The sequence below is a fragment of the Solanum stenotomum genome, chromosome 11, assembly GCF_019186545.1.
Source record: "Solanum stenotomum isolate F172 chromosome 11, ASM1918654v1, whole genome shotgun sequence".
NCBI classification, from domain to species: domain Eukaryota; kingdom Viridiplantae; phylum Streptophyta; class Magnoliopsida; order Solanales; family Solanaceae; genus Solanum; species Solanum stenotomum.
In genome coordinates, this window is record NC_064292.1 from 3,633,651 (window position 1) to 3,757,987 (window position 124,337).

The 124,337-nt window shown below is 33.2% G+C and overlaps 9 protein-coding genes and 2 pseudogenes across 11 annotated transcripts; 4 read left to right on the top strand and 7 right to left on the bottom strand.

The window, feature by feature from the left end:
* Position 1: 1 nt before the first annotated feature.
* Positions 2–448, top strand: LOC125844536 (secreted RxLR effector protein 161-like). Its single transcript, XM_049523844.1, has one exon. It carries the CDS (start codon positions 2–4, stop codon positions 446–448), a length of 447 nt encoding a protein of 148 aa, XP_049379801.1.
* A 14,612-nt stretch (positions 449–15,060) lies between these two features.
* On the bottom strand, positions 15,061–68,319 carry LOC125845554 (putative disease resistance RPP13-like protein 1). The gene is made up of 4 exons (XM_049525091.1): positions 68,238–68,319; positions 64,334–68,154; positions 15,518–15,631; positions 15,061–15,432 (listed from the first exon to the last, which is right to left on the bottom strand). The coding sequence occupies exon 2, from the start codon at positions 68,143–68,145 to the stop codon at positions 64,363–64,365; it is 3,783 nt and encodes a 1,260-aa protein (XP_049381048.1). The 5' UTR covers positions 68,146–68,154; positions 68,238–68,319; the 3' UTR covers positions 15,061–15,432; positions 15,518–15,631; positions 64,334–64,362.
* Positions 16,271–89,523, bottom strand: LOC125844537 (putative disease resistance RPP13-like protein 1). The gene is made up of 3 exons (XM_049523845.1): positions 89,445–89,523; positions 44,697–44,983; positions 16,271–19,474 (listed from the first exon to the last, which is right to left on the bottom strand). The coding sequence occupies exons 2-3, from the start codon at positions 44,856–44,858 to the stop codon at positions 16,271–16,273; spliced, it is 3,366 nt and encodes a 1,121-aa protein (XP_049379802.1). The 5' UTR covers positions 44,859–44,983; positions 89,445–89,523.
* Positions 25,421–39,273, top strand: LOC125845556 (short-chain dehydrogenase/reductase 2b-like). Of its 2 annotated transcripts, none has more exons than XM_049525095.1 (5): positions 25,421–25,439; positions 26,334–26,635; positions 37,181–37,258; positions 38,157–38,339; positions 38,855–39,273. In XM_049525095.1, exons 2-5 carry the CDS (start codon positions 26,375–26,377, stop codon positions 39,230–39,232), a joined length of 900 nt encoding a protein of 299 aa, XP_049381052.1. In that variant the 5' UTR covers positions 25,421–25,439; positions 26,334–26,374; the 3' UTR covers positions 39,233–39,273. The 2 variants fall into 2 exon arrangements, with proteins under 2 accessions (XP_049381052.1, XP_049381051.1); XM_049525094.1 differs by lacking the exon at positions 25,421–25,439 and adding an exon at positions 25,558–25,576.
* On the top strand, positions 70,230–72,524 carry LOC125845557 (short-chain dehydrogenase/reductase 2b-like; annotated as a pseudogene).
* LOC125845558 (uncharacterized) lies at positions 73,003–75,826 on the bottom strand (annotated as a pseudogene).
* LOC125845551 (putative disease resistance protein At3g14460) lies at positions 78,770–84,515 on the bottom strand. The gene is made up of 4 exons (XM_049525089.1): positions 84,453–84,515; positions 80,525–84,368; positions 80,333–80,429; positions 78,770–79,033 (listed from the first exon to the last, which is right to left on the bottom strand). The coding sequence occupies exon 2, from the start codon at positions 84,357–84,359 to the stop codon at positions 80,553–80,555; it is 3,807 nt and encodes a 1,268-aa protein (XP_049381046.1). The 5' UTR covers positions 84,360–84,368; positions 84,453–84,515; the 3' UTR covers positions 78,770–79,033; positions 80,333–80,429; positions 80,525–80,552.
* Positions 86,149–90,156, bottom strand: LOC125845552 (putative disease resistance RPP13-like protein 1). The gene is made up of 2 exons (XM_049525090.1): positions 90,037–90,156; positions 86,149–89,952 (listed from the first exon to the last, which is right to left on the bottom strand). Exon 2 carries the CDS (start codon positions 89,941–89,943, stop codon positions 86,149–86,151), a length of 3,795 nt encoding a protein of 1,264 aa, XP_049381047.1. The 5' UTR covers positions 89,944–89,952; positions 90,037–90,156.
* A 1,837-nt stretch (positions 90,157–91,993) lies between these two features.
* LOC125845555 (putative disease resistance RPP13-like protein 1) lies at positions 91,994–97,256 on the bottom strand. Of its 2 annotated transcripts, none has more exons than XM_049525092.1 (3): positions 93,417–97,256; positions 92,768–92,889; positions 91,994–92,421 (listed from the first exon to the last, which is right to left on the bottom strand). In XM_049525092.1, the coding sequence occupies exon 1, from the start codon at positions 97,201–97,203 to the stop codon at positions 93,445–93,447; it is 3,759 nt and encodes a 1,252-aa protein (XP_049381049.1). In that variant the 5' UTR covers positions 97,204–97,256; the 3' UTR covers positions 91,994–92,421; positions 92,768–92,889; positions 93,417–93,444. The 2 variants fall into 2 exon arrangements, with proteins under 2 accessions (XP_049381049.1, XP_049381050.1); XM_049525093.1 differs by having other exon boundaries at positions 92,754–92,889.
* Positions 97,257–105,968: 8,712 nt separating this feature from the next.
* LOC125844396 (protein CLAVATA 3) lies at positions 105,969–106,858 on the top strand. The gene is made up of 2 exons (XM_049523712.1): positions 105,969–106,160; positions 106,458–106,858. The coding sequence occupies exons 1-2, from the start codon at positions 106,038–106,040 to the stop codon at positions 106,614–106,616; spliced, it is 282 nt and encodes a 93-aa protein (XP_049379669.1). The 5' UTR covers positions 105,969–106,037; the 3' UTR covers positions 106,617–106,858.
* A 519-nt stretch (positions 106,859–107,377) lies between these two features.
* LOC125844395 (pentatricopeptide repeat-containing protein At1g05750, chloroplastic) lies at positions 107,378–109,017 on the bottom strand. Its single transcript, XM_049523711.1, has one exon. It carries the CDS (start codon positions 109,010–109,012, stop codon positions 107,489–107,491), a length of 1,524 nt encoding a protein of 507 aa, XP_049379668.1. The 5' UTR covers positions 109,013–109,017; the 3' UTR covers positions 107,378–107,488.
* Between the last annotated feature and the right edge of the window lie 15,320 nt (positions 109,018–124,337).

The window sequence follows — 124,337 nt, forward strand, 5'->3', positions numbered from 1 at the left end:
TATGAGCACAAGTGTGAAACTTGATAAAGATGAAAATGGTGTGAAGGTCAATCAGACCATGTATAGAGGAATTATTGGGTCACTCATGTACCTCACTGCAAGTAGGCCCGATATAGTGTTCAGTGTAGGGATGTGTGCAAGATTTCAAGCAGCACCAAAAGAGTCTCACCTTAAGGCAGCTAAACGTATCCTGAGATACTTGAAGGGAACTCAGGACCTGGTCCTCTTCTACCCTACTGATGACTCTTTTGATCTTATAGGTTATGTTGATGCTGATTATGTAGGTTTTCTTGTCGATCGAAAAAGCACATCAGGCATGGCACACTTCCTGGGATCAGCCTTGATTTCATGGGGAACAAAGAAGCAGAATTCCGTGGCATTGTCTACTGCAGAGGCAGAATATGTGGCTGCTGCATCATGTTGTGCACAATTGTTATGGATAAAGTAGCAGCTGGAAGATTTTGGGGTACTTACAGACACTATTCCTCTCGTCTGCGATAATACAAACGCCATGAACATGGCCAAAAATCCGGTCCAGCACAAGAGAACAAAGCACATAGATATAAGGCATCACTTTCTAAGAGACAATGTAGAAAAGCAAAATGTGATGATGAGGTTCTGCAAAACTGAAGACCAGCTGGCAGACATCTTTACAAAGTTGCTAAGTAAAGACGTCTTCATTAAAAATAGGATGCGGCTAGGGATGCTAAAAATTACTTGTTGTAATGTCTGTCAAAATAGAATTCACTTATGTACCTTAATGCAGGTATACACTCATGGTGTGTCTAGCTGAAGAGAATGTTTAATCACACAGATAGAGTTACAAACTGAAAGGAGGACCTGGTCCTCACGAGGTTAGTATCAATTATACTACACTGTCTAAAAGTCAAACATCTCTGCCACGTGTCTCTCGCCCATTCATCGTGTCAGTTCAAAACATCTTGTCGTTTTTAATACCAAAGGTCACCTCCATTGAGACCTGTTACCCTTTCTATTTAATTTTTCTTGGAGAATTTATTTTTAACTTCTCTCTTCTCCTTTCAAATTTAATTAACATATCTCTCTAAACCTCTCTCCAAGTTCTTCCTTCTTCTTCTCAAAATGTCTATCAATGAGTCTTCTGAAAACCCTAGCCCTTTTAACTTCCCCAATCCTCCTCCTGAAGAGTCTCCCTCCACTCCTGTCTGTGGTGCCGGCGAAATGGTTGAACCCTTCTGCCCGCCGGCCGACAATTTAGTCTCCCCTGTTCTTCACTCCGAAAATACCTTAGAGTGCTCTCCCACTCTGGTCCTATCTAGTGAAAAATCCCCCTTCTTGGAAGCAGTTAAAGGTACATCTGAGGTTGACATTGTTGAAAACTCTGCTGAAAGAGCAAAGGAGCGACAGAGAAAAGGGAAGGGAAAGTTGGAAATGTCTTTCTCTAAAGGAGACAAAAGGAAGTATATTACAAGGAGCGAAGCACAAAAAGTTATGAGAAGTGCGATCGCTGCAAGCAAAGCCCACACGGACAGAACTAGGAAGAGGAGAAGAGAAGGGGTTAAACCTGAACATGTAACATCCGACAATTTGAAGTGGCTTTGAAGAAGCTTGAAATAGGAAGTAGTCATTTTTGGAAAAATTCAGAATCTGGAAAATTTGGCTAAGTGTGGAAATCAGTGAGTTTTTGGCCAACTTTGAGTAGTCGTAACTCCTAGATCAGGATGAGTTAGGAGTAGTTCCAGTTATGGTTGTGAAGCTTGTGGAACGATTTTTCCAATGCCACCGAATTTTCTCGATTCCGAGTTCGTATGAGCGAGTTATACCCTTTGAAAGTTGGGGCAGTTGGCAGGGAGTTCGTCCGGAAATTTAAGGGAATTTTGGTCTTTTCACAAATCATTTCTTTTGAGGTTATTTTGTTGTGTTAGGCTGTTTGTGGATCATTTTTGTTCCATTTTAAAAGAGAAAAAGTTAGGGTTCTTGAGAGTGAAGAAGAGAAGAAGAGAGAAAGAAGAGAAGAAGAAGAGGAGATCAAGGAGATTCGTCGAGATCATCGTGGATTTTCGTCGGGGGTGATCCCTATCAAGGTATGTGAGTTATTTTTGTGGGTTGATCCTTTCCCCCACACACCAAGATCATTTTATGATTGAGAAAAGATTGGATTTGTTGTTGAAGTTGTTGAAGTTGTTAGTTGTTGTTGATGTTGTTAGTTGTGTTGTTGAAGTAATTATTGGTTGTGGGACATGATTGGGTTGTGTTTTTGAGTTGAATCTCTTGTATGTTGAGGGATTTTATGATCCTTAGTGTTGGTTGGTTCATACCCCCACACACCAACTCGTTTTTAATTCCAAGAAAAGATTTATTTTGGTTGTTGAAGTTGTTGGTTGTGTTGTTGAAGTCCTTGCTGATTTGGGATAGGATTTGGTTGCGTTTTTGAGTGGAATCCACTGTATGTTGAGGGGTTTATGACACCAAGTGTTTGGTAAAAGAACCTTTGAGGTTGAGAGGGTTTAGAGTTGGCAACATGAAGGAGAAAAGTTGGGCAGCTTGCTCGAAGCAAGTCTGCGTTGCAGCTGTGTTCCCTCTGTGAACAGAATCTGTTTTGTTTTCAGAATTAAATTTCAAAATTTTTCTTAAGTCTAGCTGTCCTAAATTATTCCTAATCATCATGGGGTCCTTCCAAACACAAAGCATTACCCTTTAATTCATAATTCCAATTTAAGGAGAGTAAAGTTAGAAGTCAAGTGAAGTTAGTTTCCAATTCAAGTGAAGTTAGTTTCCAAGTCAAGTCGAGTTAGAAGTCAAGTGAAATTAGAAGTCAAGCTTAGAAGTTAAGAAGTTAGTTCAAGCAAGTCCTCCAAGCTTTTCAAGAGTCTTTATTGAACGTTTTAACTTCATTCTAAGGCTCAAGTTGCAAGTCAAGTAAAGAGTAAAGAGTCAAGAGTTTAAAGTTGAGTTCATTTTCTCAAAGTTATTAGGGAACTATGTATTCCCAAAGAAGTTTTAAAGAAATGTTTTTACATTTAAACAAGGTTGGAAACTGAGATTTCCAAAAGATCCTTCGGGCTAGTTTTTGAGTAATTAGCTCATATCAGCAGGAAGAAATATGTTTTAAAAACATAAGAGCCAGTACATTTTTGGGAGTAGTATCGAGCACCGAATTGGGGGAGCGTTCAAAGAACCCACAGCCCCCATAGAACCATGTTAGCCACCATGGGTAGAAAAGGATCATACTTTTTAGATGAATCCTTTTCAGATTAGACTAGTGGATCCATTAGGCAGTTCAGGTCTTATACCTTTGGCCGGGTATAAGATGCTCTGGCAGCGTGAGGTCGATCGTATCATCACTATAACTCTTATGTGATGGTTGTCAGTTAGAGAAACTCCCACAATAGTTATTGTATTTTTATACACATAAATTATTGTATTTTATATACATCAGTTCATTGTATTTCTATATACATCTCAAGCTTATTGTATCCTTGTATACACACAGAGTTTATTGCATGTTTTAAATAGTCTTTTTTTATATCTCACTTGTTTTAAATTGCCTTATATTGAAAGAAGTCAGTCAGGTTGAGTTGAGTTGAGTAAGGTAAACTTTTCATTTTCTTCCAAATTTCCTTCTAGCCTATGTTGCTTAGTTTTCCAGCTCGCATACTCGTACATTCCATGTACTGATGCCAGTTGGCCTGCATCGTCTTATGATGCAGATACAGGTACCCCGGATCAGCATCCTGCACGTCGTTAATCCAACTGAGCACTCCAGAGTCAGTGGCGAGCCTCCTTGCATTCCGGAGGACTCAATTATTTTGTGTTCTTAGTTTTTGTTTTATTAGGATGTTGCGGGGTTTGTCCCAACATCCATCTCAGTATGTTAGAGGCTTCATAGACAGACAGTCAGTCAATTAGTTTTGAGTCTCTCATCTATGTATATATGTAAATATTCTATTTTGAGATTCGAGTTGCCTTTATGGCCATATTTTATAAGTTAAGTTGTTTTGTAATATTGCATTGCATTGAGTTATTCTGTTGGGTTAGGTTTCCGCTGAGTTAAGAAAGCCAGGCCAAGGGTTCGCTTGGGGTCAAAAATGGTCTCCAGGTGCCGGTCCCGCCCAAGGTGTAGGCTCGGCCGTGACAGAACATCCTACCTCTATGCCTGTGTCTATTGAGAACAGTGAAAGTGAATCTAAAGATGCTGTCAAGTATGTGTTAAGAAGGAGGAGAGAAGGTGAGGAAGAAAGGATTAAATCAAAGGAAACTCAAAAAGGGGGAAGGAAATCTACTGCAAAAATTGCGAAAGTTAAAATTCAGCCATCTCTTGCACAGGGAGAAACAGGAAGAAAGCAGAGAAAAGGATTTGACTAGAAAAGAGCGGGTAGAGAATATGGAACAATAAAAAGTCTTGAATGGTAGAGTCTTTGATCCTGACATTAACACACTGTTTGGTATGGCCAATTTGGTTGATGTTGTTACCATTCAAGGCCGGAATCATTTATTTGCACCACCAGTTCCATACCTACACGAACCTGAAGTGCGTGAGTTCTTCTACAAAATAGAACTACTGGAAGGTGGTGGAATCATAACGACAATCCGGAATGTGGAGATTTATCTTGATGAAGAAACTCTGGGAATTATTCTTGGAGTGCCCGTCGTGGGTGTTCGAACTATTAAAGGATGCAAACCATCTGGTGATTTCTCAAAGCTTGCCACCAAACGAGAAGATTTCAAGCGTGCAGGCCTTCCTAAGAAGTTCCTTAAAGGGGAGTATCAATTGATGTTTGAGTTCATTAACAAAGTAATGGTGCCCAGGACTGAGAAGAGAATCGTAGCCTCTGCTGCCGATCTTTTCCTCATGGAAAAACTTGATGAGCTTGAGGAAATTAATCTTCCTGCAATTATGCTTGAACACATGCATAGAGTAATGACATGGAAGAATGCGAAGCACGGAATTCCTTATGGGTATTAGCTTAACTTTGTCTTTAACCATTTTGAAGTCCCAGTGGGAAGAGGGGTACCTGGTACTACCAAACAAATGTTCACTATGTCTACTCTATTAGAATGTGAGTGCATTGAGGGACCAACTAAGGGCAGATCTCAGGTGGCAGATGTTTTGGAACAGCATGTTATTCTTAGAAGGGAGGTGGCTGATCTCACTAAGATTCTGCGCGATAAGGAGGTTGAAATCACCAGGCTGAAGTCTGAACTGCAGAAGGCAGTTTCTAGGGGACCTGGTACCAGTGAGGGTCACGAACTGCTGCTCAAAGAATTAAGGGATGAAAACACAATGTTGCTGAAGACAAATGCCTCTCTAAATGAGGACATTAAGTCCCTAAACAAGCAACTAATAAAGGCCCATGAGAGTGCAAATGAGCGTATGTTGTTGTTGATGCGTACTTTTAATCCCTCTCCTCCTCCGTTATAAATGTGTCTTGTCTCTTTTCTTTTATCCTGTGTCTCGTTTTGTTTTGACTAAACTACAGTGGTCAGTATATATGATATGATGCTTTATTTTTGTTAAGTGCCTTGTTCATGTGTGGCTTAATATTCTCTTTATGCTTACATACACATGTTCTGTGTGGCCCAAGGCCCTGAATTCTTTATTGCCTAGCATTTAACTTGAATATGTTTACTGCTTCACCTTTTCGATGATGTCAAAAGGGGGAAGTTTTGTTGTAAAGTTATGGAATAAGGGATCTGTGACTGTGGTTGTTAGAAAACTGTAAGGGGCACTGAACTAAGGGGGAACTGGTTGTTACTGGTGGGCACTGAACTAAGGGGTAATTGGTTGTTACTGGTGCATTAACAAAGGGGGAATTTGTTATGTATTTGAATGAATGTGTGTTTCCTCACGAGAGGAGTTTTGCAGGTTGTTTGTCATCATCAAAAAGGGGGAAATTGATAAGAGCTTATGTCTTTTGGTGTTTTGATGATCTCCTCACAAGTGCAGGGACCTGGTCCTCTGCAGAGTATGAATACTCGTCCAGCTATCAAAGTGCGGTACAGCTGTAAAAGTTGTCTGCGTCAGAAAGTTGGTGAAGCTGCAGAGTACTTCACCAATCAGAAACAATGAGGTTGCTTGTACGTTTGGTAATAACTTTTTGTGGTATATACTAACCAATACACAAGAATATTCACTTATTCATTCCAAAGTGTGAGAGTCTTTCAAGCTTCAAGAACAGCAAGGGATTTGATCGATTGCTTCAAGAGCTTCTTGCACCAGCTGTTATTTTGTTTGCTTGTAATAGTTCTGATATTGTAAGATCAGTTTTTCTTGTAAAAGAAACGTTTCAAACTTGTTTGAATCATTGTAAGAACTAGGTTAAGGGTAACTTAGGTTCTTACTCTAAAAGGTCTATATTAATCAATTAGGATTAGTATAGTGAGCGGTATTGTATCTGCTCTGGCTCATCTAAGTAATAGGAGGTATTGCTTAGAGTTGGGATTAGTAGGTTAATCCCGGTTTGTAAACTTGCTTTTGCTTTTTGCTTGGAGAAGATTAGTGAAAGAAGTTTTGAAAAGTTCTGGCAGGCCAGGTCGTGGTTTTACTCCCTTGAGCAAGGAGGTTTCCACGTAAAGTTGTTGTGCAATCTTTACTTTCAGCACGTTCTGTTATTTTCTGTTATTTTAACTGTGCTGAGGACCTGGTCCCATCTAGACTAGTGGACGCATACATTCCAACATTTGATGCTGGCCTTCCACCTTAAGCCTCAAAGCTTCATAATTGACTTCTTCTATCAAGTTTTCAGCGCCGTCTACAGCACTCTGAAGCTTATTAAACCACTGGCTCATGTGTCGATTTGATGCTTGCTTATTCTCTGCATCACTTAGCACAATCTGAAGACCAAGCAAAATGTCCTGCAGCTTGTGTAAGAGCCGAACATGATGCTTATGCTTCTGAAACATGTTGAGAAGATCACCGTGAGGAGCAAGCCTATCAAAGAGAACATTCGAAGCTGAAGAGAGAAATGCACCACCAACTGCTAAGCCAATCTCCATTTCTGAAATCTGCAAAGCAAAACAAGTAAAGTGAGAACAATAGTTTAGAGAAGATAAATGTTTGTATGTTCAATTACTAACAACTTTACTTTACCTGTTGAATGCTAAGAGTGATTTGCAAACAAGAATGGTACAACAATAGTTTTCTACAGTGACAGCTATAGGGGGAAAAAAAGAATTTAAGCTGTCTTTTCCATGAGTATGACTTTTCCCCCCAACAAGACTTTGTCTTCATAATATTTTTTTATACTTGAAAACATATCAAGTTGGGAATTTGATAACATCAAGAGGTACAGTGAAATGATTAAAAGCTCTCCCTTGTAGTTGTTTTGTTATATATAATTTTCTTTATATATATAATTTTATCGTATTTAATTAGAGGTTTCGAGCTTGAATCGTTGTGATAAAGTTTCTCTTGATAGTGAGAGCTAAAACATCCCAAGCAAATTCAGATAAGGTGAAAACTTATTTGTATTTGTTATTTACAATAAACTAATAAATACATGACATATGTTCACGAAGACTTTTCAAATTGGGAGGATTGACTGTTTTTTTTGTATAGAGGCAATAACGTGGAGTTATGGTGTAGAATTAAATAATTATTCTAAGCTTATATTAAGTTCTAAGATGTACTAAGAATTGTTTATGTATTATTCCTATTTTAAAAAGGGGGAAATGAGTTGACCTATAGTTTGGTGGGGACCACATACTGGATAATAATATAGGTATATAAGCAAAAGCTACCAATGTCTAATATTTAACTCAATAGAAATATTAAGTAAAGATTCAACAAAATTTAGAAAAGTACACACCTATTAAGAAAATAATAATTGACATAGTGAGTTTACCATTTTACCCCTATTAATTATGAAGTGAGTGAATTAAAAATTTAAGATTTTCAAGAAGTTTTATTTTTTTCATAGTAATTAATTGAGGGTATAATAGGTAAAAATAATTTATCAAAATGGATAAATAATTAAGGACAACTAAAAAAGAAAAAATTGACAAGTAATTAGAGATATAAAAAGTATTTGTTATTTACAATAAACCAATAAATACATGTCATATGTTCAGAAAAAGACTTTACGAATTGGGAGGATTGCCTCAAGCTTCAAGTTATTGGGTAGGTTGGAGTAAATGGATGGTTTCAAAATGGGAGGATTGACTTTTTGGTATAGTAAGTTCTAACGTGTACTAAGAAATTGTTTATGTATTATTCCTATTTTAAAAAGGGAAAAAAGAGTTGACCTATGATTTAGTGGGGACCACATACCACCAAAATTCACATATTTATATTGGAAATAAAACTTTTGCCAACTAAGCAAAGAATCTAGCGTTACCATAATCCGATCAAGAAAAAATAATAATTAAAACTCGTTAATAGTTGAGGCCAGGTAGATCATTGTTTGGATGATTTTAGATGTTAAATTATCTAGAAATGACCTCTTCTATTTTTCTTTTCTACTATACAGAAATGTGAAGACAAAGAAAGACCAAGGGTAAAGAAGTAAATTTACACTAATAAATACATTTTCTTCATATATCTAGAACCATCCATTACATTCCGCCAAGGATAAAAAGGTAAATTTGTGACTACATCTATGAATTGGAAGTGGAATTGACTAGAATTGCATCAATGTAATAATTATTATAGTGGTTGTTTGAATCTCAAGTTCCATAGTGTTGCACTAAAATTGTAACGTTATCCATCAATGGAATTGAAACTTCATACTCTATAAAATTTGAATTTTGAATAATATGCCCTTTAACTTGGTCTCATTTTATATTTATGCTCTCCAACTTTGGGTATGCACAAGTAAACACTTTAACTTTATAAAGTTGAACAAATAGACACATGAGTCTTACGTGGCATATTACACACAAGACACCACGTAGGATGAAAATTCAGCCAATTTTCTTTGCACAGGAAAGCCACCGGGTTGAGAGTGGTTAAGGGAGACGTATTTGAAGGATCGAATCGATAATTTTGGAAGATTGAAGGTTGATAAAAATCTTAGAATCAAGGGTCATAGAAACATAAGGATTTGTTGCAAGTAGTGGCTCAATTTTCATTCACGACAATCATTGGATTAGTCCCCGAAATGAACAAGTCTAAGGATTTATACGTTGGGAAAACAAGGAAGAAAATGGGGCTTCAAGCTAAGTAATACATATTATTGTTTCATTCATGAAATTTAAGGTCATTTTGAGTGTGAGAAAATGGTGCCATTTCATTGCCAAAAATTGAGTTCTTCCACTTACTTTTTGCTGTAGAATGTGCACATGAGTTGCACTGCTAAGAATATTGACAACAGATCTAAAAAGTTTCTCTTGATCTCGCAACTGTGTTCATTAATGTAGCTTTCATTTTTTTCAAGTGGTTCAACCTTCCAGAAAATTTTCTAGCTCTGACCCTGACATTGATATCTGGTTGTGAATCCATGTATTCATTGTTGACATCCAATTTTGACCTACCTTGATAATAATTAGTTTTTGAGCTTCTTAAATCCCGAAACGATTTGAAATAATTGACTTTACAAAATTTTAAATATTTTTCAAGATTAGCTTTGAATAGTTTATCCCTTTTTATAATTTTTTAGATGATGCATACGTTTTACATAATTATGTATACAATTAGTATATTTTATGAATATTAGAAAACCGAAAAAAAAATATGTTTTGTTTAAATACTTGGTTAATCATTTTAGTTATATAATAGTTTGTATCTTCAATTATTAAGTTTATAGTTAAGTTAATTATTTTATTTCGTTGAAGTTAAGAAGCCCATAAATTAATGATATTAATTAATCTGATTTAAATTATTACCGAATCTACTGAAATTAATCCTTTAGTTTGGCTAAATTGGTTAATTCGTTTCCGTTACAATTACCGCCAAGTCCAACCATTTTCCTCAAGCCTCCATAGGATCATATTTTGGGCTTTTCCTCATCAATCCAACCAGCCCACTTCTAAATCCAAAAACCCACCAAATTCTATACACTTCTTTCAGCAACCCATCCCCTCACTTAACCCAATTCTTTTTCATTAACCAAGCTGACCCGGCCCACTTTCTATTCAATAGAAACCCAGACGTCTCCAATGCTCATAGCAACCAAACGTCAAGCAGCAAATTTACAGCGACTTCACGATGCAATAGAACGCTAACGCCTTGTCGTCTTCCCCAACGTCTCCCTCTTTCCAGTCGTACTATCGCAGGGGCAAAAGCATGCGTCTTCGTCCTTTTCGGCTGTGAGATCGCTCCATGTAGCACAAGAGGGACGTTGGAATCGATCCAAGTCGTCCATTCTCCCTTTCCTCTTTCGGAATGGAGCAAAATCTTCAGAAAACGATGTTTCTCCGTAATAGGAAAAGAATTCGAATTTGAATTCAAGATGGGCCTTAAATCTGATTTTTTTTTATCGGTTTCCCTCCAAGAAATTGGAACCCTAATCCTTGTCTATAAATACTCTCTTCTCCATTCACTGTAGGGTTGGAGATTTGGAGGAAAGATTTCTAGTTGAAGAGTCTTGTTTTTTCTTAGAACTTAGGCAAAGAGAAATTGAGCTACAAGGATATGCGAAATACATAAAAAAAAAAAAAAAGGGAACAAAGAGAGGAGTTATTTTCCACCGAGCCTCATTCCTCAGGCTTGACCACCTTTCTTGGTCTAAGTTAGTTCGAATGTCATCGTTGTTCGCTGTTAGGTTGGTTGCTGGTGTTGGAAGAAATTCACTGCCTCCCCTGCTCGTTTGGTCTCACTTCGCTGCTCCTAAAAAGGTAAATTCCTTTTAATGTCATAATTTATCTTAGCCGAGAAGTTGGTTAATCCGTAGATTCGAGCTTAGTTTTGGTTTGCTTGGTTATGATTCTCATTGATGAAACCTCTTCGGTATTATGTCGATAGACCAACTGGTTCCATGTTGTGAGAGTGTAGCTGGTAACTTTTGTTTTGTTTTGCTTGATTGGATTTGAAGTTTGTTCGGTTTTAGCTTCGAATGAATTAGATATATAGTTCCCTTCCTCATCTTTTACTTTGCTCGATTCGGATACTGCCCGTATCATATTATTTTAATATGTCTGATACTCGTTTCCTCTCTGCCTGCCTAAACTATGTGTTTTCATCATTTTCGACCAAATAATGTTCTTATCCCGATTTTGCTAAAGTTGTCTCTATTTGCTAAAAAATCGATTTGAGCTTTCTTTTTTTTTTTTATCATTTGAACCCCCCCCTGCCTTCCTACATGCGCCCATGTCTTCAAACATTTCTTATTTTCCTTAATTTTGTTGTGCTTTACTGCCCAGTTTGAGGATTGAACTATAACGGCAATTTCAAGTCGGTTCGAAGCTTGGATCTTTCTGTTAATCGCTATTACCCTCTGTTTTAAGAAGTGTTAAGTTGAATAAATTCACTCCCTTCATGAGCATAACTCAAGTCAACTGTGTGTTCGTCTAGTTCCCTTTTGGCATTGATTTTCTTTGTTATATTTGCCTATTTGTGAATGATATATGAGTCGCTCGATTGTTTAATTTTGAACTCTCTTAGATGTAGATTTAGTTGGTTATCTGTTCAAACCATTTTATGGTCATATTTCGGTGCATTTGGTGTACACTTTGGACCACTGTAATTTGCAGAATTTGGTCATGAGGGCTAGCTAATGTATGCATTCTTGTCTCATTTTTATTTAACTTTGGGACAGTGAGATAATCATGTGCAAAATTTGCCTCACTTCTTTTTCTTTTCATATGTCCTTTTGGTTGCATTGTATGGATTTAAAGCATGCCCCCCATTGCTAATTTCTATCTTCTGTTCTTTTTTTTTCCATGTGTGAACCGTCTCCTCCGAGTCCTTGGGGATTCCCTTTCCGTGCATTTTGTTAATTGGGCCTTAGAGGCCCAATTATATTTGCTTGCTCGAGTCTCCCCATACCAAGCTGCGAAACCGGCATATAGGCAGAAGCTGATAAATAAAGGCTGGAAATTAAATTTTGCAGGTCTCAAAAGGCCCCAAAAAGGCTGATATACCTGCTGTATACACTTGTATACAGCCGAAAATGTGATTTACAGGTTGCAAAAAATACAGGGATACAAGTTTGATGATAAGACATAAGTCGCTAGCTATTGTTCAAGGAAAAAACGCAGAAATATGGACCCCAAATACGGTCCGTATACAAGTGTATACATAGGGTGTATACACAAGTTTCTTGAAGGAAAATGGGGTCAAAAGCCCAAGGAAATTTCAGCAGGCCCAAATTTGACATGTTTTTCCTTTCCCTCTCTTACTTACTTTATTTGTATTTGACTAACACTTTAATTATCTTATGATTTAATTTAATTAAATTCCCGAGAATGGCCATTTCATTTTATTTTCGAATTAAAGTATATATATTTCCTTACTTAGTTTTTTATTTTAATATTAGTCTTGTTGACATTTTATGAACCATTCCCCTTTAGTTCATTCCCCCTTAATAAATAAAGTGAGAAAAATAATAATAGTAATAAATAAATAAGTTAAAATAAATGAGTCCGTTTACCTAGTTAAATTTTTTTTAAAAAAAAATAGTTAAAACAAATGAGTTCTTTTACTTCGTTAAACTTTCAAAATTAGTCAACGTCGTGAGTTCTTTACTTAGTTAAATTTTTAAAAAATATTAGTTAAAATAAATGATTTCTTTTATTCAAGTTAAAATTTTAAAATTAGTCAAAATTATTTTGGTCAAATCGTCGGTCAACCGCGAGTTAGCGGGCATTCCGACGGCCTAACACCTTTTCGGAATGTACATTTGAACTCGAACCCTTTTTCAATTGATTTTATTTGTTTAAGTCTTTTGAAAAATCTTGTATTTTTTCTTGATCTTTTACTAAAAAAATTAAGTGACGACTCTGTTCTTTTGGAAATTCGATTTCTCTTAAATCATAAGTTTAATCTATTTTTAGAAAACTCAGTCATTTTCCTTTTACATATATTTTCTAATAAAACAATCATACGATCGACATTCATCCTGAATCAACCAAATTATCAAAATAGCATGAATTTTATACAGTACACAATAAAGTCACACAACTACTACTTGTCACATTAAAATAACACAGTAATAACATCAAAACAAAGACATCTGATATTCACCAGACCTTTGTGAGCTTATAAAATTTGTAAATATCCTCAACATCATATCATCATATACATATATATATATATATATATATATATATATATATTACTAAAAGTGGGAAGCTCCAAAGTGTAAAGTTGAAATACCATTTTACCCTTGTACTAAAAACTTTTTTTAAAAATCATATATTATTAGTTATTATATAGTAAATATAAATATTATGGGATGCTGAAAATCTACTTTCTTTTTTAATGAAATAGTAAAATTCTTGAAGAATTTGAAAAGTCAGTTTATATATTAAATATAAATATTATGGGATGATAGAAATCTACTTTTTTCTAATGAAATAGTAAAATGCCTGAGGAATTTGAAAAGTCGGCTTAATAATAATAATAATAATAATAATAATAATAATAATAATATATATTATTAAAAGTGGAAATAAATTTAGGAAAAAGTTAAATTGTTGTTTTCCCCCTATATTAAATTAAAATGTTATAAAACATCTAATTTATTATATATTCTATCATTAATTAAGAATATCATATTAAGTTTTACAATAATATAATTAATATGTATTTGAGTTTACATACGGATGAATTAATTTCCTTGGTACTGCCTCTTATTTCAATACTCTAGAATGACTTGTCATTTTCCCATATCAATTCAATGTTTTAAAGTTCTTTTCAACTTCTAATAGTAAACTTTCAGAATTTTATAAATAGCCAGATGAGTGAATCATGCTAGACTAGATCCATTGATGTTCTCCCCTCCTCCTCTTCTTCTAAATTCATCTTCAGTGTAGCTGGTAAGGGTTTCATTGATATTTCTCATATGTCGGCTCTCTTAACCATCTATTAACTTATTATTATGCTTGATTATGAATTATTCTTGGGCTGCTGATAATTCTATCACGGCATACAGAGTTTCTTCCTTTATAAATTGGACATAAAATGTTAGTCCACTAGACTTTCTTATGAAAATTTTAATTTATCGGTTATTCTTTCTTATTCAGATTAATATATTACTTTGTATAACCTTTTTCATTTTGTATGCATATGATGACATGTATATTTTATTATTTTTTAAAAGTTAATTGGGTTGATATTACACATGTTTCTATACATAAGTTAGGCCTATATAAATTTTATATAATAATAAAAGTCAAACGTGCACGTTCTCAGAACTAGTATTTCATAATAGCCAAGTGATTATAAATATCAGCAGCATCATTATTAACAAACCTGATTAGTATAGTAGTATAATTCTTTGATATTTTTTCTACGAAGAAAAGTAAATTTCACCATAGTCCATCAATGATTCATAATACAGAAATTGAATTGCGAAACTTGCAACTCACAACTATGCTCACCCGGAAAACTTCAGGAATCAGGACTGCTGAAACTTGGAAGCATCGAAAATTAAACTGTAAAAAACATTCATAAAACAAATTAGAAATCGAAAAAGTAACACAAACAGAAATCGTGTAAAATAATAAAATCGACATGCCTTTAGAGGAATATTTTCTGATAGAATTGAAGAAAGTGAATTAAACAAAGAAGAGCCAAGTTTGTAATATTTAATTGGCTCGGACACACTTTATAGCTGTTATAAGATGAAATTTTAAAAATGTGTAAATGAAGCATCACAATTAGGAGCTACGGGAAACATTTCTAAACAGGGAAAAAAGAAATTTATACCTCAAGCAAAGTACTAAACGGTGATCCATGTCGAAATTAATACCATCGAATTTTCTATCTTATCGCGACTTTGTATTCTTAAAAAAAGAAAATATCCATATCATTCGACGTTTTTCCTTTTCAACGTTAGAGCAAACATATGCATAAACTTGGGTCAGAAAATTAATTCAGTGAAATGTGAATTAGGCGACATCAACTTAGCAAACACTTCATTTACTCAATCAGAAGACATGTAAAACTAAAGATAGAAGAAGATCAAGAAAAATGAAAATTTTGGATCAGCAGATGATTTAAACAACTTTCGAACAATGAAAACGATATTTTCAAAAGCAATTTTCCATTTTAAGTATCTGATTACCAGTAGAAAACCGATATACTCCAACATCATTGTGATGCAAAGTGGGGCAAAACCAATTTAGCACCGCAGTAAGAAAGGGAGAAGAAAAAAATATTTGTACCTTTCCCATCAAATGAAGCAGGAATTGAAAACTTGGGTTGAATTCTTCTACTCTGTTGATGTCTTTTGTGTCATCAGAATTGAGGCTTGAAGCTCATGAAAATGGGTTCTAGAGAATTTTGAAACCGTTGATTTCTCTGTTTCGCAGACAGATGACTGATGAGGGTGTCAATGAAGGAAATCTATTTAGCTGATTTATGAGAGTGCAAACTATTACTACAAAATAAGCATCTTGGTAACTGAAACACCAGTAAATCATTATTTTGTTATCTAACCTTGAATTCATCACGAGCAGTATATACTTCCTTGACTTTCGCTAGCTCTGAGGTGTCACTCAAGGTTGAGTAATGGACATAATTTGGAGGAAACTTCATGATCCTAGAAGTTCTCTGCATATCAAAACCAAAAAACTGATGTAATATTCTGGATCTTTGAATATGAAAAAAAAAAACTGATGTAATAATGCAGTCGCATCAAACTTGAAACCAATGTGGTACAACATGGCATAAATAATGGAAGCAGGCATTCAAAGTCGTTTTCACTTTCTTGAAATTTGAAGCTTGATGTAACTCTTATCAAGGTCTTGGCTACCTGATTGAGAAGAGTGAGGTTGCATTTCTTAGACCCTAACATATATTAAGCAATCAATTTTCTTGAGCAAATTATCTCAATTCCTACCTATACTAGATTTCTTTTACAAATATAAAAGATTTCATCCTGATCTAAAGATATTTCGTCGACTTCAAAGAAGCAATAGATGGTACACACTTGTCAAAAAGAATTAACAAACAATCAAAATATATTAAGGAAATAGAATAACTTACATCTATCGGAGCAGCACTCGTTTTAATCATTACAGGTTTTGCCAATGAACATATATGATTTGAGCAATAGACTTACCACACTGCTGAACAAGATTTCAAAAAAGTAAAAGAATTGACAAAAAAGCAAAGGGAAGAAAACAAAAATAGAATGCTTCTGAAGAAAAGAAAAACTTACATTTGTGAGAGCACCATTTGTTTTAACCATTACTGGGATTCACCATCGATCTTTATGGTGGGAATTTGAGCAATATTTGGCCAGTATTCCCCCTTGTCAAATTCTAGTAGCAATGGACATTCTGAAATATATAGTTTAGAGAGGGAAGATGGCATCCCTTTTAATGGAAGAGAATGGAGATTAGGGCAATGGGAGATGTCCAGCTCAGAGAGGGAGGAGGCAAGTGCTGATTCAGGAAGTGATTGGAGATTAGGGCAATTACAGATGGACAGCTGAGAGAGGGAGGAGGGCAGTGCTGATTCAGGAAGTGATTGGAGATTAGGGCAATTACTGATGTACAGCTGAGAGAGGGAGGAGGGCAGTGCTGATTCAGGAAGTGATTGGAGCTTAGGGCAATTATAGATGGTCAGCTGAGAGAGGGAGGAGGGCAGTGCTGATTCAGGAAGTGATTGGAGATTAGGTAAATTCCAGATTTGTAGACTTTGAAGCGAAGTGAGGTGCAAAAACTGGATTGACTGAATTTGATGTAAATTACCCTCAATATGTAGAAGTTGAAGAGAGGTGAGGCTTTTGAGATGTTGGCTGCTTAATGTTTTCAGATTCCATATTCTAAGTGTTTGAATAGAGGAAGGCAACTCCCAGTTCTCAGCACCAAGAATCTCTTCATCACTGCCATCATGAGAGATCTCTAACTCTCTGAGATAGGGAAGTCTCTGTAAACGCCACTCCTTTCGGCCGTTCACCAGTTTCTTGCACTTGCCGATATGAAGTTGTTGTAAATTGAAGGGCAATCCTCCTTCAGGAAAGGACTCTATTTCTGGACAATTATCCAGATTCAGTTTCTTAAGAGATGGAAGGAGTTCCTGCATATGTTCTGGCAGACACTTCAGCTTCTTACAGCCAACAATAATCAGTGACGTCATCTGGGTCCCCCCACATGCCACCGATAGTTTTTCAACATTCTCACAATTCTGAATATGGAGTCTTTCAGTCACAGTAGGAATCAAAATCCTAGTAAGGTTGTGGCAATCCTCTACCCACAAAGAGCGTGCTCTTAAGTGTGATATATCATCTATACAATTACATCCCGCCAGTCTCAATTCCTCCAGAAACATACTCATCTCACCCACTGGCGGATCCAATTTCAATTTCCGGCAATAAGATATGGATATTGTTTTCAAGGTAGTGGGCAGTATGCTAAAAGGAAAGGAGGTAACAGAGTTACAATTACTAATATGTAATTCCTCAATCTGCTTCATTCCCTCAATTTGGGATCTAAGCAGCTCAGCATCATCAAAAACAACTCCAACCTTTGGACAACCCCAAACTTCAAACCTTTTTAAACTTGAAAGTTGGATGGGTGTCTCCAAACTGAGTTCAGGGCACTTTCTAATTGAAAGGCTCTCAAGTGTAGGGAACTCTCCATTTCCTAATACGTGCCATTGCTTCCACTCCTGCATATCTTCAAATTCAAGCTTCTCAAGACAGTTAAAAGGCTTTTTGGAGGACAAATTGCCATAGAATTCTTCTGTCACCTCTGTTATTCCATGCATCCCTCTAATGATAAGATATTTCAAAGAAGGAAGCTGTCCTAGTGCCGGCAAGGAATAACAGTCCTTGCAGTTGCTAAGAGACAATTTCACCAGATTAAGAAACAAAGGATCAGCTAGCCAATTTGGAAATGTTGTCCCTCTATATCCAGTGATTTCGACTTCTTTTATGTTTTTATGTGGGCATAGCTCATCAAGTATGTCTCTTTCTGTTTTTGAATTGTCGGCACTACTACTTTCACTCCACTCCAAAGATAACTCGTCAACATGATTCTTCTCCCTCATCTTTGCCTTCACAGCTTCCCTTCTATCAACCACATTTTGCAACTCTAAAACAGATAAAGATCCATACAAGTTCTGTGCTTCACCCAAATCTTCCATTCTCAAACAACCGAGAAAAAACTTGGTTCCCATTAGCACTTGGAGGCTTTTCAACTTGCTCAGATGTAGGGGCGTCTCCAAGCAACAAGTGTTGCTTATGTCCAGATGACGCAAGTTGATCAGCTTCTCCATCTGCAGCGGTAGCTCCTTAAGATTAATGCAATATGACAAGAGAAGTGTCTCTAAGTGATACAATACACAAATGGAATTAGGCAACTTTTCAATCCCTGTCCAAGAAAGGTCCAAAAATCTGAGGAGCTTTAATTTGATAAACAAGTCATTTGGCAACTCCTTAATCACGTAATGAGACAATGATAATGCCCTTAAGGATGTTAGTCTTGGCAATATGTTATGCAACACCCTCTTGCTTAGACTGTCTAAATGAATCACGCGATCAATACATATCGGAATCAATGTCCTCAGCTGCTCCAATTTGTAGAGGGGTGTCAATTTCTCAAACTCACCACCATATCCCTTAGAATATGATAAGTGTCGACTTTTTTCCAACATATGAGATCCTTGGCTCTCTTCCAACCTGATACAAAGTTTTGAAGATGCAATTTGGGCTAAATCATTGACAAGGTCATGCATTAGGAATAATTCCTCTATGTTCCTTTTAGAAGGATTTGGGACCTTTTCTAATAATGATCTTGATCTCAATTCGAGAAAGTATTGGTTGCCTGAATCTTGAATTATCTCATTGTCCTTTGGTACGAGACCGTTAGCATTCCACAGATGAATAACTTGTTCTTTCCTAAATGGATAATCTTTAGGAAATATTGCACAATAGGAAAAACATCGCTTTAAATGTGCGGGAAGATCATTGTAGCTCAACATCAATGCTGGTAATATGTCATTATCTCGCAGCTCCCATATTTCACATCTCAAAATACGTTTCCACTCTTCAACCTCTGATTTGGAGCGTAACATGCCAGCGAGCGTCTTCAGAGCTAAGGGCAGTCCTTTGCACTTATCTGCAATTTGTTTACCGACCTCTTCAAGTTCCGGATGTCCCATAAGATCCATGTTTTCAAATGCATGTCTTTTAAATAAAGACCAAGAGGCTTCAGTTGACAAATTGTCCATGCTAATTTCCTCCTTTCCCATCATCAAGGCAACACTCTCTTTACGTGTCGTCACAATGATCTTACTTCCTACATCTCCTTGTACAAAAAGATTTCTCAAGTCATCCCACTTGTTGTAGTTGTCATTCCACACATCATCCAGAACAATAAGAAACTTCTTTCCCTTTAAGCTTTCCTTCAATTTGACTTGTAGCTGATTAAGATTGTTGTGGACATCCTTTGAGTCAAATGAGCCAATTTCTTTAAGTAACCCTTCCGTTATTCTCAAAGCATCATATGGCTCAGAAACACAATACCAAGCTTTCAAACCAAAATGGTTCTTCACCCTCTCATCATGGTAAACGGCTTTAGCAAGTGCTGTCTTACCCAGGCCGCCCATTCCAACAATAGGAACTACAGCCAGATTATTTCCCTTTGTATCCTTAGACAATAAACGACCAACCAAATTCTCTATATCATTCTGCCTTCCAAAGATACCAGAATCATCAACCAAAGAAGTTGAAGGTGTTCTAGTTTTTTGTTTAGTTGAACCAAAATGTTCCTTTAAGCCAAGGCGTCCAATTTGCTTTTCCAACACCTCCAATGTTTCAATGGTTTCTTCCAACTTCTCCTTTATGTTAAGGAAAAATTCATCAGTCAAGCACAGGTTGAGGTCACTTACTTGTTTGTTGCTTGTTTCTGCAAGATTTTGATGCTGGCCTTCCACCTTAAGCCTCAAAGCTTCATAATTGACTTCTTCTATCATGTTTTCAGCGCCATCCACAGCACTCTGGAGCTTATTAAGCCATTGGCTCACATGTCGATTTGATGCTTGCTTATTCTCTGCATCACTTAGCACAATCTGAAGACCAAGCAAAATGTCCTCCAGCTTCTTTAAGAGCTTAACATGATCCTTACGCTTCCGAAACATGTTGAGCAGATCACCGTGAGGAGCAAGCCTATCAAAGAGAACATTCAAAGCTGAAGAGAGAAATGCACCACCAACTGCTAAGCCAATCTCCATTTCTGAAATCTGCAAAGCAAAACAAGGAAACACAATATGATTCTTTAAGAAAATATATCTTCAAATTGTCTCAGTTAAGAGCTTTATTTTACCTGTTGAATGCTAAGAGTAATTTGCAAACAAGAAGGATCAGTGATTGCTCTCTCTCTTTTGCTTGTAATTAGTAAAACTGTCCTTTTTACTCTTTTCAAAAAGTATAATTCAACTAATTGAATAATTGAGGCAATAATAGAGGAAGGTATCTTTTGCTTTATGTCTATTCATTACTTTTGTTTTTATGCACTTGTCCATTTTTCAACAGCTCATTGTATATCATGTATTACTATATTATAGAAGACTCTAGGAATTACTATCATTGTTCCAATAAGATCACTACAAATGTCTAATATATTTATAAAATATATAAGTGGGCCCCATCACCTTCCACTTAAATACTACATATTATATATTATTAATTACTATACTATAAATCACTACTAATATCCAATATATTTATCAAACTATATAAATGGGCTCCATCACCTTCCACTTAAATACTACATATTATATAGTAATTACTATACTATAAATGACTTAAATACTCCATATTATCTATTACAATAATTAACAATTATTTGACACTTTAAATTCTATCAATGCCATATAAATTAGGATAAAAAACCTAACATATAATATTTAAATATATTTAAAAATAATATAAGTAATACTATACATTACAATAATTAACAGCTTAATTATTTAAAACTTATATAAAAAATTTAATTGACTCTCTAAATTCTATTGGTACCACATAAAATGGATTATATAATAAACATATATTGTTTGAAATTGACGAAAAAGAAACAATAAATTACAATAATTAATAAAAAAAAAGTCCACTCCAAAAAATCTATCAATTAACAACATATATTGTTTGAAATTGACGAAAAAGAAACTATAAATTACAATAATTAACAAAATAAATCTCTCGACTCCAACAAATCTATCAATTAATGCCACATAAATTGGGACATGGCAAATAACATATATTATTAAAAAATTAGGTTCAAAATGTACTAAAAAATACAATAATTAACAACTTAATATATTAAAGAGACATATAAAAAAGGGTTAATATTTGAAATTCTGCATCTGCCACATAAATTAGAACAAAGAGAGTAATAAATATTATTTTCAAAATTATGTTAAAAAAAAGTACTACAAATCACAATAGCTAACAATTTAAAATATTTTTAAAATCATATAAAAATTTCAATAACTTCTCAAATTCCATAATATGACATAAATTAAAAAAAAAGTGTTATAAATCATAATAAATAGTACAATATTTAAACTACTTTAAAAGCATTATAAATTGTAATAAATAATACAACAATTTAAATTACTTAAAATTTAACGACTTAAATTTTTTTTTAAAATGTATTAAAATTTTGGTTAATTGTCAAAACTTTACATGTGCCACATAAATTGGGACATGGACAGTCACACATATTTTTTTAAAAAAATTACATTAAAAGTATTCTATCAATTAACAACATATATTGTTTGAAATTGACGAAAAAGAAACTATAAATTACAATAATTAACAAAATAAATCTCTCGACTCCAACAAATCTATCAATTAATGCCACATAAATTGGGACATGGCAAATAACATATATTATTAAAAAATTAGGTTCAAAATGTACTATAAAATACAATAATTAACAACTTAATATATTAAAGAGACATATAAAAAAGGGTTAATATTTGAAATTCTGCATCTGCCACATAAATTAGAACAAATAGAGTAATAAATATTATTTTCAAAATTATGTTAAAAAAAAGTACTACAAATCACAATAGCTAACAATTTAAAATATTTTTAAAATCATATAAAAATTTCAATAACTTCTCAAGTTCCATAATATGACATAAATTTAAAAAAAAAGTGTTATAAATCATAGTAAATAGTACAATATTTCAAGTACTTTAAAAGTATTATAAATTGTAATAAATAATACAACAATTTAAATTACTTATTACTTAAAATTTAACGACTTAAAAATATTTTTTAAAATGTATTAAAATTTTGGTTAATTGTCAAAACTTTACATGTGCCACATAAATTGGGACATGGAGAGTCACACATATTTTTTTTTTAAAATTACATTAAAAGTATTCGATCAATTAACAACATATATTGTTTGAAATTGACGGAAAAAAAACTATAAATTACAATAATTAACAAAATAAATCTCTCGACTCCAACAAATCTATCAATTTAATGCCACATAAATTGGGACATGGCAAATAACATATATTATTAAAAAATTAGGTTCAAAATGTTCTATAAAATACAATAATTAACAACTTAATATATTAAAGAGACATATAAAAAATGGTAATATTTGAAATTTTGCGTGTGCCACATAAATTAGAACAAACAGAGTAATAAATATTTTTTTCAAAATTATGTTAAAAAAAAGTACTACGAACCACAGTAGCTAAAAATTTAAAATATTTTTAAAATCATATAAAAATTTCAATAACTTCTCAAATTCCATAATATGACATAAATTAAAATAAAAAAATAATATATATTGGGCCCCGTGCTGGCACGGGGTCCTATATCTAGTACGTTTTAGAATTGTGAAGAATGGGATTCTGTTCCATTTTTCCTTTTCTCTAGGTATTATTTTTTCTATGTTTACTTGAGTCGATGATCTATCGGAAACAACTTTTCTACCCTACAAGTTAGTGGTAAGGTCCGCATACACACCCCACTTGTATGTTGTTGCTTCTATTTTTCTATGTTGAAGGTCCCTATTTAGGTCCATGTACAACTTTGTCCCAATGGATAAACTGAAAACAAGGATTCACCATTTTATTGTTCTTTCAAATCAAAAAGGAAAAATAAAGAGAGAGAAATCAAATAGATATCAAAATGCCTTTTCTCCATGTTAGCAAAACAAACTAACAAGAAATTGAAGAAAGTATATCTATTGAACTCTTGAAGAAATTGAACCAAAAGTCTTTTCAGAAAAAAAAAAAAAGGGTAATATTATAACTCTTGAAGAAATTGAACCACCAATAGTGGAGGCTAATATTGTTCAGTAGATTCTCAGATCAACAATTAAAACAGAAAACAAAAAAATAATCAAAGACAATAAACATTCAATAAAGTAGTGATTCACATACATCAAAATTTAAATATACAAATACCATACATTAATAGAGCATTTTGCTTGTTATTTGGTTCTTTTCAAATACATTTGCACTTGCATAGTTATATTTTTTAGTCTACACTTGTATATCCAATACAACTGATATGAGTTGTGGTGGGATAGTTGAGATTTTTCTACCCTTATTTAAAATTTAGAAGCACTAGTTGTGGAATTTGGAATGGAAAAAAATATGTCAAGAGTGCCCCTAAAATGTGCAAAAATGATTGGATACCTAAAACGAGTAAGAAAATAATATATGCACTATAAAAATATATAACACGTTGCTAATTAAAAATTTTACTATGGAAGAGGTACAACTTGTATTAGTTGTGTGAGGATATTTTTTATTGCAATTATATGCTGATTTATGGGATCTACTCTTGATTTTTATTTCTTTGCCTTTTGTTTCTCTTTGATGGTCTTCTCTTCTTCTTTTTTCTCGTCAGTTTTTCTTTTAAAATAATATATTTGAAAACCAATTCAATTACTCCTTCAATTTTATAATATAAATAAAAATATATTTTATTTTTTATGGTTAAATAATTACCTAAGATATTACTAGTCAAATTTAAATACGAATATAATTTGTATTCGTATTGTAGGATTAAACCATTTTTCATTTATCGTATTTTAAAATTTTCATCTTTCTAATTCATTTCTTTTTAACTTCTACTTTTAAGATCCATTTAAACATAAAAATTATTTACTTTTTTAAAATAATCTATTTTTAACTCACTTTTCACTTTTGAAATTGTATTAAAGTACATTCAAACATGAATATCATTTCAAATATTTTTTGCAAAAATCATTTCGAATATATCTAAGTTTAATAAAATTTTCAATTTAGAAGAAAAATGTTCGAAGTTGAAGAAGAATGATATCTGGATTTTTTATTTTTTTTTGGATATGATGAGCTTAAAGAATAGTGGACTCCATAATTCACTTCATTTATATTATTTAGTATAATTTTATTGGATCATGTCAATTTTAAATTATATTTTCTCTTTCTTCCTAATGTTTGGAGCTTTAAAGTCAAAGAATGGGCCCACTATATCCAAGTGTCAAAGAATAAGTGAAGCTTCACACAACTTTTGTTGGTTGTGCTTCTACTATACTAAAATTTGTCGTTGCTAACTACGAAAATAATATATCCACCTATCTCTCTTTTTTGCTATTGGTACAACTATGTTTTAGCCACACAAAAAAAAAAGCAAAAATATCCTTTTTCCCAATTCAATAATTGAAGCAAGAGGAGAAGGGTATTTAGGGGAAAGGGGGGCCACCCAGGTGGGGGATTCAAAAAATAAAATGGGAATTGAAAACATAATATAAAAGGGGAAGAAATGACGATTTTAGTCCCTATAACATTGCCTCTAAAGTCGACTAATCTATTTATTTTCCTTTTTTTCTAACATTCTTTTTCTCCCCTTTTTTGTTATTTTTTTTAATTTCATGTAATGTATTTATTTATCCAGAGGCGTATCCAAGGAGGGGTCATCGGGTTCACATGAACCCATGCTCCCTCCCGAGATCATATATAGTAGTGTTATATTTTTGAAAAATATTAAAATATAGATGTGTGAACCCATATTTAGAGTATCATATAATGCGATGATGACTGGGTGCACCTCTCTACGTGAGGTTAGAAATTTAAATTTTATATTCATCTTGTTTTATTTTTGTTTGTAAAATTAGATAACACCTCTCTAAATGGTTATTGGTAACACTTTTGACATTTTAATTAGCTTTGGACCTATAATATTAATTTTAACGGTTTTCAGTAATAAGAGCCTAAATGTCCAACCGATCAAATTCATATTTTAGATCAACCTTTTTGTAATAATGCACCCATCATTGCGAAATCCTGGATAGGCCTCTGTATTTATCCATAAAATTTAATTACACCAGTAGTAGATAGTAGAACAGAAATTAGGCCTTCCATTGCCAAACCCATTTACAGATTTGTTTTGCAGGTAACTCAATATTTCCAAATCTTCACAAAAATTAATTGATTCTGATTTTTGGTCTTTGATTGTTTACTATATTGTTTGGATTCAGGTGACAGAGTTAGTTAGTGAGAAGTAGCACATCTCTGTTGGAATTAGTTGAGGTCTTGCTATTGTAGTTTGTTGTTCTTAATATCTGTTGTTTCTTGTACCTCGATTATATATCGTATTGTTTTGTTCTAGTTTTTGTATTATTACTATATGTTGTTTCTTGTATCTCAATTATATATCGTATCATTTTGTTCTAGTTTCTGTTTTGTTACTATCTGTTGTTTCTTGGATCTCAATTATATATCCTATTGTTTTGTTCTAGTTTCTATTTTGTTTACTGTCTGTTGTTTTTGTTATTACTATGTACTTCCGTTACTTCTTTTTCAGAACTGTTTTGGACTGTTTTTCCGGAAATAGCCTATCTACCTCTAAGTAGGGGTAATGTATGCATACCCTCCACAAACTCCACTTTGTGGAACTACATTGGGTATGAGAGGTTTTGATTGTCTCAAGGGGATTAAACATTACTATGCTTACATATAAAAAATAATTTTTGGCTTTGTATACATGTATGGTGCAATTTTTCGGGGAGGGGGTGGATCGGATGAACTCCTTTGCATCCCATTAGTTCTACCCCTGACTCGTAGTATGGTAAGAGAGAGGTTTTTTGGGTTTAATAACAGTAGTGTCTAGGTTAGCAGCTGCGGAAACCTCAACTAATCAACTTTATACCGGTAATCAATCCTGTCAATTAAGGCTTAGGTAGATGAAATGAATTCTGATCCGTGAGCTTGTTATTACAAACTCTTGGACTATTAGTCTATACGTTCCTTCGTTTGAAATAGTGTTCTTTTTTCTTCTCCCCGGAAGGATTCCAAAGGAGAAAAGGTTAGAAACATTGGACTTAAGTGATGGGAGATGCTTGTAAGTATGCAGTTGTTACAGGATCAAACAAGGGAATTGGCTTCGAGACTGTTAAGCAGTTCGCCAATTCAGGTGTAACGGTTGTCTTAACAGCCAGAGACGAAAAGAGAGGAACTGAAGCAACATCCTTGCTGAATGAACAAGGATTTTCAAATGTTGTGTTTCATCAGCTTGATGTTCAAGATGCTCAGAGCATTGAGTCCTTGGCAAAGTTCGTACAAACACAATATGGGAGGCTTGATATTCTGGTAACGAACCATTTCTCGTGAAAGTTGCTTAGAGTTATTGGAGATAAATCTATGTATATTGCTCGTGATATGTATGTATTCTTTTAAATTAAATACAGAATTTGAATTATCGCTATTTAGTTTTATCTAACTCGTACCTTCTACTCTACCTACGCCTCTAATTTATTATATTATTATTTTTCTTCAAAGCATATGCCAAATGAAAAAAAGATACGAAATGTGAATCTTGAAAGCATATGCCAATTGAAACACTTATCATTTAGAAAGTCGAAACACACATTTTTATTTTGTATACTGATTTTTTATTCGATAATTGATATTTATATTGAAGTCTTAACTTATTTAAACTCATATCATTAATTTTTTTTCACTATCTTTTTTATTTTTTAAAGAAAAATTATTCTAAACTCGAATATGATATCTCTAATTAATGTGAGAGAATTTTATTCAACTACCACAGTCCTTGTTGAGTACATAAAAGCAAAGATATGACTTGTCTTATTAATTAATTGACTCCCCAACAACCATGGATTATTTCATTCAATTCAAGATTTTAATCTATAGTTTGTTTAAAAGTAGTATAAAGCAAAATAATATAATTATATTAATATTAAAAGTATTTTATAGAAGAAAAAAATCACAAGAAATAATCTTCTTTTCACATATCCTATAAATCTCTTTCATATTCGATTTTTTTAATCACTCCAAGAGAACCATAAAGTTTTAAAATTTATTCCAATATTCTCTTATACAAGAATAATAATAATAAAAAAAAAACCTATTTTTTAGTTCCCTTGAAAAAAACTGAATATTCACCTTGTTACAATTTACGTGTCTTATTTTACACTGATTCCATCTCATGATTTCATATCATGAGATGTGATATCATATTCTCCAAAAACCATGATATGGAATCAGCATGTGATTTCATATCATGATTTGAGATATTTTAATACAACAATTGATCCATGAGTTTATATTTTGTTAAAACAACCCCACATTTATATCTACTAACCATTTGTTTCATATGTAAATAAAATTTATAATCACATCATTACTTTTTAAAATTTATTATTCTCACCAATATAAAATTTATAATTACTTTAAATTTGGTGAATATAAATGATAAAGTAGAAATTCATTTGGTGAATATAAATGAGAACGAAGGGAGTAATACTTTTTTGATTTTTCATAATAAAAGAAAACGTCTTAATCTTATGACTAAGCATAATATTGATAAAAGACAATTTTCATTGGCAGTGCCGCACTTTCTTAATCTTAGTATTTGCAAAATATTCGTTTACATGACTGAAGGATATCAAGTCCAATTGATTGAGGACTTGGGAAAATTTGATCAATTAGTTATTAATATTTAGTCAAGTGGACTAGTTATAATTTTTTTGATTAAATTTTATTAGAAGTGTTTTTGACTCAAACTTGTGGTAACTTTTTAAAATTTTGTTATTCAATAATATTTAACTATTGATTTTTCTTGTAAATAGTTAGAAGTTAGTGATGTTTGTTAATTTTTATCTTAGTGCATTTAACTTCTAAGTTAATATTTACTCACTAATGTATGTTTTTTTCTACTTTATAGGTTATTTGTAAGAGTAGTTGAGAGATATGAGCATATCAAGTACAATTTATGTTCAATTTTTTTTACTTAAATTAAAGTTAGATGAAACAATTATTTAAGTGAAGAACAAATAACTTTGTAATAATTTATTATGCGATTTTATAATTTTTGTTTATTTGATAAGATTGAATAAACAATTGGGGCTATTTTAATAGTTTTACAACTTAAGGGATTTTTATGTTTATGAGAAAATATACAACACAAAAATTTCATATCGCATGTCCAAACAAACCTTCAATTTTATCTCATGATTCCATATCATGATATCATATCATGATTCCACATGGCCAAACGGGCCAATTAAATTATTGAGGTGTTTCACATCCTTTAAGAAAAGAAGATTAAGACATAAAGTAGGCTTAACTTTCCATTTTTACCCTTATTAATTATTATCAAAATTATGATTAAAATAACTAAACATTAATTAATAAATAAATAAATCCAATACTAACTAACGAAGGGTAAAATTGGAAAAACATTCTAAAGTAGTCTTGAAAATTTAACAATTAAGTTAATTTGAAAAAAGAAAAATGTCTCAACAATTCAATTAATATGAAATGGAGGGAGTATGTCAGTTTACTATTGTATCCTTATTTAGTATTTTCATGAAATCAAGTTTTCAATAAATGAACATAAATTAATTTATTTTGGTTAATTAATTGACCAATGAACATGAATTGATCATTTAGTTTTTCTATATTGGTCAAATTCATTCTTTCAAGGCTAATAACTCTCAAGGGTAAAATATAAAGAATAATGTCATTTCTGCATTGATTTTGTGAAATGACAAATATTAAAGATCATCTATTTTTATAAGAACGACATATAAATAGAAATAGAGATGGTATAACTATGAATAATATGCACTAATCACGTGTAATAATAATTAATACAAAAATGAGGAATGTGCACTAATCACGTGTAATCATAATTAGGCTTAATATATGAGCAACCCTTAAAAACTTTTCTTTATATTTCATCGAGATATTCAAACTACAATTTGTTTCAATTGAATATTTAAACTTACTGAACATATGATAAAATATTTCTATCAGATACTCTCAATTCATTTTTTTTTAATGTGTGTTCTTAAGTGTCTATTACACATACTTAGCTTAACCTGGTCGAATATACCATCTTTCTTGATTGTGTGCATAAATCTTAATTGGACAAATTTGACGGTTTACGGCTTATTGAAACTAATGCATATATAATGAAAGAATAAGATGACATATTTTAAATGAATTAGTTATATTCGTATTAGACACTTGAGAACATACACAAGTTTTTTAAAGTCTAAACCAAAAGTGTTTAACATTAACACTTTTTATCATTCTTAATGATTATAAGTCAATTTCACTTGTTAGTAAATGATTGATATTTAATAATAAGAGTAAAATAGTATAAAATGATAAATTATTTCTTAATTTTTAAATTGAACAAATAATATTATAATAAATATTGGAAAAATCTTTTTGGCCAGATGATATTTTATCTATGTTATTTTGCCTTTTTAAACATTTTTATCCTTTTAACTTAAATATCTTTTAACTAAAAAATGGAAAAAAAATCAATTCATTTTAAAATAAAAAAAATATTATAATTTTTTTAATCTTTTGGTCAAATTCTGGCCAAATTTTCTGGCAATTTAGCACTTCCATAAATATTTTTAATCGCCTAAAAGTTTGACCAAACAAACTACTTGACTGCTACATGTATGCATGGTTCCAATTTAATCATGTTTTTTAAAAGTTCACTTGCTTATTTTCTTAAAGAAACCCACTAGCTACCAATTTTGAGGTAAATTAAACTCCTTTTTAAAAATAAAACAAAATAAATGAACATATTGAAATGTGTGATGACTTTGTCTAAAAATAAACTTACAAATATTTTTCTTGAAAATGAAGGTGGTGTTTAGTGCAATTTATGTGCACTTCAATTATTCCTCCAAAAAAATGTTGCTTTTCACCGGTATACATATCAGATAATTTTAATTGTCCATCAAGATTTGAATAAATAAAAAATAACGACATTATTTAGTATCTTTATTTTTTAAAAATATTTTATTTAATATTCAGTATTAATATAATTGATATCCGACTAAATTTAAATTTATGTAAAAAAATTCTACATTAATCACAAAATGCTCCGAAATACTTAGATTCCAAACCCAAAACCCTACGTGAAGAAAATCAAGCTAAAACATTAATCACATGTTGTCTTCACCATTAGTAGAGGCGTATCTAGGATCTCCGCTAGATGGGTGCACGATTACGAAAAATGTATCTCTAATATAAATTTGATCGATTTGACTTTTAGTTTGTAATATGAATCATTAAAGTTTAAAAATCATAGATCTAAAATATATAATACTACTAGTTTTAAATTTTAATATACACATTTGATTTAATTATATAAAAAATTTACAATGCTAAATTTTTTAGGAATTATCAATGTAACAAACACACTTGAAAATTTTGAAAGAATAAAGGAAAAAATCAAAAGAAAAATTAGTTGAAACGACAAAAGTGTAACTGATAAGAAACAAGATAGATATAAGATTTAAATTTCTATCTCTCACTTAGAGTAATGCACCCAATCATCATTGCATTTTTATATGATACTTTGAACATGGGTTCACACATCTATATTTAAATTTTTTTTAAAAAAAATAACACTACTATATATGATCTAGAGAGGGGAGCATGGGTTCACGTGAACCCACGGCACCCCTCTAGATACGCCTCTGAGTCCATTAGTAAATAGTGGGAATTGGAACAAAAAGTTTGTAAATTCTCTTAAAATAATTACAATAAAGTAAAGGCACAATCATTTCCATTCAACTTTTTTTTTTTTTAGGATTTCTCTATCTCAAAATAATCAAGTGTGATTTTAGCAACAAAAGAATTGTCTCAAAATAAATGAAAAATAGTACAGTAATTATTTTCAACTACCCCCTTGTACTCTCTCGATTCTTATTTTATTTGTAGTCTTTACTAAACATTAGATATCCATCTCCATCTGCAGACATAGTTAGTCAAACTATGTTTTAGAGCAATAATATTTTTCTTAAGAGGCGTGCAAATAAAACATGACAAATAAAATAGCCTGAAAAGAGTATCAAAAGTATAACTATTTCATTTAATAGTGCTCAATTCTCAAGAATCATCTAATAAATAAGAGTAACTTAGTAAATTATTTATTATTTTTCTTAATAGACATGAAATAAACTAAAACAGTACTAGTATTATTTTAAGACTAAAGAAATACTCTTGACATATAAAACAATATTTTTATTTATTTAATTAAATCATTAACACGAACAACATCAACGTGAAGGACATCAAATTAAAACGTTAATCACATGTATTTAATTAGTGGGAATTGGAACAAAAGTTGTGTACTATAATATTAAGAAGATAACATCCAATGGAATATATAATACTACTATCATTTATCATCTTGTCCATACTATAATATAATATTAATTTTGTTCTATTCCATTTTATAGGACAAACTTTGAAAAATTGAAATATAGTGGTCAAATGACTTATGGTAGGTACAAATAATGTTTATCTTCTAAATGAAAAATAGTTATTTGTGAATTTTACCCTTATGAAAGGCGATAATATCACTTCATCTATTTCATTTTATGTGACGAGTTTGCAATTTTGTTTTTAAAAACAAAAGTAAAATTAATATGCATGTGCACCATATAATTTAATAATAATTATTTATATTATTAATGTGTATACTTCGGTATACATATATAAAAGATCAATTGTATAATCTGTTTCGGTATATATATACAAAAGAATCAATTGTATAATTTGTGTTTGTATAAAGCGAAAAAGAGAGAAAGACAAAAGAAAACTGGGCAGGGGAAGATCTGTATTTATATAATTATAAGTGTATAAGGACGAAAATATATGTATTCATATTTGTGTATATATTCTCTCGCTTCATACAAACACAAACGCAAATTATGCATTTGTGTTTGTATAAAGTGAGAGAGGCGAGTTAGAGTGGCGAGCGAGATCTGGGAGAGTGACGAGTTCTCTGAGGAGAGAGGCGAACTAAAAGATATGTATATATATAGTTTTCTCTCACTTTATACAAACACAAATGCATTTTATACATTTGTGTTTGTATAAAAGTGAGAGAGGCGAGGGAGAGACTGCAGTGAGAAAACGATAGTGGCAAGCGAGAATTTCAGGGAGGGAGGCGAATGGCAACAGTTTGCTACGGGTTACAATTAAATCAAATTGTGGTTATAACATTTAATTTGAATTAATAGTTTGCTATTTTATACAATTTTTCCTTATTATAATGCTTGTATTATTATTTGATGGGCTATTTGTACGTTATTGCTGCTATGTTTGTAATGGGCCAAGTTTTTACATGGGCCCAGTCTTATAAAATATGCTGGGCTACCTTCATTCAAGACAAGCCCATTTTCTTAGTTAAGAGACCAATTTGGCTGACTGTTGGGCTGGCTCGTGTTGAGTTCCATTGAGATGTAAGATAAAAGGAAAATTAGCTAATTAGATATATATTCATATCATGTTTACTAACTTTTCCTATGGTTTGAAATAATTACATATTATCTCATTAATTATTAATTTCATATCAGTTCGAGTCAAATACACCTAGATACATGTATACAGTAAAATAGGGAGAAAGGTGAGCGAGATCCCCAAATACATGCGAATCACACTACATACATGTATTTAGGATATCAGATATATGGAGAGAAGAGAGTGACGAGTGAGATAAGAGAGAGACAAATGAGAGAGTCAGATACACGCGAATCCACTTAGATAACATTGTTTTTAAAACACATTACACCTAATTTTAGTCTCATGTATATGAACATATCTGAATGGGCTAAATACATGTATCCGAAGTCCAAAATCCGATAGATTCATTATATTACAAAATAAAGTGAATTTAAGTAATCAACTCCTAAACTAGTGGAATTTTTATAAGTTACCATTGAGAATATCAGTCCATAAACTTTACTTTCCATCTATTTAACTCAAGTTATATAAATTAGGAAAAAGGGCTTTTCGGCGACATTTATCAAAAAAAATGGCCGACACAACCTTTCTCTCCTCCTTCCTTCTTCTCATTCTTTTTCGTTGCTCCCTCTTTTCTTTAAAATTTGATGTATTATAAACGTAAATTGTTTCGATCGAATTATAAATAAAAAAATTTAAAATATTATTTAAAATTTGAAATTGTTTAGAGGTGATTTTGAATTGATCGGAATTGAATAGTCAAGTGTATCAGTGTATACTCCATTTTTAGTTAAGCTATATGCCGCCTTTTTGAGTATATCATAATATATAATCAATGAACAACTATATATAGGTAAGTCATATTCAACTTTTTGAATGTATCGTAATATATAGTCAATGAACAACTATGTATAAGTAAGTCATATTTACATTTTTGAGAGTATCATAATATAGTCAACTATACTTTCTATAAATTTTGACTTTTTTTTATGTAAATAAAAATATGATTATATTTATTGTAAATTAATTATTTTAATATATTTAAAATTATTATAGTCAACTTTTTCTATAATAATATCATATGTTCATACATTTTGATTGCTATAATAAAATGTTCTTACCGAGTGATACCATAATTTAGTTGGCTGGCCTCATGTTGAGGAGTTCCATTGAGGTGTAATATACAATCAAATCTTTCTATAACAATATTTTATATGACACTTACGTGATTTCAGAATAAATAAAATACGGAAAAGGCCAAAAATATCCTTGGACTATTCGAAAAGGTTTAAATATACCCTTCATCCATCTATTGTGCTAAAAATACCCCTCAGTCCACCTATTTGGTCCATTTCTACCCTTAAAACTAACCCCCTTTTTTTAAAAAAAATATTATTATTATTTATTACGTGTCATTTTCTTATTGGATAAATTAAATACCAAGTCATTTAATTTCCTCTACCCGCTCCGACCCATTCCAATACCCACAACCCCAAACCCAATTAAATGACCCGTGGATTGATCGCTCTTTCTTTCTCCCTTTAACCCTAATAGTTTTTACTTCTTCCCTCTTTTTTTCTTTAACAATTTCAACACTAATATCAATCAAATGATAAATTTTCCAGTGCAACACTAACTTGAAGTTGAAGCAATAGTTTAATTTCATTTTCGAGGAGAGATCAAACCATATGATACAAAATCAAGCTTTAGCATATTTGAGTAACAAGTTGATAAGATAAAGGCCATTCTTTTAAACTGTAAGAGCAGTGAAGAATAGCAAGTCACCATTCTACCAAATCAGCAGCAAAACACATCTAAACTCTACCAAAAAAACATCAAAACTGATTAAAAAAAACCCTACCAGGAAAACTACACCAAAACCATAACAAAACATAAGCATAATTACACCTAGATTCTACCAAAAACTAAACCAAAACTGTTAAAAAAAACCAGTGGCACAAAGGCAACAAACGTGCACCATAACGAGATAAAAGAATTGAACCAAAATTTGATAACAAACTGCACCAAACCTGGTCCAAAAATGAAAATAAAATTGGTTCAAATTTACTTAATTAACGGTGGAAATACATTCTAATGAAACTTGTGAATTATATCAAGTCCTAAAACGTAAGAACATTAACCAAACTAAATACAATTTCACTCCAAGCTTGAAACTTTCCTCTCTAAGGTAGATGCATAATTCAAATCTATCGATTTAGCCATATCATCCCCTATCTAATTCTTTAACATGTTCCGTTCTTGACGAAGGGCATCCAACAATTTTGTTTTACTGTGGATAAATATCGTCCCATGAAGTGAAAATAGTTTTTTATCTTGCCATTCCCAATAACGACAACCATTCGTTTCATAGCAACAACATTTATAGAACCTACGACCACCATTTGTTGGTGTAAAAAAATTGGCAACCATTCAGCAATGACATATGCGGGGCTCCCCTTCGTCACGCCAAGAAGTAGAAGAAGATTCAGATATTTGAATGGAGAGAAGACTTTCAAAATCAATACTCCTTAGTATTTGTACTAAAAAATTCGAAACTAATTTGATTTGAAATTATAAGAGGGAAGAACAAAGAGTTACTTTGGGTTTAAAGGGAGAAAGAATGAGCGATCAATCCATGGGTCTTTAATTCGGTTTGGGGTTATGGGTATTCCGGTATTGGAATGGGTCGGAGCGGGTAGAGGAAATCAAATGGTTTGATATTTAATTTATCCAATAATAAAATGACACGTAATAAATAATAATAATAATATTTTTTTTAAAAAAAGGGGGTTAGTTTTAAGGGTAGAAATGGACCAAATAGGTGGACTGAGGGGTATTTTTAGCCCAATAAATATATAAAAACTTTATTTAAATCATTTTAAATAGTTCAAGAGTAATTTTGATCATTTTCCAAATAAAATATTATTAAATCTGCACTCCATATTTGTTTTTCTTGAATGAATAATAAATCATGAAAAAGACAAATGTGAAAGGTCCACTACTTTTTATATTTGTACTTATTTTATTTATTTAAGTACTTGTATAGCACTAGCACTATCACTAGCCCGTATACTCCCATTTGCAGAGTTGTTTTGTCTCCATTTGCTGGTAAGTCAAATATTTTTATCTGTCTAGATCTGAGAAAAATGAACTGATTTTGATTTTTTGGTCTTGACTCTTGATTGATTAGATTCAGGTGATTCTTTTCGTCTATCTTAGCCTCAATAATAGACAGAGTTAGTTGTACCTTTTGTTAGTGGGAGGTAGTACATACCTGTTGGAGTTAGTTGAGGTCTCACCTTTGATTATACTAAAGATAATAGTATTGCTCCGGTAGTTTCCTGTCCTTGATTACTGTTACTATCTGTTGTTTCTTTATACATCTTATTGTTTTGTTGTAGTTTCTGTTATGTTACTATTGTTTCTTGTACTTTCATTACTTTTTTTTCGAAATTGCTTTGGACTATTTTTTCTTGAGTCGGATGATTTGTCAGAAATAACCTCTCTATGTATGAGGTTGGGTTAAAGTCTGTGTACACTCTACCTTCTCTATACCGCACTTTGTGGAACTATACTGGCTATGTTGTTGTTAAAACATGAAGAACAGGGGATTCAACAATACTATGTACTATCTATACATGAAAACAGAATTTAAAATTTGGCTTTGTACACACAGTGCAATTTTTCGGGGACGGGGACGGGGACGGGGACGGGGACGGGGTGGTTTGGATGAATCCCTTTGCGCCCCTCTAGCTTTGCCCCTGACTCGTAGTATGGTGAGACAGTTTTTTTGGGTTTAATAACAGTAGTGTCCAGGTTAGTAATCCGGTCAATTAAGGCTTGGGTAGTAATCCGGTCAATTAAGGCTTGGGTAGTAATCCGGTCCAGGTTCGTCTGTGTTGATTTTTCGATTGATGGTTCACAAGGTTGTTGTTTCAACTCTTGGACTATTAGTCTATACCTAACTCTTTCTTCCTATCGCGTTAGTTCGTTTGAAATAGTGTTCTTTTTTCTTCTCTCTGCAGGAAAAAGTTAGAAACTTTGGACTTAAGTGATGGGAGATGTTTGTAGGTATGCAGTTGTTACAGGAGCAAACAGGGGAATTGGCTTCGAGACTGTCAAGCAGCTTGCGAAATCAGGTGTAACGGTTGTCTTAACAGCCAGAAATGAAAAGAGGGGAATGGAAGCAACATCCTTGCTGAATGAACAAGGATTTTCGAATGTTGTGTTTCATCAGCTTGATGTTCAAGATGCTCAGAGCATTGAGTCCTTAGCAAAGTTCAACAAACACAATATGGGAGGCTTGATATTCTGGTAAGAGCATGAACGGATCAATTTCTCGTGCCATCTTGAAGCAAATATAGGGAAGTTGATGATAAGCTTATGCAGGTAAATAATGCTGGAGCTTCTGGAGTTGTAGTTGATGAAGATGTCCTAAGGGCCTTGAATGTAGATCCTGAAGACTGGGTAAGATAATTTGCTGAATGCTTTGTTACATTATTATCGATTTCACATGGTAATTCTATACAATAACAACAACATACGCACTGTAATTCTGTAAATGAGGTCTGGAGAGGGTAAGATGTATGCAGACTTTTTTCCTACCATTGTGGGCGTAGAAAAGTTGTTTTCGATATACCCTTGGCTAGCTATTGAAAATTTTGGTCTACAATCTTTGAGGGAAGCGATAATTGCCTCGTGTGGTCTCTGGTCTTGCTCTGAACTAGTCTTAGAGCGAGGGACTGTTTTATGTCATAACTCTTAAGGATGAGATACAACAAACCTACCCGAGGGCAGTGACAAGAGCTATGATTTTCACTAAGGGGAGTCAAAGTATAAAGAAATGAATATATGGAAAACTCAAGGGATTCAACATATAGTATATATGCATAATTTTTTTTATCTATCTATCTATACAGTGTAATTTTCGAGCAGAGGTGACACCCCTCAGACAAGAGTACTGGATCCGTCATTGCATGAGGGTAATTCCATCCCTAGTCGCTACACCACCCTAGCCTCTCTTTTTGATACCTAGGAAGATACAATTTCTTATTTCGCAGTGATTTCCTTAAAGAGAGAAAAAGAAAAGATTCGTGATCGGGAAGGTTAGAGTAACCAAAGCCATTGGAATTTTTTATTTAATACATTGAAGATATCTGTACTGGTGCCAAAAGTTCATCACGGATGAAAGGACCACTAAGTCGGGATCACCAACTGATATAGTAATATGTACTAATATAATTTAAAAAGAACCGTCTTTTTTGTATACTTTCTCTGGTTACGTTGCTACTGCAGGCTTTATGCTAATCAGAATTATTATATTGATGTAAAGGGGATTTACCTATATGCTTTTTGTTGCAAACAGTTAGCAGGGAAAGCTGTCAACGTCATTCAAGTTGCGATGAAAACAACTTATGAGAGTGCCAAATTATGCTTGGACACTAATTACTATGGTGTTAAGAATGTTACTGAAGCTCTTCTTCCATTGCTGCAAAATTCTCCTTCAGCAAGAATTGTTAATGTCTCCTCCCTTAGAAGTGAATTAAAGGTAATTAAACAAAACTCCATTCCTCTGTACTGATCTTTGCTAACCACTCTCTTAAGCACCTTCGATCTTCCGTTAAGACGATATAGTCACACTGCTAGCTTATTCAAAATATAGGGATTATAGGTGAAGTCTTTCCATTTGCTTAAGTACTGGGGAGCAGAGTTACCTAGTAATTAAATGCGACGATTTAAGGTAACAGAGTGTTTGGATCCACCATCGTTATATGAAAAAAAAGAAAGAAAATAAGCTAGATTTTCTCTTAATGGTAGCTTGTTATATTTCAAGGGATTGTATTGTAACTTCCAAAGGACAAGAACTTTATAATTCTCGACTCATTTTCAGTCCGAAAGCTAAATCTTACAAATAACTTTTTGATAACCATGACGTCCGGACCAACTTGTTTGCACCTGGACTAATTCCACGGGATACTTGCTATCTCCCACTAACGTACAAGTACCGGGTAACTCTGACATATAAAAAGGATTTCTTATTGATTTTGTATCGTTGTAATGCAGCGAGTACCAAACGAGGAGAGGAGAAAGAAGCTAGGAGATGTTGAAAACCTGACAGAAGATAAAATCGACAAGATTCTGCAGAATTTTTTGCATGATCTGAAACAAGATGCTCTCGAGGTGAACGGTTGGCAGATGATGCTACCAGCATATAGCATATCAAAAGTCTCACTCAATGCTTACACTCGAATTCTCGCAAGAAAGTACCCGAAAATGTGTATCAATTGTGTCCATCCTGGATACGTCAACACGGATATAAACTGGCATACAGGAACAATGCCTGTAGAAGAAGGAGCTGAAGGATCTGTCATGCTAGCTCTTTTGCCTGATGGAGGACCTACTGGTTGCTACTTTGATCGTACAGTAGTTGATGAGTTTTAAATAGAACAATAACTACGCCTCAGTCCCAAACAAGTTGGGGTTAGTCACGATGTTTTAGATATAACAATAACTACGCCTCAGTCCCAAACAAGTTGGGGTCAGTTGCGATGTTTTAGATCAAGTCCTGAAATAAGACTATTTATTTCAGTGTCTCTTGGCATTTGGTTGGTGTTCTAGTGGTTGAATTAGTAATTGAAATAATGAGGGAAGCAAAGGATAAAATAATCTTATATTGTATCGTACTGTAATGTATTAATGAGTACAGCGTTTGGATAGATTGTATTGTTCTCCATTATTATATACTGTCACACATCAACAATTTAAATGATAAATCTACAAGAAAAGTAGGATATGAGATAAAACTACTATTAAAAGGCAGGTGATGAGAAGAAAATTTTAAGGTAATGATGCAATACACCGTATTGTTCATTACACAAAATGAGGCGTTTTGTCGTTATCTAATGATGTATTTAAACGATTCGATACAATGAAGTTTAAGTAAATCAAAGCAAACGTTATATCTAAACTATCAATACAATACAACAGGTACCAACCATTCAAACAAGGCGTTAATGGGCGTATCAAATCTAAATGTGATAAGTAAAAGTGAACGGACGGAGAAATTACCATTATTAATAGCAAATGCCAGTAATTCATAACATTTAATAATGCCAGTAAAAAATGACAACATAGCCATAGAAATGCATTCAAACATCACATTGAGTGTAAATGTCACTCTTATGGCAAACAAATGAATAATGATACTATATATAAAGGAGTTACCAGCTAGAGGATCACATGGGTTTGCCTACCATTAAAAAAGGTAGTTAAAAGTGTCAGACAATATTACCCATAAAAACAGATATTTTTACCAAAGTTTTACTTGTAAAATAGTAAGATTGTAGAAAATAAATTACTTGTAGCATTAGTATTAGCCTTACAGGTAAGTCAATATATTTTGTCTTTGAAATGGGATTTTGATTTTTGGTCTTGATTGTTTACTTTAAGTTGTTGCTTAACAATGTTTAGATTCAAGTGATTCTTTCCATCTGTTCAAGCCTCGGTAGACAGAGTTAGTTGAAATCTATGTTGCTAGGAGATAACACATACATGTTGGAATTAGTTGAGGTCTCACTTGTTACTGTCTATTGTATCTATTGTTTCTTGTACCTAGCTCGATTATTGTATTATTTTGATATAGTTTATGTTATGTTATAACTATTTGTTGTTTTTGTTATTATCTGCTGTTTCTTGTACTTTTGTTACTTCTCTTTTTCGGAACTACATCCCCGAGGTTGTTATTTCAAATTTTATAGAGACAATCTCTTTAGACTATTCCAACAAATCTAAACAACATTTCAAATTTCTCACACAGACACACACATAAGAAAAAAGACACGATTTGAAATTCAAATCCACTTCTTCGAGCTTATTCAATCATCGCGAGTTATCTTTCTAATTTGATTTTCCGTACACAAATCTTACATAATCAGTACTCTAACCACTAGTTGAGTCCCAAACATATTTACAAATTGTGTTTGTCAACTTACAAAAGAGGCTTGCACTGGAAACATGAAATAGTATCAGTGGTACAATAATTTTAATCGCCTTTCATATCAGATTCTGGCTTCTACTAACAAAATAAATAATGCACATAGTTCTGCATAGAACATCCTTTAAAAGCTAGGAAGCAGCAAAATTATTGTTTTGCGTAGCTTTTTTAGAACATGTTGATCACTCTAATAGCTGTAAAAGGAAAAAGAAAAATCAGACCTCACACTAAACAAATCTAGAAGCACAAATAAACTATTGCCATTACTTGTATGCTTATGTGAAGATTGTGAAACGAAAAATAAATACAGGAACTTAAGCAGACATAAAAAAACTGATGTAATAATGCAGTCGCATCAAAATTGAAATCAATGTGGTACAACATGGCATAAATAATGGAAGCAGGCATTCAAAGTCGTTTTCACTTTCTTTGAATTTGAAGCTTGATGTAACTCTTATCAAGGTCTTGGCTAACTGATTGAGAAAGTGAGGTTGCATTTCTTAGACCCTAACATATGTTAAGCAATCAATTTTCTTGAGCAAATTATCTCAATTCCTACCTATGCTAGATTTCTTTTTACAAATATAAAGATTTCATCCTGACCTAAAGATATTTCGTCGACTTCACAGAAGCAATAGATTGTACACACACTGGTCAAAAAGAATTAACAAACAATCAAAATATACTAAAGAAATAGAATAACTTACATCTATCGGAGCAACACTCGTTTTAATCATTACAGGTTTTCCCGATGAACATATATGATTTGAGCAATAGACGTACCACACTGCTCAACACGATTTCAAAAAAGTATTAAAAGAAATGACAAAAAAGCTAAGGGAAGTAAACAAAAATAGAATGATTCTGAGGAAAAACAAAAACTTACATTTATTTTAATCATTAAAGGAATTCCTGATCGATATATATGAGGGCAATTTGAGCAATTTCTGGCCAGTATTCGCCCTTGTCAAATTCTAGTAGTGGTTTGAGCAATGGGCATTCGTAAATATATAGTATAGAGAGGGAAGAGGGCATCCCTTTTACCGGAAGAGATTGGAGATTAGGGCAATGGAGGATCTCCAGGTGAGAGAGGGAGGAGGGCAGTGCTGATTCGGAAAGTGATTGGAGATTAGGGAAATTCATTATTTGTAGCGAAGTGAGGTGCGAAAAGGAGGAAAACTGGCCTTGTTCCAGCATTGACTGAATTTGAGGTAAATTACCCACAATAGATAGAGATTGAAGAGAGGTGATGCTTTTGAGAAGTTGGCTGCTTAATGTTTTCACATTCTCTATGGTAAGTCTTTGAATAGAGGAAGGCAACTCCCAATTCTCACCACCAACAATCTCTTCGTCACTGCCATCATGAGATATGTATAACTCAGTGAGACAGGGGAGTCTCTGTAAACGCCACTCCTTTCGGCCATTCACCAGTTTCTTGCAATTAATGATTTGAAGGAGTTGTAAATTGAAGGGCAATCCTCCTTCAGGAAAAGACTCTATTTCTGGACAATGAAACAGACGCAGTTCCTTAACAGATGGAAGGAGTTCCTGCATACGTTCTGGCAGCCACTTCAGCTTCTTGCAGTCACTAATATACAAATACGTCATCTGGGTCCCCCCACATGCCACCGAAAGTTTTTCAACATTCTCACACCTCCAAATATGGAGACTTTCAGTCACAGTAGGAATCAAAAACCTAGTAAGGTTGTGGCAGTTAGATGCATTCAATGTGCGTGCTCTTGGGAGTAACTCAGGTGATACATCATCTATACAATCACATTCTTCCACTTTCAATTCCTCAAGAAACATCTCACCAACTGGCACCTCCAATTTCAAATTCGGGCAATGAGATATCCATATTCTCTTCAAGGTAGTGGGAAGTATGCTAAAAGGAAAGGAGGTAACAGAGTTACAATCACTAATACGTAATTCCTCAATCTGCTTCATTCCCTCAATTTGGGATCTAAACAGCTCAGCATCATCTAAAACAACTCCAACCTTTGGACAACCACTAACTTTAAAACTTTTTAAACTTGAAAGTTGGATGGGTATCTCCAAACTGAGTTCAGGGCAATTTTTAATTAAAAGCTTCTCAAGTCTAGGGAACTCTCCAATTCCTAGTAGGTGCCATTGCTTCCACTCCCGCATATCTTCAAATTCAAGCTTCTCAAGACAGTTAAAAGGCTTTTTGGAGGACAAACTGCCACAGAATTCTTCTGTCACCTCTGTTATTCCATGCATCCCTCTAATGATAAGATATTTCAAAGAAGGAAGCTGTCCTAGTGCCGGCAAGGAATAACAGTCCTTGCAGTTGATAAGAGACAATTTCACCAGCTTAAGAAAAAAAGGATCAGCTAGCCAATTTGGAAATGTTGTCCCTCTATATCCAGTGGTTTTGACTTCTTTTATGTTTTTATGTGGGCGTAGCTCATCAAGAATGTCTCTTTCAGTTTGTGAATTGTCGGCACTACTACTTTCACTCCACTCCAAAGATAACTTGTCAACATGATTCTTCTCCCTCATCTTTGCCTTCACAGCTTCCCTTCTATCAACCACATTTTGCAACTCTACAACTGATACAGATCCATACAAGTTCTGTGCTTCACCCAAATCTTCCATTCTCGAACCACCTAGAAGAAACTTGGCTCCCACTAACACTTGGAGGCTTTTCAACTTGCTCAGATATAGTGGCATCTTCAAGACACGAGTGTTGCTTATGTCAAGATGACGCAAGTTAATCAACTTCTCTATTTGCAACGGTAGCTCCTCAAGATAATCACAAGATGATAGGAGAAGTGTCTCCAAGTTATACAATCCACAAACAGAATCAGGCAACTTTTTAATACATGTCAGAGAAAGGTCCAGAAATCTGAGGAGCTTTAATTTCATAAACAACTCATTTGGCAACTCCTTAATCCCATAACCTGACAATTATAATGCCCTTAAGGATTTTAGTCTTGGCAGTATGTTATGCTGCACCCTCTTGCTTAGAGAGCAACAATTGACATCAATACATATCGGGAGCAATGTCCTCAGCTGCTCCAATTTGTAGAGGGGTGTCAATTTCTCAAACTCACCACCATATGCCATTGTATAAGATAAGTGCCGACATTTTTCCAACATATGAGATCCTTGGCTCTCTTCTAACCTGATACAAAGATTTGAAGATACAATTTGGGACAAATCATTGACAAGGTCATGCATTAAGAATAAATTCTCTATGTTCCCTGCAGAAGGATTTGGGACCCTTTGGAATAATGATCTTGACCTCAACTCGAGAAAGTATTGGTTGCCTGAATCTTCAATTATTTCATCTTCCTGTGGTACCAGACCAGTGGCAATCCACAGATGAATAACTTGTTCTTTCCTAAAGGGATAATCTTTAGGAAATATTGCACAAAATGAAAAGCATTGCTTTAAATGTGCGGGAAGATCAATGTAGCTCAACATCAACGCTGGTAATATGTCATTGTCTCGCAGGTCCCATATTTCACTTCTCAAAATACGTTTCCACTCTTCAGCCTCTGATTTGGAGCGTAACATGCCAGCGAGCGTCTTCAGAGCTAAGGGCAATCCTTTGCACTTAGCTGCAATTTGTTTTCCGACCTCTTCAAGTTCCGGATGTCCCATAGGATCCTTGTTTTCAAATGCATGTCTTTCAAATAAAGACCAAGAGGCTTCAGTAGACAAATTGTCCATGCTAATTTGCTCATTTCCCATCATCAAGGCAACACTCTCTTTACGTGTTGTCACAATGATCTTACTTCCTATATCTCCTTGTACAAAAACATTTCTTAATTCATCCCACTTATTGTAGTTGTCATTCCACACATCATCCAGAACAATAAGAAACGTCTTTCCCTTTAAGCTTTCCTTCAATTTGACTTGTAGCTGGTTAAGATTATCATCAACCTTCAAGTCAGTTGAGCCAATTTCTTGAAGTAACCCTTTTGTTATTCTGAAAGCATCATATGCCTCAGAAACACAAAACCAAGCTTTCAAAACAAAATGTTTCTGCACTCTCTCATCATTGTAAACTGCTTTAGCAAGTGTTGTCTTACCCAGGCCGCCCATTCCAACAATAGGAACTAGAGTCAGCTTTTTTCCACTTGCATCTTCAGACACTAAACGGTCAATCAAATCCTCTATATCATTCTGCCTTCCAAAGATATCAGAATCATCAACCAAAGAAGTTGAAGGTGTTCTAGTTTCTTGTTTAGTTGAACCAAAATGTTCCTTTAAGCCAAGGCGACCAATTTGCTTTTCCAACACCTCCAATGTTTCAATGGTTTCTTCCAACTTCTCCTTTATGTTAAGGAAAAATTCATCAGTCAAGCACAGGTTGAGGTCACTTACTTGTTTGTTGCTTGTTTCTGCAAGATTTTGATGCTGGCCTTCAACCTTAAGCCTCAAAGCTTCATAATTGACTTCTTCTATCAAATTTTCAGCGCCGTCCACAGCATTCTGAAGCTTATTAAACCACTGGCTCACGTGTCGATTTGATGCTTGCTTATTCTCTGCATCACTTAGCACAATCTGAAGACCAAGCAAAATGTCCTCCAGCTTCTGTAAGAGCTGAACATGATCCTTATGCTTCCTAAACATGTTGAGCAGATCACCGTTAGGAGCAAGCCTATCAAAGAGAACATTCAAAGTTGAAGAGAGAAATGCACCACCAACTGCTAACCCAATCTCCATATCTGAAATCTGCAAATCAAAACAAGGAGAACACAAAATGATTCTTTAAGAAGATATATCTTCAAATAGTGTCTGTTAAGAGCTTTATTTTACCCGTTGAATGTTAAGAGTAGTTTGCAAACAAGAATGATCAGTGATTGCTTGTAATTAGTAAAACTATGTTTTAGCTAATTTACAAGAAGCAAACTGTCCTCTTTTCTGTTTTCATAAAGTATGACTAGTTGAATAAACAAAGATTAATTGAGGCAATAGAGGAGGTATCTTTTGCTTTATGTCTATTCATTACTTTTGCTCAGTGTAGCATATCATGAATACGTTTTAGAATTGTGAAGAATTGAAATCTGTTCCATTTTCCTTTTCTCTAAGGTAATATTTTTTCTATGTTTTCTTGAGCCAATGGACTATCCGAAACGACCTATCTACCCTTTAGGTAGTTGTAAGGTTTGCATACACACACCACTTATGGGGTACTTGGTATGTTGTAGGTCCATGTACAACTCTGTCCCAATGGATGAACTGAAAACAACGATCCACCGCTTTATGGAAATGACATAACAAATAAACATCCAACATATAATATAACATGCACCTCATGTAGGGCTCTTATCTAGAGCCGTCAATATGGGCTACGCCCGTTGGGTCGGCCTGGCCTAACCCGTGATTTGATAGGGTTGAGCTACAATTTTTGGAGCCCATTTAGGAAAATGACTTTTTAGCCCGGCTTGAATAAGCCTGTCGATTTGTGGGGCTTGAGAAATATGGATAGGGCCGGCCTGTGGGCCAAATAAAAATTAATTAAAAAATAAAAATAAAATAGAGTATTAAAAATAACAGGAGTTACACTCAAAATCTGTTTAAAGTTTGAAATATTACAATTTAAATACAAATTATGTTTATAAAATATGTTCTACACAAAATAAAGTTCCTAAAATTTCTAGGGAATCACTACATAGGTCATAGCATATGGAATATTATCATAGTTTTTGTGTTTTATTATGATCATTGGAAAACAATTATGTTAATATTTGTATTTAGCTATTTATGTTTTTACTTGAAATCAAACTTAATAAGTATTATATAGATAATTTTATTTGTATATTTGATTAACAAGTAGTAACACTAGACGATATTTATGATAAAATTTTAAAATTATAATTTAATTTAAAAAATTATAAAAATTATATTTTTAAGAAAAGAGGGCTGACCCGGCAAAACATGTAGCCCACACACTTGTGGGTTGGGCCGATCATTTTCTGACCACATAAAAAATGGACCCGGCAAATTGCAAAGCCTGTATGGTTAGCCCAGATGGGGTGGGCCAGCCCATATTGACAGCTCTACTCTTATCCCCTCATTAAATTTTATGTCACGTAGAATTTATGTGTCTAATTATTCAACTTTATACAAATTCAAGAGATTACTTGTTAATATCAAAAGTTGGAGGACAAAAAAAATTGTCCTTTTTTTTTTTTTCTCTTTTCCACTAGTATGACTTTTCATACAACAAGAACGTCTTTTATCTCAATTGAATAATTGAGACAAAAGAGGAAGGATATTTTATTTATTTTGGTGGGTGGGTGGGGGATGTGGACAGCCATAGAAGAAAAAAGAATCAAAACTGTCCCCTTTTTTTTAAATATTTTTTTTTTATCGAAAGTATCACTTTTCACCCAACAACAACACTTTATCTTCATAATGTTTTATTTTCATTTCTTACTTTACTTTACTATCATAAATCATATATTTATATAAAAGAGAATCCTAGGCCCACCTATGTTGCGCCACTATAAATTAAGATTTCCTTTTAAATTTATTTATTTCCAAAACTAGCGTTTTCTTTTTATGAAAAGTTGTGACTTTTAGGAAAATTTGTGACGTTTGAAAAGTTATGACTTTTATGTAAGGTTGTGACCTTTCTGAAGGGTTGTAACTTTTCCATAATGTTGTTACCTTTTCGATAAGGCACAATAAACATTTGTTCACACCACCCTATGTTTTCTATAAATAGAGAAATTTCCTGCCCCTATAATTTGTAGGTTTTTTCCTGTCACGCCCCGAGCCTACACCCTGGGCGGGACTGGCACTCGAAGACCATTGCTGGCCCCAAGCGAACCATTGGCCTGACTTACTTAACTCAGTGGAAAACCTAACTCAACAGAATAACTCCATGCAATGAAAGGTCATAAAACAACCCAACTGATAAAATCTTGGCCAAAAGGCAACTTGAATCTCAAAATAGAATATTTATATATATACATAAATGAGAGACTCAATACTAACTGACTGACTGACTGTCTATGAAGCCTCTATAACACTGAGATGGATGTTGGGACTGACCCCGCAACATCCTTATAAAACAAAATTAAAAGAACAAAATAATCGAGTCCTCCGGAATGCAAAAAGGCTCACCACTGACTCGGAAGTGCTCAGCTGGATCAACCACGTGCTGAATGCTGATCCTGGGTACCTGCGTCTGCATCATAACAAGATGTAGGCCAACTGACATTAGTATATTAAATGTACGAGTATGCGAGTTGGAAAGCTAAACAACAACTTAAGCTTGAAAGGAATACAAAAGAAAACTTACCTTGGCTTTGTTCAACTCATGAATAATTGAATTCAATATAAAGCGATAAGACACATGCAATATATATAAAGCTTGTAAAACTATTTAAAACATGACGTAAAAATCATATTTATAATATCATAAAAAAATACCATGCTCCCTCTCAAAGTCTACTTGTGCAATGCATGAATGAAGTCCCATACCCCTATCCATACTAAGTAGAACCCCTCGAGGAACCATGCAATTTCTACTGTGGGAGTTTCTCTAACCGACAGCCACTACTATAAGCCTAAGTGGTGATACAACGTCTTGCCCACGCTGCCAGAACTATCCTATACTTTGCCGTCATATAGAACGCTTTAACTTAGTGGATCCACTAGCTTAACTTTACGTGATCATCTAAAAAGTATGACCCGTTAAATCCCATGTTGGCTACATGGTTCTTATGGAGAGTTGAGTTAATATGAACTCGTGTCCCCAATTCGGTGCTCAAGACTACTCCCAAAAAAATATACTTTAGCTCATATGTTTTAAAACAAACTTCTTTAGTTTGAGATGATTACTCAAAATTTAACTTAAAATCTCTCTTGGAATCGATGTTCCCTTTCTTGCTCAAATGTGAAAACATTTATAGACTTCTTTGGGAATACTTAGTTCCCTAATAACTTTTGAAAAATGAACTTAACTCTATACTCTTGGCTTAACTTGAAACTCTATACTCTTTACTTAACTTGGAACTCTATACTCTTTACTTAACTTGAAACTCTATACTCTTTAAACGAAGTTAAAACGTTCAATAAAGACTCTTAAAAACTTTAAAGACTTGCTTTGACTTACTTCTTAACTTCTAAGCTTGACTCTAACTTCACTTAACTTTGATCCTAACTTTCCTCAAATTGGATTATGAATTCAAGGGTAATGATCTCATGTTTATGGATGAGTTGTGATGTTTAGATGTACCTTAGAGTGTTGAAAACAACTATAAAACATAGGTACATTACCAAGAAACATGTATGAAAAAGTGGGGAAGGAATGGGAAGGATTGGCGTCCTTGGCGCTTTGAGAGGCGCGGAGCGCCAGCCCTCAGATTTCAGAGGGGTCTGCTGGGCGCTCTGCATGGCGCGCTGCCCCAAGGGGGAAACTTCAGAGTTCCTTTTGGGGCGCACTGGCTGGCGCAACGCCCAAGCCTTTTCCCCTGAAAATCCGACTTTTCTCCTTAGTTTCTCCAACTCTAAACCTTCTTAACTTCAAAGGTTCCAGCCCCAAACACTTAGAATCATAAAACCCCTTAATATACAATAGATTCAACTCGAAATCACAACCGGAAACATGCACCAAACCAACAAGAAACTTCAACAACACAACCACAACTTCAACCAACACAACCACAAACTTCAACAAACACAATCAATCTTTTCTCGGAATTAAAACGAGTTTGGCGTGTGGGGGAATGAACCAACCCAACACTATGATCTCACATACCTTAATAGGGATCACCCCCGACGAAATCCACGACGATCTTGACGAACCTTGCTTCTTCTTCTCTTTCTCCTCTTCTCTCAAAATCCCTAACTCTCACTTTTCAAAAGGGAAAACTGAATTAAAATCAGTCTAAACCCTTAATATAACCAAAAGAAATGGTTAGGGAAAAGACCAAAATACCCTTACAAATTCGGACTAAACTGCCCCGTGCCAACAACCCAGCTTCCAAAGGGCATAACTCACTCATACAAACTCGAAATCGAGAAAAATCGGCGGCGTTGGAAAGATCATTCCAAGAGCTTTCCAAACATAACTGGAAATACATAACTCATCCTGATCTAGGAGTTATGACTGTTTGAAGTTGACCAAAAACTCACTTTTTCCATACTTAGCCAAATTTCCAGATTGTGAATTCTTTCCAAAAATGACTATTTCCAATTTCAAGCTTCTTCATAGTTATTTCCAATTGCAAGACGTGACATTTCCCGCTATAGGGTAGTCAAATTCAAATACATTAATTAAGTTTTTATGAAGTTTGTTTTTATTCTTAAAAGTTTTCTTCCTCCTAATTTATGGAACTTAATATTTGCTATAAGTCATAGTTATTTATGTAACTATGGCAATTTATTTTTCCTATTTTGGTGACATTTTTTTTAACTCTGTTAAAGTTTAGGCAAGGATGATTGAAAATTGATCTTCTCTTTTGTCCCTTTCTACTGGTTTCTTCATATAAAAAAAAGAAAATTGATTTCAATTGCATTGCGACATTACTACTCTTGGACCTCTCAGTGCACAACTCATAACACTGCTGAAATGGTTTATTGTTAAATTCATTACATTTGGTTGTTTAGTAATCAAATCTTTTATTTTTGCCACTATTATTTGTATGTTTTTTTTAATTCAAATACATTAATTAAGCTTCTTATGAGGTGTGTTTCATTCCTCAATGTTTTCTTCCTCCTATTTCATGAAGCTTAATTTTTTACTATAAGTCATAGTGATTATATTCATGTATCTATTGTAATTTCTTTTTACACTTTTGGTGACTTTTTTTGAATTATGTTCAAAATTTCAATTAGGATGATTGAAAATTTATCTTCTCTTTTGTCCCTTTCTACAGGTTTTCTTCATATACTTTTTGGGAAAATTGTGTGTGGGTTGTGCTATATTTGGTAGCACACAACAACAAATATGTGATAACTTATACGGAACCAATGATGAAGTTTGTTAAAAGAACCAAAATGATTGCTCTCTTGCTTGCCATAGTTAGTATATTATTTTGATTGTTTTTTCTTAGGTACAAATATTTTGTATACCATTGCACTATTCCTAGGATATTTGTATCAAGACAATTAGTCCACATCTTTTATCTAATTTGTCATATTCTTCTTCTCTTCTTTTTGGGAATAATAAGATATCAAGTTTACTTGAAACTAACAAATGTCCAAAATACACTATAACAAAAATAATTTTTATCGGTAATAAATATGTACGTTCAAGCTACAGCCTTTACCGACATTAATTAATTGTCAATAAATTCAATGTTGTTTTAGACTTTAGGGACATTTATACAAAGTATCAATTGCCTCTGAAAATACGTATTTAGTGACAATTAAGCTATTAATTGCCGTTAAAGATCATTGTTGTTGTAGTAATAACTCATTCTTTTGATAAAGTTTTTTATTTTTTTTGATATAGAAGTAATAACTCTTTCTTTTGGCTTCTTTCAATTAATTTTGTGAACTGTAAATTTGGATACAACTCGAAAGACTATCTTTTGGAAAAACATGTTAAGAAACATGCCTTTTTCTTCTTGATTGTTAGGAAAGTAAAGTCATCTTTATTATTATTTTTGGATATTTGTGCATTCAAGTGCTCATAAAATTATGCTGTGAGATTTTAATGTGTTATGTGTCAAAATTTTGGTTTAGAATATCCCGTTGTGAACATTCAGATGCCACCTACTGCTTGGTTGATAATTGCATTAATTCTTTGTAACTGCATACTATAACCATAACAATAACTATTGTTTAATCCAAATAAGTTGGGGCCAGTGATATGAAACCTTAAAAATAGTAATGACTATTTTGAGACAATGACAAAAAACATTTATGATAATAACAATTTTAGGGTCATTTTTAGCATATACTTGATATGACATACAATAATAAAAAAGAGATTGATGGAGGTTCATAAGAAAGGAGTCCAAGGTTGTCCATTTGAATTAGTTAATTATGATCTTGTATGGACATGATGTTCCATTTTACTTGGGAGTGTTGTTGTTCGACGCTTTTTAGTCTCTTTTTTAACGTCTGATATTGTTCTTTATTACTTCTTGGAATTTAAAAAATTTCATTAGTTCCGGCCAACTATTTCCAGGGAGATTTTCTTAGACTTCTTTCTTATACTTAAAATCTCTCTATGACTCATAATTTTTGTATAACAAAAATGAAAATTAAAAAAATATAGCACTTTAAGATTTCGGAGGAATGCTTTGCCTTAAGAGAAAATGTTCTTGACAATGCAGTGTATGTATCGAAAATATGAATATTACCGAATGATCATATATAAGCTTAATAAAATAGTTCAATCCCGTTCGAAGCACGGATAATTTACCTAGTTTTTTTATACTTGAAAACACGTCAAGAAGTTGGGAATTTGATAACACCATGAGCTATGGTAAAATGATAAAAGTTTTCCCTCGTAGTTGTTTTGTTATATACAAGATCAGAGATAAAATTTTCTCGTATTTAATTAGAGTTGTTGAGCGTGAATGGTTGAGAATTGTGATAAAGTCCTCTTGATCGTGAGAACTAAAACATCACATAGTAAATTATTACCAAACAAACTCAAATTAGGTGAAAACTTATTTGTATTTATTATTTACAAAAAAAAGAAATCAATACATACCACCAAATTCACATATTTCTATTGGAAATAAACTTTCACCAACTGAGACAAGATGCTTATAGATGTTAAATTATCTAGAAACAACTTCTTGTATTTTTTTTATACTCCCTTCTGTCCATTTTTAATTATTATGGTTTCCTTTTTTAAAGTGAAATGATAAAATTTTTAATTAATATTTTACAATGTGTTTTTCATCATATTAATATGCAAAAAATTACAATTTATAGTATTTTTCGTATAGTTTTTGAATATTTATTTATTTTTGTTTAAACTATCGAATTAATGTAATCTAATTAACTTTGAAAATTAGTCAAATTAAATCTAAACCACATCCTCCTTTCTCAAATCACTGAAAAAGTTGAAACAAAAAAAAATCATGATCTAGGTAGAGAAAATATACCATTACAAAAATGCAAATATAATATATTATTAATAAATAGCATTACATTGTAATTTTATACAATGTAATTTAATATATCATTACAAAAATGCAAATATAATATACCTTTACTATTAATTATAATTTATAAAGAAAATATAATCATTACAAAAATGAAAAGTGCAAATATAATAATAATATATTATTAATAAATAACACAATGTACTTTAAATAATCGAAAACAATAAACATTCAATAAATTAGTGATTAACGTACAACAAAATTTTAAAAAAATACAATATATAATATTAATAGAGCAATTATGGGAGCAACATACTAATTTTGAAAGTTGTGTGTAATACTTATTCAACTGTATTTCATCAATAATTATACTTTTATTTGTATTATCCATTAATATGTATGATGTATAATATTTGCTAGAAAATTATATCATTGGAAAAATTATGATATAAAATAATTTTATATTAAATGGTTATATAAGAAAAAAATATATAAATTATATATGGTGAATATGTGAAAAATAGAAGAAAATATAAATGAAAATAACGATAAAATAATATTAAAGAGAAAAGAAGAATACAAAGAGATAATTTTTTTTTAGTTTAAAATTTAATATAGTGAGTTGAAGTTAGTTTACACTAACATAGTGTCAACAATATTTTTGTGTAAACTTTGGTATTATGGATTGGAGATGCAAATCCCCCAAAACTTGATGTCAAACACTAGGTTTGTTACTACTTTGTAGCTAACTAGCTCCAGCTAATAGGATTTTTTTTCTAATCCTTCAGTAACTAGGCTTAGCAATGAATACAAAGAGATAATTTTTTTTAGTTTAAAATTTAATATAGTGAGTTGAAGTTAGTTTACACTAACATAGTGTCAACAATATTTTTATGTAAACTTTGGTATTATGGATTGAAGATGCAAATCCCCCAAAACTTGATGTCAAACACTAGGTTTGTTACTACTTTGTAGCTAACTAGCCCCAGCTAGTAGGATTTTTTTTCTAATCCTTCAGTAACTAGGCTTAGCAATGAATTGTTGTCATTAAATTATTGAATTTGGCTGTCTTAATTACTTTCTTATTTTTTTTGGTAATAATTGAATATCTCCTCTAAGGGCGGCAAATAGACGGGTCAATTCAGATATGGACGGTTAAAAATGGGTAAGGTGGGTCTATAAATGTCCTTGAACTATGCAAAGTAAAATAAAAAATGCCCTTAGTTAATATTTTAGTTTAAAGCTATTATTGCGGTCAATAGTTTGGTCCAAAAATGTCCTTATTGTTTAGATTTATGTGCTTAATTCGTTAGACGATTTAGCATCTTGTCTGCTTTTCAACGATCAAATTACTTGTACGTTTATCTTGGCAAGAGTTTTGTTGAAATCAAATAATCGTGTGAGATATATATTCACGCTAAGTTTATCAACTTTTTGGAAAATGATAAAAAGAAGCTAAAGCATTTGTGTTTTGTATCCATTGAGCAAAGATTCAATATTTCTAAATCGGCTTCCATGACAAGTTCAATTTCACAAGATTCAGCCAATTGTCTTGATCTTGACTGTTCTACTCTTTTACAAAGATGTCGAGATGTACTAGTGATTACATTACTACTTGATATTACTAGTCAAAATATAAAACAAAGCTAAAGCATGGGTGTTTTGTATCCGTTGAGTGGCTCTTCTAGCATGTTTTCACGGGATTCAGTCAATTGTCTTGTCGTGAATGTTGAGACGTACTAGTGATGATATTACTAGTCAAAATGTTGTTACGTTCGACTAATTTTTGCATCATTCTTGTTGTTGCAGAGAATGAAAAGATAAAAGAAGCTGATTCTATATTGATTGTTGGTGGTGGTCCTACTGGTGTTGAACTTGCTGCAGAAATCGCTGTCGATTTTCCTCAGAAGAAGGTAACTTTAGTGCACGATGGATCCAGACTACTAGAGTTCATCGGACCAAAAGTGTCTGAATCTGACAAGACTTTAGAATGGTTAAAAAAGAAGAATGTGGAAGTGAAATTGATGCAATCTGTCGATTTGAGTAATAACACGAACAACTCGAGTGGAAACATAACATATTTCACCTCATCTGGGGAAACTATCAGAGCGGATTGCCACCGGGCTTGAGAGTGGTTAAGGGAGACGTATTTGAAGGATCGAATCGATAATTTTGGAAGATTGAAGGTTGATAAAAATCTTAGAATCAAGGGTCATAGAAACATAAGGATTTGTTGTTGTTGTTGCAAGAGAAACTACAGTTAAAGTGTCATGCCCCGAACCTACACCCTGGGAGGGACCGGCACCCGGAGACCATTTCTGGCCCCAAGCGAACCCTTGGCCTGACTTTCTTAACTCAGCGAAAACCTAACCCAACAGAATAACTCAATGCAATGCAATATTACAAAACAACTTAACTTATAAAATATGGCCATAAAGGCAACTCGAATCTCAAAATAGAATATTTACATATATATATATATATATATATATATATAGATGAGAGACTCAAAACTAACTGACTGACTGTCTGTCTATGAAGCCTCTAAAATACTGAGATGGATGTTGGGACAGACCCCGCAACATCCTAATAAAACAAAAACTAAGAACACAAAATAATTGAGTCCTCCGGAATGCAAGGAGGCTCACCACTGACTCTGGAGTGCTCAGCTGGATCAACGACGTGCTGGATGCTGAACCGGGGTACCTGTATCTGCATCATAAGACGATGCAGGCCAACTGGCATCAGTCCATGGAATGTATGAGTATGCGAGCTGGAAAACTAAGCAACATAGGCTAGAAGGAAATTTGGAAGAAACTGAAAAGTTTACCTTGCTCAACTCAACTCAACCTAACTGACTTTTTTCAATATAAGGCAATTTAAAACAAATGCGATATAAAGAAAGACTGTTTAAAACATGCTATAAACTCTGTGTGTATACAAGGATACAATAAGCCTGAAATGTATATAGAAATACAATGAACTGATGTATATAAAAATACAATAATCTCTGTGTATAAAAATACAATAACTGCTGTGGGAGTTTCTCTAACCGACAACCATCACATAAGAGCTATAGTGATGATACATCAATCGACCTCACGCTGCCAGAGCATTTTATACCCGGCCAAAGGTATAAAACCTGAACTACCTAATGGATCCACTAGTCTAATCTAAAAAGGATTCATCTAAAAAGTATGATCCTTTTCTACCCATGGTGGCTAATATGGTTCTATGGGGGCTGTGGGTTCTTTGAACGCTCCCCCAATTCGGTGCTCGATACTACTCCCAAAAATGTATTGGCTCTTATATTTTTAAAACATATGTATTCCTGCTGATGATATGAGATAATTACTCAAAAACTAGCCCGAAGGCTCTTTGGAAATCTCAGTTTCCAACCTTGTTCAAATGTAAAGACATTTCTTTAAAACTTCTTTGGGAATACATAGTTCCCTAATAACTTTGAGAAATGAACTCAACTTTAAACTCTTTACTTTACTTGTACTCTTGGTTTGATGTGAAACTCTTAACTAAACATGAAACTCTTAACTTTTCACTTGACTTGAAACTCAATACTTTTGACTTGACTTGAAACTCAAGTCTTAAAAATGAAGCTAAAACATTCACTGAAGATTCTTGAACAACTTTAAAAACTTGCTTTGACTTACTTCACTTCTAAGCTTAACTCTTAACATCACTTGACTTCTAACTTTACTTGACTTGGAACTAACTCTCCTTGAATTGGATTATGAACTCAAGGGTAATGATTTGTGTTTGGAAGGACCCCATGATGATTAGGAATAATTTAGGACAGCTAGACTTAAGAAAATTTCGAAATTAAATTCTGAAAACAGATCAAATTCTGTTCATAGAGGGAACACAGCTGCAACGCAGACTTGTTTCCTGAAAGCAGCCTGANTAAACCCTCTCAACCTCAAAGGTTCTTTTCCCAAACACTTGGGGTCATAAACCCCTCAACATATAGTGGATTCCACTCAAAAACACAACTAAATTCTGTCCCAAATCGGTAAGAACTTCAACAACACAACCAACAACTTCAACAACCAAAATAAATATTTTCTTGGAATTAAAAACGAGTTGGTGTGTGGGAGTATGAACCAACCAACACTAAGGATCATAAAATCCCTCAATATACAATAGATTTCAGTTCAAGAACACAACCAAATCATGTCCCACAACCAATAATAACTTCCACAACACAACTAACAACATCAACAACAACTAACAACTTCAACAACTTCAACAACAAATCCAATCTCTTCTCAAATCATAAAAAAATGAGCTTGGTGTGTGGGAGGAAAGGATCACCCAACACTAAGAACTCACATACCTTGATAGGGATCACCCCCGACGAAAATCCACGATGATCTAGAAGAATCTTTGCTTGATCTTCCCTTTCTCCTCTTTTGCTCCTCTTCTTCTCTTCTTCACTCTCAAGAACCCTAACTCTTTACTCTTTAAAAAAAAAAAGAGACAAACTGATCTAAAATCAGTCTAACACTTTAATATAACCAAAACAATTGATTTGTGAAAAGACCAAAATGCCCTTAAATTTCCGGACGGACTCCCTGCCAACTGCCCCAACTTTCAAAGGGAATAACTCGCTCATACGAACTCGGAATTGAGCAAACTCGGTGGCGTTGGAAAGATCGTTCTACAAGCTTCACAACCATAACTGGAACTACTCCTAACTCATCCTGAACTAGGAGTTACAACTACTCAAAGTTGGCCAAAAACTCACTGATTTCCACACTTAGCCAAATTTTCCAGATTCTGAATTTTTCCAAAAAAATGACTACTTCCAATTTTAAGCTTCTTCATATTCATTTTAAATTGTTGGATGTTACATAAAGAATATATATGTCGAATTTAGAAGGCATTTTGATAGTATAGCAGTAGCCAGAGGACCTGAAGCAGCTATCTATAACTTGAATTTTGGATCTATTATTCAATTGAGTTCTTACTTGACAAGGTAGGGATAAAGTATGCGTAAACTCTACTTTTCCTAGACTCCACTTGTAGGATTATACTGTGTATGTTGTTGTTATTCAATTGAATTCTAATGCTTCTTCGCTATCAGGAACTTAAACAAGGATATTCAGCTCAAAAACATGCTCTAATGACCGCGAAGAATTTGAAACTTTTGATGAGCGGAGGAAAAGAAAGCAAACTTGCAATATACGAGCCTCGAAGTAGTGGCTTAATTTTCATTCACGACGATTATTGGATTAGTCCCCGAGATGAGCAAGTCTAAGGATTTATACATTGGGAAAACGAGGAAGAAAATGGGGCTTCAAGCTAAGTAATATACGATTGTTTCATTCATGAAATTTAAGATCATTTTGAGTGTGAGAAAATGGTGCCATTTCATTGCCAAAATTCAAGTTCTTCTACTTACTTTTTGCTGTAGAATGTGCACATGAGTTACACTGCTAAGAATATTGATAACGGATCTAAAAAGTTTCTCTTGATCTCGCAACTGTGTTCAATAATGTAGCTTTCATTTTTTTCAAGTAGTTCAACCTTCCAGAAAATTTTCTAGCTCTGACCTTGACGTTGATATCTGGTTGTGAATCCATGTAATCGAACGATCGACGTTCATCCTGAATCAACCAAATTATCAAAATAGCATGAATTTTATACACTACACAATAAAGTCACAAAACTATTATTTGTCACATTAAAATAATACAGTAAAATCACCCCAACATCAAAACAGAGACATCTGATATTCACCAGACCTTTGTAGTATAATTCTTTGATATTTTTTCTACGAAGAAAAGTAAATTTCACCATAGTCCATCAATGATTCATATTACAGAAATTGAATTGCAAAACTTGCAACTCACAATCAATCTCAGCAAAAGTAATATAAAATATGTTGTTAACTTGAAAAAAGGAGACAACTATGCTCACCCGGAAAACTTCAGGAATCAGGACTGCTGAAACTTGGAAGCATCGAAGATTAAACTGTATAAAACATTCATAAAACAAATTAGAAATCAAAAAAGTAACACAAACAGAAATCGTGTAAAATAATAAAATCGACATGCCTTTAGAGAAATATTTTCTGATCAAATTGAAGAAAGTGAATTAAACGATGATCCATGTCGAAATTAATACCATTGGAATTTTCTATCTTATCGCAACTTTGTATTCTTAAAAAAGAAAATACCCATATCATTCGACGTTTTTCCTTTTCAACGTTAGATCAAACATATGCATAAACTTGGGTCAGAAAATTAATTCAGTGGAATCTGAATTAGGTGACATCAACTTAGCAAACACTTCATAAAGGCATTTTATGGTTTCTCATCTTATATAGAAGCGAGGCATGTATTATAACTCAATCAGAAGATGTGTAAAACAAAAGATAGAAGAAGATATTTGTACCTTTCTCACCCGTAAACTTCTTCTCATCAGGTGAAGCAGGAATCAGAAACTTGGGTTGAAATGGGTGTTGGGTTGAATTCTTCTACTCTGTTGATGTCTTTTGTGTCTTGGGTGTCATCAGAAATGAAGGCGTGAAACTCGAAATGGGTTCTAGAGAATTTTGAAACAGTTGATTTCTCTGTTTCGCTGATTGATGACTGCTGAGGGTGCCAAGGAAGGAAATCTCTTTCGCTGATTTATGAGAGTGCAAACTATTACTACAAAATAAGCATCTTAGTAACTGAAACACCAGTAAATCATTATTTAGTTATCTAACCTTGACTTCATTCCGAGCAGGATATACTTTCTTGACTTCCCACTAGCTGTAAGGTGCCACTCGAGGTTGAGTAATGGACATAATTTGAAGGAAACTTCATAATCCTCAAAGTTCTCTGCATATCAAAACCAAAAAACTAATGTAATATTCTGGATCTTTGAATATGAAAAAAAAACTGATGTAATAATGCAGTCGCATCAAACTTGAAATCAATGTGGTACAACATGACGTCAATAATGGAAGCAGGCAATTTAAGTTGTTTTCAATATCTTTAAATTTGAAGGTTGATGTAACTCTTATCAAGGTGTTGGCTACCTGATTGAGAAAGTGAGGTTGTATTTCTTGGACCCTTTATCTCCAAAGGTGATGACATCTGCTAACATATATTAAGCAATCAACTTTCTTGAGGAAAAGACATTCCACACTGCTCAACAAGGTTTTAAAAAGGAAAAGAATCAACAACAAATCAAAGTGAAGTAAACAAAAATAAAAAGCTTCTGATGGAAAAGAATAACTTACATCAGTTGGAGAGCCATCTGTTTTAATCATCACATGTATTCCCAATCGATCTCTATGATGGGGCTGAATCATTAATAAAAACCTAAATAGTGCTGATGCTTTTAGGTGTTAAATTTATTGGGAGGCAAACATTTGTATTTTTGATACATAGGAAACAAATCTTGTGTATGGTACACCTTTGGATTCTATTATAGTTTTGAATTCGATATTGGATATGTGGATCACTCTAAACTGACTGAAAAGGGAAATAATAAGAACACATGAATTGCTATTGAGATGAAAGTTCAAGCGATAAAAATCTTCGAGTAAGAAATGTAACATTAATTGCTATTGAGATCTAAAATTAAAATAATTCTAATCTGAAGATGGTTTCTCAGTTTCAGAGTGGCAATAGACACTCCATACTGCGCAACGAGAATGTAATAAAGAAAAAGAATTAACATAAAAGCAAAGGAAGTTAAAGAAAATAGAATGCTTATGAGGAAAAAGAAAAGCTTACATTTGTTTTAATCATTAAAGACATTCCTCATTGATCTTTATGGTGGAGATATGAGCAATATTTGGCAAGTATTCCCCCTTGTCAAATTCTAGTAGTGGTGTGAGCAATGGACAGTTGGAAATATATAGTTCAGAGAGAGAAGAGGGCATCCCTTTTACTGGAAGAAAATGGGGATTCAAGCTAAGTAATACATATTATTGTTTCATTCATGAAATTTAAGGTCATTTTGAGTGTGAGAAAATGGTGCCATTTCATTGCCAAAAATTGAGTTCTTCTACTTACTTTTTGCTGTAGAATGTGCACATGAGTTGCACTGCTAAGAATATTGACAACAGATCTAAAAAGTTTCTCTTGATCTCGCAATTGTGTCCATTAATGTAGCTTTCATTTTTTTCAAGTAGTTCAACCTTCCAGAAAATTTTCTAGCTCTGACCCTGACATTGATATCTGGTTGTGAATCCATGTAATCATACAATCGACATTCATCCTAAATCAACCAAATTATCAAAATAGCATGAATTTTATACACTACACAATAAAGTCACACAACTACTATTTGTCACATTAAAATAACACAGTAATAGCATCGAAATAAAGACATTTGATATTCACCAGACCTTTGTGAGCTTATAAAATTTGTAAATATCCTCAACATCATATCATCATATATCATATCATATCATCATCATCATCATCATATCATATCATATATATCTAAAAGTGGGAAGCTCCAAAGTGTAAAGTTGAAATATCATTTTACCCTTATACTAAAAACTTTTTTTAAAAATCATATATTATTAGTTATTATATATTAAATATAAATATTATGGGATGCTTAAAATCTACTTTCTTTTTTAATGAAATAGTAAAATGCCTGAAGAATTTGAAAAGTCAGTTTATATATTAAATATAAATATTATGGGATGCTAGAAATCTATTTTTTTAATGAAATAGTAAAATGCCTGAGGAAATTGAAAAGTCAGCTTTTCATTAATAATAATACCATCATATATATTATTAAAAGTGGAAAGAAATTTAGGAAAAAGTTAAATTGTTGTTTCCCCCCTATATTAAATTAAAATGTTATAAAATATCTAATTTATTAAATATTCTATCATTAATTAAGAATATCATATTAAGTTTTACAATAATATAATTAATATGTATTTGAGTTTACATACGGATGAATTAATTTCCTTGGTACTGCCACTTATTTCAATACTCTAGAATGACTTATCATTTTCCCATATCAATTCAATGTTTTAAAGTCCTTTTCAACTTCGAATAGTAAGCTTTCAGAATTTTATAAATAGCCAGATGAGTGAATCATGCTAGACTAGATCCATTGATGTTCTCCCCCTCCTCTTCTTCTTCTAAATTCATCTTCAATGTTACTAGTAAGGGTTTCATTGATATTTCTCATATGTCGGGGTTCTCTTAACCATCTATTAACTTATTATTATGCTTGATTATGAATTATTCTTCGGCTGCTGATAATTCTATCACGGCATATATAGTTTCTTCCTTTATAAATTGGACATAAAATGTTAGTCCACTAGACTTTCTTATGAAAATTTTAATTTATCAGTTATTCTTTCTTATTCAGATTAATATATTGCTTTGTTTAACCTTTTTCATTTTGTATGCATATGATGACATGTATATTTTATTGTTTTTTTAAAGTTAATTGGTTTGATATTACACATGTTTCTATACATAAGTTAGGCCTATATAAATTTTATATAATAATAAAAGTCAAACGTGCACGTTCTCAGAACTAGTATTTCATAATAGCCAAGTGATTACAAATATCAGCAGCATCAATATTAACAAACCTGATTAGTATAGTAGTATAATTCTTTGATATTTTTTCTACGAAGAAAAGTAAATTTCATCATAGTCCATCAATGATTCATAATACAGAAACTGAATTGCGAAACTTGCAACTCACAACTATGCTCACCCGGAAAACTTCAGGAATCAGGACTGCTGAAACTTGGAAGCATCGAAAATGAAACTGTAAAAAACATTCATAAAACAAATTAGAAATCAAAAAAGTAACACAAACAGAAATCGTGTAAAATAATAAAATCGACATGCCTTTAGAGGAATATTTTCTGATAGAATTGAAGAAAGTGAATTAAACAAAGAAGAGCCAAGTCTGTAATATTTAATTGGCTCGGACACACTTTATAGCTGTTATAAGATGAAATTTTAAAAATGTGTAAATGAAGCATCACAATTAGGAGCTACAGGAAACATTTCTAAACAGGGAAAAAATAAATTTATACCCTAAACGGTGATCCATGTCGAAATTAATACCATCAAAATTTTCTATCTTATCACAACTTTGTATTCTTAAAAAAAGAAAATATTCATATCATTCGACGTTTTTCCTTTTCAACGTTAGAGCAAACATATGCATAAACTTGGGTCAGAAAATTAATTCAGTGAAATGTGAATTAGGCGACATCAACTTAGCAAACACTTCATAAAGGCATTTGACAATTTCTCATCTTCTATAGAATCAAGGCATGTATTATAACTCAATCAGATGACATGTAAAACTAAAGATAGAAGAAGATCAAGAAAAATGAAAATTTTGGATCAGCAGATGATTTAAACAACATTCGAACAATGAAAACGATATTTTCAAAAGTAATTTTCCATTTTAAGTATCTGAATACCAGTAGAAAACCGATATACTCCAACATCATTGTGATGCAAAGTGGGGAAAAACCAATTTAGCGCCGCAGTAAGAAATGGCGAAGAAAAAAATATTCGTACCTTTCCCATCAGGTGAAGCAGGAATTGAAAACTTGGGTTGAATTCTTCTACTCTGTTGATGTCTTTTGTGTCATCAGAATTGAAGGCTTGAAGCTCATGAAAATGAGTTCTAGAGAATTTTGAAACCGTTGATTTCTCTGTTTCGCTGACAGATGACTGATGAGGGTGCCAATGAAGGAAATCTATTTTGCTGATTTATGAGAGTGCAAACTATTACTACAAAATAATCATCTTGGTAACTGAAACACCAGTAAATCATTATTTTGTTATCTAACCTTGAATTCATCATGATCCTAGAAGTTCTCTGCATATCAAAACCAAAAAACTGATGTAATATTCTGGATCTTTGAATATGAAAAAAAAAAACTGAGGTAATATTCTGGATCTTTGAATACGAAAAAAAAAAAAAACTGATGTAATAATGCAGTCGCATCAAACTTGAAACCAATGTGGTACAACATGGCATAAATAATGGAAGCAGGCATTCAAAGTCGTTTTCACTTTCTTTAAATTTGAAGTTTGATGTAACTCTTATCAAGGTCTTGGCTACCTGATTGAGAAAATGAGGTTGCATTTCTTAGACCCTAACATATATTAAGAAATCAATTTTCTTGAGCAAATTATCTCAATTCCTACCTATACTAGATTTCTTTTACAAATATAAAGATTTCATCCTGATCTAAAGATATTTCATCGACTTCAAAGAAGCAACAGATGGTACACACTTGTCAAAAAGAATTAACAAACAATCAAAATATATTAAGGAAATAGAATAACTTACATCTATTAGAGCAGCACTCGCTTTAATCATTACAGGTTTTCCCAATGAACATATATGATTTGAGCAATAGACGTACTACACTGCTCAACAAGATTTCAAAAAAAGTAAAAGAATTGACAAAAAAGCAAAGGGAAGAAAACAAAAATAGAATGCTTTTGAGGAAAAAGAAAAGCTTACATTTGTGAGAGCACCATTAGTTTTAATCATTAAATGCATTCCTGATCAATCTGTATGGTGGGGATATGAGCAATTTCTGGCCAGTATTCCCCCTTGTCAAATTCTAGTAGGGGTTTGAGCAATGGGCAGTTGTGAATTTCTAGTTTAGAGAGGGAAGAAGGCATCCCTTTTAATGGAAGAGATTGGAGATTAGGGCAATCGGATATCTTCAGCTGAGAGAGGGAGGAGGGCAGTGCTGATTCAGGAAGTGATTGGAGATTAGGTAAATTCCTGATTTTTAGACTTTGAAGCGAAGTGAGTTGCGAAAACTGGCCTTGTTCCAGCATTGACTGAATTTGAGGTAAATTACCCCCAATACGTAGAGATTGAAGAGAGGTGAGGCTTTTGAGATGTTGGCTGCTTAATGTTTTCAGATTCCATAATCTAAGTGTTTGAATAGAGGAAGGCAACTCCCAATTCTCACCACCAACAATCTCTTCGTCACTGCCATCATGTTTGATCACTAACTGTCTGAGACAGGGGAGTCTCTGTAAACGCCACTCCTTTCTGCCATTCACCAGTTTCTTGCACTCGGTGATATCAAGGACTTCTAAATTGAAGGGCAATCCTCCTTGAGGAAAGGACTCTATTTCTGGACAATCCCACAGAAGCAGTTTCTTAAGAGATGGAAGGAGTTCCTGCATATGTTCTGGCAGACACTTGATCTTCCAACAGCACCCAATAGTCAGTGACGTCATCTGGGTCCCCCCACATGCCACCGATAGTTTTTCAAGATTCTCACAATTCCAAATATAGAGTCTTTCAGTCGCAGTAGGAATCAAAAACCTAGTAAGGTTGTGGCACTTATATACAGACAAAGAGCGTGCTCTTAAGTGTGATATATCATCCATACAATCACATTCTTCCAGTCTCAATTCATCCAGAAACATACTCATCTCACCCACCGGCGGATCCAATTTCAATTTCCGGCAATAAGATATGGATATTGTTTTCAAGGTAGTGGGCAGTATGCTAAAAGGAAAGGAGGTAACAGAGTTACAATCCCTAATACGTAATTCCTCAATCTGCTTCATCCCCTCAAGTTGGGATCTAAGCAGCTCAGCATCATCAAAAACAACTCCAACCCGACAACCACTAACTTCAAACCTTTTTAAACTTGAAAGTTGGATGGGTGTCTCCAAACTGAGTTCAGGGCAATTTCTAATTGAAAGGCTCTCAAGTGTAGGGAACTCTCCATTTCCTAATACGTGCCATTGCTTCCACTCCGGCATATATTCAAATTCAAGCTTCTCAAGACAGTTAAAAGGCTTTTTGGAGGACAAATTGCCATAGAATTCTTCTGTCACCTCTGTTATTCCATGCATCCCTCTAATGTAAAGATATTTCAAAGAAGGAAGCTGTCCTAGTGCCGGCAAGGAATAACAGTCCTTGCAGTTGCTAAGAGACAATTTCACCAGCTTAAGAAACAAAGGATCAGCTAGCCAATTTGGAAATGTTGTCCCTCTATATCCAGTGATTTCTACTTCTTTTATGTTTTTATGTGGGCGTAACTCATCAAGTATGTCTCTTTCTGTTTTTGAATTGTCGGCACTACTACTTTTACTCCACTCCAAAGATAACTTGTCAACGTGATTCTTCTCCCTCATCTTTGCCTTCACAGCTTCCCTTTTATCAACCACATTTTGCAACTCTACAACAGATAGAGATCCATACAAGTTCTGTGCTTCACCCAAATCTTCCATTCTCAAACCACCGAGAAAAAACTTGGCACCCATTAGCACTTGGAGGCTTTTCAACTTGCTCAGATGTAGGGGCGTCTTCAAGCGCCAAGTGTTGCTTATGTCAAGATGACGCAAGTTAATCAACTTCTCTATCTGCAGTGGTAGCTCCTTAAGATAATCACAATCTGACAGGAGAAGTGTCTCCAAGTTATACAATCCACAAACAGAATCAGGCAACTTTTCAATATGTGTCAGAGAAAGGTCCAAAAATCTGAGGAGGTTTAATTTGATAAACAAGTCATTTGGCAACTCCTTAATCCTGTAATGAGACAATGATAATGCCCTTAGGGATCTTAGTCTTAGCAGTATGTTATGCTGCACCCTCTTGCTTAGAAAGCAATAATTGACATCAATACATATCGGGAGCAATGTCCTCAGCTGCTCCAATTTGTAGAGGGGTGTCAATTTCTCAAAGTCACCATATCCCATTGAATAAGATAAGTGCCGACTTTTTTCCAACATTTGAGATCCTTTGCTCTCTTCCAACCTGATACAAAGTTTTGAAGATGCAATTTGGGCTAAATCATTGACAAGATCATGCATTAAGAATAAATTCTCCATGTTCCCTTTAGAAGGATTTGGGACCCTTTCAAATAATGATCTTGATCTCAACTCCTGAAAGTACTGGTTGCCTAAATCTTCTATTATCCCATCGTCCTTTGGTACGAGACCATTAGCAATCCACAGATGAATAACTTGTTCTTTCCTAAATGGATAATCTTTAGGAAATATTGCACAAAAGGAAAAACATCGCTTTAAATGTGCGGGAAGATCATTATAGCTCAACATCAACGCTGGTAATATGTCATTCTGTGGTAGTTGCCATATTTCACTTCTCAAAATACGTTTCCACCCTTCAACCTCTGATTTGGAGCGTAACATGCCAGCGAGTGTCTTCAGAGCTAAGGGCAGTCCTTTGCACTTAGCTGCAATTTGTTTTCCAACCTCTTCGAGTTCTGGATGTCCCATAGGATCCATGTTTTCAAATGCATGTCTTTTGAATAAAGACCAAGAGGCTTCAGTAGACAAATTGTCCATGCTAATTTGCTCATTTCCCATCATCAAGGCAACACTCTCTTTACGTGTCGTCACAATGATTTTACTTCCTGTATCTCCTTGTACAAAATGATTTCTCAAGTCATCCCACTTGTTGTAGTTGTCATTCCAGACATCATCCAAAACAATAAGAAACTTCTTTCCCTTTAAGCTTTCCTTCAATTTGACTTGAAGCTGATTAAGATTGTTGTGGACATCCTTCGAGTCAAATGAGCCAGTTTCTTGAAGTAACCCTTTCGTTATTCTCAAAGCATCATATGGCTCAGAAACACAATACCAAGCTTTCAAACCAAAATGGTTCTTCACCCTCTCATCATGGTAAACCGCTTTAGCAAGTGCTGTCTTACCCAGGCCGCCCATTCCAACAATAGGTACTACTGTCAGCTTTTTCCCACTTGCATCTTCAGACAATAAACGGTTAATCAAATCCTCTATTTCACTCTGCCTACCAAAGATATCAGATTTAACATCCACAGAAGTTCTAGTTTCTTGTTTAGTCGAAACAAAATGCTCCTTTAAGCCAAGGCGACCAATTTGCTTTTCCAGCACCTCCAGTTTTTTAATAGTGTCTTCCAACTTCTTCTTTATGTTAAGAAAGAAATCATCACTCAAGCACAAGTTAAGGTCACTTACTTGCTGGTTCCTTGTTTCTGTAAGATTTTGATGCTGGCCTTCCACTTTAAGCCTCAAAGCTTCATAATTGACTTGTTCTATCAAGTTTTCAGCACCGTCCACAGCACTCTGAAGCTTATTTAACCACTGGCTCACAAATTGATTTGATGCTTGCTTTTTCTCTGCATCACTTAGCACAATTTGAAGACCAAGCAGAATGTCCCCCAGCTTCTCAAAAAGCTGAACATCATCCGTATGCTTCCGAAACATGTTGAGAAGATCACCGTGAGGAGCAAGCCTATCAAAGAGAACATTCAAAGCTGAAGAGAGAAATGCACCACCAACTGCTAAGCCAATCTCCATTTCTGAAATCTGCAAAGCAAAACAAGGAAACACAATATGATTCTTTAAGAAGATATATCTTCAAATAGTCTCAGTTAAGAGCTTTATTTTACCTGTTGAATGCTAAGAGTAATTTGCAAACAAGAAGGATCAGGGATTGCTTTCTCTCTTTTGCTTGTAATTAGTAAAACTGTCCTTTTTACTCTTTTCAAAAAGTATAATTCAACTAATTGAATAATTGAGGCAATAATAGAGGAAGGTATCTTTTGCTTTATGTCTATTCATTACTTTTGTTTCTATGCACTTGTCCATTTTTCAACAGCTCATTGTATATCATGTATACGTTTTAGAATTGTGAAGAATGGGATTCTGTTCCATTTTTCCTTTTCTCTAGGTATTATTTTTTCTATGTTTACTTGAGCCGATGGTCTATCGGAAACAATTTTTCTACCCTACAAGTTAGTGGTAAGGTCCGCATACACACCCCACTTGTATGTTGTTGCTTCTATTTTTCTATGTTGAAGCTCCCTATTTAGGTCCATGTACAACTCTGTCCCAATGGATAAACTGAAAACAAGGATTCACCATTTTATTGTTCTTTCAAATCAAAAAAAGAAAAATAAAGAGAGAAAAATCAAATAGATATCAAAATGCCTTTTCTCCATGTTAGCAAAACAAACTAACAAGAAATTGCCGAAAGTATATCTATTGAACTCTTGAAGAAATTGAACCAAAAGTCTTTTCAGAAAAAAAAAAAAAGGGGGTAATATGATAATTCTTGAAGAAATTGAACCACCAATAGTGGAGGCTAATATTGTTCAGTAGATTCTCAGATCAACAATTAAAACTGCAAAGCAAAAAAATAATCAAAAATAATAAACATTCAATAACGTAGTGATTCACATACATCAAAATTTAAATATACAAATACAATACATTAATAGAGCATTTTGCTTGTTATTTGGTTCTTTTCAAAAATATTTGCACTTGCATAGTTTTATTTTTTAGTCTACACTTGTATATCCAATACAACTGATATGAGTTGTGGTGGGATAGTTGAGATTTTTCTACCCTTATTTAAAATTTAGAAGCACGAGTTGTGGAATTTGGAATGGAAAAAAATATGTCAAAAGTGCCCCTAAAATGTGCAAAAATGATGTGGACACCTAAAACGAGTAAGAAAATAATATATGCACTATAAAAATATATATAACACGTTGCTAATTAAAAATTTTACTATGGAAGAGGTACAACTTGTATTAGTTGTGTGAGGATATTTTTTATTCGGCCACGTCATTATTTTTTTTATAATAAAAAATCAAAATTCTGAACAAACATTTTTTGCAAAACCATTTTTTACACGTGGCCAATTATAATTCGGCTACGTCATTATTTTTTTTATAATAAAAAATCAAAATTCTGAAAAAAAATAATAATGACGTGGCCGAATTATAATTGGCCACGTGTAAAAAATGGTTTTGCAAAACCACCGTTAAAAAATAATGGCATGAATGAGCTTTTTCTTAATCGGTAATGGCATAGATGAGCCAAACTTTTAACGGATGGCATAAATGAACTTTTTCTGAAAGTTGATGGCATATTTGAGCCTTTTCCCAACATAATATAAAAGGGGAAATGACGATTTTAGTCCCTATAACATTGCCTCTAAAGTCGACTAATCTATTTATTTTCCTTTTTTTTTAACATTCTTTTTCTCCCCTTTTTTGTTTTTTGTTTTAATTTCATGTTGTATTTATTTATCCATCAAATTTAATTACACCAGTAGTAGATAGTAGAACAGAAATTAGGCCTTCAATTGCCAAACCCATTTACAGATTTGTTTTGCAGGTAACTCAATATTTCCAAATCTTGACAAAAATGAATTGATTCTGATTTTTGGTCTTTGATTGTTTACTATATTGTTTGGATTCAGGTGACAGAGTTAGTTAGTTATATATATGTTAGTGAGAAGTATCACATGATCTGTTGGAATTAGTTGAGGTCTTGCTCCTTTAGTTTGTTGTCTTCCGTTGTTCTTACTATTTGTTGTTTCTTGTACCTCGATTATATATCGTATTGTTTTGTTCTAGTTTTTGTATTATTACTATCTGTTGTTTCTTGTATCTCAATTATATATCGTATCATTTCGTTCTAGTTTCTGTTTTGTTACTATCTGTTGTTTCTTGTATCTCAATTATATATCCTATTGTTTTGTTCTAGTTTCTATTTTGTTTACTGTCTGTTGTTTTTGTTATTACTATGTACTTCCGTTACTTCTTTTTCAGAACTGCTTTGGACTGTTTTTCCGGAAATAGCCTATCTAACTCTAAGGTAGGGGTAATGTATGCGTACCCTCCCCAAACTCCACTTTGTGGAACTACATTGGGTATGAGAGGTTTTGATTGTCTCAAGGGGATTAAACATTACTATGCTTACATATAAAAAATAATTTTGGCTTTGTATACATGTATGGTGCAATTTTTCGGGGAGGGGGTGGATCGGATGAACCCCTTTGCGTCCCATTAGTTCTACCCCTGACTCGTAGTATGGTAAGAGAGAGGTTTTTTGGGTTTAATAACAGTAGTGTCTAGGTTAGCAGCTGCGGAAATCTCAACTAATCAACTTTATACCGGTAATCGATCCTGTCAATTAAGGCTTAGGCAGATGAAATGAATTTTTCATTTCATCTGGTCCCTGAGGTTGTTATTTCAAACTCTTGGACTATTAGTCTATACGTACCTTCGTTTGAAATAGTGTTCTTTTTTCTTCTCCCCGAAAGGATTCCAAAGGAGAAAAGGTTAGAAACATTGGACTTAAGTGATGGGAGATGCTTGTAAGTATGCAGTTGTTACAGGAGCAAACAAGGGAATTGGCTTCGAGACTGTTAAGCAGCTCGCCAATTCAGGTGTAACGGTTGTCTTAACAGCCAGAGACGAAAACAGAGGAACTGAAGCAACATCCTTGCTGAATGAACAAGGATTTTCAAATGTTGTGTTTCATCAGCTTGATGTTCAAGATGCTCAGAGCATTGAGTCCTTAGCAAAGTTCATACAAAAACAATATGGGAGGCTTGATATTCTGGTAAGAGCATGAATCTATGTATTGCTCCTCATTAGATCTCGAGGCAAATATTAATTGGACAGTTGCTTCATAAATTTCTGCAGGTAAATAATGCTGGAGCTTCTGGAGTTGTACCTAATGAAGATGTCCTAAGGGCCATGAACATAGATCTTGTAGACTGGGTAAGATAATTTGCTCAATGCTTAGGTCTTGTTTTTGTTTTGCAATTCGATCTCATATCTAAGCTTTGAGGTAGGCGATGGTCCATGTGTGTGGTCTGATCTTGCTCTGACAAACAACTCAAACTTGGCCTCAACCGGCAAGTAAACACTTCAACTTTGAGTATGCACATCTAGACGCCTCCAAAATTTATGTGACACGTCAGCATAGTGTCCACAAGAAATAGTGGGATGAGTTGAAGTGCTTACTTGTCAATTGATGCCAAGTTTTTGAGCGTTTGTTTATATGACCGATCCTAACTTGTTTGAGACTGAGACGTAATTGTTGTTATTGTAAACAGTTACCAGGGAAAACTTTCGATGACATTCGAGCTGTGATGAAAACAACGTACGAGCAAGCCAAATTATGCTTGGACACTAATTACTATGGTGTTAAGAATGTTACTGAAGCTCTTCTTCCACTGCTGCAAAATTCCCCTTCACCAAGGATTGTTAATGTCTCCTCCCGTAAAGGTGCTTTAAATGTGAGTTAGACAGTCATTCTCGTCGTTGCTGAACATTTCATATTTGTTGTTGATTTTTTCTTCTCACACAGCGAATGCCAAACGAGGAGAGGAGAAAGGAGCTCGGAGATATTGTAAACCTGACAGAAGAAAAAATCGACGAGATTCTGCAGAATTTTTTGCATGATCTGAAACAAGATGCTCTCGAGGTGAACGGTTGGCAGATGAGTGGACCAGTCTATAGCATATCAAAACTATCACTTAATGCTTACACCAGAATTCTTGCAAGAAAGTACCTGAAATGTGCATTAATTGTGTCCATCCTGGTTTCGTCAACACGGATATAACCTGGCATACAGGAACAATGCCTGTTGAGGAAGGAGCTGAAGGACCTGTCATGCTAGCTCTTTTGCCCGATGGAGGACCTACTGGTTGCTACTTTGATCGTACAGTAGTCTCCGAGTTTTAGATATAACAATAACTATATGCCTCAGTTCCAAACAAGTTGGTAAGTTTAGTGAAAGAAGACTTTCTTTTAGCATCTCTTGATATTTGGTTAAATTTCTGAGCCTGGTTGGTGTCCAGACGTTGAAATGACGAGGGGAGGGAAGGATTATACTGATCATTCCTCCATTCCTAGACCCCATTTGTGGAACTACACTGGCTATATGGTTCTTTTTCCTACTTGATATCATTTAGTAGTTCTTTTCTATTTTAGGATAATGATTATCTGGTAAGTGTAGATCATGAACATGATATCACATCATTTCATATATTGAAAAACATAATAACTAAGAGATAAGTCTCTAAAATTGTGATAATACTCCCTCCGTCCCTTTTTAGTTGTCCACTTTAGAAATGGCACACAGATTAAGGCAACAATGATTAGCACAGTGAAGTTACAATTTTACCCTTATGACAACTTTTCACTTCAAAATTACAACCACTTATTTGAATTAAAGTGAAATAAATTGGAGGGAAACAACATACACTATTACAATTTTCAAGAAGTGTAAATAAGGGTATAATAGGAAAAAATTTGTTGTCCTTTCTTGATTTGTCAAAATGGACAACTAAATAGGGACAACCAAAAAAGGAAATATGGACAAGTAAATAGGGACGGAGGGAGTATTAAAAGTTGAGGTACCAAAATGGTTATTACAAAGCAAACTGATTATAAGCTGAAGTGAAATCCTAAAAACTAGTCCAGCACTGAGGCAAATGACTCAGTTTGCACTGTTCCATTTGAGTCGTTATGCACGAGAGAAATTGCATAATAATCTACTGTAAACTGACGAGGCACTCTCGTGTATCGAGAAATTTTTCAAAAAATGCGTGAGCTTTCTTAGCCTGATTTCAATCTCCAATCTGGAAGCAGAGGAACAGGAAGAGTCGATTTTTCGTCCTATGAGGATCGAATGTTTGTATCTCAGTGTGTAATACTCGGTCAAGGGAATAAATCTTGAATGTCAAGGATATCAGCTGGGACACCAGCTGCTGTGGTATCATTTCCTGCTCCAGTACCTTGGATAACCGAAGGTTGTTTCTCGTAACAACGGATGTATATCTCCACCTGCAGACAAACGAATTACAGACATTCAATCATCATAGTCATTCTTCGACAAAAGCAAATCACTAATCTTACTATTTGTATAACCTTAGCTGCACAAAGTTTTGCAGGGCGACTCCAGATGATGCGTGAAGAGTAAGACAAAGTAAGGTGTTAGCCTAGGCATGGGCAAAAGATAAGCAATTCTTTAAATCACAGCATGATGTTATAAATCACTACACTAAATGACATCACAAAAGGGCTTTAAACAATTAAAAATGGTTTACCTTGATAATCTAATAACGATGCGTATGATATAGTTGAACCTCCATAGCAGTAAAAGAAAATTCCCAACGGAAAACAAAGCAATGGAACAAGAAGAGGAGGCACCAAAGAAACAGCAAAATTGAGGTGAAAGTGCACAATGCATACCACATTATCACTTCCTCTTAATCTTCCCAGTGCAGAATCTTTTGGATGCCAACTTCACATCTGAAAATGAGAGATTTTTCAATAATCAATTTTTCCCCAAGCAGCAGACAGCCAGACATTTTTCTTCTATGCTATTTGTTTACAGTGACACTTATCAAGAAGACATTTGTAGTCCTTGATATAGGCTTGTTCTAGACAACACAAGAAATGAAACTTCAAACGTTACAAGGTGAGACCAAAACCCTTAAAGAAAACCAAATATATATGCTAAATTTCTACTAGTATGGACAACATAGGCATTTTGCATCAAAATGAAGCCATCATTACCATATGAACATGTTAGTGAATTATATTCAAAAAAATCCAGACAAGGTAATGAAAATATTTTGGAACTATCATCTAAAGATATTTCAATGTTCCCTCATCTATGCCATTACAGATTTATACTTCTAACTCGTTCACGGTTACAAGAAGTGAACAGCTGGCCAGATTACAAGGTCATAGTGAAATTGTTAGTCGGATTGCCAATAACATAAAACAGCTTAACTAATACAACTGGTTTGCAGATATCTCTCGAACTTATATGTCCAAGTGGGTGAATGCTGTCATAATTTTCTAAAGCATTTGTTAAGAGAAAAAAAGAGATTATCTTCTAAGATAAACTTGTCTGTAACAATAATCTTAACTTGCCATAACACTCCCATCAGTGAGCAAGCTTTGGTTTAAGCTGCTAAAGATCAAGTTGTCATTATCCATTGAGCAAACTAAAAATGAAATGAAAGAATTACCTCACATCATCAATCAAGCAAACATAACGCAGAACATTCCCATTTGCAGAAGCTTGTTTAGTCCTATCTTCAATTTTCTTATCAAGCAAAGGCATCACATCTGGTCCCATTTCATCAGGATACAAGCTTTCAATCTGAAAAGGGATTTGCAAATGCATCAAGGTTTCTGAAGCTAATTGAATTAAAAACAAAACAAAGAGACATTGTGACACGTATCCTAACCTTCAAATTATCTAGGTTTAAATGCCGTCCAAGGAGCCGAGCAAGAATTAAAGCCTGTTATGAAGACATCAAAACAAAATGTTGTTATGAGGGATGTTCAACTTCTCAAAATTAACTATGAATGTTTCATGAAAGGTGCCGAGAAACCAAGTATAAACTATATCAAGTTGGATAAGATATGCTTCCCCATCACAATCTGTGAAAATGATTCTGCATAAATCACTCCTTTTCTTCTCCCCAAAGACATCATCATCCCAAGTACCAAATAAGGAAATATTATAACAAAGTACTTGAAGTATGAAACAGAGATGCTCCGGCTACACTCTCATGCACAAATGACTATAGCTAATGCGCCATTTTTCATGATACAAAAGAGAATAGCAGAATCGCAGACTAGAAGAGACCTTGATTTCCCAACTGTATGAAGTAATGTAGCTTTCATTTTTTTTCAAGTAGTTAAACCTCCCAGAAAAATTGCTAGCTCTGACCCTGACGTTGATATCTGGTTGTGAATCCATGAAATCATACGATTGACGTTCATCCTGAATCAGCCAAATTATCAAAAATAACATGAATTTTTTTACACTACACAATAAAGTCACAAAACTACTATTTGTCACATTAAAGTAACTGATTGTATCCACTATAACAATAAAATCACCCCAGCATCGAAACAGAGACATGATATTTCGCCAAACATTTGTGAGCTTATGAATTTTTTAAATATCCTCAAAATATTTCATAATAGCCAAGTGATTATTATCATCAGCAGCATCAATATTAACAATCTATATTTTTAGTTTGTCGAAGAGTCCAGAAGTAGCCTGAAACATAATTGATCAGTTACACTATACACTGATGTGGCTTTATTTGTCTACCATTCAAGGGGATCTCTTCAATGGTTTCAACATCTTCGTTAGGCATATAATGCTAATTGTTTCAGCTATTGCTTTGATAGAATCCTTTTTAATAGGTTTTGCTTTTGTTCATGTTAGAACGATTTATGGAAAAGACTAAAGGTTATACTTCTGTGCAAGATTAAAATAAGAAGCATAAAAAAATCAAATATCCAAAGACGATTACCTTCAAGCTATAACAGGCCGTTTGAAATTTGTGTAGTTAAAGAGAGAGCTCACAAATTCTAGCTTCAAAATCTTCAAAGTGCCAACTTAATTTCCCATTTGAGACTTTCCACCTAAAAAAAGGGATCCCAAATAAAATTGTTAGATTTAGAGAACCCATCAATAAACAAAATTATGTTAAGATGCATTCACAGTTCAAAAAATTAAGCCCACCAACTGAAGGACACGAGCAAACTCACAGAATTTCAATAGGATTTATATGATGCATCGAAACAGAGACATATGATATTCACCAGGTCTTGTTAAAGGACATTTTATCAAACATGAATAGTATAATTCTTTGATAATTTTCTATGCAAAAAGTAAATTTCACCATAATCCATCATTGATTCATAATACAGAAATTGAATTGCGAAACTTGCAACTGACAATCAATATCAGCAAAAGTAATATAAATAAGTTGTTAACTTGAAAAGGAGACAACCTAGAAAACTTCAGGAATCAGGCTTGCCATTGCTCATCTTTCCAAACTCCCGTTTCTAAATAGAAATATGAACAATTTTTGGTCAGTAGCCGTGGTTTGAGCAATAGACTGCTCAACAAGATTTTTAAAAAGGAAAAGAATTAGCCGTGGTTTAATAGTGTCTTCCAACTTGTCCTTTATGTTAAGGAAAAATTCATCACTCAAGCAAAGGTTGAGGTCACTTACTTGCTGGTTGCTTGTTTCTGCAAAATTCTGATGTTGACCTTCCACCTTAATTCTCAAAGTTTCATAATTGACTTGTTCAATTAAGTTTTCAGCAGAGTCCACAGCATCTGAATGAAATATAAAGGTCGTCCTCGAAAGATGAGGACTCACCAACAATACTTCTGAGTTGATCCAAAGTAGTACTAACCACAGGTTGAGTGATGAACGTCCAAACCTATATTATCAAACAATAAAGCGCGAGAGTATGGGGTTAGTACTTTGAATGTACTGAGTATGTAGGATATGCATGATTAAGCTAATAACTGGACATGCTAAGTCTGAGATGCTGAACTCAAATACGATGAAGTGATGCAGTGACCAAGTAGTGAACATGCAACTGATATATTTGGAAAATTGAAATAACTGACTACGAGGTCATGCAATAACTAAAAGATTATATTGTGGGAGATACTAATAACTGACATATAACTATGTTACCTAATATGGAGTTTGATGTATAATCCCCATCAAAAGGGCCCAATATACTTTGTCAGAGTATAAAGGTTGATTGAGTTAATGTGGTACCACCAAGCAAATGTCCATAAAGGACTAAGGCGGACCTTATATACCTACGGTGATACGTAGTTCTGAGACTTAAGGATTGCTATTAAAGGTTAAAGTCCTCAACTAACCGGTGAAACTTCATCCTAGGTCCGCTCGGTGCTAAGTAGAACTCCCAATGGAAATATGCAAATACGTTGCAAATAGTAATAGTCTGATAATACTGGATGATGTGATAAACTAATAATAACTTAGTAGCTCATGAATACTAATGATCTGATGATAACTGAGGGATTTATCTGAAAGCATCTAAAATCATGAAATATGATAATCTGAGACATGCATCTGAAATAACGTAGTAAATATCAACATTCTGAGGGTTCATGAAAATATTATTTAGACATACCGAATTATAGTTTGAAAACACATAATTATACTTTTCATGAATAATGATGTGAAAGATAATGAAAAATTATACTTTGCAAAAGAACCCTAATTGTGCAGAAATCATTAACTGAGAAACTGGATTTTCTTGTGGCCTCAATGGATGAGAAGGATACCCGTTGATGAAATCCCACATACCTGGAATGGAACCTCTAGCTCACAACCTTGAACAAAGACTTGAAGATGAAGAACCTTAGTTTCTTCCTTGAGAGGATTGAAGAGCACTGTTTTTAAGTTCCGAGTGTTAGGCGTGAATGGGGAGGTTTGGGGTCGACTAAATTCCCCTTAACCCCACTTATAGGTTAAATTATCATCCTTTATAAGGAAAAACTAGTAAAGACTAAAGCAAACATGTTTAGAAAAGCCTATTTTGTTAGTCCTCTACTGTCAAACTCCCTAGACCAATTTCAGTTGTCTTTTGAACCTAAGACCAATTGCAGTCCATATCCTTTAATGTAGCTTGGAAGGTAGTGACGAGAGTAAAGCAGACATGTTTAGAAAAGCAGATTAACAATACAAGTGATCTTCAAAACTTATTTGAACGTACAGTAAATTGCAACAAAGCATAGTAAGTAAGACAGCATCATATTTTGAATGGCTTTTATGAATCAGCTAAAACTAGAAGAATTAATAAGAGATGGCTTTTTCTTTGTTATGCTGTCAATTCTAAGAAGTAAAATACAACCTAAAGAGGTTGTTTCCGATAGATCCTTGACTTGAGAACAGGTTTTAAAGAAGAAAGAGAAGTAAAATCTTTTCCTATTTACAGGCTGTTCTGGGAGAACTCCAGAGACCCAGAAACAGAAAAGAAATGTCACAACCACCTTTAAACAATCCAACATTCATACTGATGTAACAGAATCTTGCAAGAGTTTCTCCATACCTCAGACATGTTCTTTATATGTGGTGATGGCCATTGTCTCCTCATAAGTATACATTTCCATGGATGATTGATGTATATTCTTCTTTCTTATGCTTTCATGAATATCCCCAACCTACATAAATATTTGTAAGGAAATCTATATGCTTCAATAGAAACCAATTGACAAATCTTAGTTATCCATGATCATGTTGTGGCACAATTAAATATGTGCAAACATTGAAGAATAGCGCAAATACAATGTATCTATGATTCATTTAAAAAGATTTTTCTACAGTGACACAGATCTTCATTCTACTGTAAGCAAAGTTTCATTCTTGACATGGGATCTTTGATGCTTACAAGAACTAAAAACTTTCGATTAAACATGGTTGCACAAGCTACATCTGATGTCTTTCGCAATTAAGATGGAAAATTAAAACGTGAGCAATGAGAAACGAGTAAAACTTACCCGCACCTGGTGTGTACACCAATCCAATACATGCATGCCATGTGTTTGAATTTATAGTTCAAGCCAATACCTGCCATCCAACAAATATGCAATTATATAACGCACAACAATTAGCTGCAAGTCTATAACATCAAATTCTGACAATGGAAGTTTACTTGTTTCCTAAACCTTATGATCGTTATCCGTGATTATCTTTTCAAAAATTTAGATTCTCTATGGAACTTAAAAATAAAGCTATGTGTTTGATGATGATCATGACATTATTTATATCCTGAAAAGAAAATTAAACGACATTAATAGCAAAGAGATACATCTTTCTGATTATCACACAAATTTATGTATAAACAGTTCAAAGAATAAACATAACATTAATAGTAACTGATAAACAAACTGCGAGGGGAGAGGGCATCCCTTTTACAGGAAGGTATTGGAGGTTAGGGCAATTATTGATGGTCAGCTCAGAGAAGGAGGAGGGCAGTGCTGATTCGGAAAGTAATTGGAGATTAGGGATATCCTCGATGGTCAGCACAGAGAGGGAGGAGGGCACTGCTGATTCGGAAAATGATTGGAGATGAGGGCAATCACTGATGTGTAGAAGCAAAGTGAGGTGCGAAAGACCAGTGAATGGAGCTCATGATGGCCGGTCATTAAATTGAGTGACTTTCTAATAAAACAATTCAAAGTTGAGTGACCATCTAAGATATTAACTCCATAATCTTGGGTCAGAAATTAATCCAGTGGAATTCCAAGTGAAAATTCCTTATCTTAGATACTAACTCCATAACACTTGGAACTATTCAAATGAGTCTCATTTGAGCAAATGAAATTCCAAGTGTTTGCACTTTCACATTCAAGTAAGAATCAAGAAGTTGATTGACCAAACAAATATCTTAAAAGCATAAAAAGTTAAATAAAAATTGTAATAAATGGATGACAAAATAATCAAGAGATGCAAATTTTATGGCTACAAATCAACCAGATATCCAGAATGTTGGATAACGGAGATACATTTTTTAAATTCAAATAATTGAAGTATGTTTCACAAAAATGAACAATACCAATTAGGTTGGACACAATACCGGAGTAGCAAAACAAATTGCAACAGAAAAAATTCAGGTTTAGGTTTTAAGGAAAAATACAAAAGCAATTACAATAAAGATAAATTTAAAGGTCAACTTTCTGGAGCAAGTTATCTCAATTCCTACCTATACTAGATATATTTTACAATGTTTCAGTGCAAATATAAAAAGAAGTAACCAAAAAGAATTAAGAAACAAGCAAAGAGAAGTAACCAAAAAGATTTACATAAAGAAAAAGAATTAAGAAGCAACCAAAAATCAAAAGATACTTGGGAAATAAAATAACTTACTCATTTTAATCATTATAAGTTCTCCCAATCAACATTTATGGTGGAAATATGAGCATTTTTTGGTCAGTAGCTGTGGTTTGAGAATAAACAGTCCATACTGCTCAATAAGATTTTAAAAAGGAAAAGAATTAACAAAAATGCAAAGTGAAGTAAACAAAAGTAAAAAGCTTCTGATGAAAAAGAAAAACTTACATCGTTGGAGAGCCATTTGGTTTAATCATCACAGGTATTCCCGATCAATCACAACGGTGGGAATTAGAGCAATATTTGGCCAGTATTCCCCCTTGTCAAATTCTAGTAGTGGTCTGAGCAATGGACAGTTGGAAATAGATAGTTTAGAGAGGGAAGAAGGCATCCATTTTACTGGAAAGGATTGGAGGTTAGGGCAATCCTTGATGGTCAGCTCAGAGAGGGAGGAAGGCAGTGCTGATTCGGAAAGTGATTGGAGATTAGGGAAATTCCTGATTTGTAGACGTCGAAGTGAAGTGAGGTGCAAGGAAGAGGAAAACCAGCCTTCTTCCAGCATTGACTGAATTTGAGGCAAATTAGCAATACATAAATATTCAAGAGAGGTGAGTCTTTTGAGAACTTTGCTACTTAATGTTCTCAGATTGCCTATGGTAAGCTTTTGAATAGAACAAGGCAACTCCCAATGTTCGATATCTTCGTCACTGCCATCATGTACGATGAATAACTCCCTGAGACAGGGGAGTCTTTGTAAATGCCACTCCTTACGGCCGTTCACCAGTTTCTTGCAATTCCAGATCTTAAGTTGTTGTAAATTGAAGGGCAATCCACCTTCAGAAAAGGACTCCATTTCCGGACAATTACACAGTTCCAGTTTCTTAAGAGATGGAAGGAGTTCCTGCATATGTTCTGGCAGCCACTTCAGCTTCTCACAGCCGTCAATATACAAATACGTCATCTGGATCCTCCCACATGCCACCGGAAGTATTTCAAGATTCTCACAATTCAAAATATAGAGTCTTTCAGTCGCAATAGGAATCAAAAACCTAGTAAGATTGTAGCAACGACTTACACTCAATTTCTGTGCTCTTGGGAGTAACTCAGGTGATATATCATCTATACAATCACATTCTTCCAGTATCAAATCCTCAAGAAACATGTCATAATAACTCATCTCACCAACAGGCGCCTTCAATTTAAATTTCTGGCAATGAGATATCCTTATTGTCTTCAAGGTACTCGGCAGAATGCTAAAAGGAAAGGAGGTAAGAGAGTTACAATCAGTAATAAATAATCCCTCAATCTGCTTCATTTCCTCATGTTGGGATGTAAACAGTTTAGGTGTCTCCAAATTGAGTTCAGGACATCTTGAAATTCTCAATTCTATCAGAGAACAAAGATTTTCAGGCAACTTCCCCATCAACTTTGGACAATTTTCAATTGAAAGGTTCTCAAGTGCAGGAAACTCTCCATTCCCTAGTGCATGCCATTGCTTCCACTCTGGCATATCTTCAAACTCTAACTTCTGAAGAGACTTGAAAGGGTTTTTCTTGGACGAACTGCCATAGAATTCTTCCGTCACCTCTGTTATTCGATGCATCCCTCTAATGGAAAGATATTTCAAACAAGGAAGTTGTCCTACTGCTGGCAAGGAATCACAGTCCTTGCAGTTGCTAAGAGACAATTGTACTAGCTTAAGAAACGAATGATCAGCTAGCCAATTTGGAAATTTTGTTCCTCTATATCCAGTGATTTGGAGTTCTTTTATGTTTCTATGTGGATTTAGCTCAGCAAGTATGTCTCTTTCAGTTTGTGAATTGTCAGCACTACTTCGACTCCACTCCAATGATAACTTCTCAACATGATTCTTCTCCCTTATCTTTGCCTTCACAGCTTCCTTTCTATCAACCACATTTTGCAAATCTAGAACTGATAGAGATCCATACAAGTTCTGTACTTCACCCAAATCTTCCAATCTCAAACCACCGCAACCACCTAGTAGAAACTTGGCTCCCACTAGCACTTGGAGGCTTTTCAAATTGCTCAGATGTAGCGGTATTTTCAAGAGAGAAATGTTGCTTATGTCAAGATGACGCAAGTTAATCAACTTCTCCATCTGCAGCGGTAGTTCCTCAAGATGATGACAATGTGACAGGAGAAGTGTCTCTAAGTTATACAATACACAAATGGAATCAGGCAACTTTTCAATCCTTGTCTGAGAAAGGTCCAAGAATCGGAGGAGCTTTAATTTGATAAACAAGTCCTTTGGCAATTCAACAATCTCATAGCGTGACAACGATAATGCCCTCAAGGATCTTAGTCTTGGCAGTATGTAATGCTGCACCCTCTTGCTTAGATAGTAACAATAATTGAGATCAATACATGTCGGAAGCAATGTCCTCAGCTGCTCCAATTTGTCAAGGGGTGTCAATTTCTCAAAGTCACCATAACCCATTGAATATGATAAGTGTTGACTTTTTTCCAACATACGAGATCCTTGGCTCTCTTCCAACCTGATACAAAGTTTTGAAGATGCAATTTGGGCTAAATCATTGACAAGGTCATGCATCAAGAATGTCTCTATGTTCCCTTGAGAAGGATTTGGGACCCTTTCAAATAACGATCTTGATCTCAACTCGAGAAAGTACTGGTTTCCTGAATCTTGAATAATTTTATCTTCCTGCAGTATTAGACCATTAGCAATCCACAAATGAATAACTTGTTCTTTCCTAAACGGATAGTCTTTGGGAAATATTGCACAATAGGAAAAGCATCGCTTTAAATGTGCAGGGAGATCATTGTAGCTCAACATCAACGCTGGTAATATGTCATTGTGTGGAAGCTCCCATAGTTCACTTCTCAAAATACGTTTCCACCCTTCAACCTCTGGATTGGAGCGTAACATGCCAGCGAGCGTCTTCAGAGCTAAGGGCAAACCTTTGCACTTAGCTGCAACTTGTTTTCCGACCTCTTCAAGTTCCGGATGTCCCATAGGATCCATGTTTTCGAATGCATGTCTTTTAAATAAAGACCAAGAGACTTCAATAGACAAAGTATCCATGCTAATTTGCTCGTTTCCCATCATCATGGCAACACTCTCTTTACGTGTAGTCATAATGATCTTACTTCCTATATCTCCTTGTACAAAAACATTTCTCAAGTCATCCCACTCATTGTAGTTGTCATTCCACACATCATCCAGAACAATAAGAAACTTCTTTCCCTTTAAGCTTTCCTTCAATATGACTTGAAGCTGATTAAGATTGTCATCAACCTTTAAGTCAAGTGAACCAATTTCTTGAAGTAACCCTTTTGTTATTCTGAAAGCATCATATGACTCAGAAACACAAAACCAAGCTTTCAAACTAAAACGGTTCTTCACCCTCTCATCATTGTAAACCGCTTTAGCAAGTGTTGTCTTACCCACACCGCCCATTCCAACAATAGAAACTACAGTCAACTTTTTTCCATTTGCATCTTCAGATAATAAACGGTCAATCAAATTCTCTACATCATTCTGCCTTCCAAAGATATCAGAATCATCAACCAAAGAAGTTGAAGGTCTTCTAGTTTCTTGTTTAGTCGAACCAAAATGCTCCTTTAAGCCAAGGAAACCAATTTGCTCTTGTAACTCCTTCAATGTTTCAATAGTGTCTTCCAACTTCTCCTTTATGTTGAGGAAAAATTCATCACTCAAGCACAGGTTGAGGTCACTTACTTGCTGGTTGATTGTTTCTGCAAGATTTTGATACTGACCTTCCACTTTAAGTCGCAAAACTTCATAATTGACTTCTTCAATTAAGTTTTCAGCAGAATCCACAGCATCTCGAAGCTCATTAAGCCACTCGCTCACAAATTGATTTGATGCCTGCTTATTCTCTGCATCACTTAGCACAGCTTGAAGACCAAGCAAAGTTATTCTCAGCTTCTTTAAGAGACGAACATCTTTCGCATGTTTCTGAAACATCTTCAGCAGATCACCCTGAGGAGCAAGCCTATCAAAGAGAACATTCAAAGCTGAAGAGAGAAATGCACCACCCACTGCTAAGCCAACTTCCATTTCTGAAATCTGCAAAGTAAATCAAGGAAACACAAAATGATTTTGAGAAGACAAATGTTTTTATGTTCAATTACTAAAGGAACTTTACTTTACCTGTTGAATGCTAAGAGTAATTTGCAAACAAGAATGATCAATGATTTCTTTCTCTTTTTTGCTAGTGGTCTATAGTTGGTATAACTATAGTTTTCTAAGAGTATGACTTTTCACCCAACAAGAAGAGTCTTCTTGTTAATCTCAATTGAATAATTGAGGCAAGAGAGGAAGGATGATGTAGACAGCCATAGAAGAAAAAATAACCAAAACTGTCCTTTCCATGAGTATGACTTTCACCCAACAAGAAGACTTTACTATGATTTTTTAATTCTTGAAAACATGTCAAGAAGTTGGGAATTTGATAACACCAAGAGCTACAGTGAAATGATAAAAAATTTCCCCTGTAGTTGTTTGGTTATATATGCAGATATTCATTCTACTATTATGCAAAGTTTCATTCTTGACATGGGATCTTTGATGCTTACAAGAACTAAAAACTTTCTATTAAACATGGTGGCACAAGCTACATATAATGTCTTTCGCAATTGAGATGTGAAACTAAAATGTGGTAAGAGCATAAACCAATATGTTTATAGATTGAATATAATATGATTATGTTGGCCCATCAACAAGCAACTTAGCAAACACTTCATTAAGGCATTTTACAATTTCTCATCTTGTATATAAGCGAGACATAACTCAATCAGAAGACATGTAAAACAAAAGATAGATAAGCAGAAAAATATGAATTTGTATCAACAGATGCCAATCATATGTTAAACAACTTTCAAACAATGAAAATGATATTTATACTAAGGAAATAGAATAACTTACATCTATGGGAGCAACACTCGTTTTAATCATTATAGGTTTTCCCAATCAACATTTATGATTTTTTTTTTTTTTTTTTTTTTTTTTTTGAGAAGGTAACATTTGTATTTCTATTTCCAAAAAATCAAAACCTGCCACAACATGTTACAGATTCCTAATTACAAATTAAAGAGAGTATAACAGAAGATCTTCAATCCTATGACAAAAATTACAGGGATCCTAAGACATTCATAACTGATTCTAGATCTTCCATATACTCTTGTTTACACCAAAAATGAAACAACACAAGACAATTCATCTTCATCTTCTGAATAGTGTTGCTCTTGTTCTGATGATATCTAAGGTTCCTTTCTTTCCACGTTGACCACCAAATACAAGCTGGGATGATTTTCCATCTCTCCCTATGTCCTGAGATGTTGGCATAACTACTCCATATCTTCAGGGTTTGGGTTACTCTCCTTGGCATCACCCACTTCAGTCCTTTTTTATTGATAAAGAGGTCCCACAGTTGGTTGGTTATCCTATAGTGAAGAAACAGGTGAGTCATCGTCTCAGCCTTTTCCCCACATAGGAAACATCTAGGGCACAATTGGATACCCCTCTTCATGAGATTTTCCTGAGTCAAAACAGCCTGTTTAGCAAGTAGCCAAGTAAAACAAGACACTTCGTAGGGAATTTTGGCTTTCCAAATCATTTTCCAGGGCCACCCATTAATCTGGGTATTGAAAGGGTAATAGACGTTCCACACTGCTCAACAAGGTTTTATAAAGGAAAAGAATCAACATTTATGATTTGAGCAATAGACGTTCCACACTGCTCAGCAAGATTTCAAAAAAGTAAAAGAATTGACAAAAAAGCAAAGGGAAGTAAACAAAAATAGAATGCTCTGAGGAAAAAGAAAAGCTTACACCATTTGTTTTAATCATTAAAGGCATTCCTCATCGATCTCTATGGTGGGGATATGAGCAATTTCTGGCCAGTATTCCCCCTTGTCAAATTCTAGCAGTGATGTGAGCAATGGACAGTTGGAAATATGTAGTTTAGAGAGGGAAGAGGGCATCCCTTTTACGGGAAGAGATTGGAGATTAGGGCAATGGGAGATCTCCAGCTCAGAGAGGGAGGAGGGCAGTGCTGATTCAGAAAGTGATTGGAGATTAGGGAAATTCTCGATGCGTAGAGTTTGAAGCGAGGAAAACTGGCCTTGTTCCAGCATTGACTGAATTTGAGGTAAATTACCCACGATATATAGATATTGAAGAGAGGTAAGGCTTTGGAGATGTTGGCTGCTTAATGTTTTCAGATTCTCTATGATAAGTCTTTGAATAGAGGAAGGCAACTCCCAATTCTCACCACCAACAATCTCTTCGTCACTGCCATCATGTACGATCCTAAACTCTGTGAGACAGGGAAGTCTCTGTAAACGCCACTCCTTTCGGCCATTCACCAGTTTCTTGCAATAATGGATCCGAATGGCTTGTAAATTGAAGGGCAATCCTCCTTGAGGAAAGGACTCTATTTCTGGACAATTACAAAGATTCAGTTCCTTAAGAGATGGAAGGAGTTCCTGCATACGTTCTGGCAGCCACTTCAGCTTTGAACAGTTATTAATAAACAGATACGTCATCTGGGTCCCCGCACATGCCACGGATAGTTTTTCAACATTCTCACAATTCCAAATATAGAGATTTTCAGGGGCAGTAGGAATCAAAAACCTAACAAGGTTGTGGCAATCCTCTACCCACAAATTGCGTGCTCTTGGGAGTAACTCAGATGATATATCATCTATACAATCACATTTTTGCAATCCCAAATACTCCAGAAACATCTCACCAACAGGCACCTCCAATTTCATTTTCTTGCAACCACATATAGTTATTTCCTTCAAGGTAGTGGGCAGTATGCTAAAAGGAAAAAGGGTAAGAGAGTTACAATCACTAATATCTAATTCCTCAATCTGCTTCATTCCCTCAAGTTGGGATCTAAACAGTTGAGCATCATTAAAAACAACTCCAACCTTAGGACAACCAATAACTTTAAACCATTTTAAAGTTGAAAGTTGGATGGGTGTCTCCAAACTGAGTTCAGGGCAATTTTTAATTTTAAGCTTCTCAAGTGTAGGAAACTCTCCACTTCCTAGTACGTCCCATTGCTTCCACTCTGGCATATCTTCAAATCTAAGCTCCACAAGAGAGTTAAAAGGCTTTTTGGAGGACAAACTGCCATAGAATTCTTCCGTCACCTCTGTTATTCCATGCATCCCTTTAATCGAAAGGATTTTCAAAGAAGGAAGTTGCCCTAGTGCTGGCAAGGAATAACAGTCCTTGCAGTAGCTAAGAGACAATTTCACCAGCTTAAGAAACAAAGGATCAGCTAGCCAATTGGGAAAGTTTGTCCCTCTATATCCAGTGATTTCGACTTCTTTTATGTTTTTATGTGGGCGTAGCTCCTCAAGTATGTCTCTTTCTGTTTGTGAATTGTCAGCACTAATACTTTCACTCCACTCCAATGATAACTTCTCAACATGATTCTTCTCCCTCATCTTTGCCTTCACAACTTCCCTTCTATCAACAACATTTTGCAACTCTAGAATTGATAGAGATCCATACAAGTTATGTACTTCACCCAAATCTTCCATTCTCAAACCACCTAGAGGAAATTTGGCTCCCACTAGAACTTGGAGGCTTTTCAACTTGCTCATATGTACCGGCATCTTCAAGCAACAAGTGTTGCTTATGTCAAGATGACGCAAGTTCATCAACTTCTCCATCTGCAGCGGTAGCTCCTCAAGATCAGCACAAGATGACAGGAGAAGAGTCTCTAAGTTATACAATACACAAATGGAATCAGGCAACTTTTTAATCCTTGTCTCAGAAAGGTCCAAAAATCTGAGGAGCTTTAATTTGATAAACAAGTCATTTGGCAACTCAACAATCTTATAGCCTAACAACGATAATGCCCTTAAGGATGTTAGTCTTGGCAATATGTTAAGCTGCACCCTCTTGCTTAGAGGGTGATAACGATCCTTGAGATCAATACATGTCGGAAGCAATGTCCTCAGCTGCTCCAATTTGTAGAGGGGTGTCAATTTCTCAAAGTCACCACCATATCCCATTGAATAAGATAAGTGTCGAATTTTTTCCAACATACGAGATCCTTGGCTCTCTTCCAACCTGATACAAAGTTTTGAAGATGCAATTTGAGCTAAATCATTGACAAGGTCATGCATTAAGAATTTCTCTATGTTCCCTTCAGAAGGATTTGGGACCCTTTCAAATAATGATCTTAACCTCAACTCGAGAAAGTACTGGTTGCCTGAATCTTCAATTATTTCATCTTCCTGTGGTACGAGACCATTGGCAATCCACAGATGAATGACTTTTTCTTTACTAAATGGATAATCTTTAGGAAATATTGCACAATAGGAAAAACATCGCTTTAAATGTGCAGGAAGATCATTGTAGCTCAACATCAATGCTGGTAATATGTCATTGTGTGGCAACTTCCATATTTCACTTCTCAAAATACGTTTCCACTCTTCAACCTCTGATTTGGAGCGTAGCATGCCAGCGAGCGTCTTCAGAGCTAAGGGCAGTCCTTTGCACTTAGCTGCAATTTGTTTTCCGACCTCTTCAAGTTCCGGATGTCCCATAGGATCCATGTTTTCAAATGCATGTCTTTTGAATAAAGACCAAGAGGCTTCAGCAGACAAATTGTCCATGCTAATTTGCTCCTTTCCCATCATCAAGGCAACACTCTCTTTACGTGTCGTCAGAATGATCTTACTTCCTATGTCTCCTTGTACAAAAATATTTCTCAAGTCATCCCACTCGTTGTAGTTGTCATTCCACACATCATCCAAAACAATAAGAAACCTCTTTCCCTTTAAGCTTTCCTTCAATTTGATTTGAAGCTGATTAAGATTGTTGTGGACATCCTTTGAGTCAAATGAGCCAATTTCTTGAAGTAACCCTTTCGTTATTCTAAAAGCATCATATGGCTCAGAAACACAAAACCAAGCTTTCAAACCAAAATGGTTCTTCACCCTCTCATCATGGTAAACCGCTTTAGCAAGTGTTGTCTTACCCACGCCACCCATTCCAACAATAGGAACTATTGTCAGCTTTTTCCCACTTGCATCTTTAGACAATAAACGGTCAATCAAATTCTCTATATCATTCTGCCTTCCAAAGATATCAGAATCATCAACCAAAGAAGTTGAAGGTCTTCTAGTTTCTTGTTTAGTCGAACCAAAATGTTCCTTTAAGCCAAGGAGACCAATTTGCTCTTGTAACTCCTTCAATGTGTCAATAGTGTCTTCCAACTTCTCCTTTATGTTGAGGAAACAATCATCACTCAAGCACAGGTTGAGGTCACTTACTTGCTGGTTGCTTGTTTCTGCAAAATTTTGATACTGACCTTCCACTTTAAGTCGCAAAACTTCATAATTGACTTCTTCCATTAAGTTTTCAGCAGAATCCACAGCATCTCGAAGCTCATTAAGCCACTCGCTCACAAATTGATTTGATGCCTGCTTATTCTCTGCATCACTTAGCACAGCTTGAAGACCAAGCAAAGTTATTCTCAGCTTCTTTAAGAGACTAACATCTTTCGTATGTTTCTGAAACATCTTCAGCAGATCACCCTGAGGAGCAAGCCTATCAAAGAGAACATTCAAAGCTGAAGAGAGAAATGCACCACCCACTGCTAAGCCAATTTCCATTTCTGAAATCTGCAAAGTAAATCAAGGAAACACAAAATGATTTTGAGAAGACAAATGTTTTTATGCTCAATTACTAAAGGAACTTTACTTTACCTATTGAATGCTAAGAGTAATTTGCAAACAAGAATGATCAGTGATTTCTTTCTCTTTTTTGCTAGTGGTCTATAATTGGTATAACTATAGTTTTCTAAGAGTATGACTTTTCACCCAACAAGAAGAGTCTTCTTGTTTATCTCAATTGAATAATTGAGGCAAGAGAGGAAGGATGATGTGGACAGCCATAGAAGAAAAAATAATCAAAACTGTCCTTTTTTGTCCTTTCTATGAGTATGACTTTCACCCAACAAGAAGACTTTACTATGATTTTTTAATACTTGAAAACATGTCAAGAAGTTGGGACTTTGATAACACCAAGAGCTACAGTGAAATGATAAAAGTTTTCCCCTGTAGTTGTTTGGTTATATATGCAAGATCTTTTCTTTATAAAAAAAAAAGAGATAAAATTTTCTCGTAATTAATTAGAGTTTTCGAGCTTGAAACGTTGTGATAAAGTCCTCTCAACTGTGAGAGCTAAAACACCTCATAGCAAATTCAGATTAGGTGAAACTTATTTGTATTTGTTGTTTACAATAAACCAATATAGACATGATATGCGTTCACACAAAGACTTCTCAAATTTACTGAGATTAAATTCAAAAAAAAATATTCAAGTAGAGAGGCTTCAACAGTTTTAATTGTTTATATATTATTCCTATTTTATAAAAGGGGAAATAGAGTTAAGAACCTTTAGTTTGGTGGGGACCACATACCACCAAATTCACATATTTCTGTTGGAAATGAAACTTTCACCAACTGAGCTACGAACCTATCGTTACCAAAACCCGATCAAGAGAAATAAATAAATTAAAACTCGCTAATAGTTGAGGTCAGGTAAGTCATTGTTTGGATGATTTTAGATGTTAAATTATCTGGAAGTAACCTCTTGTATTTTTGATATATAGGAACTAGAACTTTCTTACACATGTACTTTGAATATTCTATTAGAGACTCTTAATATCCAAAGGACAATAAGATTCTACATGTTATCAAAGCACAAGGGTGAACATATGCAACTCTAAATTGCATCCTCCTTTCTCAAGTCAGTGGAAAAATTGAAACAACAAAATGCATGATCTAGGTAAGCGTATTCGCCATGGTAGTTCTATTGAATTTAGCTTTAGCTTTTTCCAATAAGACTATTCACGTCGGGATGACATGCGGCTGAACAAGATTTAACAAGAGAAATTAATAAACAAACAAGGTAAGATTAGAGAAGTAACGAAAAATAAAAAGCTACTGAAAAGAAAAAAAATGGAATAACTTACATTTATCTGAACACCACTCATTTTAATCATTACAGCCAAATTATTCTCAAAAAAACTGTCTTACTGTTGTCAAGTTCCTGACAAATAGAAAAGTTGTTTGTTAGTTTGCCATAGAACCACTCTAGAGATGATACTTCTCATAACATACATGCAAAACTTAAAAACAACTGTTGTCGTTTATAAGGAAAAATGTAGTAAAGACTAAGGTAAGGGCAGTTTGGTTAGTCCTCTACTGTGAAACTCCATATACCAATTCAGTTGTCTTTTCAATCTATGACCACTTGCAGTCCAGGTCCTATAATGTAGCATGGAAGGTAGTAACGAGTTTAAAGCAGACAAGTTTAGAATGCAGATAAATTGTCAGGATTACACATTTTCAATCACACGGATTTATTAATAAACAGTTCAAAGCATAAGCATAATGTTTACAGTCAGCGATAACAGAACCGTGAACCTATCTTAATCTGGAAGATAAAAGTGACTAGTCTGAATTCACTTACACTTTGATGTCAAGTGACCGTCTATCAACAGAGAATTGCAGCAAAATTTCCTTTCACCAGCTGAGCTAAGAGCTGTAACAACTTACATATTGTTACCAAAATCTTGACAAAACGAAAAGGATAAGTGAAAATAGTAATGAAGATGTTCTCGGTAATCGTAGACCATTCATTACAATGTTTGTCTTTGTTTTGTGTAGTTACCAGTTTCTGTTGAACCCATAGCTTCCTCTCTAGCACCGCCCATGTATGGGAAGATTTCCACTAAATAAAATATATAATATAAAGAGGAGAAAGAAAAACAAGAACGAAGAAATTTTAAGCAGTATGAACTCATACACATAGATCATTTAATCAGTATTAACAACATCAAAAAATTATGCAAACAAAGTGTCCCCTGTTTCTTATACATTTTACATTGCATTTACAGTTTTTTTCTAACCATTTGCTTCCAGAAATTCCAATTTCTCAATACAGAAAGTCCAGTAATGGAATTGTCTTTTGCTTTCCGTCTTGGTATCCACAGTAAAAGGAACAGCATTGTTGTTGTAACAGAATCTTGCAAGAGTTTCACCATACCTTAGACATGTTCTTTTTATGAGAAACCAATCCAGTAACTGCCATCCAAGAAATATGCAATTATATAATGCACAGCAATTAGCTACAAGTCTATAACATCTAATTCTAACAATTGACGTTTACTTATTTCCGAAAACTTATGATCGTTATCCGTGATTATCTTTTCAAAAATTTAGATTCTCTATGGAGCTTAAAAATAAAGCTATGTGTTTGATGATGAGCACGGCATAATTTATATTCTGAAAAGGATATTAAACGTCATTAATAGCAAAAAGATACATCTTTCTGACGATCACACAAATTTATGTATCAACAGTTCAAAGCATAAACATAACGCTTAAAGTCAGCGATAACCGAACTGCAAAACTACCTTTATTCACTTACACTTTGCTGTTAGACCACATTATTCAAGCGACTGTCTATTCAGTAGAGAATTGCAGCAGAACTTATCCTCTTCACCAACTGAGCTAGAGCGGTAACAGCTTATATAAATTGTTACCAAAATCCTGACAGAGAAAAAAAATTGCTAAGTTAATATCCAATAATCATTAATAAAAGCCTAAATAGTGTTAATGCTTCTAGTTGTTAAATTTATTGGGAGGCAAACAATTGTATTTTTGATACATAGGAAACAAACCTTGTGTATCGTACACATTTGAATTCTATTAGAGCTTTTAATTCAATAGCGAACAAGTGCATAACGCTAAACTCACTAAAAAGGGAAAGAACAAGTATACGTTCATGGTAAAAAATTACTTATTCATTAATATCACACCAAGCTATCAATTATGTGGAGCAAATAATTTTAGTTTCCATCTATACTAGATTTGTTTTACAATGTTCCCACGTGAATATAAAGATTCTATCACCCTTTTTTTGGTTATCTAAAATTAAATTCAACTCGAACTGAAGATGATTTTTTGGCTTCAAAGTGGCAACAGACACTCCATACTGCTCAACAAGATTTTTAAAAAGGAAAAGCAAAGGGATGTAAACAAAAATAAAAAGCTTTTGAGGGAAAAGAATAACTTACATTTGTCAGAGCAGCATAGTTTTAATCATTACAGGTATTGCCCATCGATATATATGATGGGAATTTGAGCAATATTTGGCCAGTATTCCCCCTTGTCAAATTCTAGTAGTGGTCTGAGCAATGGGCAGTTGTAAATATGTAGTTTAGAGAAGGAAGATGGCATCCCTTTTACCGGAAGAGATTGGAGGTTAGGGCAATCCTTGATGGTCAGCTCAGAGAGGGAGGAAGGCAGTGCTGATTCGGAAAGTGATTGGAGATTAGGGAAATTCCTGATGTGTAGACTTTGAAGCAAAGTGAGGTGCGAAAAGGAGGAAAACCGGCCTTCTTCCAGCATTGACTGAATTTGAGGTAAATTACCGATACATAAACATTCAAGAGAGGTGAGGCTTTTGAGAACTTTGCCGCTTAATGTTTCCAAATTGCGAACGGTAAGCTTTTGAATAGAACAAGGCAACTCCCAAAGTTCGATCTCTTTGTCACTGCCATCATGTACGATCACTAAATCTCTGAGAGAGGAGAGTCTCTGTAAATGCCACTCCTTTCGGCCGTTCACCAGTTTTGTGCAATGACGGATTTCAAGTTGTTGTAAATTGAAGGGCAATCCTCCTTCAGGAAAGGACTCTATTTCTGGACATTTAGACAGATACAGTTCCTTAAGAGATGGAAGGAGCTCCTGCATATGTTCTGGCAGCCACTTCAGCTTCTCACAGTGGCCAATACTCAAATATGTTATCTGGGTCCCCTCACATGCCACCGAAAGTTTTTCAAGATTCTCACAATTCCAAATATAGAGCCTTTCAGTTGCAGTAGGAATCAAAAACCTAGTAAGGTTGTGGAAACTACTTACACTCAATTGGCGTGCTCTTGGGACAAACTCGGGCGATATGGAATCACATTTTTGCATTATAAAATCCTCGAGAAACATCTCACCAACTGGCTGCTCCAATTTCAATTTCTGGCAACTAGATATCCTTATCGTCTTCAAGGTATTGGGAAGAATGCTAAAAGGTAACGAGGTAAGAGAGTTGCAATCACTAAAAAATAATCCCTCAATCTGCTCAAGTTTAGGTGTCTCGAAATTGAGTTCAGGACATCTTGAAATTCTCAATTCTATCAGAGAACAAAGATTTTCAGGCAACTTCCCCATCAACTTTGGACAATTTTTAATTGAAAGATCCTTAAGTTTAGGGAACTCAACACTTCCTAGTACGTGCCATTTCTTCCACTCTGGCATTTCTTCAAATTCAAGCTTCTCAAGAGACTTAAAAGGCTTTTTGGAGAACAAACTGCCATAGAATTCTTCCGTCACCTCTGTTATTTGATGCATCCCTCTAATAGAAAGATATTTCAAAGATGGGAGTTGTCCTAGTCCTGGCAAGGAATCACAGTCGTTGCAGTTGCTAAGAGACAATTCTACTAGCTTAAGAAACAAATGATCAGCAAGCCAATTTGGAAATATTGTTCCTCTATATCCGGTGATTCGGAGTTCTTTTATGTTTGTGTGTGGGCGTAGCTCATCAAGTATGTCTCTTTCAGTTAGTGAATTGTCGGCAATACTTCCACTCCACTCCAAAGATAACTTCTCAACATGTTCCTTTTCCCTCATCTTTGCCTTCATAGCTTCCCTTCCATCAGCCACATTTTGCAACTCTAGAATTGATAGAGATCCATATAAGTTATGTACTTCACCCAAATCTTTCATTCTCAAACCACCGCGACCACCTACAACAAACCTGGCTCCCACTAGAACTTGGAGGCTTTTCAACTTGCTCAGATGTAGCGGCATCTTCAAGCGAGAAGTGTTGCTTATGTCAAGATGACGCAAGTTAATCAACTTCTTCATCTGCAGCGGTAGCTCTTCAAGATCAACACAAGATGACAGGAGAAGTGTCTCTAAGTTATACAATAAACAAATGGAATCAGGCAACTTTTTAATCCATGTCTTAGAAAGGTCCAAAAATCTGAGGAGCTTTAATTTGACAAACAAGTCATTTGGCAATTCCTTAATCTGATAATGAGACAATGATAGTGCTCTCAAGGATCTTAGTCTTGGCAGTATGTCATGCTGCACCCTTTTGCTTAGACTGTAATAATATTTGAGATCAATACGTATCGGAAGCAATGTCCTCAGCTGCTCCAATTTGTAGAGGGGTGTCAATTTCTCAAAATCATCATATCCCATTGAATATGATAAGTGTCGACTTTTTTCCAACATATGAGATCCTTGGCTCTCTTCCAACCTGATACAAAGTTTTGAAGATGCAATTTGGGCTAGATCATTGACAAGGTCATGCATTAAGAATTTCTCTATGTTCCCTTCAGAAGGAGTTGGGACCCTTTCAAATAATGATCTTGATCTCAACTCGAGAAAGTATTGGTTGCCTGATTCTTGAATTATTTCATCTTCCTGTGGTACGAGACCATTGGCAATCCACAGATGAATAACTTGTTCTTTCCTAAATGCAAAATCCTTAGGAAATATTGCACAATAGGAAAAACATCGCTTTAAATGTGCGGGAAGATCATTGTAGCTCAACATCAACGCCGGTAATATGTCATTGTGCGGCAACTCCCATATTTCACTTCTCACAATACGTTTCCACCCTTCAACCTCTGATTTGGAGCGTAGCATGCCAGCGAGCGTCTTCAGAGCTAAGGGCAGTCCTTTGCACTTAGCTGCAATTTGTTTCCCGACCTTTTCAAGTTTCGGATGTCCCATAGGATCCATGTGTTCAAATGCATGTCTTTTAAATAAAGACCAAGAGACTTCAATAGACAAAGTGTCCATGCTAATTTGCTCGTTTCCCATCATCATGGCAACACTCTCTTTACGTGTAGTCACAATGATCTTACTTCCTATATCTCCTTGTACAAAAAGATTTCTCAAGTCATCCCACTCGTTGTAGTTGTCATTCCACACATCGTCCAGAACAATAAGAAACTTCTTTCCCTTTAAGCTTTCCTTCAATTTGACTTGTAGCTGATTAAGATTGTCATCAACCTTCAAGTCAAATGAGCCAATTTCTTGAAGTAACCCTTTTGTTATTCTGAAAGCATCATATGCCTCAGAAACACAAAACCAAGCTTTCAAACCAAAATGGTCCTTCACCTTCTCATCATTGTAAACCGCTTTAGCAAGTGTTGTCTTACCCACACCACCCATTCCAACAATAGAAACTACAGTCAACTTTTTTCCATTTGCATTTTCAGACACTAAACGGTCAATCAAATCCTCTATTTCAATCTGCCTACCAAAGATATCCGATTCATCAACCAAAGAAGTTGAAGGTATTCTAGTCTCTTGTTTAGTCGAACTAAAATGCTCCTTTAAGCCAAGGCGGCCAATTTTCTTTTCCAAATCCTCCAATGTTTCCACAGTGTCTTCCAATTTCTCCTTTATGTTAAGAAAAAAATCATCACTCAAGCATAGGTTAAGTTCACTTACTTGCTGGTTGCTTGTTTCTGCAAGATTCTGATGCTGACCTTCCACCTTAAGCCTCAAAGCTTCATAATTGACTTGTTCTATTAAGTTTTCAGTAGAGTTCACAGAATCTCGAAGCTCATCAAGCCACTGGCTCACAAATTGATTTGATGCCTGCTTATTCTCTGCATCACTTAGAACAGCTTGAAGACCAAGTAAAGTCTTTTTCAGCTTCTTTAAGAGCCGAACATGATGCTTATGCTTCTGAAACACCTTGAGCAGCTCACCGTGAGGAGCAAGCCTATCAAAGAGAACATTCAAAGCTGAAGAGAGAAATGCACCACCAACTGCTAAGCCAACCTCCATTTCTGAAATCTACAAAGGAACCACAAAATGAATTTTTAAGAATTTTGAGAAGATAAATGTTTCTATCTTCAATTACTAACAACTTGTTTATTTTACCTGTTGAATGCTAAGAGTAATTGGTACAACTATGTTTAGCTACAGTCAACAACTATGTTTCTTGACTATTTTCATTACTTTCTCAATTCAATAATTGAAGCAAGAAAGGAATGGTACTTAGGGGTGTAGTAATGGGCCCCACCCCAAGTGAGAGGCTCAAAAATAAAAAGCTTAAAATTATAAATTTCTACACAGCTCATTATAGTGCTAAAAGGGACCTACCATATCATGAATATGTTTACTCTACGTTCTTAAAAAGTTCGTTTTGTTCTTTAACACAACGGGATTCCTTGTTTGAATTATACTTAACATTTTGGTAAATCTTGATGGAGATAAAGATAAGTAAAGATAGTGCTGGAGAGAACATGTCGTTCACTAAAATGTTTGTCTTGTTTTGTATAGTAATTGACAGTCGTAGATAAGAAAAGGCCAACTTCATTATTTTAAAAGTCTTTTCTCTTCTCATAAAATATAATTCATAGTTATATCTTGAAGACATTGTGTAAGCAAAAACACGAAATTAGTCACAAAACAACATAAGAACTTAATAAAAAACACCTTTAAACTAGAACTACAACAACAAGATCACTACAATATTACAAGTGGAGTCTCGGGAGGGTAGTGAATTCACAAAACTTACTCCTACCTTTAGGACTCCAGACTGTTTTCAATTATTCGCAAAACTTACTCCTACCTTGAGGACCTCAGGACTGTTTTTAATAGACTCTCGGCTCAAAAAACAACCTGAAACTAAACACTAAAAAACTCAAATTATATTATAGAGAAAAAAGAAAAAAAAATTAACAAAAATCTAAGATACAGTACTATTTTACCTCTTTCAACGAAAATCTCCAAACTTGTTTGAGATCATATTGAAGCTTTAGGGTTTGGGAGGATTTTGTCGCCAGAAAAAAATGGGGATTTTCAGAGCCATTTTGGGACAAATGGTCAAATAAAAATAATAATAACATTATACTATTTTAAAGTTAACCAACTTTATTTTATTACTTAACTTAAAAATTAGTACTCATATTATCATTTAGGTAATCAAATAGTCATAATAATCGGATTAGGACAACCTTTAAATATTACAGAATTTGAGAATAGAAATAGCAAACATTAGCAATTCAAGCATAACATATATTTTTTAGAGGTAATAATAGGTATTTAAAACAGAAAAGGATCAAAAATGTCTTTTCACTTTGTGAAATAAATAAAAATGTCATTCGTTTATAGTTTGACTCAAAAATGTCTTAGTCGTCAATACTTTGATTCAAGAATGTCCTTGCAGTCGATATTTTAGTTCAGAAATACCCCTATAGTTACTAAATGTGTTAAAAATGTCATTTTCCGAATTAATATATTATTTATTTTCTTTTTAAACACATTGTCTTCCTAATAAAAATATTATTAAAGAGCCCTATTCTTATTTTCTTTCTTTTAAAATCACTTTAACAAATAAAAATATAGTGAAAAAAAATTCTTCTTAATCTCGTTTTATCAATTAAAATAGAATAACTTCATATAGCCTTTTATAGGATAATATATGTCATGTAAATAAAAACACAGTAAATTCATCATAATTTTTATTTATATAACGATAAAAAATAATTATAATAAAATAAGAAATATTTTCATTTTTTATTTTTTTTCTGAGTTGAAGTAGGATAAAAAATTTCTAATTTTAAAAAATATTATTAAAAATGTGTTAAAAATAAATAAATAATATATTTATTTGGAAAAAGGGCATTCTTGACCCATTAAATAACAATAAGTACATTTTTTGATCAAAGTATTCACGACTAGGACATTTTTGGACTAAACCATAAACAAAGGAACTTTTATTCATTTCACATAGTTTAAGAGCATATTTTTTATCCTTTTCGTGTTTAAAATAATAACTTTAGATTCTATTTTGAAATAGTATCTAAACAAACTTCGTTTTACATATTAATTGATAACTAATACTATAAAGAAGTTGTGTGTTTTAGCATAAATTATCGACATCTTATAATTTTGAATAAGAGATTTTCTGTTTTTTATTCTTGCTAAAAAGATAAGGATAAGGTATCTAAACTATAGACTATAATTGTGTAATTGGCAATCATAGGAAAGAATTATATCATTTTTTATTTTTTCTCTTTCTGGATACAAAAAAATCCAATTAAACCAAAAAAATAAAAACTTGAAAATGTCTCCTTTTTATAGTTACGAATCTTTTATGTATTCCTAGAAAAGGAATTTATTCATTTTTCTTGGTCTCAAAAGAGGCATGGAAACACGTAAGAACTCTTGAATGAAGAAAAATGTAACTCCAATATTTTCTTTAAAATCAGTAGTCAATTCTATATTTCCAATGGTAATAGTTGACAATTTAATCCAATTTTGATCATTATATTCACATCAATAGTAGTACAGAAAGAAGATCCAGCTTCAAGTTGTTCAAGAATAGTACTAGTATTGAATTTCTCGAACCATTAACTAATACTATATCAGTTCCATTTCTCGATGTGGTGGGCTATTTTCCACCGTACTTTAATTTTTCTCTTGCCATGTAGGTAAAGCTAGAAGAGAGCATCATTGGCCATACATTAGTTGGTTAATCACATTTTATTCATGAAATAATTTGAACTGATATTAGTTTGAATACAACAAATTTATGGGCGGCATCTTTCGAGCATATGTGAAGGCTGGTGCTTTTATAGTTTGTGGTAATAGAGAAATTACATTAACTGAGCATCGATCGAAAACAATTTCTCTATTTTTCTTGATAAGGGCAAGGTCTACATAACACTAACCTCCTTTTTTAATCAATATGTCAAGGGCTTGAACCTCGAAAATAAATAAAAAACATCTTAAAGACGTAGATATTTCTATAATTTTGAGTTGCAATTGTTATTCAAAATCAGTTAATCGAATCCCCATCAAATAACTTCAAATTTTATAGATAATTTCCTTGTATTAACTATTCCAACAAGTCTAAACAACACCTACTTCAAAAAATCACACACAAAAAAATAAAAATAAAAATAAAATTCGAAATTTAAACTCACTTCTTCAATTTTATTCAACTACCACAAATTATCTTTCTAATTTAATTTTCAACATTTAAATTTCACAAAATTAGTACTCTAACCACGAGTTGCGTCCCAAATATATTAACTAATCGAGATTGACAACTAATTATTCAGAGGTGGTTGCCTGGTTGATCCCAAATAAAATAAAAATTAATATTTTTGTTATTTTCTATCAAATGTGTGTAAATGGCGTGTCACTCAATTTGACCACTTTCACTATTGCATAAATAAAGTTCTTAGTAAGTATTTTTTTATTTTTAATCAGAATTTTTGATTTCGAGTCTTCTTGGGTTAGAAGTCGTCTTTGTTAGAGAGTATTTTACCTTCAACGTGAGACTTTTTGGCGCAAATTCAAATTTAGTCGAGCTCTAATATGAATACCGAACAATAGGCGGAAACAAAATAAATAAATATATATCTGCTCCATATATTAGTATTTGCCAGCTTGAAGAATCATGAAATTGCCTTTTGCTGGAATCAATTGCATCATATCTTTCCAATGATGTAAGTAGGATATTCTTCCAGAACTTTATATATATATATATACTAGTAAAGAAAGCCCGAGCGTTGTCCGGGCCCAACATTAATAAAGTTATGTTGTTACTCTCTCCGTCCCATATTAGATGAGAATCTTACTAAAAATATTTTTTTCATATTATTTGAGCACTTATTAAATTAGGATAGAATTAATTAATTCTTTTCCATTTTACCCTTACAATTAATATGACCATTCCTCTATTGTATGTGTATTTTTTGTAACTCATTTCAATGTGCATTGATATAAACAAAGGGCAAAATGGTGAAGTCTTCCAATGTATTAATGATTTTTTAATCACTGTGTAAAGTTGAAAGTATCCATCTAATATGGGACGGAGGGAGTATAGTTTATGTATTGTTATAAAATTAGTAAAAATTGTTATAATATATTTTGCTCATAAGTGAGCTAATATAGAAACTTATTTGTCATTTGTCTTTTTAATTTCAATTTTAAATAGCAAATAAATGTAGCGATAAGATTGAGGGTAGAAATGAAACATATCTTTCTAAATTTAAGTAAAAATAAACAGAGTAGAAGTAACATTAGGGTTATCGATAGGACGATTCATTCGGTTATTTTTTAAAAAATTATATCATTCAATTTTTCGGTTATTTTATAATGTATAACCAAAATTAAAATATTAAAATTTTAAAATTATCCCAATCTAATTTATGTGACAGAAGCAGTACACAAATTTTAGTCTTTTTTTTGTTGTCTTGTAGATATATTAAATTATTATTTATTGTAAATTATAGTACTTTTTATTAAAGTTTTTAATAACATATGTTACTTTTTATGTTTGAGAGTTAAACCAACTTTTTTTTATGTCTTTTAATTTTATATGTGTTTTGTCCTTTTCCATTGTGAAAAACCAATACTCTCTCCATTTTATTTTATATGTCATTTCTTTTTATAAATATATTGGTTATTTCCTCTTCTTATTGGACCACATGTTGACTTGTGATGAATAATTATTCCCTCTTCTTATATATATATATATATATATTATATAAAATTTTAGTATTTGTATTGTGATTTGATTAAATTTAAATTTATATATTTGCGGGCAGTTACTAATAAGATATTTTTATTTTTAAGAATTTAATTTATTTTATATATATATATATATATATATATATATATATAAATAATTTTTAGTATTTGTATTGTGATTTGATTAAATTTAAATTCATGTATTTGCGGGCAATTACTAATAAGATATTTTTATTTTTAAGAATTTAAATTTGAGATTTTTAATTAAATACTAGAGACTCAAATCATCCCTCTGCAATTTATATTGGTACAAGGATATAGTACAACTACTATTTATTTGGGATCTAAAGTATAACAGAAACTGCAAGTTGTATATATGTCAACTTACATACAATCCTAGGTTCCTCTCTTCTTCTTATTTTTTCCTTTTTTGGCATATAGTCTTTGTACTTCCAAATTAATCCTAACTTGGATTTTAAACACTCTATGTATTATTATTATTTTTTTACCATTTTAATAATAGGAATAATTGCTTTAATCTTGGTGAATTAGGGGCAGATACACCATTAGTGAAAAGAGTAAATTTTATCATCAAAGAATGTGGTACAAACGATGGAGATGCAAAGGTTGTATTAAGGGGTGTCGATCGACACCTCTTCATCGGAAAATTATATTGTGTAGCTAATATATATATATATATATTACAAATTGACACATCTACACGATTTTACTTAATATTTTGACACATCTTAGTTGATATTCTTGCTCCGCTACTATGAGAATGTTTCTCCTTTAATCAGAAGTCTTAGATTCAAGTCTATGATAAGGGACCCTACGCAACGAGAATCCAAATTGATTATATTCCATCGTAGGTACCAGATATCGGATGAAATTAATTATAAAAAAAATGAAAATTAAAAAAAATAAAAATAAAAATGAAAGTGACAGTAGAGCCGTCCAATAGCTGGCTAGTGTTTCAGAAGGTCAATCCAAAGCATCAACTAAAGGTCTCTACTCTGTCTTTCTGGTTAATTATGAATATCCAATTTTCTACCCGATCGTTTTAATTTATTTATCTTATATTAATTTAGCATAAAATTTAACAAAGTAGAAATAATTTATAAATTTTGTGGTATTAAATTAAAGGCACATTAAATATATCACAATATCATATAATCTTGTAATTTTAAATACGTAATATATAAAATTAATTTAAAAAATACTAAAAAATAAATAAATATTCTTTTTCAAATGATTTTTTTTTTAGATTAATCGATTGTGAGTTTTTTTTTTCTTGACTTATTGATGTGATGTTTATATTAGAGAATCCAGCAATGCAAGTAGCTGCAAAAGGGTACTAGTATATATTATATCATCAATCAACCATAGATCTTGATATGATGCTAATAAGTAATATAGCTCCCATTTTTTTTTCTTATTATTTTGTTATATATTTGATATTCATACTAAAGTCGACAATATCTGTACATTTTTCTATATATTTTATTTAGTGATAGATTTAAAATTTTAATCGAGAGCTGTCAAAATTAGACAATATAATTTATTGTCTAAAAATATAAAAGAACAACGCTGAAGTTAAAACTTTAGCTAGGATCGAACAACCGACCATTGAGACTTTTTGTTGCCCTTATCTGTTGTGTTATCTCTTTACTTTGCGTCACGAGATGTCAATATATATATATATAATCAAAATTTGACTTAGCTATATAATATAATTATTTTTCGACGAAAATGTATCGTTTGACACTCCTCAGACAAGGATAGCTCCAACCCTGATTCTAATTAATTTATATCATAATAATAATTTCAAACATCTAAAAAAAAATTAAACCTAATAAATTAAAGATTAGATAAATAAATTAAAACGAAGGAAATAAGAGAATAATCATATCTAAGTAATGATTACACTTCTTTTAAGATATTGTCAGCAATATATTTACTACTGCTACTATACTTCAAATGTCAAAAATTTATCCTCAAATTTTCCTATTGGGTTGGGCAGGTGTCCTTTTGCATGAAAAAGTCCTACTATCTATATATTCTTGTGATAAGATAGAGTAGGTGCAGTTATTTTCAGACAACAAGCCGTCACTCTGTCTTGTTATTGCAGTAAAAAATATATATATTATTTTCTTCGTTTTAATTTATGTGTTATTATTCGATCAAATTTAAAAGTAAGTTCTATAAATTGGCTTTGACTATGTTGTATGGTCGTATGAGGTTGAGTGTTTCATTAGTAAAAGAAATTAATGTTCAGTAGATGAAGATAACATAAATAAGGATGGTTAGAAGGATATGTAGATGTATAAGAAGGCAATGCGAAAGTTGCCTTTATGAGGATAAGATGTGAAAATAAAAATCGAGATAATTCAAATATGTGAAGAAGTAATTCAAATGCTAGGCTCTAATGAAGAGGTTCAAGAAGTTGACGGTGATTGGTCTGAGAAGAGGTAGAGAGACTTTACACATTTTTAATTGAATGAGAACATGAACCTAGCTATGAGAGCATGAAGGTCGATGATTAAGATAGACATAAATACGTAGTCGAGCGACTTTTTTCTTTCTAGTGAAGGAACATAGTTCTAATCCGGAGCACATATATAGTATTTTATCAAAATTATTATTATTATGCTAGCAATATCCTATTATTCAAGTTTATTACACCTGTAATTTCTCTACCTTAGTATTTTACTATGTTTACTTTCGGTACTTTTCTTTCTTCATTGTTTTCATCATAATTACATTGATATTTTTTTCAAATCGTGATGAAAAATAATTTCTTTGAGCCAAAGTTCATTGCAAACAACGTCTCTACCTTACAAATATACAAATAAAGTTTGCGTACATCTACTTTCTCCAAATCTTATTTATAATATTATACTAAATATGTTATTGTCAATAATTGATTGGACACAAATTTTAAAAATATGGTATAGAGAGAGAAAGTGACAGTGAAAGAGATCCCATAGTTCAGTACTTGGTGGGAATCTAATTAGCATAACTAAAACTGAGAGTTGTATGGGTCTTATGTGCAGCTACCAATATAGTACTATTATATGATCACTACGTCACAATATCTTAATTATCATTGGTTTATAGTACTTTCATTACAGAATTACTAAGTACAGTTTGATGCCAAATATAATCCTTTTTCTAAGTTTAATTTTTTTTATACAATATTGTTTTCTATACTTTAATCAAATATTGTCCAAATTGTGTCTAATTTAACCATTTAATATTTGAAATTCACTATCCTACTGCTGAAATTGGTGATAGTTTGGTGTTTTGTAGCTATTTTTTCTTTCATAAAAGTAGTATTAGCAGTATTCTCATAGTTTCTTGTGTTTCGTATTTCTGTTACTACATGCTAGTTTTTGTGTTTTGATTATCGCATTAGTTTATTATTTTTACTAATTTTTTTTATTTAGAACAAACTAAAATGAAAAGTGTCACGTAAACTTAACAAAGAAGTACCAAACATGGAATAAAATACCCACAATTTATCCCAAGAACCCCTTATCTCCCTCATTTGGGTCAAAACCAGGATTAATCTAGATAACCACCTTCTATATGAGATAAGTTATATACCAAAATGTTGATATAAAATTAATACTGATTTTAATTAATAAGTAACTCAAACAAAAAAACAACCTCTCTACCCTATAAAGGCAGGGGATAAGGTCTCTCACCTTGTTCAAACTCCACTTGAGAAATTACACTGATATGTTGTCGTTGTTGTTAATGTTAACTCAAACCAAACACAAGATAAATTTAATCTCATTATTTATACCAAAATAATCCACCTAATCCCTTTAACCAAAGCCCCTAACTATTTTCTCTGAGCAAAGTAAAATTGAAAGAATCAAATATTTACTGAGATGAGCTCATCTTTATGTATTGCCTCAGCATGTAGAGGATTCAGAACTGCACTGTCATATCATAAAAAGTATACTTATGATATACAATAATGGCTGCATGGCTCATCATTTTCTTTTGTTCTATAAATTGGCTTTTACTAACTTCACTTCTCATGCACTCAATAACTTTGATCCATTTTGTTACTTTACTCACTTAGATCAAGAACTTGCTTATCATTTTCTTCTTGAAAAATGTCTTTGATCAATACCAAACATTTCACTCTCTTGGTCTTGCTGATCTGCTTTTTGGTAATTCAAGAATCTCATGGTCTATCTCTAAAGGAAGTTGCTCCTGTGAAACTCCTAAACAGAAAGGTTCTTAACACTTTCACATCTTATTCTCATGCTATCTTTTACTATTGTCTATTCATTATAGCTTACCTGGTTAAATAAGGTTAGAGGCTACTTTGCAAGTCTTTACTGCCCTGTTTTTTGTTACTTTCCTTTTTTGGATCATTCACGAGGTTGTCAAAAGAGAGAAAGGGGGTGGCTATCTAGGGGGGGTCGTTTCGGTTGAATGACACGAAGTCTCTATGGACAAGGGGACAAGTGAATCATCGCTTAGATTTCCATGACTAAGTACTAATCCTTTAAAACTATATGTGCATGCAGGTTTTAGAAAGCCAGTGGGCTGCATTTGGAAAGGTATACTACAAGCATGCAGAGAAGATTAATGAGAAGTTTGCTGATTGGGAGCTAAGAGGAGTTCCAGCTGGTCCTGATCCATTGCATCACAATGGTGCTAGTCCTAAGAAACCTAAGACTCCATGATCATGCAATATTAATTTTGTTTTAGCTCTATGTTCAAGTTTTTAGTAAAGGGTAGTATATGGTTTCATGTTTCTGTTTTTGTTGTTTTTGGCCCAATAGAAAGGAAAAAACAAAAGAAACAAAAATGTAAGTATGGGCTTAGGCTTTAGGCTAGCTAAGTTGGAATATTAGGATTTCAAGTCTCCCTGGTATGTATATAGTTTGATGCAAAGTTGTCTTTTTTATTACTAGTACTAAAAAAAACCAAGAATGAACATTAGTTTTTGCTGTACTCTCAATGTCATCGATCCAAAGAATGTTTTTCGAGCAAAAGGGTTAATTTGCTGGATATAGGTTCTTCAAGCTGATAAAAGATGATGAAAAAAAAGAAGACAGTACTAAAAAAATGCTAATTTCTTAAGGAAATCTCCTATGGAAGTTTTTGACAGAATCCGTCCAAATTTGGCTTGTCGATCGGTAATGTTTCAGACGGGGAAATCCTTTACCGACAAGCCAAACTCTGACAGTACATCCTAGTGAGAAGAGACAGAATCAGTTAAGGAACAATAACAACAACAAACACACATTGTAGTCCAACAAGTGGGGTCGTGGGGTTTGGGAAGGGTAGTATGTATGCAACCTTACCCCTACCTTGTGAATATTGAGAGGTTGTTTCCGAATCAGTTGAGGAAGAAGAGACAAAAATTCTAGTCCAAGACATGTATAGGACCTTGTATGTCCTTTGTAGTTCACATAAAAAAGCTTGATTTTTAACCTTATGACATTTCAAATGATTAAATACAAGTTCAACTGCATAACCTGATCAGCTAAGTCCAAAGCGATAAGTTACTCTTCTTTATAATGATGTGTATGTTGCACAAAAATGAAAGTAATCAACCACATTCATATAATTCACTAAAATCATCTTCAACATATCCAGACACTTTTAACTCACCTGACAAATTCTCAAGCATTGCGTAAACCTGCTCTGCATGTACATGTGATCTATCTCCGGCCACAAATTCATTAAGGACACCATCAATCTCAATGGAACTAATTCCTGGTTTCTTTTGAATTCCGAGCGCCTTCATTTTCTTCCTCACGGTACTAGCTCCACGCCAACTTCCCACTGCAGCATATATATTAGAAAGCAGAACGTGATTTGAATCTCCATCCGGATCCAGTTCATAGATATAATGCATTAGCCTTTCAGCTAATCTAACATCACTAAGATTTCGACAAGCTGCTAATATAGATCCCAATATGACTTCATTTGGCTTCACGGGCATATTCTTAATAATGCCTAATGCATCTTCCAGTCTTCCAGCACGACTGTAAAGGTCGACTATACACCCGTAGTGTTCAATCCTAGGAGTAATCCTATGAACTCTCTTCATTGCTTTGAAATACTTCAACCCTTTTTCGACTAAACCAGCATGGCTACATGCCGTGAGAACTCCTGTAAAGGTCACTGCATCCGGTTGAAAACCTTCATTTTGCATCAAATCGAAATATTGTAGTGCACCTACCGCGTGCCCATTGACTGCTAATCCAACAATGATTGAATTCCACGAAACCAAGCTTCTCTCGGTCATTCTATCAAACACCTGACATGCCAATTCTACACATCCACACCTACAATACATATCGATTAACGAGTTATTAACACGAACATTGTCCTTAAATTCATGTCGCAGGATAAACCGGTGTAACCATAGGCTTATACCAAGAGTACCCAAATTAGCACAAGCCGAAAGCACTGAAATCATCGTTACATAATCAGGCTCAACCCCAGATAACTGCATTTCTCGAAACCATACTAAACCTTCTTCAAAAAGCCCATTCTTGACAAATCCACCAACCAAAGCCGTCCAGGAAATAACATCTCTCTCAGGAATTTCATCAAACACCTTAGCCGCATTCTTGAAATCCCCATTTCTCATGTAACCATCAACCATGGTGTTCCAAGTCACCTTATTCTTAACACCCATATGATCAAAACTCAATCTCGCAAGCCCCACAAGTCCAAACTTCGAATACATGTCGATAACAGCAGTACCCACTTTCACATTCTGAGTGTCCAACCCCAGTTTTCGAGCATACCCGTGAAGAGCTGAGCCAAGAGACAGAGATTGAGCAGGAAAATGAGCACAGCCGGAGAGAAGAGTAACGAAGGTAATGTGGTTAGGCTCAACGCCGAAATTCCTCATGCGAGTGAACTCGGAAACCGCCTCGATTAAACTGCCGTTTTTGCAGTGACGGGCAATTAACGAGGTCCATGAAGCTGTAGAGTCATTATTACTGCGGTAGGTGGCGGCGGAGGCGGAGTTTTTATTATGGAACTGGGGGAGTTGCAGCGGCGGCGACAGCGATGGCGGAGTGGTGGCGGCAGTGACATTAAAGGCGGGAAGGGCCATTGCATATTTTCAAATTACAGTTGGAGACATATCCTATATATAGAAGTTGTTATTAGTGAAAAATAACCTCTCATTAAAAAGATAGCCGCTATCCTAGAGTTTCAAATTGCACCGAATGAAAGTTCATAACGAAATTTCAGGATATTGTCATAAAGTTTTACCCGTGAAATTTGAAATCTATGAAATAAAATCAAATAAAAGTAGTAAGTGTTATTTCAGAACTACAAATAGAGAATCACATATAGCCACTTGATTTAAAATATAGCCAAAATTGTAGAGTTTCTAACTGCACGGTGAGAGTTCATGGTAAAACTTCAAATATTGTCATAGAATTTTTCTTGTGAAATTCGAAACCTATGAACAAAACTACAAATAGAGAATCACATATAGCCACTTTGATTTAAAATATAGCCATAATTGTAGAGTTTCCAATTGCACGGTGAGAGTTCATGGTAAAACTTCAAATATTGTCATAGAATTTTTCTCGTGAAATTCGAAACCTATGAACAAATTACATAAAAGTAATAAGTAAGTGCTATTTTAGAATTCATAAATAGAGAACTACAAAATAGTCACTTTTCAATTATTGTGGTAGTAAAAAAGTTGATCGATGTTATGAAGTTTTAAATTGCAGATGTAAAATTTTGAAGTTTCACTTATGAAAATTGAATTTTATGACAGTAATTTCAAAGACAACAACAAAAGTGATTAGTGGATGTTGTTTTAGAATTCACAAATAGAAATTTCATAAATAACCAGTTTTCAATTCCCATAATTTAAATCTTTTTTTTGGCTATTTACTGATCTAATATTGACTTGACACTCTTCTTAAAGAGCAATAGATATAATCCCAATTTTACTTAATCACTTTTTGACTGCAATAGCTTCGATATTTTGGAAAATGACTATACTTAAATAATAAAGAAAAATTAAGAAATAAATGACAAGTTATCTCTTGATTTTTTTCAAATGGCCAAATTAAAATGGACATTAATTTTCAATATAGTGAACAAATAAAATTAAATGAAGGAATTTATTATCATCAAATTTCAAATTTCACAAATAAAATATGAGGGTGTTGTTAATGATAATCATAATGATAATTTTTCCATTATCAATTGATGTTATTCAAATTTAATTAGTAATAAAAAAAATGAAGGGATCTCTCTTGAGTGTTTCCTTAACAAAGTTGTCGCTCACAGCCCTCACTGTTGTTGTCAAGTACACAACACAACAATAAGAGAATTAGTAAAAATTGAAAGGTTTTTATTTAAATTCTCGCTCGGATACCTTCTTAAAGCAAAATAGACACACATACAAATAACTAGAGAGTTTACTTGAATCTTGCGGCTTTGGGTAACACCTAATTTAGTGTTTCATTTACTTTGGGATATGTGAAACTATATTTAGTTGTACAATTCAAAAATCAATAATTTTATACACTTGCCAATTCATTTGTTTATTCAAAGATAAATGCTAGCTTTGGAGGTGGAACTATATTTGTTTCTACAATTCAATTATCAACAATTTATACATATGCCAATTTATTTGTTTATTCATAGATCAATCCTAACATTTTTAAATGAAAAGTGCTAAGCTTTCGTGAGATATTAATGCTTGCTATTTTTTAATTACGTATTTTTCGTACTAATTTTCCTTGTATCTTCTCTCGGAAAGAGCTAGGTCTTCTTGGTTTTAGCAATTTGAATTGAGCAGTTAAACAAATCCTTTCTTACTCAAAGTTTTACCTATTGATTTTACCCTTATTTTCAATATATTTGACATCAAAGTCAAATTTATCTCAATTCATTATTTTCGGTGTTGAATTCCCGATTTTATATTGTTCACTCTCTGAATTTTTAGTTCTAGACGTGCGGGGAGGGGGGGATGGGGGGTGGTGGAGTCAATATCATTCACAAGATGTGAATTTTATTTTCTTTGACGGTACGTGTAACGCTAACACAGAACACCCTTAACTTACTTTGACGGTACACGTAACTGTATTTGTTTGTATCATTCAAACATCAACAATTTTATACACAATTGTCAGTTTATTCAAAGATCGATTATTATTTTCAGATGAAACGTGTTAGACTTATGTGTAACACTAGTTAATGTATGCTATAGAAGACTCTTAACGTGTTTTAGCGGTACACGCAACTATATTTGTTTGTATCATTCAAATATCAGTAAATTTATGCAGGTGTCCGTTTATTTACATATTGAGAGATTGATATCGATTTTTCAAATGAAACGTGTTAGACTTGCGTGTAACAGTAGTTAATGTCTACTATCCTTCAATTACTTGTTTGTCGTCGTGCATAATTCCCCTTTTATATTCTCTCAGAAAGAAAGAAAAGGAGAGGAAAGGCAAAATTAAAAAAGAAAACAAGTTCTTCACAATTGATTTCATTTTTCTCCTAAGAAGAAATGCCAATCAACTTGCAACTATTCATCTTCGTGTTAGTTTTTCTTTTTTTTTCTTCTTCTGAGTAATTTCTTCGTAACCAGTGTAGAAAAAGGATCATTGATCAGTTTGAAAGAATATTTCTTTTGTGAAAAGTTTCACATGATGACACTTACAAGTTGCAAGATGAAAAGTTTGAGTGATATTTAAAGGTATCTTTTTAATGAAATCCTCTCTCTCAAATTATGTTTCACTTGTTTTAATTTTGAATTTTTGATAATACTAAATCTCTCAAATTCTATTTCACTTGTTTTAAATTTGTTACCTTTTATAATAGTACTAAATCCTTCATTAGAGTTGTCCATAACATTAGAAATTTCACTAATTGACACAAATTTCACTTTTGACAATCATGCAGAGAAAATTAATGAAAAGTATGTAGATTGGGAGCTAAGAGGAGTTCTAGCTGGTCCTAAGAAACCAAAGACTTTATGATTATGTAATATTTATTTTGTTTTAGCTCTATGTCCAAGTTTTTAATAAAGGGTAGTATATGGTTTCATGTTTCTATTTTTGTTGTTTTTGGCCCAACAAAGGGGCAAAAAAAGGAAACAAAAATGTAGGTATGGAATTAAATAGGTTTGATGCAAAGTTATCCTTTTTATTACTTATTAATACTAAGAAAGCTCAAGAATGAACAATAGTTTTGTTGTATTCTCAATGTCATCAATGCAAGGAATGCTTTTGGTGCCAAAGGATTAATTTGCTTTGCTATATATATTGCTTTACTGACAAACCAAACTTTGATACCTTCTTAAAACGATATAGACACACATACAGATAAGTAGAGAGTTTTCCTAAATCTTACGGCTTTAGGTAATACCTAATTTAGTGTAGCATTTACTTTGGGGATATGTGAAACTATATTTGTTTCTACAATTCAATTATCAACAATTTTATATATGTGTCAATTTATTTGTTTATTCATAAATCAATCCTAACTTTTTAAATGAAATGTGTTAAACTTTTGCGAGACATTAATGCTTGCTATCTTTCAATTACGTATTTGATGTATTTATTTTCCTTGTATCTTCTCTTGGAAAGAACTAGGTCTTCTTGGTTTTAGCAATTTGAATTGAGTGGTAAAAAAATCATTTTTTTCTAAAAGCTTTGTCTATTGATTTTACCTTTGTTTTCAATATATTTGGTATCAGAATCGAACTCATCTCAATTCATTATTTTCGATGTTTGGGTCCCTAATTTTATTTTGTTCACTCTCCAAATATTCAGTTCTAGACGTGCGGGAAGGGGGGAGAGGAAAGGAGGTGGTGGAGTTCATATGTTCACAAGATGAGAATTTGATTTTCTTTGGTGGTACACGTAACTCTAACAAAGAACCCCCTTAACTTATTTTGGTGGTACACGCAACTGTATTAGTTTGTATCATTCAACTACCAACAAATTTATACACTTGCCAGTTTATTTGCTAATTAAGTGGTCGATATTAATTTTTCAGATGAAACGTGTTAGACTTGCGTGTAATACTAGTTAATGTTTGCTATAGAACAACCTTAACTTTAGCGGTACACGCAACTTATTTGTTTGTAACATTCAAATATCAAGTTATCAACAAAATTTATACACATACCCGTTTATTTACTTATTCAGAGATCGATATCAACTTTTCAGATGAAACGTTTTAGACTTGCGTGTAACATTAGTTAAAGTAAACTATCCTTCAATTACTTATTTGTCGTCGTACATATTTTCCCTTTTATATTCTTTCTGAAAGAAAAGAAAAGAAGTGGAAAGACAAAATAGAAAAAGATAGCAAGTTCTTCATAATAGATTTCATTTTTCTACTAAGAAGAAATGTCAATCAACTTGCAGCTAATCATCTTCGAGTTATCTTTTCTTCTTTTTTCAGAGTGATTTATTCATAATCAGCGTACAAAAAGGATCATTGATTGGTTGGAAATAATATTTCTTTTGTTAAAAGTTTCACATGATGATACTTGCAAGTTGCAAGAAGGAAAGCTAAGAGATGTCAATTTATTTTCTATCTTTCAATTACATATTTGTCACACTTATTTTCCTTGTATTTTCTCTCGGAAAGAAATATGTGTTCTTGGTTTTAGCAATTTGAATTGAGCAATAAATAATCCTTTATTTCTCAAAGCTTTGCCTATTGATTTTACCCTTGTTTTCAATTTGTTTGATATTAGAGTCAAATCTATCTCAATTCATTATTTTGGATGTTGGGTCCCCAACTTTATATTGTTCACTCTCCAAATATCCAGTCTATAACGTGCGGGGAAGGGAGGAATAGGGGGGGTGGAGTTCATATTTGTAACGGCTCAGCCTGCTAGTGATATTGTCTGCTTTGGGCCTAGGCCCGCACGGCTTTAAAACGTGTCACTTGTTGGTAAGGCCTGCTTACTTATATATTCAACATCTCTCTTGTGTTTTGTCGATGTGGTACTTCTTATCTTAAGTTGGAGCGTCACATACACCCCCTATACGGACTCAGTGTCCTCGCTGAGGTTTGCCCCAACGAATGGGATTTGCCTAGACTCAGCACTGAGGTTTACCCCGCCTAATCGGGATTTGCCTAAACTCAGTTGAACTCTGGCCCACATCGACAACAAGGCTGACACATGAATGGCTCTGATACCATTTATAACGGCCAAGCCTGCTAGTGTATTGTCTGTTTTGGGTCTAGGCCCACACAACTTTAAAATGTGTCACAAATTTGTAAGACATGCTTACTTATATACTCAATATTTCTCCTGTGTTTTGTCGATGTGGTACTTCTTATCTTCAACTGGGGCATCACAATATCAATTGTTCGCAAGATGTGAATTTGATTTCCTTTGGCAGTACACGTAACTCTAACAAAGAACACTGCTAACTTACTTTGGCAGTGCACGTAACTGTATTTGTTTGTATTATTCAAATATCATCAAGTTTATACACTTGCCAATTTATTTGTTTACTCAGAGATCGATAATAATTTTTTAGATGAAACGTTTAGACTTGCGTGTAACACTAGTTAATATCTGCTATAGAACACCCTTAACTTACTTTGGTGGTACACGTAACTGTATTTGTTTGTATCATTTAACTATCAACAAATTTATACTCTTGCTCGTTTATTTACTTATTCCGAGATCAATATTAATTTTTCAGATGAAACGTGTTAGACTTACGTGTAACACTAGTTAATGTTTGCTATCCTTCAATTACTTGTTTGTCGTCGCAAATATTTTTTCTTTTATATTCTCTCAGAAAGAAAAGAAAAGGAAAGGAGAGGAAAAGCAAAATAGAAAAACTCTTCCCAATAGATTTCATTTTTCTCCAAAGAAGATATGTCAATCAACTTGCAGCTAATCATCTTCTTGTTATCTTTCTTTTTATTCTTCTTCTGAATAATTTATTCATAATCAACATACAAATAGGATCATTAATCAATCAGAAAGAATATTTCTTTTGTGAAAAGTTTCACATGATGACACTTGCAAGATGTAAGAAGAAAAGTTGAGAGATAGTAAAAGGTATTTTTTTTAATTGAAATCCTCCCTCTCAAATTCTATTTCACTTATTTTAACTTTGTTACCTTTTATAATAGTACTAAATCCTTCATTAGTTTTGATCTTATATAGTTTCATAAAGTTGTTCATAACATTGGAAATTTCACCAATTGAATCAAACACCTCTATTATAGATTTTACTTTTGACAAATCATTTTTTTTAATTTTATGTGGACTCACTAATCCAATCATGTTTAGGCTCTATAGTTGGGTTAAAAAAAAAGTAGGATAATTTTTATTGCAGTGGCTCATTTTTGTAATTTTCTATATGTTTGCGACGTGTAACATACAAAAAATTATTTAATTACTTGCTATCAGTTCAAAAATAGAATTAATATTGGCCTAAAATTTCGTTAATTAGACAACAAAAAAGTCTAAAAGAATAGCCATTTTATACAATTGTATATGTGTTTTGTTTTATCGTCGTTTGGTTTGAGGACACTACTAAAAAAATTGACCTTCAAAAAAATAAAAATAAAAAATTTAATTATTTTTTAATAAAATAAATCAGGACAACACCGACCTTCAAAGGTTTGTTTGAGCTTTTTTTTAGTAGTGAAAATTGAAATTTGTCATAAAAATAATTTGGATAGCTATATAAGGAAACAAAATAATTCATGATAATTTTATAATGTATATGGTCTGACTATTTTAAAATTAAAGCGAGTACTTAATAATTATTAAATTAGTGTTAAGTTATGTAAGAATCTATATATTATTTTCTAATGGATTTTACATCGTAACTTATGCAGGGACATGTGTATAATTAGCTATGAATTAAGTCGAAACCTAGTGGTCATAGAAATAAAATACAAAAAAGAGAGAAATTGCCACAAGTTTTTACATAAATACTATACTATATATAATGCATGACAAAAATGACATCACTCTACTTCCCAAACATGTTACTCATATAACAACCTAAAATATAGGAAAAAATACATCCAAGCAAACAACATTAAAGGAAAATACAATTTTACCCCTTCAAGTCATTCAATCTTCATTTGAAAATTGTTAGTAATGTCCTCTTCTCTTTTTGATTCCAATATCTCTATTAATCATCTTGGATTCCTTTTGTGCCTCTTCTTGAATCCTTTTCTTCTCTATTCGATTTGTAGTCTCATCGCGAGTGATTTCATCTTCATGAATAGTGTCATCAAAATCATTTTGATCATGATATTTTTTGTAACCTTTCAAAACTATTAGTTTTAACACGAGACGTCCATTCTCTCGTGTGGCTTCAAGGTACTCATAATACTCCATGGTTTCTTCTTTTAGGATTAATCTTCCATCAACATTATGTCTAGAGAGAGACCATTGTACATCTCGAGGCAATGTGCCTCTCCAAGAAGGAATTGGTGGTGGATATTCTTTTTTCATATTCTTAGGTTGTTTTCCTTTTTTAGGAATGTTAGTTTTGGATTTTCTGTTGCGATATTGTTGTTCATACTCTTCTAGTTCACTAGGCAAAGCCATGAAAACACCACTCTCTGAACCTATGAGATCGCCACTTGTTGAGTACATCCATGGAGAAGAATATGGTGTTGAATCAAATAAGGATGAAAATGTGGATGGTGTTGTGGTTGTTGCTTTTGTAGGTGATAATAATGGTAGTGCTGGTGGTGATGGTGGAGTTGATGTTGACTCGGACTTCGATGAAAATATGGATGGTGTTCTAATTGGTGTCCCCCTTGTTGTTGTTGTTGATGGTTGTGATGGTGGTGGTGATGGTGGTGTTGATGTTGATGACTTGAATTTCCATATGAATGGTGTTCTGGTTGTCTTTGTCCTCGTTGTAGTTGTTGTTGTTGCTGATAGTGGTGCTGCTAATGTTGATGACTCAGATTTAGATATGGATGGTGTTCTGGTCGTCTTTGTCCTTATTGTTGTTGTTGTTGCGGCTGATGATGGTGGTGATGGTGCTAATCTTGATGACTCGGATGTTGATGAAAATGTGGATGGTGTCCTGGTCCTCCTCCTTCTCCTTGTTGTTGCTGTTGTTGATGGTGATGATAGTCGTGGTGATGCTGGTAATGTTGATGACTCGGATTTTGATAAAAATGTCCTTTGAAAATTATTTTGCACTACCTTTGTAGCAACATTTGCATTAAAATGTGGAATGATAAAGTAAGTGATAGCATTCAAAAATTCAGAAATTATTGATAGGATATATCTTCCATTGTTGAGAATCTTTTTTGTAGTAAAATCCATGTTTAAAAAGCCACCAAATCTGTAAATTACAAAAAAAAAAAAAACAAAAAAAAACAGGTGTTAGTGTTCAAAAGAAAAAAAAAATTATCCACGTGGCCGAAAAAAATAAAAAAAAATATTAGCTAGCTGGCATAGTTCATCCTATCTGTCTAGACTTTGGTAAACGAAATAATGAATGGGGTTATTATTCAAAATTTAGGAATTAAAATTTGGAATTTCAATCATCTAATTTTGATATTTGTAATTTGAATACATGCAAAAGAAAATTAATGTGTAAAAATTATTATCCCTTTCATAGAAATTTGTAAGATCTCAAAAGGAGATGTTTGCTAGGTGGATTTTTCCCATTTGTTTGAATTTTGATAGACAAATTATAATTTGATACTAAAACTTAGTGTGTAATTTTTTTTACCTCTTGATAGAAAATCGTAATATCTAAAAATTAAATAAAAAATAACGCTAGTCAAATAAATTCTTTCTATTTATCTAATTTTGGTGAGCAAGATGTAATAAACGAATTGTACCAATTTTACCTATATAATCTTGTTATATATATATTTTTTTAAATGCGAGATCTAAAACTTAATAAATTTCACCCACCCCTCCAAAAAAATATATTAAAAAATCATTAGCTAGTGGATTTATTTATTTATTTTCAAATGGCATGAGTAGTTTTTTTTTCTGATTTCTCTAAAAAAAAATGTATATATCGAGTTTTTGCAACAGATCGATGTATTTGATGACAGAAAATCTGAAGAAAAAAAATAATTGAAACAAATTATTCTTGACACACATGAATAGCAAATTCTTCTATAAAAAAAAATAAGAAAAAAAGAGCAAAAGATGCAACATTTTAGAACTAAAAAAAAACATGAGAATGAATTAAGAGCAATAAAAATTAAATAAAATAATTAGAATTACCCTTTTTCCAAGTATGTAACACTAGAATTGAAAGAGAATGCTCTTGCAAATTCAAAGAAATTTTTTATGCCTTTTTTTGTGAAATTTTTCTTCAATAGAAAAAGAGTACTCACTCTTTTTCTTTTTATTTATGATAAAAAAAATGGTAAAAAAACTCTTCTTAAATAGAGGGCTTCATTACTTAGGTGGGTTACTAAAATACAAAGGAAGGTGATATAAGAACAATTTAGCATATAAATGAGATTCTTAGGCTTTAAACCCCTAACCAAATTGGAGTTTTGGTTTTGGTAGGTAAAATAATTTCAAAATTAATTAGTATTCATAGTAAAATGCATATAATTTTGCATTTTATTTTGAGATTACTATCCTTATCACATCAATCAAAACCGTTTCTTAGTGTATTACATGTGTATAATTAATATAATGTATAATTATTGTATTATATGCACACTAATTAAACAATGGCTAGTATTGGTTATTTGTTATGATTTTATTAAGTTGTTGCGAAGTGTAAAAATCTCATTCTTTTTTAGGTACGCGTTTAAATTGAATAAAAACTCTAAATGTAGTATTAGTAATATCCTACATTCCTACTCATGAAGGTCTTTGTGGTCTTTTTCTTATTTAGATATATGATATTCATAATCTACTGGTACGATTGATTAATTCAGATTTGTGCTTAAGTCCGTTTAAGGAGAACATTGTCTATCAACAACAAAATATTTAGTCTTTGATATTTGGAATCCATCAGATCGTCAATTCAAATTAGTGTCGTCTGATATTTATTTACGGTAAAACAATCCCTATCAAAGTTTTAATTTCAATTATAGAAGAATAATTTCTTCTTCAACACGCTCTATTAAAATTTTATTTTTAACTGAGACGGTATAATATAAATGTTTGAAGATCAAATGTATGTGTGCTACTTAATTCAAGTCATGTAGTTTATATAATATCTTGATAATTGAAGACGATAGAAAATCAAACATCAGATGGAAAATTAAATTAAAAAGATGCCAATCAAATATCATAACAAATTTTTTATTGTAATGCCACAAGGTTTTGTGCCTTTACAGATTTTTTTTTAATTTGTTTTTCATTAGGTTTTGAGTCCAAAGAAATTCGAATTTGTGAGAAAAAAAAATGGGTAAAGTAATCATTTTAACCTCCTGTCAATATTTATTATTTTAAAAGTTATCAATATTTAGCCACTGGATTTTTAAGAAACAATCTTTCTATCTCTACAAGATAGTTATAAAATTTGCGTATGTTTTGCCCTTTCCAGAATTCCATTGTGAATTTTCACTGAGTATATTATTGTAGTATTAATATTTAACCACTCTTTTAACATAGTTTTTTTTGAATAAAGAAAACTCGAATAAAACATGAAACAACTCCAACAAAATGATGCTGGAATTCGAAGGACTAACAAGTTGAACCTAATTAAGGAACGATTTATACGGTTCTAAATTTTTTAGAAGTTCCAAATTAAACCCTTAACAATTTATGAAGTTCAAAACCAACAAACGAGTCTCGGACATTATATCCATCACACCATAATCCATGATCGATGACACGAGTCTTTTCATCTATTTTCTTTGCTAGCAAATATTTAACTTTTGGGGAAAATCTTTTTAAGTTTCTAAGAGATTTGAGTTATTAGCTAAAATTTTGAGTGGAGAGTTGTATAGTTAAGAGTTACAATTGGTGCCAAATTTTAACTCAATTTTTACATTTTTACATGGCATCACGAAATATCGTAATGGGATGAATATGATTTTTTATCTTTAATCATAAATATTGAATTCAAAAATGTTTATCCTTTTAACGAGTTTTAATTAATGTGAATCTGATTAGGTACGAGCTCAAAATAAATATCGAAGATAACCGAATGGGAAAAAAAATTCGGAGCCAGTTGTTTCCAGCTTTTTCCCCCCAACAATATTCAGCGACTTCATTAAGTACAATAGTTATTTGTTTTTGTCTAAATTAGTTTCTCATTTTTGTCTTCACTAAAATTAGTTTCTCAGTTTTGTCTACATATTGGTTCACTAAAAAATAAAAATAAAAAGAGTTTTCTCATATATAAAACACTTGGCATACTTTGTAGTTGTACAAATACTGACAATTTGAAAAGAGTTAAAATTGAATAAGGTAGATCTAAAATTGCGTAAAAAGGAGTTTTAACGAAAAATATATCATATCTTCGTTTTATCTACACTTAGAGTGAAAACATACTAAACCAAAAAACAAATCAATCTAAGATCTAAGATTATATGAAAAGGAGTTGTATCGAAAAATCGATTATACCTAACATAAATGCATGCTTATGGAAAAAATATATAACACAATAAAATAACATCAAAAGTATACAAAGAAAACTGACAAATCAAATCAATAGAAAGAAAAAAATAATATATAGACTTAAAAATGTATTCTTTGCATTAAAAAAAAAATAATTCCGGATATTTATGATAAATTCAACAAGAAAAATAATATTAATAATCAAACTAAAAATAGCATATAGCTGAACTCCTAAGTCGTATGATGTAGATACAGATTTCCACCTTATATCAAGGGATTTGATTAAATTAAATTTCTAAAATTGATTGCCCATTTTTTTTGGAAATCCTCAATTACTACCTTTAATTAAAAAAATTAGTTACAACCATTTAATTAAAACAAATACAACATGTATCTTAATTTTTAAAACCGTCAAATACATGAATTTGGTGAGTAATAATACATGTATCCAATAAACAAAATATGTTACAGAAAGTAATATTCGAAAGGGAAAATTTTCAAAACAACAATATTTTAGCATCTAATAAGACTCCTTGTCAACACTTTCAATATTTATTGAAAATGTCAATATTTTGATTTGTTATAATGCTGACTGTATTTATTGAATTTGAAAGAAAACAATTTTTTAATAACAGAAAGGAGAGAATCATGGGAGAAAATTTATTTCAAAAAAGGTAAAAATATTTCCCTTAGTTTTTTACCCTTACTTGTTTGAACTTTTTTAAATATGATTTTATCTGAAATGTATTCGGATGGACTTCTTTAAATATGATTTTGTGTGTCATTATTTTAAAATGTAATTGAAATATAAATTGCGAGTGATATTGAAAATACAAAATGAGCCAAATAAAATATAAATTTATTTACTAATGCAAATAGTATGAATACGTATATAATGAATACATATATAAATTGTATTTTGGTTATTTAGAATTGAAAATGAATACAAATCAAATCTAAATACAAATTATCTTGTATACAAAGTGATATTGAAAATACAAAATGAGCAAAATAAAATACAAAATCTGTTTTATTGATGCAATTAGGATGAATACCTATATAAAATAAATAGACTGTATTTTGGTTATTTAGAATTGAGAATGAATACGAAATCAAATATAAATACAAAACTTGATGGAATACCATTAGGACGAATACAAAATCAAATCTAAATACAAACTATTTGGTATACAAAGTGATATTGTAAATACAAAATAAGCAAAATAAGATTAAAACTTTGTTTTACATATGCAATTAGGATGAATACATAAATAAACTGTATTTTGGTTATTTAGAATTGAGAATGAATGGATAATTAAGAACTTCTATCCGACAATTGATTCATCAAGTTCCATGGATTCAAGAAGAGTCTTTTCGGAACCATCCATAGAGCGGCGGCGGCGGAGATTTGGAACCCGACAGGAAACCGCCCGAGCCCTAAAACAAAATCACAAGAAAATTAAAAAAAAATATTTAAAAGACTAAAAATCTAAAATACATAAATATTTGATGATTATCTAACCAAACTCACATTCTACTAAATCTGAAATATTAAAACAAAATCACAAGAAAATAAAAATAAAAATAAAAATATTTAAAAGACTAAAAATCTGAAACACATAAATATTTGATGATTATCTAACCAAACTCACATAAAAATCGAAAAAATTAACGAAAAATCCGTAATATATAAAATCCGAAATACAAGATAATCGATGATTTTAAAATAAAATCAACATAAATATCACTAAATAATCAAAATTACCTTTAACAATTGAGATATTTCTTGAGTTAAGTTAGAGATTTGTTGAACAAATTAGGAGAACCATTCATAATTTGTATTTCTTGACTTGCAAAGAAATTTGAAGAAAGAGAAAATATAAAACTTGAATGATGGGGGAAAAGAAACGTGAATGATGGGGAAAGAAGATTAATCAGTAGTTTTTTTTTTGTTTCCTTTTTTATCTGTTATTGCCTTATTGATTTAGAATTTGGTCCAATGATGGACTGTTTTGGGGAAAAAAGGTAAAATAAATAATAATATTTGAATACAATTATTTTGTAAAGTATTGACATTTTGACATTTTAAATAAATTTAAAGTGTAGTTATTTTGACTAATTATGTTAGGTATGTTGACTAGGTTGCTAATTTTTCCTATTCGAAATCACTGTAAATCTTAGTAATTAACACCTAAACTAGTTGGATTTGTGTAATTTGCCCAAACAAATATTTACAACATCAAACCGACCCGGTCCAAACCTAAAGGCCCAAAAAAAAAAAGAAAAGAAATAAAAAACTAAAAGGGAAAGAAACATCAGTACCATAATCCTAAGTAGCAAACATTTAGCACCAAATATAAACTTTGCACCTTTACTTCCAATTTTTAGTTAATACCTCAAATCTGTTAAAAATCTAAAAGACATTTTTCCAAATTAAAATATTTAATTTTTGGGGAAAAGTCTTTTAGGGTTTTAACAGACTCGAGCTATTAGCTAAAATTAGAAGTAGAGGTGTATGCAAAATTTAAATTTGGTGTTAAAATTTGCTACTTCTCAATTCTTGATTTTATTTTGATATCTTACAAGAAACCACGAAATGTTACAGTTGGATGAACATGATTATTCTATTCTTGAGGTATATCAGATTTGAGCCTAAGAAAAATAAAATTTGATGGCGAGTGTTAAAACATTTTAGGGAGTCTTAAATAGAGGGAATTCAAAATTAGTCAAAATTACAATACACTCCATTAAATACAAGATTTTCTACACATTAATGATTTATTCCTAATAATAAATAGTACTAACAATTGAAAAGAGTTCAAATTGAATGAGATAAATTTAAAATTTACTCCCTTTATCTTTTTTTTATTTGTCTAATTTTGACTTTTTAATTACTTATCATTTTTGACAAATTAAGGAAAGACAATATTTTTTAATATCCTCAATTTATTTAGAGAGTTGATGTTTTTGAGAAATGTAGAATTTCTTCAATGAGTAAATTCATTTTATCAAAAATGATAAGTAAAAAGTCAAAATTAGGCAAATAAAAAAGGATAAAGGGAGTAAATTTTAAATCTATCTCATTCAATTTGAACTCTTTTCAGTTGTTAGTATTTATTATTAGGAATAAATCATTAATGTGTAGAAAATCTTGTATTTAATGGAGTGAATATTGTAATTATGACTAATTTTGAATTCACTCTATTTAAGACTCCTCCACTTCTAATTTTAGCTAATAGCTCGAGTCTGTTAAATCCTTAAAAGACTTTTCCCCAAAAGTTAAATATTTTAATTTGCAAAGTCTTATAGGTTTCTAACAGATTTGTGGTATTAGCTAAGAATTGGAAGTAAAGGTGCAAAGTTTATGTTTGGTGCTAAATGTTTGCTACTGATGATTATGGTTCAGATGTTTCTTTCCCTTTTAATTTTTTATTTCCTTTCTTTTCTTTTTGGGCCTTTAGGCTTGGATCGAATCGGTTTGGTTTATTGTTGTACATATTTGTTAGGGTAAATTACATAAATTCAATTAGTTTAGGTCTTAATTATTAAGATTTACGGTGATTTCGTATTTCGTCTATTGGATACATGTATTATTACTCGCTAGATACATGTATCTGACGGTTTAGAAATTAAGATACATATTGTATTTGTTTGAATTAAATGGTTGTAACTAGTTTACTTAAGTAAAGGAGTAATTGAGGATATTCAAAATAGATGGATAATTTTAAAATTTTAATTTAATCAAATCTCTTAATATAAGGTGGAAATCTGTATCTATATCATACAATATAGGAGTTCAGCGATATGCTATTTTTAGTTTAATTATTAAATTTCTTTTTTTTTCTTGTTGAATTTATCATAAATATCCAGGATTTTTTTTTTTTTTTTTTTT

Bases quoted from the DNA above. Each gene is read 5' to 3' on its own strand.
- LOC125844395 (XM_049523711.1), bottom strand. From the start codon at position 109,012: ATGGCCCTTCCCGCCTTTAATGTCACTGCCGCCACCACTCCGCCATCG.
- LOC125845552 (XM_049525090.1), bottom strand. From the start codon at position 89,943: ATGGAAATTGGCTTAGCAGTGGGTGGTGCATTTCTCTCTTCAGCTTTG.
- LOC125845554 (XM_049525091.1), bottom strand. From the start codon at position 68,145: ATGGAGATTGGCTTAGCAGTTGGTGGTGCATTTCTCTCTTCAGCTTTG.
- LOC125844536 (XM_049523844.1), top strand. From the start codon at position 2: ATGAGCACAAGTGTGAAACTTGATAAAGATGAAAATGGTGTGAAGGTC.
- LOC125844396 (XM_049523712.1), top strand. From the start codon at position 106,038: ATGTCTTTGATCAATACCAAACATTTCACTCTCTTGGTCTTGCTGATC. The intron at 106,161-106,457 runs GTTCTTAACACT...ATGTGCATGCAG, and splicing joins TGAAACTCCTAAACAGAAAG to GTTTTAGAAAGCCAGTGGGC.
- LOC125845556 (XM_049525095.1), top strand. From the start codon at position 26,375: ATGGGAGATGCTTGTAAGTATGCAGTTGTTACAGGATCAAACAAGGGA. The intron at 37,259-38,156 runs GTAAGATAATTT...TGTTGCAAACAG, and splicing joins ATGTAGATCCTGAAGACTGG to TTAGCAGGGAAAGCTGTCAA. The intron at 38,340-38,854 runs GTAATTAAACAA...GTTGTAATGCAG, and splicing joins CCCTTAGAAGTGAATTAAAG to CGAGTACCAAACGAGGAGAG.
- LOC125845555 (XM_049525092.1), bottom strand. From the start codon at position 97,203: ATGGAGGTTGGCTTAGCAGTTGGTGGTGCATTTCTCTCTTCAGCTTTG.
- LOC125845551 (XM_049525089.1), bottom strand. From the start codon at position 84,359: ATGGAAGTTGGCTTAGCAGTGGGTGGTGCATTTCTCTCTTCAGCTTTG.
- LOC125844537 (XM_049523845.1), bottom strand. From the start codon at position 44,858: ATGGGCGGCCTGGGTAAGACAACACTTGCTAAAGCAGTTTACAATGAT. The intron at 19,475-44,696 runs GTTGATGATAAT...TTTGACTCAAAG, and splicing joins TTGGCTCAACTGACTTGAAG to GATGTCCACAACAATCTTAA.